This window comes from Salvelinus alpinus, chromosome 28, assembly GCF_045679555.1.
Source record: "Salvelinus alpinus chromosome 28, SLU_Salpinus.1, whole genome shotgun sequence".
Taxonomy (NCBI): domain Eukaryota; kingdom Metazoa; phylum Chordata; class Actinopteri; order Salmoniformes; family Salmonidae; genus Salvelinus; species Salvelinus alpinus.
Window position 1 is genome coordinate 14,649,048 of NC_092113.1, and position 144,179 is coordinate 14,793,226.

The following is a 144,179-nucleotide window of genomic DNA, read 5'->3' on the forward strand; positions in this document are numbered from 1 at the left end:
AGCGTACACGCCCCCGTGAGGACAGACATGATCTGGCGTCATGGAACCGCCTTTTCTATTGTTACAAATAAACCCCTCTCCTGAGGAAATCCTCTTCAGACCAAGCATACCTCGGTGTAAGCTGAGGTGGCACAGGTTTGAGTACCAAGATTAGAAAACCATACCACGTGGAGCATTGGCTACACGGCTGGAAATGGTTAAACTCTGAGACTATCGATCCCTACAGAATAAGAGCAAATCTTAGATACTAATTACTAGTCTGCAGCTAGAAATTATGTAAACCGGAGATGCGAATACCGACAACCACCGAAACACCTATGCTATGAAAACATTTCTGAATGGTGCTCTGAAGTATCCATTCTAACCAAGAAATACTTTGATCTTCAGGGAAACAGAAAGAGAGAGAGAGATTCGGATGAACTCTCCAACAGACAGACCGGATTCCAACAGAGAAGACAACAATGAGATACACCGTAAATATGTACTTGTAATCATTTTCGAATGAGCGGCCGTTCATGTGCGAAGGATTAGCATTTCAATGTATATCATTATAGACTGTGTAATGAATCCATTTGGTCTTTCCCGCTCTTTCTCAGTCCACACCCCTTCCCTTTGTCCACCAAGCCGTCATATTGGTTTAGCCCACTAGGGAATCTTCCCTATCAATGTTAGTAACCAATATCTAGTGTTTGTTTGTTTATGCACTTCTGTGATTATTTAGTTAGTTAGTAAACAAATGATTAAGCCAATTGGTGTATGGATGATTTATAGTAAAGGCTAGGTTCATGCAGATAAACAACAATTTACGACGTTCAGATGAGACTGACGTGAGGTAAAGAATAATTCATTAATAGAAGACTAAATGATTAAAATATATCTGAAGCGTTATATTCTGAAAGTTATAACTTTAATCTGAAGATTTTCCGTGGTGCCCCGACTTCCTAGTTAATTAAATTTACATGATTAGTTCAATTGCGTAATAATAATTACAGAGTATTGATTTGATAAAATAACAGTCTTCACCTTTAATGATGCCAAAGACATGACATAGGATATACATTTATTGATAATCTTAATCTTAATTTCCCCTGTTCTGTCATTTAGACCAATAGTGTTTTTGTTTATGTCTAGACCAATCTCCATTTGCACAAATTTGTACAGGGAACCGGAAAGGTGAGGAATATTTGAGGAAAACATTTTCTCCTGACTTTGAAGCAGACTTTGAAAGTTTACTGCACAAGGAAGTTCACTTGATAGAAAACAACAGCGGCGAGTGCAATCAGTGCTCCACGCACATGGGTTGCATGTTTCTTTACTTAAAATTTACCTTTTGTCACGTTCGTTATAAGGATCGGACCAAGGCGCAGCGTGGTATGCGTACATTCTTATTTATTTAAAGAATGAACACTGAACAAACTAACCAAATAACAAAACGTGAAGCTATACAAATGAGTGCTGACAGGCAACTACACATAGACAAGATCCCACAAACACCAAAGAGAAATGGCTACCTAAATATGATCCCCAATCAGAGACAACTATAAACAGCTGCCTCTGATTGGGAACCATATCAGGCCACCATAGACATACAAATCACCTAGACATACAAAATCCCTAGACAATGCAAAAACTAGCGTACCCACCCTAGTCACGCCCCGACCTAACCAAAATATAAAGAAAACAGATATCTAAGGTCAGGGCGGGACACCTTTAGATTAACACATGAGAAGGTTACATGAAAATATATACATAAAGTATAATCTAATATATTATTGTCAATGGTTATTCTAAACTGTCAATGGATGAATTGTCATTTGCCAATATAAACCTAGGAGATTGTTACTATGTGTGTATTATTTGACATTTACATTTTAGTAATTTAGCAGACACTCTTATCCAGAGCAACTTTCAGCTAGTGCATTCATCTTAAGATAGCTAGGTGGGACAACCAAATATCACAGGCATGGAAAGTACATCAGTAGAGTCAGAGATAGAATCCTTAATCATTTACTTAAATCATATCTTAAATCACTTAAATCATTATTTTCTTCACTTTATGCCTTAACAACTCCTTTCGTATATATGATTTGTATTATTTTATTAGATAAATATTAGTATTCAAAGAATTTCGTAATATGTTGATTTCATCTAAATGTTTGTTGTTGTGAGAAAGAAAATGTCTGTGGCAGAGTATTGGCTGTAAAATGTGGGCACACTTTGAAACATAATAAAATGTCACTCACGTTCCCTGGCAAAGCCAACCCATTGAGGTGAGCTGATAACCATCTCTAAAAAGGAAGGGAGAGGAGAAGAAATCATCAGTTTGAAGTAGTTAGAGACAGAAATCAAGCAAGAGTTATATTTTAGATCTACATTAAAAATGTTCAGAAGAAAAATGGGAAATACTTTTCCGGTGAGTTACCTTCAAAATGCTTCAAATATTTTGCAGATTGATGACTTGACTGATTGTAATAGTGGTTAAGACTGGAATGTACTGATCATAGAAGTGTTTGTCTGTCACAGTATTTCTGTTCTAAACTGTTTTACAGACTGCAGCAAGCTGGAAGAGAGAAGACCACTATGACAGCATCACTCTCTCACTCTCCCCTGATCCACCTGTGCCTGTGTCTGTTGGTCTGGTCACACCTGGGCCTGTCTGAGATCTCCCACTGCCATCAGGGGACCACCAGCTAGTGCACCAAGCCTCATTTGTTCCTGGCCACAGCCTTGTGTGCCAGGGCATCGGCGTGGTCACACTAAAGCTCAAAGGGGCCTACGTGATTGACTCTCAGAGCTACCTGATCCCCACCACCAACTCATGTACCTTGTGTGAGAACCCACTGATGGGCAACAGGTTTGAGAAGCTGCCCCTCTGTGCAGGACTTGTGGGTGAACAGCAGCTGAAGCCTAAGGCTCTCCAGCTCTGCTTTAATGTCTGTCAGCTTCTTGGTGGGGAGTGTCTCTATGATACAGAATGATTGGAGGATGGCTGCGGGGTTGGCAGGGTTCACCAACCTGCAGCTGGAGGGCAGCCAGTTTCCGGCTTCGCCTCCGTCAGAGCCAGAGTGGATGTTATTAGCGGCAGGTCATGTCAGAGATGAGAAAGTCGAGTTGTAGACAGGACAATTGTTAACTTGTTTATTGTTTTTGTTTGGCGTTTTGCGTTGACTGCTTGTTCTTATTTTCTACTGTCTTTCAATTATTTGTTTATGTATTTGTTAAATGCGATTTTGCATACACACCTGTGTGTGATCATAGCCCTATACTACGTACATAGTTTGAGAAGTTAGTGAGGTAACTTTGGTCAACTCTGAGTTCAATTCGGGATAACCGGTATCACGAAAGTGGCTCACCTTTTAGCCACGTACATTTCGATGGCAACGAATCCTTCAGAATTAACCTGCTCCTGGGCAGGCTAACTCCATTTATCCTGAAGGAAGTGCCTGAGCCGTGAGTTGAGGACCAATGAAATCATATTCCCTCCCTCTCACAAAGACTGCATTATCATCCCCTTCATTTGAAGAAGACGACTGATTCAGTATTTTATTAATCAAATGTTTTTTGTGTGTACATTTTTATATTGTTAAATACCTATCACATTACACATTTAGTAATGACATAATGCATTTTAAACGTAATGCACAGTAAAACGTGTGTATGACTTATTAATACAATTATTTTGTCGATAGGAGGGGGAGAAAAAGGTTATTGTGCATTGAAAAGCACACCTAAAGACGACATGAACGATAACAAGCCTATATCACGCCATAGCTTGGTGATTTTGCAAGATAACTTTTCTTTCATTTTGATTTAGTCACAAATGAAAATCTGTCTCTGACTCGCCCAGTGGATTGATGTTCCAGCATTGTCTCAATGAAGAGTTCGGCATTCGACTAGCCATGTTTGACATGCACACGCAGATACAAGTCTGCTAGAGTTAGCGGCAGGCTGTTAAACAGTATCCAGCGCTGTAGTACGGATTAAGACTGAGCTGGAATGTGAAGCTAACTGGATCTGGCTAGCTTTATAAAGTAGATCTAGCTTCAATCAATCTGAGCCCATCATAAAAACAAAATACAAAGTAGGTCTCCAAATTAAAACTGTACCGTGTTTGACTACGACTGCTTTTAGTGTATCAAAGCTCTATTTGAGTGGTCGACAATGTGGTTTTTAAAATCTGTATTTTGTGGTGTGACACTTTAATACGTTTTTCTAATTCTAACTTCCTCAGATGACCCTGGGAGGGCTGAAGAGGGTGACCTCCCTCCGCACCTGCCTGGCCTCCCTCAACAAGGTGTGGTTTTGCATTCTCATACTGCCTAGCATGTGATAATCACCTGACTGGCACCCAGTGTAACCATTACAGGCACTCTCTCAACTAAGGAGCAATCCTCAATATATACTGTCTGCTTTAATTTACCCACGTTAAATGTTTCAACGTCTTTTAACTCACCCTAGTGTTCATGAAATATTTGACCAAGAAGGAGAATGATGGAGTGCTGCATCAGATGACCTGGCCTCCACAATCACCTGACCTCAACTCAGTTGAGATGGTTTGGGATGAGTTGGACCGCAGAGTGAAGGAAAAGCAGCCAACAAGTGCTCAGCATATGTGGGAACTCCTTCAAGACTGTTCTAAAAGCATTCCAGGTGAAGCTAGTTGAGAGACTGCCAAGAGTGTGCAAAGCTGTCATCAAGGCAAATGGTGGCTACTTTGAAGAATCTCAAATGTACATTTGTTTAACACTTTTTTGGTTACTTCATGATTCCATGTGTTATTTCATAGTTTTGATGTCTTCACCATTATTCTACAATGTAGAACATAGTAAAAATAAAGAAAAACCCTGGAATGAGTAGGTGTGTCCAAACTTTTGACTGGTACTCTATATATATTTTTTATACGAGGCACTTTGTTGACGAGTAGAGCACCATAATGTAACCAACCATAGCAGCGTCGACGATTATGTTTAACTCCCAGCTTCTCCTGCCTACTTCTATTTCCCAGCAGTGCTGTCCAGAGCTGAACTTACTGTCACTCATTGTGTGTGGTGTGCTCTCATTGTATGTGATATAAAAGGATTGAAAACTGATGGACTATATTGTGCTGAATGAGCTGTATGAGCTGATTTAGCTGATGTAGCATTTCTAGGAGTACAAAACACACCGCATCTGTCATTGGAGTTTTTGACTATCTTTTGTAGTGTGAGTCTCTCTGGGAGAGGTTTGACGACCTGCAGCATCTGCAGCATGTAGTTGAATGAAAATAAACTACATTCATTCCCCCTGTGGATACTCTGCATTTTAGAAGGCAATCAGAGGAACCAGAGAAATATGTGGAGAGAGGTGCTTAGACCTTAAAAAATAACAGCATTGTGTCCATGTAATAGCTACCTCCCAAAGGCTTGGCAGGACAGTGGAGACACCTCCATCAGAAGGTGTGTGGCTTAGCTGGACAGGTCAGGCCCCATCATCGGAGTCCCGTTTCACATTTGATGATGCACCACTGTTTGTGAAACACTTGGAAAGCATTCGAAATAGCAATACACTGAAAGTACACACCTCAACATGATATCCTACTCTGCAATGTATGACAAATACAGATGATGAAATAAATGTCTCATGACAATAATAATAAGTTGTGAATAAAGTTTCACTATCATTCATATGGAAACCAGCCAAGTTATCCCTTTAACTACCTGATCCAAACAGAGGACGAGTTAGAAGACACATGATCTGGATGCATGAAAGGAAACAAGCAAAAAAACAAGCAAGCATACCATCCAGCTTCACTGCAAATTAAAATTCTAACAATACATGGCAATTAACAATTACTCCTCCCCCTTTCAGAGTGAGGAGTTTGGAACAAATGAGAACACTCTAAAACAGTCCGTATAGTGCAAATACCTTCCCCACCCCTACTGTATTTCTGGCATCTCTTGCATTTAAAGCATTCATCGACAGTATAAGATTTCCAGTCTTGTTACAGTAGATACACCGTTTAGCAGAATTCTCAGTAACGTTAGCCACAACCGACTTGAAAATACAGAGAAAAACCCAGAAAACCCAGAAAATAAACACGCAATTCCAGTGCAACAATTTCCATACAAGGTTTTCCTAAGGCCATCCTGTCTGAGAGAGCTACTCTCGCTGTGTGTGCAGTGTCTTGTGCTTGTCCAATAGTCAACACGAGTTTGTGGTATTCATTTTTATCGTTACAATTGATACCTTTGCTGTAAAACCAGCTGAGGATCGCATCATTATTGTCACTTGAGTTCAAACCCATTTTATGCGCAGGAATGAGATACTCAGCGGCATGGACCGCCCATGTCTCCAAAAACGCAGCTATATTGGCTTAACATGATCGTTTAGCTCGCTATCCATGTTGAAAATAAGGAACGCTTCACGAATTCAAAAACTAAACAGTACAATTTTGTATCTTTATGACTCCAAAACTATCAATGGCCTATTCACAGTATCTAGGAAGAGCAGGCCACAGTAAATCAACAGTTCAGCGGCAAACTCAAATAAGTCCAAATCCCATAATTTTGCAGTAGGCTTATGTGCCAAACAGAAAAAAGGGCCGCAGTGTCCATGTGCTTCCATTAGGTCGGGAGAGCTAAGTGTTTTTAAATGTTACATTTAAATATTCAATGTTATGTCTATGTCCTCTTTCCTTGGCCTAGTCTTGTTAAATGTTTTAGAATGTATAGTTTTCAAATTAGATTCAGAAGGAATTGTTCTTTAAATGTTGGTGAATGGAACATGGAAGAAAATAATACAATTACGTTTCCCTGCGGTAAAACACATCACGTCAGGGACACCATTACGTAGTTGAATGTTGAATATAATAAATAATAAACGACATTCATCAATCTGACGTCAATATTATGTGAATAAATGCAACAGACCCTGTACGTCTCTGGTGGATCAAGTCAAGGTAGCAAGCTTTGCATCACCTCTCAGTATGACTATAATGAACATATGTATTTCACTGTTATTGAATTTAATTGATGTGGACCCAGAGGATATCACTGGAAAGTATTCATGGAAATTACAAACAACCATAAATACATTCATTTAAATTGACATCCTAAAAAGTGGCACTATTTACTGCACTTCTCCCTAACCTTAAAAATCAACCATAGTAATTTCAAATTAAAACAATCTATCCATTGCACATCAAGCATATCATTCAAATAAATACACCTGACCAGCCGTAGGGGGCACAAGGGGCAGTGGAGTGGTTTCTCTTACTTAGACAACCTTGTCCAAATGAAAACCTTTGACTGCTTTTTAAAGCTATTTCTACTTTTTCTTTGCTTGATCTCCAAGGGAAGGCTATTCCACAGACAAATACCTGTATAGAAAAACATGCTCCTCGCAGTACTGTTTACTCTTGGGATTTATGCAATTACTAAGATGCTAGATACAAATACAGTCGTATGAAAAAGTTTGGGCACCCCTGACAATTTCCATGATTTCCATTTATAAATAATTGGGTGTTTGGATCATCAATTTAATTTTGATCTATCAAATAACTGATGGACACAGTAATATTTCAGTAGTGAAATTAGGTTTATTGGATTAACAGAAAATGTGCAATATGCATCAAAACAAAATTAGACAGGTGCTTAAATTTGGGCACCCCAATAGAAAAATCACAACAAATTTTTGGTAGAGCCTCCTTTTGCTAAAATAACAGCCTCTAGATGCTTCCCATAGCCTCTAATGAGTGTCTGGATTCTGGATGAAGGTATTTTGGACCATTCCTCCTTACAAAACATCTCCAGTTCAGTTAGGTTTGATGGTTGCCGAGCATGGACAGCCCGCCTCAAATCATCCCACAGATTCTCAATGATATTCAGGTCTGGGGACTGGGATGGCCATTCCAGAACATTGTACTTGTTCCTCTGCATAAATGCCCGGGTAGATTTTGAGCAGTGTTTTGGGTCGTTGTCTTGTTGAAATATCCAGCGCCGGCGTAACTTCAACTTTGTGACTGATTCTTCAACATTATTCCCAATAATCTGCTGATATTGAGTGGAATCCATGCGACCCTCAACTTTAACAAGATTCCCAGTACCGGCACTGGCCACACAGCCCCACAGCATGATGGAACCCCCACCAAATTTTACTGTGGGTAGCAAGTGTTTTTCTTGGAACGCTGTGTTCTTTTGCCGCCATGCATAACGTCCCTTGTTATGACCAAATAACTCAATCTTTGTTTCATCAGTCCACAGCACCTTATTCCAAAATGAAGCTGGCTTGTCCAAATGTGCGTTTGCATACCTCAAGCGACTCTGTTTGTGGCGTGTGTGCAGAAAAGGCTTCTTCCGCATCACTCTCCCATACAGCTCCTCCTTGTGCAAAGTGCGCTGAATTGTTGAACGATGCACAGTGACACCATCTGCAGCAAGATGATGTTGTAGGTCTTTGGAGGTGGTCTGTGGGCTGTTTTTGACCGTTCTCACCATCCTTCGCCTTTGCCTCTCCGATATTTTACTTGGCCTGCCACTTCTGGCCTTAACAAGAACTGTGCCTGTGGTCTTCCATTTCCTCACTATGTTCCTCACAGTGGACACTGACAGCTTAAATCTCTGCGATAGCTTTTTGTAGCCTTCCTCTAAACCATAATGTTGAACAATCTTTGTTTTCAGGTCATTTGAGAGTTGTTTTGAGGCCCCCATGTTGCCACTCTTCAGAGGAGAGTCAAAGAGAACAACAACTTGCAATTGGCCACCTTAAATACCTTTTCTCATGATTGGATGCACTTGTCTATGAAGTTCAAGGCTTAATGAGCTCACCAAACCAATTGTGTGTTCCAATTAATCAGTGCTAAGTAGTTACAGGTATTCAAATCAACAGAATGACAAGGGTGCCCACATTTTTGCATAGCCTATTTTTCACATCTGATTTAAATTCATACAACTTAATATTGCTACACTAAAAATGTTTGTCTGGACAATACCCCAGTACTCAGCTTTTATTAGAAAATGAATGGCATGCCACTGTGATCATTTTCTGTGACGACAGAGTAAATTATTATGCAGCCTCAGAGGGGTGCCCAAACTTTTTCATACGACTGTAGCTAATCCTGACGACCAATGTTGTAGCATTCATTTATTGAGTCAAGTAGTCCAGGGATGTCGAGGTGGAACATGTAATGTCTTTCGTCGGTGGAAAGAGAGGAGGACCAAAGCGCAGCGTGGTACGTTTCCATATTTATTGGAATACTTTTTCAACACGAACAAAAACAATAAACAGACGAAAACCCAACGAAGCTACAGTCCCGAACTAGAGAACACAAAAACAGATGAACGCAAGAACAGGAACAATCACCCACAAACCAACAGTGAAAACAGGTTACCTTAATATGGTTCCCAATCAGAGACAACGTAAAACACCTGCCTCTGATTGAGAACCATATCAGGCCAATAAGACAAACCTAAACAAAGTAACACATAACATAGACTACACCCACCCAGCTCACGTCCTGACCAACTAAACAAAGACTAAACAAAGGAAATAAGGTCAGGAACGTGACAGAACACAAGCATATGCTATGTGTAGTGTAAATTATATTTACCAATAGACCTACTAAATCATGAAGGTATAGTCAATTATTACTCTGTAAAACAAGGAATGCATTTACTTATTTCAACTAATAGAATGTATTAGTTACCAAAGAATTAACACTAAAACAAGTACATAGAATACATTATACATTACATAATAACACAGAGTAACTGACTATCAACTAAATAAGACTTAACGAGGTAACGTGTCTTCAGTTCAACATAATCTCTAAGAGAAATAACTAAATTCAGCAAAAAAAGAAACATCCTCTCACTGTCAACTGCATTTATTTTCAGCAAACTTAACATGTGTAAATATTTGTATGAACATAACAAGATTCAACAACTGAGACATAAACTGAACAGGTTCCACAGACATGTGACTAACAGAAATTGAATAATGTGTCCCTGAACAAAGGGGGGGGGGGGGGGGCAAATCTAAAGTAACAGTCAGTATCTGGTGTGGCCACCAGCTGCATTAAATACTGCAGTGCATCTCCTCCTCATGGACTGCACCATATTTGCCAGTTCTTGCTGTGAGATATTACCCCACTCTTCCACCAAGGCACTTGCAAGTTCCCGGACATTTCTGGGGGGAATGGCCCTAGCCCTCACCCTCCGATCCAACAGGTCCCAGATGTGCTCAACGGGATTGAGATCAGGGCTCTTCGCTGGCCATGGCAGAACTGTCTTGCAGGAAATCAAGCACAGAACGAGCAGTATGGCTGGTGGCATTGTCATGCTGGAGGGTCATGTCAGGATGAGCCTGCAGGAAGGGTACCACATGAGGGAGGAGGAAGTCTTCCCTGTAACGCACAGCATTGAGATTGCCTGCAATGAAAACAAGTCCGATGATGCTGTGACACACAGCCACAGACCATGACGGACCCTCCTCCTCCAAATCGATCCTGCTCCAGAGTACAGGCCTCAGTGTAATGCTCATTCCTTCGACGATAAACGCGAATCCGACCATCACCCCTGGTGAGACAAAACCGCGACTCGTCAGTGAAGAACACTTTTTGCCAGTCCACTTTTTGCCGTCCAGCGACGGTGGGTTTGTGCCCATAGGTGACGTTGTTGCTGGTGATATCTGGTGAGGACCTGCCTTACAACAGGCCTACAAGCCCTCAGTCCAGCCTCTCTCAGCCTATTGCAGTCAGTCTAAGCACTGATGGAGGGATTGTGCGTTCCTGGTGTAACTCAGGCAGTTGTTGTTGCCATCCTGTACCTGTCCCGCAGGTGTGATGTTCGGATGTACCGATCCTGTGCAGGTGTTGTTACACGTGGTCTGCCACTGTGAGGACGATCAGCTGTCCGTCCTGTCTCCCTGTAGTGCTGTCTTAGGCATCTCACAGTACGGACATTGCAATTTATTGCCCTGGCCACATCTGCAGTCCTCATGCCTCCTTGCAGCATGCCTAAGGCACGTTCACGCAGATGAGCAGGGACCCTGGGCATCTTTTTTTGTGTTTTTCAGAGTCAGTAGAAAGGCTTCTTTAGTGTCTTACGTTTTCATAACTATGACCTTAATTGCCTACCGTCGGTAAGCTGTTAGTGTCTTAATGACATTTCCACAGGTGCATGTTCAATTATTGTTTATGGTTCATTGAACAAGCATGGGAAACAGTATTTAAACCCTTTAAGACGAAGATATGTGAAGTTATTTGGATTTTTACGAATTATCTTTGAAAGACAGGGTCCTTTCTTTTTTTGCTGAGTTTATGTGTGTGATACACACAGGAGCTTGCTAACAAGTTCTCAAAGTATGATAGCTAACACTTTCTCAAAGTATGATAGCTAACAAGTTCTCAAAGTATGATAGCTAACAAGTTCTCAAAACCAGATTCTAATCTAATCAACTCAATATAATTGATAGGAGCGCACCTCTGTTTTGCTCCCTCTTTGAACTATCCACCGTCCGACGAACAGAATAACACAGTAACAATAAATTCATATCACTTACAGCACATTTGAACACATCATAGAACACACATTCATAGCTCTTAATGAACTCATGAAACAATCCAAACATGAAAATGTGATTCACAGTAACATTAGTTAGTTTTGGCGATTCAAGTTTCATCAGACTTCACACCTCTCCTGGCGTCAGTGACCCCAGGACTTCTATGGGAATGTCTTATCCCCGAGATTGCCATATATAAGGTGTGGCTCTCTCCTGTGAGATCCAAATATATGGCCATCCATCTAAACAATGTATTGAGTCCAAACGCTGGGCCTCAGCACCCGCAAGTACCACCTTCTAATTTTTTCACTACACCCTCTCATGTTCTCCAAGGCTTCCCTTTCTTTCTCCTGAAACTCCTTTTTTTTAATCTCTTCTTCCCTCTTCTTTAGAAAATGGTGCATCTCCTCAAACTGGATGCTGATTTGAGTCATTAGCTGACAGGACTTAGTCTTGTTTTCTGTCATTTCTTCTTCCTGTTGTTTGGTCAGGTGCTCTATGGCGCTGTTGTCACAGAGTGAGGAACTGAATTGCCTCTAGTTCCTCCTGGCCACGGCTGTCTCTTTGATACGTTTAAACGTCTGCTCATCATGCTTCTCCCCATTCATGCATATGACGCAAACCAACTGTTGGTCTGTTGCACAAGTCAGTCTCCTTGTAAGAGAAACAATTATGAGAATAACAATATGTAAAGTCTTTCCAGAACATCCCCATAGAACACTGGAGAAATTAAATGACAAAATTCAAGAAGCGAATGAAAGGATAAAAAAGGCTGTTTTGTAAAAGGCTTTAATTGAAATGAATAGGAATCTCTGGATCAATGGACAATTTTCTATTTATTTAGGCTGAGCTTTCAGTGGTCAGACCTTCATCAGGCTTTTATTACCTTAACTTATCAATCCAATTTAGTTACAAAACTCACCCCTCTTCCCATTATGGACTGCTACCTTTTTAGTCTTGTCTTGTTAACCTTTTTCGGCCATGCTCTTCAGAACATGTTTTTTTGAGAGGTTTCCCTCAGCTGTTGGGATTGTAGCGCGGCAATGAGGACAAAGGTTCTGTGTTCTCAGAAAGTTTGTAAAGCATTGTCTGCAGAATGAGAGACGGCCAGAAAGGCTAATTGGCAGGGCCTTTTGGGGGCCCTAAGCGAGATTTAGTTTTGGTTCCCCCCAAGAAAGAGGTTGGGGAGTCCCCTAGTGGCCAGGGCCCTAAGCGACTGCTTATGTTGTTTATGTCTAGAGCCAGCCCTGCTAACTGGATCAGTGAAGAGAGAAAGACATGCATAACAGGTTAATTCCTCCATGTATGCGGCAGAGGCCATCTCTCTCAGCTGATCCTTACCTAAACCTGGGTCAGAATAAGGAAATAGTCTCTCAAGCCACAATTAATTCATTTCCTTATGCTACTTCTCATTTTATGACTGATAAAGTAGATCAGCTGATGTTATGAAGCACTTTTACTTCTGCAAATTACCACACAGTTTGGTTTGCTACCCAACATATCAGTATGAATTATTACACTCTCCTCTCAAGGAAGTATGATAATGTCACAATCATCAAACCAATTTGGAATCAATGGATTTATCTTTGCACAATAGCCTACTGTATGTGGTAACGAATAATCTGACATCTGCCAGGAATCTTCCAAGATCTTCAATTACTGGCAAGAGCATACAGAAGTGCAACATCACACTCTAGTGGTAAGCATGTAACATGTAAACATGTAGTGAATGTGACTTCAGAGAGAGTAGCTGAGGTTGTTACACAGCAAACATACAGGATAAGCTAAATACTTCACACTTTTCTGTCCTGGCCCTAAGATATGATTGATGTAACTTATTTGTATCTTCAGTTTGCCCCTTTCATGTGCCAACCTATTGGTATTTTTAATGGCGTTGTTAAGGGGGCTGTGTGCACATCAACTGCACACTCAATTTAGGTTATCAAATCTAATCAAACTTTATTTGTCACATGCGCTGAATACAACATGTGTAGACCTTACGGTGAAATGCTGACTTACAAGCCCTTAACCAACAACGCAGTTCAAGAAAGAGTTAAGAAAATATTTACCAAATACACTAAAGTGAAAAATAATAACAAGTAACACAAGAAAATAACAATAACGAGGCTATATACAGTGGGTACCGGTACCGAGTCAGTGTGCGGGGGTACAGGTTAGTTGAGGTAATTTGTACATGTAGGTGGGGGTGAAGGGACTATGCATAGATAAACAAAGAGTAGCAGCAGTGTAAAAAACAAATATGGGGGGGGGGGGGGGGGGTTCAATGTAAATAATCCGGTGGCCATTTGATTAATTGTTCAGCAGTCTTATGGCTTGGGGGTAGAAGCTATTAAGGAGCCTTTTGGTCCTAGACTTGGCGCTCCGGTACCATTTGCCGTGTGGTATCAGAGAAAACAGTCTATGGCTTTGAGTCTTTGACAATTTTTGGGGCTTTCCTCTGACACCGCCTAGTATATAGGCCCTGGATGGCAGGAAGCTTGGCCCCAGTAATGTACTGGGCCATACGCACTACCCTATGTCGTGCCTTACGGTCAGATGCCGAGCAGTTACCATACCAGGCGGTGATGCAACCGGTCAAGATGCTCTCGATGGTGCAGCTGTAGAACTTGAGGATTTGGGGACCCATGCCAAATCTTTTCAGTCTCCTGAGGGGGAAAAGGTGTTGTCGTGCCCTCATGACTGTCTTGGTGTGTTTGGACCATGATAGTTTGTTGGTGATGTGGACACCAAGGAACTTGAAACTCTCGACCCTTTGATGTTAATGGAGGCTTGATCGGCCCGCCTTTTCCTGTAGTCCGAGATTATCGTTGTCAGTGATCAGGCCTACCACTGTTGTGTCGTCAACAAACTTGATGGTGTTGGAGTCGTGTTTGGCCATGCAGTCGTGGGTGAACACAGAGTACAGGAGGGGACTAAGCAAACACCCCTGAGGGGCCCCAGAGTTGAGGATCAGTTTAGCAGTCGTTTATGCAGGATTATACACTAAGTATACAGAACATTAAGAACACCTGCTCTTTCCATGACAGACTGACCAGGTGAATCCAGGTGAAAGCTATGATCCCTTATTGATGTCACTTGTTAAATCCACTTCAATCAGAATAGATGAAGGGGAGGAGACAGGTTAAAGAAGGATTTTTAAGCCTTGAGACAATTGAGACAAGGGTAAATGGTCAAGACAAAAAATGTAAGTGCCTTTGAACAGGGTATGGTAGTAGATGCCAGGTGTAATGGATTGTGTCAAGAACTGCAGGGTTTTTCAAGCTCAACAGTTTCCCATGTCTATCAAGAATGGTCCACCACCTAAAGCCAGATTCATCCAACTTGAAACAACTGTGGGAGGCATAGACACCACTAATGCAAAGGGTAAAATAATATAGAACACTACACATTTTATATGAATACTTATCTGTTATCGCCGAAGTCTGAGACTGCCAATATTAGCACACCATAATGAGAAGAGAGGGTTGAGTTTTATAACTAAATTGGATTGATAAGTTAAGGTAATGAAAGCCTGATGAAGGTCTGACCACCGAAAGCTCAGCCTAAATATGTTGAAAATTGTCCATTGATCCTGAGTGTACAGAGATTCCATTTCATTTCAAGTAAATACTCAAGGCATAGACACCAGTAATTCAAAGTTAGAGTAAAATAATATACAATTTTATTTGTCAAGCATTTAATATATACTTTTATTTGTCAAGTTCTTTGCACGCAAGTTACAATATGTGCAAGTGAGGAAGATGAATAACCCTTGTGAAAAGCCTCTAAATCATAAATTGTTAATTATAAAAAGTCAACAGGTATGATACAATTTGGTATACAGTCAGATCCATAATAATTGGCAACCTTGATAAAGATGAGCAAAAAAAGGCTGTTTAAAATAAATAATACTAATACTGAGATATATTGTATTCAAAAGAAAAGAGGAATTGTATATGATTTTAGACTAATACAATTGCTCATGGAAAGAGATTTTGTAAGAATGAGGAAACTACCTTCTACTTATTTTTAAAGTGTAACTTATTAAATTGATAAACCAGTTTGCACTTTGCCCTGCTGTAGATCACCATACATTGTCTAAGAATAGTTAACGTGTCTGTTATCAGCCAAGACACAGAGCCAGAAATGTTATAGCAGTAAGAAAGGAGGCTACATGTGCAACATTATATTCTAGTGGTTAATCACTCTAAACATAGACTTTAGTCAGAGGTTGTGTTACACAGAAAACATTCAGAATAATTTGCCCTGGCCCTAAGATATGTCAGTTATGTTTATCTTCACTCTGTCCTCAACATTATTTGAATGACAATGAGGGAGACTAGGCACATCAATTCCACGCGTATAATTTACTTTGCAGGATTATATGCATGCTTGTGAACTCCTCAACCATAGCAGTAACCGAACAGAGAACAAACAACCCTTTATCTGACCACAAAAACAGACTTTTGAGACTGGGATGCACCTGGTCTGGCACGTTGTGTTAGCTAGTTGATCATTAGCAAACCATTTTGCAATTATATGTTAGCACAGCTAAAAACTGTTGTTCTGATTAAAGAAGCAATAAAACTGGCCTACATCAGCATTTGTGGGTTCTATTGCAGGATCAAAATGGCCAGAAACAAAGAACTTTCTTCTGAAACTCGTCAGTCTATTCTTGTTCTGAGAAATTAAGGGGTATTCCTTGCGAGAATTAAAACTTGTTTTTCAACCCCTCCACAAATTTCTTGTTAACAACCTATAGTTTTGGCAAGTCGGTTAGGACATCTACTTTGTGTATGACACAAGTAATTTTGACAACAATTGTTTACAGAAAGATTATTTCACTTATAATTCACTGTATCATAATTCCAGTGGGTCAGAAGTTTACATACACTAAGTTGACCGTGCCTTCAAACAGCTTGGGGAAATTCCAGAAAATGATGTCATGGCTTTAGAAGCTTCTGATAGGCTAATTGACATCACGTGAGTCAATTGGAGGTGTACCTGTGGATGTATTTCAAGCCCTACCTTCAAACTCACTGCCTCTTTGCTTGACATCATGGGGAAATCAAAAGAAATCAGCCAAGACCTCAGAAAATAAATTGTAGGCCTCCACAAGTCTGGTTGATCCTTGGGAGCAATCTCCAAACACCTGAAGGTACCACGTTCATCTGTACAAACAATAGTACGCAAGTATAAACACCATGGACCACGCAGCCGTCATACCGCTCAGGAAGGAGACACGTTCTGTCTCCTAGAGATGAACATACTTTGGTGCGAAAAGTGCAAATCAATCCCAGAACAACAGCAAAGGACCTTGTGAAGATGCTGGAGGAAACAGGTACAAAAGTATCTATATCCACAGTAAAACGAGTCCTATATCGACATAACCTGAAAGGCCGCTCAGCAAGGAAGAAGTCGGTTTGCAACTGCACATGGGGACAAAGATCGTACTATTTGGAGAAATGTTCTCTCGTCTGATGAAACAAAAATAGAACTGTTTGGCCATAATGACCATCGTTATGTTCGGAGGAAAAAGGGGGAAGCTTGCAAGCTGAAGAACACCATCCCAACTGTGAAGCACGGGGGTGGCAGCATCATGTTGTGGGGGTGATTTGCTGCAGGAGGGACTGGTGCACTTCACAAAATAGATGGCATCATGAGGCAGGAAAATTGTGTGGATATATTAAAGCAACATCTCAAGACATCAGTCAGGAAGTTAAAGCTTGGTCGCAAATGGGTTTTGCAAATGGACAATGATCCCAAGTATACTTCCAAAGTTGTGGCAAAATGGCTTAAGGACAACAAAGTCAAGGTATTGGAGTGGCCATCACAAAGCCCTGACCTCAATCCTTTACAAAATTTGTGGGTAGAAATGAAAAAGCGTGTGCGAGCAAGGAGGCCTAAAAACCTGATTCAGTTACACCAGCTCTGTCAGGAGGAATGGGCCAAAATCCCCCCCAACTGATTGTGGGAAGCTTGTGGAAGGCTACCCGAAACGTTTGACCCAAGTTAAACAATTTAAAGGCAATGCTACCAAATACTAATTCAGTGTATGTAAACTTCCGGCCCTCTGGGAATGTGATGAAAGAAATAAAAGCTGAAATAAATAATTCTCTCTAGTATTATTCTGACATTTCACATTCTTAAAATAAAGTGGTGATCCTAACTGACCTAAGACAGGGAATTTTTACTAGGACTAATTGTCAGGAATTGTGAAAAACTGAGTTTAAATGTATTTGGCTAAGGTGTATGTACACTTCGACATCAACTGTATATATAACTTATTTTAAACTCAAGACATTGAAAATATTAGACCCTATAGCTAGGTTTCCATCCAATTTGCGACAAGAATATCATGTGAATATTAAAAAATCTGAAGAAGAAATTATATGTGCATTTTCCCGCTAGAGGTGTCTTTCCATCAAACTGACTTATTTCGGATAAAAGTCTGTGAGTGATGACTTGGTGCACATACAAGTAACCTTTGCGGTTAAACTCCCATGTACCGAATGAAAAATAGTTAAATGAGTCTCCATCGCATTTTCAACTCTACTGATGGTTTTGTCACAAAAACTGTTGTGTTATATAGCAAATGTGCCCACTCTGGTCTTGGCATGTGCACTCTAGCCAACAGCTCAACAGCTCACAGATATAGTGCAGGTAGGCTACCTACATTATGAGTTCATTATGAACAAGAGCGATATAATTTTTATTTGTCAAACGGCAGCCAATTATCGATCATCATGTCACCAGAATAAAACCCTTGATATTTATTGGAAAGTAGCATCAATCTCATCTCATGCACTTTCACCACCCTATGCAGTTCATCATAACTTATTTCATGTGTAGCCTAACTGAGTACCATAATATGAGTCAAAATACCCATAAAACCTAGCGGTAAAACTCGGAAATGGTTCCAATCGTTTTCCACCATTCAATTTTCCGTAGGGGAATTTAGAACTACTTCATGTAAGTTCTGTGTTTCGTGTAGGTTTACCCTGGCTTGATCTTTTGATAACCGCCCAAATCTCTCTCAGACAAGGTCACTTTTATAAATATATTCGCAAGTAATTACGCAACAAAAATGAAATGCTAATTAGACGCTAATGTGGCTATCAAACAGAACTACGCAAGCTTTGACGTAATCACTCAAGACACAGGGTGGAAAAAAGCTCCATATTTCTCAATGCAAACTCTCATTGACAATTAGCAAGTAACCTAGTAAGTAGATGTCATAGCCTTTTTAGTTTCTTGTGTAATTACTTGATATCGTGTATTTCTTGTGTGTATTCTTATTTTAGCACTTTTTCTATTTACTAGCTACTGTAGCATTTCTTAATTGAATTGTTTTAATTTCCCTGGCCTTTGTAGTTAACTAGCTAACCTTATGTAATATTCATATGTGTAAACATACTGAATTATAATTGGATGCATTTTACCACCATATCATACTGTGCTATGATTGGTTAAGACCACCCAAATGGTTAGGTGATGGTCAGTTTGATCCTGGTCGACAATACGTGAACATGCCAGTTATAGCTAGCTAATAAAGAGCTACGTTAACCTGTCTCGCCCCCCCCGTTCCGCTAGCGGAACTCCTCCCACATTCCACTGAAAAGGCAGAGCGCGAAATTCAAAAATTATTTTTTTAGAAATATTTAACTTTCACACATTAACAAGTCCAATACAGCATTTGAAAGATAAACATCTTGTGAATCCAGCCAACATGTCAGATTTTTTAAATGTATTACAGCAAAAACACCACGTATATTTGTTAGCTCACCACCAAATACAAAAGAGGACAGACATTTTTCACAGCACCGGTAGCATGCAGGTAGCATGCACAAAGCCAACCTAACTAACCTAGAAACAACTCCCTCAGATGACAGTCCTATAACATGTTACACAATAAATCTATGTTTTGTTCAAAAAAATGGCATATTTGAGCTATAAATCAGTTTTACATTACTGCTACCATCATAGCTACAGTCAGAAATAGCACGGGAGTAGCCAGAGTAAATACAGACACCAACGTCAACTACCTAATTACACATCATAAAACATTTCAGAAAAATATATGGTGGATTGCAAATGAAAGACAAAGATCTTGTGAATATAGCCAATATTTCCGATTTTTAAAATGTTTTACAGCGAAAACACCACGTATATTTATGTTAGCTCACCACCAAATACAAAAGACAGACAGACATTTTTCACAGCACCGGTAGCATGCAGGTAGCATGCACAAAGCCAACCTAACTAACCTAGAACCAACCTAACTAACCTAGAAACAACTCCCTCAGATGACAGTCCTATAACATGTTACACAATAAATCTATGTTTTGTTCGAAAAATGTGCATATTTGAGCTATAAATCCGTTTTACATTACTGCTACCATCATAGCTACCATCATAGCTACAGTCAGAAATCGCACGGGAGTAGCCAGAGTAAATACAGACACCAACGTCAACTACCTAATTACTCATCATAAAACATTTCAGAAAAATATATGGTGGATAGCTAATGAAAGACAAAGATCTTGTGAATACAGCCAATATTTCCGATTTTTTAAGTGTTTTACAGCGAAAACACAATATATCGTTATATTAGCTTACTACAATAGCTAACACACAGCAGCATTGAATCAAGGCAAACGGTAGCGATAGCACAGTTCGACAGATATATGAAATAGCATCCCAAATTGGGTCCTTATCTTTGTTGATCTTCCATCAGAATGTTGTACAAGGGGTCCTTTGTTCAGAACCGTCTTTGTTTGGATCCAGAACGAACTATTTCCCTCTTGAATTAGCAAGCACACTGGCCGTGCGGCGCTAACCTCTCCTTCTTGAACAAATTCCTCCAACGCGTCACGTCTAAAGTCCCGAATAAATTTCAATAATATAATTAAACTATATTGAAAAAACATACTTTAGGATGATATTGTGACATGTATCAAATAAAATCGAAGCCGGAGATCATATTCACCTATAACGACGGTTTTCCAGGAGGCGATTCCAGGTCCAACTTCGCGCCTTCCAAAAAAAAATAATGGCGGACCTCTCACTCCAAGAGGTTGTATTCAATCCCAGAACGAGATAATCAAGTCATTTCTGCTCTCACTTCCGCATGACACCCAGGGGAAGGTGTATGACGTGTTTCTACAGTCATAAGTGACATGCCCTTTTATAGACAAGCTCTTGAAGAGAGACCTCGCTTTTGGAAATCTCACTTCCGGATAGGAAATGGGCTGTAAAAAGAGTTCTGTTTCACTTAGAGAAATAATTCAAACGGTTTTAGAAACTAGAGAGTGTTTTCTATCCAATAGGAATAATAATATGCATATTGTACGAGCAAGAATTGAGTACGAGGCCGTTTAAATTGGATACGATTTTCCCCAAAAGTGAAAATAGCACCCCCTATCCTTAAGAAGTTGAAATATCCTGTAGTACTGCATTTTATTATTTTGTACAAAGCGTGCAAAACAAGACATGGTGTCAGAGTAAAAGGTCTTAAAAGATGGATTTTTCTGGAGTTCCTTCACCTCGAATGGACTGGGAGTCTACAAACTAACCTGATGCATGGCGTAAGTTCAAACAGCATGTGGAGCTGATGTTCACGGGTCCTCTGAGGGACAAAGGAGAAGAGGGAAAGTGCAGCTACCTACTCCTCTGGATTGGTGAAAAAGGGAGAGATATTTACAACACATGGACACTTACCGAGGCTGAATCAAAGGTACTGAAAACATACTACGATCATTTTGAAGCTTATGTTGTGCCGAAGACCAATACGATTTTCGCTAGGTACAAATTCCATGAGAAAGTACAGGGAGCTAGCGAGTCTTTTGAACAGTTTGTGACAGAACTGCATCTGCTTGTGAAAGACTGTGATTATGCAAACGAGGATGAGATGGTCAGGGACCGTATTGTATTTGGAATACACTCACCGCGAGTGAGAGAGAAACTTTTGAATGTTGGGTCTGAGGTAACGCTGGACAAAGCTATCGACATAGCCAGATCTCACGAGCTAGCACACTCAGATGAAAACCATTTCGCGCGTCAGCACGAGCGCATCACGTGAACAAGCAGTGCACGCAGTCAGGCAGACATCAAAGCACACCTCCAGTGCACAGAGAGCGCGTTTTAGAACTGAGAGAGACATAACTCCAAAACAGAGCGACACAGACTCAAAAAGCCCCAAAACATGTGGATAATGTGGATACAAAGTGCATGGCGAACAAGGAAATTGCCCAGCTAAAGGCAAACAGTGTACAAAATGTGGAAAATGGAATCACTTTGCAAAAGTGTGCAGAGCTTACCGTGGAAAAACAGTACACACAGTGAGTGAAGATAAAATGTCAATCAAAGAGTCAAACGCTGATGAACTGTTTATTGATTCAGTGATACAGAAAAGTCAAATATCAGAGACAGAGCAAGCCTTTGCTGACATTGAGATAGGAACACAAGGCACAGAGCTAAGGTTCAAACTAGACACTGGTGCACAAGTAAACATTATTCCTCTGAATAAGTACCGCAGCTTGACATCTGAGTGCGAGCTACAGCCCACCACGCGCAGACTGACTGGTTATGGTGGTGAACAGCTCCCAGTAAAAGGCACATGCACTTTCAAATGCAAATACAAGGAAAGTGACATGATGTTGGACTTTTATGTTGTTGACACTAGAGTACCTGCAGTGCTAGGTCTTAAAGCATGTTTAGACATGGACCTCATCAAGCTAGTTTAATCAGTGACAGCACCAGTAGAGACAGACAATGTACTGGAGGAGTTTGCTGATGTTTTTACAGGAATAGGATTATTCCCAGGAGAATATACCATTCACCTTGACCCAGACGCAATCCCTGTGGTCTACCCACCGAGAAAGATTCCGCTTGCTCTTCGTCTGAAGAAAGAGTTGGAGAGCATGGAGCAATCTGACATAGTCACCAAGGTTACAGAACCGATTGACTGGGTAAACGCCTTAGTGGTGGTGGAGAAACCACGCACAGGCAAGCTCAGAGTATGTCTCGACCCAAGAGATTTGAACAAGGCTATCAAACGCCCCCATTATCCTTTACCGACGCTAGATGGCATCACACACAAGCTAGCGGGAGCACACTACTTCAGTGTCATGGACGCTAGATCAGGCTACTGGGCTATCAAGCTCACAGAAGAGTCATCTAAGCTCACAACATTCAACACACCGTTTGGACGCTACAGGTTCCGTCGCCTGCCTTTTGGGATTATCTCAGCCCAAGACGAGTTTCAGCGAAAGATCGGCGAAGTGTACGAAGGCCTCGACGGAGTTGTGGCAATTGTGGACGACATCCTTGTCTATGGTCGAACCAAAGAGGAGCACGACCGAAACCTCCGCGCGATGCTGCAAAGGTCCCGCGAGAGAGGAGTCCGGCTCAACCCCGAGAAGAGCACAGTCGGCGCTACAGAGGTCAGCTACTTCGGACATCTTCTCACAGCGACTGGAATCAAGCCAGATCCACAGAAGATCTCAGCCATAAAAGAAATGGAGCCACCAAAGAACCGTGCAGAGCTGGAAACAGTGCTTGGCATGGTCAACTACTTAGCCAAGTTCGCACCCAGCCTCTCCAATGCTAATGCACCCCTGCGTCAACTGCTAAAGCAGTCCAGTGAGTTTCTCTGGGACAAGCAACACGACATTGCTTTCCAGAATGTGAAAGACTTGATCACGAGAGAACCAGGACCAATATTTGCCTACTACGGCCCCGACAAAGAGCTCAGACTCCAAGTGGACGCGTCGAAGTATGGACTAGGTGCAGTGCTACTGCAAGAAGGAAAGCCTCACAGACTGTGAAATCAACTACGCTTAAATTGAAAAGGAGCTCTACGCCATTCTGTTTGGATGTAAACGTTTCCATCAGTACATATATGGACGACAAGTCATTGTGGAATCCGACCACAAGCCCCTTGAGTCAATTATGAGGAAACCACTAGCCGCAGCCCGCCAAGGCTACAGAGAATGATCCTTCAACTACAAAAATACGACTTCACAATCACTCACCGTCCAGGCAAAGACATCCCTGTCGCAGACACGCTCTCCAGGAAGTTTCTTACCTATAAGGACAGCAGCCTCAGTGAAGGAATGGACATGCAAGTGCACACTGTGTACAACAACTTACCAGTTAGTGACACAAAACTGAAGGAGATCCAAGCAGAAACAGAAAAGGACTCACAACTCGCACAGCTGAGGAAAGTCATACAGGATGGATGGCCTGAGGAGAGGAGAAAATGCCCTCAGAGCGTCTCAGAATTCTGGAACCATCGTGATGAACTATCACAGATCAACAGAATAATTTTCAAAGGAGAGAAAATCATTATTCCTACCAGTCTCAGAGAAGAGATTTTGACAAAGATCCATGCTGGACACATGGGCATGGAAATGCGCCATATGTCTTGAACGACGCCCCTCAAACACCAAAGAGCCAATGTTACCTCACTGTATCCCTGTCACCACAAGCCCGCATTACCTTCAAAGTAATGGCCTTGCTGTAAAATCAGTGCAGATTGCTAAATCACTCATGGATAAAGCAAAAGCAGACGAGAGACCCCTACCTCAGTCTCCTTGAATACCGCAACACTCCAGTTGACAACTTCAAATCACCAGCCCAGCTGTTGATGAGCCGCAGACTTCGCTCAATCCTTCCCAGCACCAACCAGCAGCTACAACCTGAGGTCGTCAGCTACAAGGAAATGCATGAAAAACGTGCACAGAGACAACAACAACAAAAGCGATACTACGACAGGTCAGCTAGACCACTGCCACTACTGATCGACGGAGAGTCAGTTAGAATCCAAGAGCATGGCCTCTGGAAGCCAGCAGTCGTCATCCAGCCAGCTGACACTGAACGTGCATATCACGTCCGCACCGCAGAAGGAGCGGTGTACCGCCCCAATCGTCGTCACCTACTGAACACAAAAGAACAACACACTGATGAGATTAACTGTTCCCCTGAAAGAAAACGTGATGGACTAAACACACACACACACAGCACAACATACACCATACTTACCTGCAACACCACAAGAACTGTTGACTGACACAGAAGCATGCTCAGCATCATATCGCACAAGGTCAGGAAGAGAGGTCAAGCCCAGAGCTGTCCTAGACCTGTGAAATGTCAAAGGGTGTAGGCGGATCGCTGCCCTAAAAGAGCTCCAGACTGTAAACTTGTTATTGAAAGTTCACTTGAAATGCTTTGGTATTGTATTTGTTTGAAATGTTAAGATGTTATTTCTACAGTGAAAGCTGAGTTGCTGAGAATCCCTTGTTTGAAAAGTAACAGTATGTTGGATTATTGTTTCAGAGTCTATGTTGATTCAGTTGGTATAGTATGCAATATAAATGGTTACTTACCTTGAGTTCAAACTGCAGAGCATGTTTTCAAAAGAAATGCTTTGAATATGTAAACATTTTTTTTTTGTTTTAAAAGAAGGGGGGATGTAATATTCATATGTGTAAACATACTGAATTATAATTGGATGCATTTTACCGCCATATCATACTGTGCTATGATTGGTTAAGACCACCCAAATGGTTAGGTGATGGTCAGTTTGATCCTGGTTGACGATACGTGAACATGCCAGTTATAGCTAGCTAATAAAGAGCTACGTTAAGAAATATCCTGTAGTACTGCATTTGATTATTTTGTACAAAGCGTGCAAAACAAGACACCTTAGGTCTCTCCGTCAATCCAAAGCAAGGATGGTTCTGTGCTGTGTACTGAATTGTAACCACTACTCCGATAAGCGCGACCTCTGTAAGCGAGAGGCATTGCTGGAGCTGTGTGATAAGGTAAGCCATGTTTGCTAGCTGCTAACAAGCTATTTTGGTTAGGTCAAATATCTGTGGTTAGCTAGATGTTTTTTTAAATTAGCTAGATAACTACAGTCGGTGGCTAAGTGTATAACGCACGTTACTCTCCTAATAAGTAAAAAGAAAACCAGCATAGGTTAACATAATGACTGTTGTGACCTTTTATTATTGACAAGTCTTTTGTGAGCTAGCCAACTATTTAACTTCAGTTCACAGTTTGTGTAGTCTTTCTCACTGTATCATAAAGGGTCATGGGTCAGGGAAAGGTTAGTGTGTGGTTTACTCTTTAACCTTAATCTTGAGAATTGCTTGTGTTCAGTTGAAGTAGTAAGTACTAGTCTCCTGTCTCAGTTTTCAACATATAGCCAAGACGGCGTAGCAGTGCAGACGTGTTTTGTTCGTCTTCTCGTGTACTTTTTACTCCTTATCTTCACAGCTAGCTAGCACCCACCGAGTTACCCAGTACCGAAGCTATCCCTGAGGCCCACCTCCCGGCCTACTCAGTTGTTCACCCGTACTCCACCCAAACATGGCTAGAACCCACTACTCCACCGGATCCTTGCCGTAAGCTCTGACTTTGGCACCGGATCACCGCTGCTACCGAGTGGCTATAGTGGCTAACGCCCCTGCCCCGGAGCTAGCACCAGTTAGCCGTGAGCAAGGCGCATCTCCCGGCTAGCAAAGTAAATTACTACAACTACAATACCTCTTTCGCCATCTGGCTTGGATCCTTTGTCGACACGGCGCCCCGCCGCACCACCACGACTGGTCTGCCGACGAATACTCCATCCGCTGTGCCTTCAACCGGCCTCCGTCGGAGCAGACGCTTCTACTAGCCCCGGGCTACTAACTTTAAACGTGTCGCCTGCGTGCTAGCGTAGTAGCAACTACTCCGCGGCTTCCCTGTTCCATCTATTGCTGCCCCCTGGACCCTATGTACATAGCTGATGCCTGCTGGACTGTCCATTAATCACGGTACTCCATTCTGTTTATTTTTTGTTTATCTGTCGGCTCCAGCCGCGAACTCAGGCTCTGTGTGTAGTTAACCGACCCTCTCTGCCCATTCATCGCCATTTTACCTGTTGTTGTTGTTTTAGCTGATTAGCTGTTGTCTTACCCGTTGTTGTCTTAGCTAGCTCTCCCAATCAACACCTGTGACAACGTTATGCCTCGCTGTATGTCTGTCTCAAATGTCAATATGCCTTGTATACTGTTGTTTAGGTTAGTTATTATTGTTTTAGTTTACAATGGAGCCCCTAGTTCCACTCATCATACCTCTGATACCTCCTTTGTCCCACCTCCCACACATGCGGTGACCTCACCTATTATAACCAGCATGTCCAGAGATACAACCTCTCTTATCATCACTCAGTGCCTGGGCTTACCTCCGCTGTACCCGCACCCCACCATACCCCTGTCTGCACATTATGCTCTGAATCTATTCTATGATGCCCAGAAATCTGCTCCTTTTATTCTTTGTCCCCAACGCTGTAGGCAACCAGTTTTGATAGCCTTTAGCCGTACCCTCATCCTACTCCTCCTCTGTACCTCAGGTGATGTGGAGGTAAACCCAGACCCTGCGTGTCCCCAGGCACCCTCATTTGTTGACTTCTGTGATCGAAAAAGCCTTGGTTTCATGCACGTTAACATCTGAAGCCTCCTCCCTAAGTTTGTTTTACTCACTGCTTTAGCACACTCCGCGAACCCTGATGTCCTTGCCATGTCTGAATCCTGGTTTAGGAAGGCCACCAAAAATCTGGAGATTTCCATACCCAGGAGGAGTTGCAATCTACTGCAGAGATAGCCTGCAAAGTTCTGTCATACTTTCCAGGTCTATACCCAAACAGGTCGAACTTCTAATTTTAAAAATGAATCTCTCCAGAAATAAGTCTCACTGTTGCCGCCAGCTATCGACCCCCCTCCGCTCCCAGCTGTGCCCTGGACACCATTTGTGAATTGATCGCCCCCCATCTAGCTTCAGAGTTTGTACTGTTAGGTGACCTAACCTGGGATATGCTTAACACCCCGGCAGTCCTACAATCTAAGCTAGATGCTCTCAATCTCACACAAATCATCAAGGAACCCACCAGGTACAACCCTAAATCCGTAAACATGGGCACCCTCATAGACATTATCCTGACCAACTTGCCGTCCAAATATACCTCTGCTGTTTTCAATCAGGATCTCAGCGATCACTGCCTCATTGCCTGTATCCGCTATGGGTCCGCGGTCAAACGACCACCCCTCATCACTGTCAAACGCTCCCTTAAACACTTCTGCGAGCAGGCCTTTCTAATCGACCTGGCCCGGGTATCCTGGAAGGATATTGACCTCATCCCATCAGTCGAGGATGCCTGGTCATTCTATAAAAGTATTTTCCTCACCATCCAATACCGTTAAATCCATGATAATCGCAAACCCTCTCTTTCTAAAACTATCTGCCGCCATTGTTGCAACCCCTATTACCAGCCTGTTCAACTTCTCTTTCGTATCGTCCGAGATCCCTAAAGATTGGAAAGCTGCCGCAGTCATCCCCCTCTTCAAATGGGGTGACACCCTAGTCCCAAACTGTTACAGACCTATATCCATCCTGCCCTGCCTATCTAGTCTTCGAAAGCCAAGTTAATAAACAGATCACTGACCATTTTGAATCCCACCGTACCTTCTCCGCTGTGCAATCCGGTTTCCAAGCCGGTCACGGGTGCACCTCAGCCAAGCTCAAGGTACTGAACGATATCATAACCGCCATCGATAAAAGACAGTACTGTGCAGCCGTCTTCATCGACCTGGCCAAGGCTTTAGACTCTGTCAATCACCTTATTCTTATTGGCAGACTCAACAGCCTTGGTTTTTCTAAAGACTGCCTCGCCTGGTTCACCAACTACTTTGCAGACAGAGTTCAGTGTGTCAAATCGAAGGGCATGTTGTCTGGACCTCTGGCAGTCTCTATGGGTGTACCACAGGGTTCAATTCTCAGGCCGACTCTTTTCTCTGTATATATCAATAATGTCGCTCTTGCTGCGGGCGATTCCCTGATACACTTCTACGCAGACGACACCATTCTGTATACTTCTGGCACTTCCATGGACACTGTGCTAACTAACCTCCAAACGAGCTTCAATGCTATACAACACTCCTTCCGTGGCCTCCAACTGCTCTTAAACGCTAGTAAAACTAAATGCATGCTCTTCAACCGCTCGCTGCCCGCACCCGCCCGCCCGACTAGCATCACCACCCTGGACGGTTCCGACCTAGAATATGTGAACAACTATAAATACCTAGGTGTCTGGTTAGACTGTAAATTCTCCTTCCGGACTCATATTAAACATCTCCAATCCAAAATCAAATCTAGAATGTCTTTCTATTTCGCAACAAAGCATCCTTCACTCACGCCGCCAAACTTACCCTAGTAAAACTGACTATCCTACCGATCCTCGACTTCGGCGATGTCTTCTACAAAATAGCTTCCAATACTCTACTCAGCAAACTGGATGCAGTCTATCACAGTGCCATCAGTTTTGTTACCAAATCACCTTATACCACCCACCACTGCGACCTGTATGCTCTAGTCAGCTGGCCCTCGCTACATATTTGTCGCCAGGCCCACTGGCTCCAGGTCATCTGTAAGTCTATGCTAGGTAAAGCTCCGCCTTATCTCAGTTCACTGGTCACGATAACAACACCCACCCGTAGCACACGTTCCAGCAGGTATATCTCACTGATCATTCCCAAAGCCAACACCTCATTTGGCCGCCTTTCCTTCTAGTTCTCTGCTGCCAGTGACTGGAACGAATTGCAAAAATCGCTGAAGTTGGAGACTTATTTCCCTCACCAACTTTAAACATCAGCTATCTGAGCTGCTGACCGATCGCTGCAGCTGTATATAGTCCATCTGTAAATAGCCCACCCAATCTACCTACCGCATCCCCATATTGTTTTTATTTACTTTTCTGCTCTTTTGTACACCAGTATCTCTACTTGCACATCATCATCTGCTCATTTATCACTCCAGTGTTAATCTGCTAAATTGTAATTATTCGCTCCTATGGCCTATTTATTGCCTACCTCCTCATGCCTTTTGCACACACTGCTTTCTTTTTTTTCTACTGTGTCATTGACTTGTTTATTGTTTATTCCATGTGTAACTCTGTGTTGTTGTCTGTGTCACACTGCTTTGCTTTATCTTGGCCAGGTCGCAGTTGTAAATGAGAACTTGTTCTCAACTAGCCCACCTGGTTAAATAAAGGTGAAATAAAAATAAAATAGTCATACTTTTGAAATGCTAGCTAATGTTAGCTAACCAGGGCAGGGATATAGCTTGCTAAATACTGCCTGGTGGGCTAGCTAGTTAGGCACCTTGGTTGGCTAGTTTGCTGCATTAGATAACATTAGCTGGCTAACGTTGCACAGTATCTCACGTGGTGTAGTTGGACTTTCCCGACAGGCGGTGACATGCTAGCGAATGTGACTAACATTAGCAGTTAGTGCTAACTAGCTAATGTTAAATATCCCTGCCCTGGTGGACTAGCTAGCATGACACCACCCGTGGGGTGGAGAAAAGTCTGACTACACGAACAATGAGCTAACGTGACTAGCTAGCTAAACATCACTGCCCTGGTGGACAAACATTAGCTAGCATGTCACCACGTGGAAAAGTGTGACAACACGAAAGGTGAGTTCATGTGAAGTCAGTTATACGTGTCAGCAGGGATGGAAACTAAGCTTGCCTGAGGCTAATAGTTTTCAGACTGGGCTAGTAGATAAAGTGCCAAACAAGCCTGACACAGCATTAAAATGGCTAGTCGAAAATGTGCCAAACTAGCTTGGCACAGAAGTGAAACGTTGCCTTCACTAACATCGCATGGCACAGATTTAGCACCTGAATTTTACCTAGGCTAATAGAAATTGTGGTCTGCTGGCCAGTGCCCAAAATCCTTGTATGTCAGTCCCTTTCAGACGATCCCCCTATCACTGTTGGTCCTCCTCAGTGACCTCACGGCTGAGGGTTTTCTCTTTTCTCTTGAGAATTAGAATCAGGAGTACAGTTGTATAGCTGTTGTATAGGGGTTATGGTATTTTAATAGAAATGTTATCATTTTAGTAATCAACTTAGCTAGCTAGTAAAAGTTTAAAACAAAATCTTTAACATGGGCGGACCGGAAACCCACTGATAACACTCGTGTCTGCAGCTGCCTTTTTCCGGTGGGAAAGAGAAATGGCCCTGTATTTACCAGGAAAGGTCATTCATCCATCATGACAGAAGAGGAATATCCAGACTGTTGATTGGGAAACAAGAGCAAACAATGAGGCATGAGGATTGGGTGTTGAGGGACCACTTGTCACATTGTCCAAAGGGGGTTTGATAAACAACGTGTTTTCTGTCCAGATAACGATGGTAATAAAGAATTGAAAAAGATCTACCACTGACCAAATGTCTCTTTGTTTTCCAGTCCAACAGGAGTATATCACTCAGACCATCCGGTGCATGGACATCCTGTGTCAGTGTGTGCGAGTGTGTGCGAGCGTCCAGTTGTGGAGTACAGCACATCGAGCCTGCGGACGGAAAGGTCAGTAACTCATCACATATGATAAAATATTGTGTAAAACATTGAATTTGTAGATGTGTTTAAATTGTTACTTTATGTCCACTTTTCCCCATGTTTTAGACATGAGGCGTGACATGCCGAACATCAGGCTCACCACCACGAGAAGCAGCGCATGATCAACGCCACTCTCAGTAGTTCTGGGTCAGGTTCAAGGAGACATGCTATTCCACTGAACCTGCCCCGGAGATGGTTCCTTAGCCACTGAAGATCCTCCTCTGTGGGCGCTCGGGACAGAGGGTTGTATTCTTCGGCTGGGTACAGGTCCTGCCCTGACTGCAACTGGTTGGGCACGGCTGACTTCCTCCACTCGCATTCCATATCCATACGGTTGATATTGTGAACCGCCAAAAAAGGCTGCAAGGCTATACTTATGAGGATCAAATCAAATCAAATTCTATTGGTCTCATACACAGATTTAGCAGATGTTATTGCGGGTGTAGCGAAATGCTCATGTTCCTAGCTCCAACAGTGAAGTAATATCCAACAACACACAACAATACACACAAATCTAAAAAGTAAAAGACTGGAATTAAGAAACATAGAAATATTAAGATGAGCAATGTCGGAGTCCGCAGTATATACAGTACCAGTCAAAAGTTTGAATACACCTACTCATTCCAGGGTTTTTCTTTATTTTTTCTAATTTCTACATTATAGAATAATATTGAAGACATCATAACTATGAAATTACACATATGGAATTATGTAGTAACCAAAAAAGGATTAAACCATTTCTGTTGTTGAGATTCTTCAAAGTAGCCACCCTTTGCCTTGATGACAGGTAGTCATCTGGAATGCATTTCAATTAACAGCTGTGCCATGTTAAAAGTTAATTTGTTTAATTTCTTTCCTTAGTGTGTTTGAGCCAATCAGTTGTGTTGTGACAAGGTAGGGGTGGTATACAGAAGATAGCCCTATTTGTTAAAATACCAAGTCCATATTATGGCAAGAAAAGCTCAAATAAGCAAAGAGAATAGACAGTCCATCAATACTTTAAGACAGGAAGGTCAGTCAATTTCAAGAACTTTGAAAGTTTTTTCAAGTGCAGTTGCAAAATCCATCAAGGGCTATGATGAAACTGGCTCTCCACAGGAAAGGAAGACCCAGAGTTAACTCTAATGCAGAGAATAAGTTCATAAGAGTTACCAGCCTCAGAAATTGCAGCCCAAATAAATGCTTCACAGAGTTCAAGTAACAGACAAATCTCAACATCAACTGTTCAGAAGAGACTGTGTAAATCATGTTTTCATGGTGGAATTGCTGCAAAGAAACCACTACTAAAGGACACCAATAAGAAGAAGAGACTTGCTTCGGCCAAGAAACACGAGCAATGGACATTAGACCGGTGGACATCTGTCCTTTGGTCTGATGGGTCCAAATTTGAGATTTTTGGTTCCAATCTCCGTGTCTTTGTGAGCCAAATTTCTTAAGCCACCTGAGGTTGAAGAAGCACTGTTGCGCCTTCTTCACCACACTGTCTGTGTGGGTGGACCATTTCATATTGTCAGTGATGTGTACACAGAGGAACTTGACGTTTTTCACCTTCTCATCTGCAACCCCGTCAATGTGGATGCGGGCGTGCTACCTCTGCTGTCTCCTGAAGTCCGCGATCAGCTCCTTTATTTTGTTGACGTTGAGGGAGAGGTTATTATCCTGGCACCACTCTGCCAGGGCCCTTACCTCCTCCCTGTAGGCTGTCTTGTTGCTGTTGGTAATCAGGCCTACCACCAACTAAATGAGTGAGTACAGGAGGGGGCTGACCACACAACCTTGTGGGGCCCCTGTGTTGAGGATCAGCGTAGCGGAGCTGTTGTTGCCTTCCTTCACCACCTGGGGGCAGCCCATCAGGATGTCCAGGACCCAATTGCACAGGGCGGGGTTCAGACCCAGGACGCCTAGCTTAATGATGTTCATGGAGGGTACTGTGATGTTGAATGCTGAGCTGTAGTCAATGAACAGCTTTCTTACATAGGTATTCCTCTTGTCCAGATGGGATAGGGCAGTGTGCAGTGCGATGGTAATTGCATCATCCATGGATCTATTGGGGCCGTATGCAAATTGCAGTGGGTCTAGTGTGTCGGGTAAGATGGAGGTGATATGATCCTTAACTAGCTTCTCATAACACTTCATGATGACAGAAGTGAGTGCTATGGGGCAATAGTCATTTAGTTCAGTTACCTTTGCTTTCTTAGGTACAGGAAGCAAGTGGAAACAACAGACTGGGATAGGGAGAGATATGTTTATTTTATTTCACCTTTATTTAACCAGGTAGGCTAGTTGAGAACAAGTTCTCATTTACAACTGCGACCTGGCCAAGATAAAGCAAAGCAGTTCGACACATGGAATAAACAAACTTACAGTCAATAATAAATCAAATAAAAACAAGTATATATACAGTGTGTGCAAATGAGGTAAGATAAGGGAGGTAAGGCAATAAAATAAACCATAATGGTGAGGAAATTACAATATAGTAATTAAACACTGGAGTGATAGATGTGCAGAAGATGAATGTGCAAGTAGAGATACTGGGGTGCAAAGGAGCAAAATAAATAAATATATACAGTATGGGGATGAGGTAGTTGGATGGGCTATTTACAGATGGGCTATGTACAGGTGCAATGATCTGTGAGCTGCTCTGACAGCTGGTGCTTGAAGTTAGTGAGGGAGATAAGAGTCTCCAGCTTCAGCGATTTTTGCAGTTTGTTCCAGTCAATGGCAGCAGAGAACTGGAATAAAAGGCAGACAAAGGAGGAATTGGCTTTGGGGATGACCAGTGAAATATACCTGCTGGAGCGCGTGCTACAGGTGGCTGCTGCTATGGTGATCATTGAACTGAGATAAGGTGGGGTTTTACCTAGCAAAGGCTTGTAGATGACCTGGAGCCAGTGGGTTTGGCGACGGGTATGAAGCGAGGGCCAGCCAACGAGAGCATACAGGTCGCAGTGGTGGGTAGTATATGGGGCTTTGGTGACAAAACGAATGGCACTGTGATAGACTGCATCCAATTTGTTGAGTAGAGTGTTGGAGCCTATTTTGTAAATGACATCGCCGAAGCCAAGGATCGGTAGGATAGTCAGTTTTACGAGGGTATGTTTGGCAGCATGAGTGAAGGATGCTTTGTTGCGAAATAGGAAGCCGATTCTAAATTTCATTTTGGATTGGAGATGCTTAATGTGGGTCTGGAAGGAGAGTTTACAGTCTAACCAGACACCTAGGTATCTGTAGTTGTCCACATATTCTAGGTCGGAACCGTCCAGAATAGTGATGCTGGACGGGCGGGCAGGTGTGGGCAGCCACCGGTTGAAGAGCATGCATTTAGTTTTACTTGCATTTAACCTCTCTGGGGCAGGTGGGACGCAATCGTCCCACCGGCCAATAGCCAGGGAAAATACAGCGCGCCATAATCAAATAAAATGATATAAAAATCAAACTTTCATTAAATCACACATGTAAGATACCAAATTAAAGCTACACTCGTTGTGAATCCAGCCAACATGTCAGATTTCAAAAAGGCTTTTCGGCGAAAGCATAAGATGCTATTATCTGATGATAGCACAACAGTAAACAAAGAGAGAAGCATATTTCAACACTGCAAGCACGACACAAAACGCAGAAATAAAACTCAAATCATGCCTTACCTTTGACGAAATTATTTTGTTGGCACTCCAATATGTCCCATAAACATCACAAATGGTCCTTTTGTTCGATTAATTCTGTCGATATATATCCAAAATGTACATTTATTTGGACCGTTTCATCCAGAAAAACACAGCTTCCAACTTTCGCCACTTCACTACAAAATATGTCAACTTTACCAAAACATTTCAAACTACTTTTGTAATACAACATTAGGTATTTTTAAACGTTAATAATCGATCAATTTGAAGACGGGATGATCTGTGTTCAATACAAAAAGAAAACAAACTGACGCAACTTTTTTCGTAACGTGCCTCTCTCAAAAAACTTACTTCATGTGACCCTCATTTACGATAGCCCTACTTCTTCATAACACAAAGGAACAACCTCAACCGATTTCCAAGGACTGGTGACATCCAGTGGAAGCGGTAGGAACTGCAAGCAAGTCCATTAGAAATCTGGTGTCTCTAAGAAACCCCATTGAAAAGACAGTGACATCAAAAACATTCTGAATGGTTTGTCATCAGGGTTTTGCCTGCTACCTAAGTTCTGTTATTCTCACAGACATGATTCAAACAGTTTTAGAAACTTCAGAGTGTTTTCTATCCAAATCTACTAATAATATGCATATCTTATATTCTGGGGATGAGTAGCAGGCAGTTGAATTTTGGCATGCTATTTATCCGAAAGTGAAAATGCTGCCCCTGCCCACAAGAAGAGCAGTTGGAGGCCACGGAAGGAGAGTTGCATGGCATTGAAGCTCGTCTGGAGGTTAGTTAGCACAGCGTCCAAAGTAGGGCCAGAAGTATACAGAACGGTGTCGTCTGCGTGGAGGTGGATCAGAGAATCACCAGCAGCAAGAGCGACATCATTGATGTATACAGAGAAGAGAGTCAGCCCGAGAATTGAACCCTGTGGCACCCCCATAGAGACTGCCAGAGGTCTGGACAACAGGTCCTCCGATTTGACACACTGAATCCTATCAGAGAAGTAGTTGGTGAAACAGGCGAGGCAGTTATTTGAGAAACCAAGGCTGTTGAGTCTGCCGATAAGAATGTGGTGATTGACAGAGTCTAAAGCCTTGGCCAGGTCGATGAATACGGCTGCACAGTATTGTCTCTTATCGATGGCAGTTATGATATCGTTTAGGACCTTGAGCGTGGCTGAGGTGCACCAGCTCTGAAACCAGATTGCATAGCAGAGAAGTTACGGCGGGATTCGAAATGGTCGGTGATCTGTTCGTTAACTTGGTTTTCGAAGAAAGGCAGGGTAGGATAGATATAGGTCTGTAGCAGTTTGGGTCTAGAGTGTCTCCCCCTTTGGAGAGGGGGATGACCGCGGCAGCTTTCCAATCTTTGGGGATCTCAGACGATACGAAAGAGAGGTTGAACAGGCTAGTAATAGGGGTTGCAACAATTTCGGCAGATAATTTTAGAAAGAGAGGGTCCAGATCGTCTAGCCCGGCTGATTTGTAGGGGTCCGCATTTTGCAGCTCTTTCAGAACACCAGCTATCTGAATTTGGGTAAAGGAGAAATGGGGGAGGCTTGGGTGAGTTGCAGTGGGAGGTGCAGGGCTGTTGACCGGGGTAGGGGTAGTCAGGTGGAAAGCATGGCCAGCTGTAGAAAAATGCTTATTGAAATTCTCAATTATCATAACATTCTACCCATGAGGCCACGAGGTAATTTGACTGCAGGAAAGGGCTACTGATTATATAATTGATTAAGTGTCTCTTTCCTTGTAGAATGTTGACAGCTGTATAGAACACATTGTATTGCTAAGATGCTCAAACTTAACTTAATAGATACACTCACCGACACAGGATAAACTTTAACCCTCATATTGGCCCTGACCAAACCGGTAAGTTGCCACTCACTATAGCTGCACTTCGCCACATGCTCATCCTTGAAAAATGCAAAAAGGTCTGAAATAGACCTAAGTAATACAAAATCATTGTTTTACCTACTGCTCTCCTAACTAGCTAGCTAAAGTGTAGTCAATGGCTAGAAAGAGAAAGGAGACGGAATTCATTCAATTAATTTCAATACAGCACAAGGTCTCTGATCGTGCTGATGAACAGTAGCTGACAATGACGGCTAGAGATGATTTGCAGGAGATTCCTACAGGATTTTTTTTGTCTTGCTGAGGTCTTCCCTGTTGCTAATTAGCATTTCAAATTTTGGGGAGTAAATTGAGTTTTACATATTGATAAAACTAACCCTGTCTGAGAGAGAATTCCACGGTTATCAAAACGTCACGCCAGGGTAAGTCTACACCAAACACATACTTAAGTGTTTGTAAAATCCCCTATGTAAAAAATGTATGGTGGAAAGATGATTGGAACCATTTCCGTGTTTGACAGCTTGGTTTTATGGGTATTATGACCTGTCCACTGTGGCGGAGTATAAACTGTATGGTTTCCTGAGTCGTAGTGGGAGGACAACTGTCACGACTTCCACCGAAGGTGGTTCCTCCTTCGGGCGGTGCTCCGCGGTCGGCTTTGCCGGCCTACTAGCCATCACCGATCCATTTTTCTTTTTCCGTTTGTTTTGTCTTTGGTTCATTCACCCCTGGTTTTCATTTGCTTTCATTTCTGTGTGTATATTTACCCCTGTTTCCCGCTTAGGTTTGTGCGGGATTATTTTCATGTTGCTCGTTGAGGTTTTCCTCAGTTTATTCACGTGTGTACAGTTTTGTAGGAAAAGTAAGGAGCGCTGTTTTTCTCCTGCCGTGAGTGACTGTGTGTTCCTATGTCTTGGGCGTCTATTGGTATTGTACCTGACCCATTTTTGGACTTGCCTATTAAAGACGCTACTCTGACATCTCTGCTCTCCTGCGCTTGACTACCTTAACTACCTCAAGTACAAAGTCGCAACAACAACACAACATTAAAGCGTTTCCACCGCAATTTCTCGCGAAATTAATTTTACAGTAACAAAAAGATCCCACCATGACGAACAAACAAAGTGTCTCTCTGCATTTATAAGATTGTACTGACATATCCTGTTTCCATCAGCTGGGTTTTAACTTTTTTCATGCATCAGGTTAGGTAACTCATCCGTATGAAATGGTTGGATGGAAACCTGGTTAAATAGAAGAATAAAACGAATGTATCAAAGTACACGGTGAGTTATCCTTTATTCTCGTTACAAAGTACTATTGGGTTACATTTGCACCACACCCCTTACGAAAAAAGATGGCATTCAGAGTGCAGTATAACTGCTGTTAGAGTGCAGTATAACTGCAGTGTGCTGCTAATACTGCGTCCAAAATAACACCGTTTCTTTTACTGCAGTAATTTTGCAGTAAAACAGCAATTGTACTGCAGATATTTTGCAATTACTGCGTCCAAAATACCACAGTTGACTGCAGTTACTGCAGTTTCAAAACAGCAATATTTTTTTGTAAGAGAGAACGCACTGCCTCTGCAACGCAATGCTGCAAGGCAAATGCCTTGTTCTATTGGAAATTCATGTAGGCTACATCTTGTGTACCAAAACGCAATAACACTGTCGATCTAATCGAAATATCACCCGACGCTGCCGCCAACTGGGAGGACCAACAAACAAGGAAGGACGTCGTTACGTATCAATGTAGACATTTGAATCATTATTTCATCCACCCAATGGAATGGTCATCCGCCCAATGGCATGGTCGAGACAACGGGTAGCGACCTAAAAGGACACTAACATGTAAGTATTTTACATTTTGTATCCGACACATCAGTCATTCCAGTTCCGTTTAGGGATACTCTCAGGACTTCTGTATCCCGATGGCCAGCATCAGCATGTTCGTGGTCTATGGCTGTCATTACTGTAAAGCCAAAGACCGTGGATGCCGTTACCCAGTGGCGCACATGTTTTACGCCAAGTCATTAATACAGTATTTACACTCTGCATAGCCTAAACTGATTAAAGCACTGCTGTTCTTCAGTCACATCATGCTTAATGATGGTTGATAGATAAACAAAAGCGTCGTACAGCATCAACAACATCTGGTTGTATCTAGCCTATTTAATCCTTTACATTACGTAGGAAGCATTACAAAGGCATTCTGTATAGGCTGTAAATTAGTTAGTTCATACAATACAGTCATCATACTGACTGATGGGCTGATAACCGACTGATTATTATTATTATTGACCATTATTTTACAATTAGGTGGATTTAACTGGCTACCTGTCCATTGGTATATGCCTTAGCACATATTCTATTTACAGGAGTATGAGAGGATTCACTCGAATACTTTTTTGGTTATTAGCGCATGAATTTGCTGCCGGATTTGCCCATCATGACAAGAGGAAGTGTTGAGGCGTGACACCGAGGAAAACAATGGAAGAAAACGCAATGGATATTATATAGGGCGAAACTAAACTTGGTGGCATAATTTCGCCTGGTATTATTATTCCGTTATAACAGTGCCACAGCAGCGATTTGTTTTTAGTCTCGCTGTTGTAGCCTGAATAGCCTACATATCTGATCAATGAGCGGTCGACATGCAGGGTGTTTAAATATAAGACACCTACGTCTTTTCTGCATAGGCCTACTGGGTTTCCGATCATGCTCCCATCCTTTGTCTATGCAGTCGCGCAACAAAGCCATGCAGCGCGCAACACAGTTTCATGCATGTTATTGTATTCACTCAGGTTATTATAAAAAATGGTCAAACAGTAACACCTGCGTCTCTATGGTCAAACAGTGGCACCTGCGTCTCTATGGTCAAACAGTGACACCTGCGTCTCTATGGTCAAAAAGTGACACTTGCGTCTCTCGTGTTGCTTCCTCGTACTTAGGCTAAATCAACATGGCAAAATGTCCTCCCTGCAGTCTCCAAACGCTACTGTGTGCGAGTGGCGTGCCTGCATTGTGCACCTGCTCTTTTACAAAAGCACGTGAAATAGGTTTTGGCCCAATGAATGCATACCAACCTACTAAAAGATAAACCTCATGCTTACTCATGGTACACATTATGTGCATCCTATGGTCTGTAACCTTTCGTAACCAGCATTTGCATATAAACCTATAACATACTGAATAAAACAGAAATGTCGACAACAAAAAAGAAGAACAAAGAAACGTCCCCTATATCTTGTATGCCTGGGGATATATTGTCATTACACTATAACAGTCTCTGTGAGAATTTGATTTCAATACTGAACCACTGCCAGACCAGGCTTGATACATGGCAGTTTTACACACTTAAAACCCTTCTCTGTTTCCCCATGCCTGTAACATTATTTTAAGAGTGATTCTCAGTAACACTTGATCCCTTGTCCCTGATACATAATTGACAGGGGTCTCCCATGTGTCCATTGTTAAGTGCCCATTGACTCTGGTGTGCATCCCCCATCCCACAGGAGGCCACTACTCACTTTAAAAACCACATGAAAAATTTGTCCTGTTGACTGAGTGACAGCAGTGGTTGCAGAGGGCAACGTGTTGAAGGTCTTAAACCAAACACGGTCCCCAGACCCCCCATACCCTCCCCGACCAATCCTACTATATGCCACTATGTGGATGGAGAGATTATCCTCTGTGTGTTATGGTGTGGTTCCAATAAACTATATAGATGTTAATCATAATATGTTTTGATCCAAGGACCATACATGTTAGGGTCATATAGAATAAGGTAGTGTAAAACTAAGTGTGTGTGTGTGTGTGTGTGTGTGTATGCATGCATGTGTGTGTGTGCGTATGTTATGATTGAATGTGTGTGTGTGTGTGTGTGTGCTGGTGAGAAGTTCAAAGGAAAGAATAAGACCTATATACTTCATATTCTTGTTATACTGTGTATGCACGACCATGCCTGCCATAAGCCCATGCAATAGCAATGAGAACCATATACGGTCTGGACTCTGGTTAGGCATCCCCAGCCTGGTTCTGGTTAGCGAGGTTCAGCCTCCTCCCTCTCCCTGCCACCTGCTCCCCATTTGAGCCTGGCAAACGGATATTGCCTGAGTGAGCTCCATTTGGCACAATAAGGAGAGGTAGCCACCAAAACAAACCACTTATCTGTGTGTGTGTGTGTGTGTGTGTGTGTGTGTGTGTGTGTGTGTGTGTGTGTGTGTGTGTGTGTGTGTGTGTGTGTGTGTGTGTGTGTGTGTCAAGTTAGTATGTTTTTTTTATGTTTTATTTTATTTCACCTTTATTTAACCAGGTAGGCAAGATGAGAACAAGTTCTCGTTTTCAATTGCGACCTGGCCAAGATAAAGCAAAGCAGTTCGACACATACAACAACACAGAGTTACACATGGAGTAGAAAAACAAGTCTATATACAATGTGAGCAAGTGAGGTGAGATAAGGGAGGTAAAGGCAAAAAAAGGCCATGGTGGCGAAGTAAATACAATATAGCAAGTAAAACACTGGAATGGTTGATTTGCAGTGGAAGAATGTGCAAAGTAGAGATAGAAATAATGGGGTGCGAAGGAGCAAAATAAATAAATACAGTAGGGAAAGAGGTAGTTGTTTGGGCTAAATTATAGATGGGCTATGTACAGGTGCAGTAATCTATGAGCTGCTCTGACAGCTGGTGCTTAATTAAAGCTAGTGAGGGAGATAAGTGTTTCCAGTTTCAGAGATTTTTGTAGTTCGTTCCAGTCATTGGCAGCAGAGAACTGGAAGGAGAGGCGGCCAAAGGAAGAATTGGTTTTGTGGGTGACCAGAGAGATATACCTGCTGGAGCGTGTGCTAAAGGTGGGTGCTGCTATGGTGACCAGCGAGCTGAGATAAGGTGGGACTTTACCTAGCAGGGTCTTGTAGATGACCTGGAGCCAGTGGGTTAGGGGACGAGTATAAAGCGAGGGCCAGCCAACGAGAGTGTACAGGTCGCAGTGGTGGGTAGTATATGGGGCTTTGGTGACAAAACGGATGGCACTGTGATAGACTGCATCCAATTTATTGAGTAGGGTATTGGAGGCTATTTTGTAAATGACATCACCGAAGTCGAGGATTGGTAGGATGGTCAGTTTTACAAGGGTATGTTTGGCAGCATGAGTGAAGGATGCTTTGTTGCGGAATAGGAAGCCAATTCTAGATTTAACTTTGGATTGGAGATGTTTGATGTGAGTCTGGAAGGAGAGTTTACAGTCTAACCAGACACCTAGGTATTTGTAGTTGTCCACATATTCTGTCAGAGCCGTCCAGAGTAGTGATGTTGGACAGGCGGGCAGGTGCAGGCAGCGATCGGTTGAAGAGCATGCATTTAGTTTTACTTGTATTTAAGAGCAATTGGAGGCCACGGAAGGAGAGTTGTATGGCATTGAAGCTCGCCTGGAGGCTTGTTAACACAGTGTCCAAAGAAGGGCCAGAAGTATACAGAATGGTGTCGTCTGCGTAGAGGTGGATCAGAGACTCACCAGCAGCAAGAGCGACATCATTGATGTATACAGAGAAGAGAGTCGGTCCAAGAATTGAACCCTGTGGCACCCCCATAGAGACTGCCAGAGGCCCGGACAACAGACCCTCCGATTTGACACACTGAACTCTATCAGAGAAGTAGTTGGTGAACCAGGCGAGGCAATCATTTGAGAACCCAAGGCTGTCGAGTCTGCCGATGAGGATGTGGTGATTGGCAGAGTCGAAAGCCTTGGCCACGTCAATGAATACGGCTGCACAGTATTGTTTCTTATCGATGGCGGTTAGGATAACGTTTAGGACCTTGAGCGTGGCTGAGGTGCACCCATGACCAGCTCTGAAACCAGATTGCATAGCGGAGAAGGTATGGTGGGATTCGAAATGGTCGGTAATCTGTTTGTTGTCTTGGCTTTCAAAGACCTTAGAAAGGCAGGGTAGGATAGATATAGGTCTGTAGCAGTTTGGGTCAAGAGTCTCCCCCCCTTTGAAGAGGGGGATGACCGCAGCTGCTTTCCAATCTTTGGGAATCTCAGACGACACGAAAGAGAGGTTGAACAGGCTAGTAATAGGGGTGGCAACAATTTCAGCAGATAATGTTAGAAAGAAAGGGTCCAGATTATCTAGCCCGACTGATTTGTAGGGGTCCAGATTTTGCAGCTCTTTCAGAACATCAGCTGACTGGATTTGGGAGAAGCAGAAATGGGGAAGGCTTGGGCGAGTAGCTGTGGGGGGTGTAGTGCTGTTGACCGGGGTAGGGGTAGCCAGGTGGAAAGCATTGCCAGCCGTAGAATAATGCTTATTGAAATTCTCAATTATAGTGGATTTGTCTGTGGTGACAGTGTTTCCTATCTTCAGTGCAGTGGGCAGCTGGGAGGAGATGTTCCTATTCTCCATGGACTTTACAGTGTCCCAGAACTTTTTTGAGTTTGTGTTGCAGGAGGCAAATTTCTGCTTGAAAAGCTAGCCTTGGCTTTTCTAACTGCCTGTGTATATTGGTTTCTAGCTTCCCTGAAAAGTTGCATATCACAGGGGCTGTTCGATGCTAATGCAGAACGCCATAGGATGTTTTTGTGTTGATTAAGGGCAGTCAGGTCTGAAGAGAACCAAGGGCTATATCTGTTCATGTATGTGATGTAACGTACATCAAATCTAAAAGAAAACACGACTGAGTGAACTTTATAAGAATATAGATACTCTGTACTCAGCTACTCTGTAAATATAGTTTACCAAGCTACAAGTTACTTCACAGCAGAAGAACTTAAGCTACACTAAATCTACCCCAAAGAAAAATATAGTTTACTGAACTGAAGTTACGTCACAAAAGAAGTTCACTACATCTAAACTACTTCGTGATATATTATCATATCTAAATCTTAAATGTCATAGACTACAAAGTGCAAGAACAGATCACTCTGGAGTCAGGTGTTAACAGAATGTGTAATTTATTGAATGCAAGTGAGAATTAGACGTGTCTGATGTTGAAAGAGAAAGGAAATGATTGCCTACCATACCTATGTTTTCTTCTTGCAAAAAAAGTAGTGTGTAGTTCCAGTAGTTAGCTAAATCCGCTCCATGGTAAAAAATAAAAAGGTAACTGAAAACACTACCGAGATTTAAAATTAGATAAACTACCACCAAGCTATTGCAAAATGTAGTTAAATTACTAATTGAACTACAGTTGAAGTCGGAGGTTTACTTACACTTAGGTTGGAGTCATTTAAACTCATTTTTCAACCACTCCACAAATTTCTTGTTAACGAACTATAGTTTTGGCAAGTCGGTTAGGACATCTACTTTGTGCATGACACCAGTAATTTTTCCAATAATTGTTTACAGACAGATTATTTCACTTATAATTCACTGTATCACAATTCCAGTGGGACAGAAGTTTACATACACTAAGTTGACTGTGCCTTTAAACAGCTTGGAAAATTCCAGAAAACGATGTCATGGCTTTAGAAGCTTCTGATAGGCTAATTTACATCATTTGAGTCATTTGGAGGTGTACCTGTGGATGTATTTCAAGGCCTACCTTCAAACTCAGTGCCTCTTTGCTTGACATCATAGGACATTCAAAAGAAATCAGTCAAGACCTCAGAATTAAATTGTAGACCTCCACAAGTCTGGTTCATCCTTGGGAGCAATTTCCAAACGCCTGAAGTTACCACGCTCATCTGTACAAATAATAGTACGCAAGTATAAACACAATGGGACCACGCGTTCTGTCTCCTAGAGATGAACGTACTTTGGTACGAAAAGTGCAAATCAGTCTCAGAACAACAGCAAAGGACCTTGTGAAGATGCTGGAGGAAACAGGTACAAAAGTATCTATATCCACAATAAAACGAGTCCTATATCGACATAACCTGAAAAGCCTCTCAGCAAGGAAGAAGCCACTGCTTTCACAATACGGTTTGCAACTGCACATGGGGACAAAGATTGTACTTTTTGGAGAAATGTCCTCTGGTCTGATGAAACAAAAATAGAACTGTTTGGCCATAATGACCATCGTTATGTTTGGAGGAAAAAGGGGGATGCTTGCAAGCTGAAGAACACCATCCCAACCGTGAAGCACGGGGGTAGCAGCATCATGTTGTGGGGGTGATTTGCTGCAGGAGGGACTGGTGCACTTCACAAAATAGATGGCATCATGAGGTGGGAAAATTATGTGGATATGTTGAAGCAACATCTCATGACATCAGTCAATGAGATGACTGACATCAGTCAGTCATCAGGAAGTTAAAGCTTGGTCGCAAATGGGTCTTCCTAAGGACAATGACCCCAAGCATACTCCCAAAGTTGTGGCAAAATGGCTTAAGGACAACGAAGTCAAGGTATTGGATTGGCCATCACAAAGCCCTGACCTCAATCCTATAGAAAATGTGTGGGCAGAACCTAAAAAGCATGTGCGCACAAGGAGGCCTACAAACCTGACTCAGTTACAGCAGCTCTGTCAGGAGGAATGGGCCAAAATTCACCCAACTTATTGTGGGAAGCTTGTGGAAGGCTACCCAAAACGTTTGACCCAAGTTAAACAATTTAAGGGCATTGCTACCAAATACTAATTGAGTGTATGTAAACTTCTGACCCACTGGGAATGTGAAGAAAATACATTTAAGCTGAAATAAATCATTCTCTCTAATACTATTCTGACATTTCACATTCTTAAAATAAAGTGGTGATCCTAACTGTCCTAAAACAAGACATTTTTACTAGGATTAAATGTCAGGAATTGTGAAAAACGGAGTTGAAATGTATTTGGCTAAGGTGTATGTAAACTTCCCACTTCAACTGTACATGTAGTTCACTACTCCCTAACACTGGATAGTGGCTAGTTTGGTTGTCAGACAAGAATTTGTTCAATACATGTTATTTTTAAACGTACTGTATCCCCTTTTAAAGATTTACTGTTATCTGCAATGCTTTTTCAAATACTCTAGTGAAGATACAAGCTATTGCAATGCCTAGTGTACTGTATATAGATACCACTCTTCCCTGTCTTCATTTGCATGAAGAAAATAATTGAAATAACTTTAAATAGCTTGACATTGAAAGACAACTGTCAAACTGACTCACATGTTAGATTAATTTTACTGTACTGAGCTGATGTGAGACTTGTTAGCACTATAATAAATAAAATAAAATGTTATTTGTCACGTGCATTGTAAACCACAGGTGTAGACTAAAACTGAAATGCTTACCTACTGGTCCGTTTCCAACAATGCAGAGTTAAATACAGCCTAATACCAAAGAATGTCTGTTCTATGTAATATATTCCCAAATAAATGTGTTCTCAAATATTTAATTGTATGTGTTATGCTGTGTGTAATGAACTGACATGCATGATTGTTGCTTACACTGATGTTCAGATGAAGGGAATTAAACAGTGTACAATGCGCACCACCGTGGCACTCAACTCAGGGCGATGTTAACAAATTAGCAAAAACATTCTTCTCAATAACACTTGTGTCTGTAGGCACCGCACACTACAACAAAAGCTAGCTAAACCGTGGGAAAGCTAGGCTACTGCATGCACTCTCAGGAGTGACGTGTCAAGGCCTTCAAGAAGGCGGAAGTAAAACAAAGTCCGTAGAAGGCCCTCACTGTTTCCCACTGCCCTCCACTCTCCATGTCGTTGAACTGGTTGACCTATATCCTGCTCTGAGTGTTCCGTAGCTTCACTGTGGGGTCTGGTTCATTTGTAGCGCTGTGTTTATTTTTTCAGTCTTTCTTTTCATCTCTGTAGTTGAGGCAAGCCCAACCTCGGCAGGCAGTGAGCATCAGGGTCAGCAGACACATGTAATTAATTAGCATCATCGACATGGTGGCCTCTCCTCACCCCTCAGAAAGCTCATATAAGGGTAAGTCTGGCTTGGAGATGTCTGATTGGCTTACTGGAGGTCATTTCTTCCAGTCGGTTTCACCTGCGATCCGACACATCAACAGCAGATAGCGAGCCTGCCTGGAAAAGTAGGGCAGGAGGTTCATTTGTGTGTGTCGGAATGCGTCTTATTTTGGATGGAATCGGACCTTTACACAGTGATCTGTACAGTAACTTGACATCATTTTCCTCCACTCAACAAACTCATACCTATCCCCATCAAAATCACCCCACCCCTATAGGCCTGATGCATTGGTGTGTCCTCATTTATGACTCTCAGCCGCCAAAGACAAATAGTGCTGGGGTGCAACCAGGAGAGGTGAGAGTTAAAAGAGCCCTCCCCTCTCCTAATAGTGTTTCGCGGTACACCGAAACTTCACTACTTTTTTGATACTAGAACATGAAAAACATTTTGGTACTAGAATTTGTGTTACTTTCGGTCAAATGTGTCTGTCATATACCGATGTGTCTAGTAATTTGTCTGAATCTTTTCAAGGTGGCAGTAGCTAGCCAGGCTACTTTGGCTTGGTCATGCAGCTGACACAGCGCAAGCCACTTTTGAGAAGCAAGTGAAAGGAGAGAAAATGAAAAACATCATACCTCCATGACTGCAGCTTGTTGACAAAACTGTCTCCATAAGCGAACTATGTGAATACTTTGATTACAGAGCAGATGATGAGGGCCAGTCCACCGAAAAAACTGTGCAAAGGTGTTACAAAGCAGTGCAGTGCACTGTATCATTGTCGTTATTCTACTAAATTAAAATTATTTTTGATTGACAATGACATGATCATACTGTATATTCAGTATGCCATTCATGTGAGCATTATAGTATGAGAGCAGCAGGTAGCCTAGTGGTTAAGAGCGTTGGGCCAGTAATAGGTCGCAGGTTCAAATCCCCGAGCCGTCTAGGTGAAAAATATGTTGATGTGGCCTTTACCAAGGCACTTAACCCTAATTGCTCCTGTAAGTCACTCTGGATAAGAGCCTGCTAAAAATGACAAATGTTTTTAAAAATTACACAACCCTAAAGTCATGTGAAATTCACTATATTTAGTCTCCTTGGTATTTGTCTAGGCTTGCTATCAGTAACCACTAGCCAGCCAACAGCCCTGGGGGGTGCATTGCACCCTGGGAAGTGAAATCGTAGTATGCTGTGTAAAATCCATTGAATTTATATGTTGTGTAGACTATTGCAATATAGAAGCTTCAAAGTGTTTTTATGTTGTTTTGGAACTAAACTATTAATTTAATACATTCAATTATTTTGCTGCAAAGAATTAATGAATCACAGGAGGTTGATGGAACCTTAATTGGGGAGGACAGGCTTGTGGTAATGGCTGGAGTGGAATATATGAATGGTATCAAATAAATCAAACACATGGTTTGATGCCATTCCGTTCACTTCATTATTATCAAATCAAATGTATTTATATAGCCCTTACATCAGCTGATATCTCAAAGTGCTGTACAGAAACCCAGCCTAAAACCCCAAACAGCAATCAATGCAGGTGTAGAAGCACGGTGGCTAGGAAAAACTCCCTAGAAAGGCCAAAACCTAGGAAGAAACCTAGAGAGGAACCAGGCTATGAGGGGTGGCCAGTCCTCTTCTGGCTGTGCCGGGTGGATATTATAACAGAACATGGCCAAGATGTTCAAATGTTCATAAATTACCAGCATGGTCAAATAATAATAATCACAGTAGTTGTCGAGGGTGCAGCAAGTCAGCACCGCAGGAGTAAATGTCAGTTGGCTTTTCATAGCCGATCATTAAGAGTATTTCTACCGCTCCTGCAGTCTCTAGAGAGTTGAAAACAGCAGGTCTGGGACAGGTAGCACGTCCGGTGAACAGGTCAGGGTTCCATAGCCGCAGTCAGAACAGTTCAAACTGGAGCAGCAGCACGGCCAGGAGGACTAGGGACAGCAAGGAGTCATCATGCCAGGTAGTCCTGAGGCATGGTCCTAGGGCTCAGGTCCTCCGAGAGAGAGAAAGAAAGAGAGAAAGAGAATTAGAGAGAGCATACTTAAATTCACACAGGACACTGGATAAGACAGGAGAAGTTCTCCAGATATAACAAACTGACCCTAGCCCCCCGACACATAAACTACTGCAGCATAAATACTGGAGGCTGAAACAGGAGGGGTCAGGAGACACTGTGGCTCCATCCGATGATACCCCCGGACAGGGCCAAACAGGAAGGATATAACCCCACCCACTTTGCCAAAGCACAGCCCCCACACCACTAGAGGGATATCTTCAACCACCAACTTACCATCCTGAGACAAGGCCGAGTATAGCCCACAAAGATCTCCGCCACGGCACAACCCAAGGGGGGGCGCCAACCCAGACAGGAAGATCACGTCAGTGACTCAACCCACTCAAGTGACGCACTCCTCCTAGGGACGGCATAAAAGAGCACCAGTAAGCCTGTGACTCAGCCCCTGTAATAGGGTTAGAGGCAGAGAATCCCAGTGGAGAGAGGGGAACCGATCTGGCAGAGACAGCAAGGGTGGTTCGTTGCTCCAAAGGCTTTCCGTTCACCTTCACACTCCTGGGCCAGACTACACTCAATCATATGACCCACTGAAGAGATGAGTCTTCAGTAAAGACTTAAAGGTTGAGACCGAGTCTGCGTCTCTCACATGGGTAGGCAAACCATTCCATAAAAATGGAGCTCTATTGGAGAAAGCCCTGCCTCCAGCTGTTTGCTTAGAAATTCTAGGGACAATTAGGAGGCCTGCGTCTTGTGACCGTAGCATACGTGTAGGTATGTACGGCACGACCAAATCGGAAAGATAGGTAGGAGCAAGCCCATGTAATGCTTTGTAGGTTAGCAGTAAAACCTTGAAATCAGCCCTTGCCTTAACAGGAAGCCAGTGTAGGGAGGCTAGCACTGGAGTAATATGATACATTTTTTGGGGTTCTAGTCAGGATTCTAGCAGCCATATTTAGCACTAACTGAAGTTTATTTTTTGCACATTTGTGGCCTGCTGGAGGTCATTTTGCAGGGCTCTGGCAGTGCTCCTCCTTGCACAAAGGCGGAGGTAGCGGTCCTGCTGCTGGGTTGTTGCCCTCCTACGGCCTCCTCCACGTCTCCTGATGTACTGGCCTGTCTCCTGGTAGCGCCTCCATGCTCTGGACACTACGCTGACAGACACAGCAAACCTTCTTGCCACAGCTCGTATTGATGTGCCATCCTGGATGAGCTGCACTACCTGAGCCACTAGTGTGGGTTGTAGACTCCGTCTCATGCTACCACTAGTTTGAAAGCACTGCCAGCATTCAAAAGTGACCAAAACATCAGCCAGGAAGCATAGGAACTGAGAAGTGGTCTGTGGTCACCACCTGCAGAACCACTCCTTTATTGGGGGTGTCTTGCTAATTGCCTATAATTTCCACCTTTTGTCTATTCCATTTGCACAACAGCATGTGAAATTTATTGTCAATCAGTGTTGCTTCCTAAGTGGACAGTTTGATTTCACAGAATTGTGATTGACTTGGAGTTACATTGTGTTGTTTAAGTGTTCCCTTTATTTTTTTGAGCAGTGTATATAGTGAAAACAATAGTGGTCCCAAAACGGAACCTTGAGGAACACCGAAATGTACAGTTGATTTGTCAGAGGACAAACCATTCACAGAGACAAACTGATATCTTTCCGACAGATAAGATCTAAACCAGGCCAGAACTTGTCCGTGTAGACCAATTTGGGTTTCCAATCTCTCCAAAAGAATGTGGTGATCGATGGTATCAAAGGCAGCACTAAGGTCTAGGAGCACGAGGACAGATGCAGAGCCTCGGTCTGACGCCATTAAAAGGTCATTTACCACCTTCACAAGTGCAGTCTCAGTGCTATGATGGGTTCTAAAACCAGACTGAAGCATTTCGTATACATTGTTTGTCTTCAGGAAGGCATTGAGTTGCTGCGAAACAGCTTTTTCTAACATTTTTGAGAGGAATGGAAGATTCGAAATAGGCCGATTAGTTTTTTTATATTTTCTGGGTCAAGGTTTGGCTTTTTCAAGAGAGGCTTTATTACTGCCACTTTTAGAGAGTTTGGTACACATCCGGTGGATAGAGAGCCGTTTATTATGCTCAATATAGGAGGGCCGAGCACAGGAAGCAGCTCTTTCAGTCGTTTAGTTGGAATAGGGTCCAGTATGTAGCTTGAAGGTTTAGAGGCCATGATTATTTTCATCATTGTGTCAGGAGATATAGTACTAAAACACTTAAGTGTCTCTCTTGATCCTAGGTCCTGGCAGAGTTGTGCAGACTCAGGACAGCTAAGCTTTGGAGGAATACGCAGATTTAAAGAGGAGTCTGTAATTTGCTTTCTAATGATCATGATCTTTTCCTCTTAGAAGTTCATGAATTTATTACTGCTGAAGTGAAAGTCATCCTCTCTTGGGGAATGCTGCTTTTTAGTTAGCTTTGCGACAGTATAAAAAATAAATTTCAGATTGTTCTTATTTTTCTCAATTAAGTTGGAAAAATAGGATGATCGAGCAGCAATGAGGGCTCTTCGATACTGCACGGTACTGTCTTTCCAAGCTAGTCGGAAGACTTCCAGTTTGGTGTGGCGCCATTTCCGTTCCAATTTTCTGGAAGCTTGCTTCAGAGCTCGGGTATTTTCTGTATACCAGGGAGCTAGTTTCTTATGACAAATGTTTTTCGTTTTTAGGGGTGCAACTGCATCTAGGGTATTGCGCAAGGTTAAATTGAGTTCCTCAGTTAGGTGGTTAACTGATTTTTGTCCTCTGACGTCCTTGGGTAGGCAGAGGGAGTCTGGAAGGGCATCAAGGAATTATTTGTGTTGTCTGAGAATTTATAGCACGACTTTTGATGCTCCTTGGTTGGGGTCTGAGCAGATTATTTGTTGCAATTGCAAACGTAATAAAATGGTGGTCCGATAGTCCAGGATTATGAGGAAAAACATTAAGATCTACAACGACTGTGACAGTGAGTAGGTCCAGAGACATGTTGGACAAAACCCACTGAGTCGATGATGGCTCCGAAATTATGAGGTGTCTTCCCCTCAGCAGCCTCCACTGTAATGAATCATAGGTCATTTGACCCAATATAAGAAAATAACCCTGGGTCTCTGATATGGTTTTGCATAAGGTACATTTAAGGTATTCTTCTGTTATTTAATATGGGATTTATTTTTTTGCAAGAATTTGAATAAAGAATTGGCCGCAGGGTGATGTTAGCCCTGTGAGCAGCAAGTGGAAAGCCATTATTGGGTCAGTGCCTGCCTTGTCCAGTCTCATTAGCTCCAATAGAGTGAGCTGTGGCCTGTGGGGTGTACTGTTACTGCAATGAGCTGGAAGGCTGGGGGATTTTTCCACACATACCTTTCTGTACAGGAGGACATCACACACTGGTTGGCATATTATGGGTGTCAATGGAATCCGTCCATTAAGAAAGCTATTGATATTAAATACAGTTTAACCACACTGGGACTATCTGTTCCTGGAGTCTCCCCACAGCCCAGTTACACATCTGACTCATGTGTTGTTCTGAGGCAGTACCAGGAAGTGCTGATTAGGCTTCAAGATCAGCCAAGAGGTTTCAAAGTTCACATTGCTTTCAATTAGGATGGAAAGGCCTCATCCAAAATACTGAATGTGCCAATCCCAAGGAAGACTGGGCAGGGCATAGGTTTGATATCAAGAGACAGCAATGTGCTGCTCAACTGCTGCGTAGGGAGATACAGGCTGTTAAAACTGCTGCTACTGCTGCTGTTAGTGAAAAACGTTGGTAGGGAAGCTTTGGGGATTTAAAATGCATTTTAGCTCAGTGGATACAGTATGTTAGATACTGTACTAGTGGATGTACCAAACGGATCACCTAACAGAACTGGTCTCATCTGCTGTATGGAATACATATAAACAGAAGGGAAATGAAAAGACAGTCAGCACATCTTTAGGAGAAAAATAATCTAAAGGAAAAGGAAAGTAAAACTGAAGATCAGTTACTCTGACTTGGTGTAAACAGTTTTTGAATAGGTCTTACTTACATTTTCCAAAATTCTAAAAGGAAATCTCTGAATACACTTGGCTGAATCAACTGTGGTTGAGGTACCTGTATCAAGCACAAATATGAAAGGCATCTAGTTTTATGGCACACAGTTGTATTGTATATACATTCCATAATAGAGCAGTAAAGTGTAATAACATCAACTTACTCTGAGTAGGATTCCAAAGGGCACCCTGGACCCAGTGTCACTACAGTTACTGTCACTGTTACATTTGGTAGGGTACAATGTAACGTGCGTAACCAGAGTACATTTGTATAAATTGTAGCTAAGGAGATGGACTACACATTTGGAAATGTAGGACCTATTTCCTACCTTATGAAAAACAAAATCGTAATATTTCAAATTCTTCACTGGTCCTGTTGCTATTTCATGTAGCCTTATCATGCATAGCCTGCAGAAGCATCATGAAGAGAAGCTTAGTAGCTACCTGTTTAATTGGGAGGTAATGTCCCATGACAACGGCATCTGGACAATGATAACATAAAACTGCTGCCATAACCAGGATCATAAACGGATGAGTCCTGTCCGCCCCATGTGTTTCAGGTTGGCCCTGCCTTACGCTTCAGGCACCCAGAGGGAAAACTAGCCACTAACATGCACACGGGACTGATTTTTTATTTTTTTTTATTTTTATTTAACCTTTATTTAACCAGGTAGGCAAATTGAGAACACGTTCTCATTTACAATTGCGACCTGGCCAAGATAAAGCAAAGCAGTTCGGCACATACAACAACACATAGTTACACATGGAGTAAAACAAACATATAGTCAATAATACAGTGAAAAAAATAAGTCTATATACAATGTGAGCAAGTGAGGTGAGATAAGGGAGGTGAAGGCAAACAAATATATGTATAAATAAATAAAAAATATAAAAAAGGCCATGGTGGCGAAGTAAATACAACACAGCAAGTAAAATAAAAAATAAAAACACTGGAATGGTTGGTTTGCAGTGGAAGAAAGCGCAAAGTAGAGACAGAAATAATGGGGTGCAAAGGAGCAAAATAAATAAATAAATACAGTAGGTAAAGAGGTAGTTGTTTGGGCTAAATTATAGATGGGCTATGTACAGGTGCAGTAATCTATGAGCTGCTCTGACAGCTGGTGCTTAAAGCTAGTGAGGGAGATAAGTGTTTCCAGTTTCAGAGATTTTTGTAGTTCGTTCCAGTCATTGGCAGCAGAGAACTGGAAGGAGAGGCGTCCAAAGGAAGAATTGGTTTTGGGGGTGACTAGAGAGATATACCTGCTGGAGCGCGTGCTACAGGTAGGTGCTGCTATGGTGACCAGCGAGCTGAGATAAGGGGGGACTTTACCTAGCAGGGTCTTGTAGATGACCTGGAACCAGTGGGTTTGGCGACGAGTATGGAGCGAGGGCCAGCCAACGAGAGTGTACAGGTCGCAGTGGTGGGTAGTATATGGGGCTTTGGTGACAAAACGGATGGCACTGTGATAGACTGCATCCAATTTATTGAGTAGGGTTTTGGAGGCTATTTTGTAAATGACATCACCGAAGTCGAGGATTGGTAGGATGGTCAGTTTTACAAGGGTATGTTTGGCAGCATGAGTAAAGGATGCTTTGTTGCGGAATAGGAAGCCAATTCTAGATTTAACTTTGGATTGGAGATGTTTGATGTGAGTCTGGAAGGAGAGTTTACGGTCTAACCAGACACCTAGGTATTTGTAGTTGTCCACATATTCTAAGTCAGAGCCGTCCAGAGTAGTGATGTTGGACAGGCGGGCAGGTGCAGGCAGCGATCGGTTGAAGAGCATGCATTTAGTTTTCCTTGTATTTAAGAGCAATTGGAGGCCACGGAAGGAGAGTTGTATGGCATTGAAGCTCGCCTGGAGGGTTGTTAACACAGTGTCAAAAGAAGGGCCAGAAGTATACAGAATAGTGTCGTCTGCGTAGAGGTGGATCAGAGAATCACCAGCAGCAAGAGCGACATCATTGATGTATACAGAGAAGAGAGTCGGTCCAAGAATTGAACCCTGTGGCACCCCATAGAGACTGCCAGAGGCCCGGACAACAGACCCTCCGATTTGACACACTGAACTCGATCAGAGAAGTAGTTGGTGAACCAGGCGAGGCAATCATTAGAGAAACCAAGGCTGTCGAGTCTGCCGATGAGGATGTGGTGATTGACAGAGTCAAAAGCCTTGGCCAGGTCAATGAATACGGCTGCACAGTATTGTTTCCTATCGATGGCGGTTAAGATATCGTTTATGACCTTGAGCGTGGCTGAGGTGCACCCATGACCAGCTCTGAAACCAGATTGCATAGCGGAGAAGGTATGGTGGGATTCGAAATGGTCGGTAATCTGTTTGTTGACTTGGCTTTCGAAGACCTTAGAAAGGCAGGGTAGGATAGATATAGGTCTGTAGCTGTTAGGGTCAAGAGTGTCCCCCCCTTTGAAGAGGGGGATAACCACAGCTGCTTTCCAATCTTTGGGAATCTCAGACGACACGAAAGAGAGGTTGAAGAGGCTGGTAATAGGGGTGGCAACAATTTCAGCAGATAGTTTTAGAAAGAAAGGGTCCAGATTATCTAGCCCGGCTGATTTGTAAGGGTCCAGATTTTGCAGCTCTTTTAGAACATCAGCTGACTGTATTTGGGAGAAAGAGAAATGGGGAAGGCTTGGGCGAGTAGCAGAGGGGAGGGCAGTGCTGTTGTCCGGGGTGGGGGTAGCCAGGTGGAAAGCATGGCCAGCCGTAGAAAAATGCTTATTGAAATTCTCAATTATAGTGGATTTGTCGGTGGTGACAGTGTTTCCTATCTTCAGAGCAGTTGGAAGCTGGGAGGAGGTGTTCTTATTCTCCATGGATTTTACAGTGTCCCAGAACTTTTTTGAATTTGTGTTGCAGGAAGCAAATTTCTGCTTGAAAAAGCTAGCCTTGGCTTTTCTAACTGCCTGTGTATATTGGTTTCTGGCTTCCCTGAAAAGTTGCATATCACGGGGGCTGTTCGATGCTAATGCAGAACGCCATAGGATGTTTTTCTGTTGGTTAAGGGCAGTCAGGTCAGGAGAGAACCAAGGGCTATATCTGTTCCTGGTTCTAAATTTCTTGAATGGGGCATGCTTATTCAAGATGGTGAGGAAGGCATTTTTAAAAAATGACCAGGCATCCTCTACTGACGGGATGAGATCAATATCCTTCCAGGATACCTCGGCCAGGTCGATTAGAAAGGCCTGCTCGCTGAAGTGTTTCAGGGAGCGTTTGACAGTGATGAGTGGAGGTCGTTTGACCGCTGACCCATTACGGATGCAGGCAATGAGGCAGTGATCGCTGAGATCTTGGTTGAAAACAGCAGAGGTGTATTTGGAGGGCAAGTTTGTTAGGATGATATCTATGAGGGTACCCGTGTTTACGGAATTGGGGTGGTACCTGGTAGGTTCATTGATAATTTGTGTGAGATTGAGGGCATCAAGCTTAGATTGTAGGGTGGCTGGGGTGTTGAGCATGTTCAAATTTAGGTCGCCTAGCAGCACGAGCTCTGAAGATAGATTACATTTACATTTAAGTCATTTAGCAGACGCTCTTATCCAGAGCGACTTACAAATTGGTGCATTCACCTTATGATATCCAGTGGAACAACCACTTTACAATAGTGCATCTAACTCTTTTAAGGGGGGGGGGGGGGGGTTAGAAGGATTACTTTATCCTATCCTAGGTATTCCTTAAAGAGGTGGGGTTTCAGGTGTCTCCGGAAGGTGGTGATTGACTCCGCTGACCTGGCGTCGTGAGGGAGTTTGTTCCACCATTGGGGTGCCAGAGCAGCGAACAGTTTTGACTGGGCTGAGCGGGAACTGTACTTCCTCAGAGGTAGGGAGGCGAGCAGGCCAGAGGTGGATGAACGCAGTGCCCTTGTTTGGGTGTAGGGCCTGATCAGAGCCTGAAGGTACGGAGGTGCCGTTCCCCTCACAGCTCCGTAGGCAAGCACCATGGTCTTGTAGCGGATGCGAGCTTCAACTGGAAGCCAGTGGAGAGAGCGGAGGAGCGGGGTGACGTGAGAGAACTTGGGAAAGTTGAACACCAGACGGGCTGCGGCGTTCTGGATGAGTTGTAGGGGTTTAATGGCACAGGCAGGGAGCCCAGCCAACAGCGAGTTGCAGTAATCCAGACGGGAGATGACAAGTGCCTGGATTAGGACCTGCGCCGCTTCCTGCGTGAGGCAGGGTCGTACTCTGCGAATGTTGTAGAGCATGAACCTACAGGAACGGGTCACCGCCTTGATGTTAGTTGAGAACGACAGGGTGTTGTCCAGGATCACGCCAAGGTTCTTAGCACTCTGGGAGGAGGACACAATGGAGTTGTCAACCGTGATGGCGAGATCATGGAACGGGCAGTCCTTCCCCGGGAGGAAGAGCAGCTCCGTCTTGCCGAGGTTCAGCTTGAGGTGGTGATCCGTCATCCACACTGATATGTCTGCCAGACATGCAGAGATGCGATTCACCACCTGGTTATCAGAGGGGGGAAAGGAGAAGATTAATTGTGTGTCGTCTGCATAGCAATGATAGGAGAGACCATGTGAGGATATGACAGAGCCAAGTGACTTGGTGTATAGCGAGAATAGGAGAGGGCCTAGAACAGAGCCCTGGGGGACACCAGTGGTGAGAGCACGTGGTGCGGAGACAGATTCTCGCCACGCCACCTGGTAGGAGCGACCTGTCAGGTAGGACGCAATCCAAGCGTGGGCCGCGCCGGAGATGCCCAGCTCGGAGAGGGTGGAGAGGAGGATCTGATGGTTCACAGTATCAAAGGCAGCCGATAGGTCTAGAAGGATGAGAGCAGAGGAGAGAGAGTTAGCTTTAGCAGTGCGGAGCGCCTCCGTGACACAGAGAAGAGCAGTCTCAGTTGAATGACTAGTCTTGAAACCTGACTGATTTGGATCAAGAAGGTCATTCTGAGAGAGATAGCAGGAGAGCTGGCCAAGGACGGCACGTTCAAGAGTTTTGGAGAGAAAAGAAAGAAGGGATACTGGTCTGTAGTTGTTGACATCGGAGGGATCGAGTGTAGGTTTTTTCAGAAGGGGTGCAACTCTCGCTCTCTTGAAGACGGAAGGGACGTAGCCAGCGGTCAAGGATGAGTTGATGAGCGAGGTGAGGTAAGGGAGAAGGTCTCCGGAAATGGTCTGGAGAAGAGAGGAGGGGATAGGGTCAAGCGGGCAGGTTGTTGGGAGGCCGGCCGTCACAAGACGCGAGATTTCATCTGGAGAGAGAGGGGAGAAAGAGGACAAAGCACAGGGTAGGGCAGTGTGAGCAGAACCAGCGGTGTCGTTTGACTTAGCAAACGAGGATCGGATGTCGTCGACCTTCTTTTCAAAATGGTTGACGAAGTCATCAGCAGAGAGGGAGGAGGGGGGAGGAGGGGGAGGAGGATTCAGGAGGGAGGAGAAGGTGGCAAAGAGCTTCCTAGGGTTAGAGGCAGATGCTTGGAATTTAGAGTGGTAGAAATTGGCTTTAGCAGCAGAGACAGAAGAGGAGAATGTAGAGAGGAGGGAGTGAAAGGATGCCAGGTCCGCAGGGAGGCGAGTTTTCCTCCATTTCCGCTCGGCTGCCCGGAGCCCTGTTCTGTGAGCTCGCAATGAGTCGTCGAGCCACGGAGCAGGAGGGGAGGACCGAGCCGGCCTGGAGGATAGGGGACATAGAGAGTCAAAGGATGCAGAAAGGGAGGAGAGGAGGGTTGAGGAGGCAGAATCAGGAGATAGGTTGGAGAAGGTTTGAGCAGAGGGAAGAGATGATAGGATGGAAGAGGAGAGAGTAGCGGGGGAGAGAGAGCGAAGGTTGGGACGGCGCGATACCATCCGAGTAGGGGCAGTGTGGGAAGTGTTGGATGAGAGCGAGAGGGAAAAGGATACAAGGTAGTGGTCGGAGACTTGGAGGGGAGTTGCAATGAGATTAGTGGAAGAACAGCATCTAGTAAAGATGAGGTCAAGCGTATTGCCTGCCTTGTGAGTAGGGGGGGAAGGTGAGAGGGTGAGGTCAAAAGAGGAGAGGAGTGGAAAGAAGGAGGCAGAGAGGAATGAGTCAAAGGTAGACGTGGGGAGGTTAAAGTCACCCAGAACTGTGAGAGGTGAGCCATCCTCAGGAAAGGAACTTATCAGGGCGTCAAGCTCATTGATGAACTCTCCAAGGGAACCTGGAGGGCGATAAATGATAAGGATGTTAAGCTTGAAAGGGCTGGTAACTGTGACAGCATGGAATTCAAAGGAGGCGATAGACAGATGGGTCAGGGGAGAAAGAGAGAATGTCCACTTGGGAGAGATGAGGATCCCAGTGCCACCACCCCGCTGACCAGAAGCTCTCGGGGTGTGCGAGAACACGTGGGCAGACGAGGAGAGAGCAGTAGGAGTAGCAGTGTTATCAGTGGTAATCCATGTTTCCGTCAGTGCCAAGAAGTCGAGGGACTGGAGGGAAGCATAGGCTGAGATGAACTCTGCCTTGTTGGCCGCAGATCGGCAGTTCCAGAGGCTGCCTGAGACCTGGAACTCCACGTGGGTCGTGCGCGCTGGGACCACCAGGTTAGAGTAGCAGCGGCCACGCGGTGTGAAGCGTTTGTATGGTCTGTGCAGAGAGGAGAGAACAGGGATAGACAGACACATAGTTGACAGGCTACAGAAGAGGCTACGCTAATGCAAAGGAGATTGGAATGACAAGTGGACTACACGTCTCGAATGTTCAGAAAGTTAAGCTTACGTTGCAAAAAATCTTATTGACTAAAATGATATAGTACTGCTGGCTGGTGAAATAGGCTAGCTAGCAGTGGCTGCGTTGTTGACTTTGTTTGAAAGTGTAGCTGGCTAGGTAACCTCTAACTGGCTAGGTAACCTCGACAATTACTCTAGACTACACAATTATCTTGGATACAAAGACGGCTATGTAGCCAGCTAAGATCAAACAAATCAAACTGTTGTACTGTAATGAAATGAAATGTAATACTACCTGTAATACTACCTGTGGAGCAAAGCGGAATGCAACTACTCGCTCCAAACCAAACCGGAAGTGCGTATCGTAGAGGGAGAGGCAATAGAAGTGTTGTTTCTTGTATTATTGTCTTTTGTGTCTTTAGAGGACTGCTTCACCTTAATGTCCCCTTTCCCTTTTCTTCTGTCCTTATTTTGTCCCACTTTGTCCCTTCTTTGTCCCTTCTTCTCTTCTGCCAACTAGACACTCCTTGTTAGCTAGCTAGCTTCTTTCAGGAATGTCCCTAGCAACTGCCTAGCAACAGGTAAACAACTTAGCTAGCTAAGAAAACGGTATAATTTTATGAAAAATTGTTACTTTTTCAAAAGCCTTTCTTCTTTGTTTGCTGCTTGTTTGGTCTCCTATTCAGTTTGCAGTTTTCTTTTGATTTTTTTTTCGATGTACTTTACTCTAAAAAAACATTTAAATTTCAATATTTGTAGGAGCTCATCTTTTCAGCTGCTGCTGCTTAATTTGGAACTCCGGAACATAGATGGGGGGCAATCAGTTCACATATAGTGTCCAGAGCACAGCTGGGGGCAGAGGGTGGTCTATAGCAGGCGGCAACGGTGAGAGACTTGTTTTTAGAGAGGTGGATTTTTAAAAGTAGAAGTTCAAATTGTTTGGGAACAGACCTGGATAGTAAAACAGAACTCTGCAGGCAATCTTTGCAGTAGATTGCAACACCGCCCCCTTTGGCCGTTCTATCTTGTCTGAAAATCTTGTAGTTGGGGATGAAAATGTCAGAATTTTTGGTGGTCTTTCTAAGCCAGGATTCAGACACGGCTAAAACATCAGGGTTGGCAGAGTGTGCTAAAGCAGTGAACAAAACAAACTTAGGGAGGAGGCTTCTAATGTTAACATGCATGAAGCCAAGGCTATTACGGTTACAGAAGTCATCAAAAGAGAGCGCCTGGGGAATAGGAGTGGAGCTAGGTACTGCAGGGCCTGGATTCACCTCTACATCACCAGAGGAACAGAGGAGGAGTAGGATAAGGGTACGGCTAAAAGCTATGAGAATTGGTCGTCTAGAACTTCTAGAGCAGAGAGTAAAAGGAAGTTTCTGGGGGCGATAAAATAGCTTAAAGGAATAATGTACAGACAAAGGTATGGTAGGATGTGAATACAGTGGAGGTAAACCTAGGTATTGAGTGATGATGAGAGAGATATTGTCTCTAGAAACATCATTGAAACCAGGTGATGTCATCGCATATGTGGGTGGTGGAACTGAGAGGTTGGATATGGTATAGTGAGCAGGGCTAGAGGCTCTACAGTGAAATAAGCCAATAAACACTAACCAGAACAACAATGGACGAGGCATATTTACATTAAGGAGAGGCATGCTTAATCGAGTGATCAATAAGGGTCCAGTGAGTAGAGGTTGGTTGGGGTCACGGCGATCCAGACAGCAGGCCGGGTAGATGGCTATCGGTAGCAAGATAGCATAGGATGGAGGTCTAATTGTAGATACCTCGTGCGTTTCCGTCGGTAGGTTAGTGGGGTTCCGTGTGGTAGAGGGGATCAATCCAAATTGGCAAAATAGATATAGTGACCCAAGAAAAAATAAAAAATAAAAAATAAATAATAATAATAATAATAATTGTCCGATATACTTATTCAGATAGCAGCCGATAAGACAGCTAACGATTAGCGGGCCCCAGATGAGCGTTCAGGTAACGTCGGGACGGGGGTGCCAGTTGGATAGCACCCTCGGGCAGATAACGCCGCCAGTCAGTCGTGAAGGCCCGGTGGGGCTCCGTATCTGCAGCAACAACAACAACAACAAAAAAAAACGGGTCCGGATAGGTGACTGTAGCCCAGGAATGGCTGATGGAACTCCTCAGCTGGCTGGCTCCGGAATAAATTACGTTTGCTCCGGGATCGACGTAAGCCAATAGTCACACGGTTTGCAGCTAGCTAGCTGCGAGATCAAGGTGCAAATGTCCAGAGCCTGCGGCTGAAATCCGGTGATGAAGTAGGAAAAAAATCCGGTGATGTGGTAGTGAAAAAGCAGTCCTATATGCTCTGGGTTGATATCGCGCTTGCAGACTGGCAGGTATTGGCCCGAGCTGAAGCTGGCTGGTGTCCGAGTTAAGGGTGAAGACCGCAGCAGTGGCTAACTGACTACTAGCTAGTTATCTGGCTAGCTTCTGATTGGGGTTACGGTTCTAAAGTATAAAAGAAATAGCAGATCCGTACCACATTGGGTGAGGCGGAATGTATATTCAGTTCCTAAATGGAAAGTGAAATTAAAATATATACGAAATGCATACGAAAAAAAACGAGGACTATTTACGCGGGACAAGACAAGACAAGACAAACACACGTCCGACTGCTACGCCATCTTGGTCCACTGATGCATAGACATACTGTAGGTACAGTGGGAGTGTGTGACAGATAGTCAGTTAAAGATGGAGAACTGGGACCTACAGTGTGGCATATTGTTTAGACTGAGCGCGTGTAGCTGTATGAGATGCGCTACGGCCCGGATGTTGGAGAGGGATGGACAGACAGACAGACAGACAGACACTGTTTCCATGCTGAGTCCAGGGCCTGGCGTTCTGGCAATGTCATAGTGCCCAGCCTCAGTCCCAGTCAAGATCTCTGCTGGCCTGAGGGACAACCTGCTGACGCCTACTCGCTGAGGGCCCGGCTGTCTGTCCGTATGTCCCTGGCTGTCTGTCTGTCTAGCCGTCTGTCTGGCAGTTCTATACCTGCTGTGCCATGTCTTTCTGTCTGTCAGTTCTTGTTTGCAGCTCTGTCTACTGTATGATGTAAGTTGTAGTTTTCTTGTGGCTGCTATGTATGGAGTGTTTCCCTCTGTCTCGCTAGTGCTTTTGGGGTGACTATGTGCATCAAAATGTCCTGATATTCTTTTTTTGAGGGCATACAGTATGGATGTACTGTAACTGTATAAAGATAAACAGTATGGAGAACAATACTACCCTGGGGCCAAACAGAGATGAAGGAATCTCAGGGTTTTAATAGTGTACTTTGTAGACTAGACACAATGGTTAGATCAGTATCGGAGATTGTTCTAATGGAAATAGTATGTTTGCTGTTGCCTGAACCTCCCAGGAACATTGAGCCAACGGGGGCTGAACGACAACAATGTTAGTGGGCTGTTCCCTGGTTCGTTTTGTAGTGATTGGTTAAATTTTAGTTTTTCTTTCGGACATCTATGACGTTGTTATCGGACCATACATTGTCTGATCTCAGCAGGCAAAACCAAATGCTCTGGACCAATCTGTCACAAGACAGATACAGAAACATACAGTACTTCCCCAAATTATTGATTTTCAAATATGTTTAGTTTAATATTTTCCCAAAAAATTATGTTTGTCAGCGTCAAGTTACAGTACCTTATTACCGAACTTAAACCTGATAATAAGTGTGTTACATCCATATTCCATCCTCTATGTTGTAGTTGAGGAACGGAGGTCGAATTAAGCATTAGTATTGAAAGTGCTTCCCTTCCAGGAACAACAGGTGAGAATGAGTAGGGTGGCTTCCCTACCCTGCTATTTTATGTGAGACAGTGGTTCTACCCAGAGCCACGTATTTAGGGTACGTTTGTAAATTCACTCTGGCAATCTACTCTCAAGTTCAGAGCACTCTGGTTTGAGAGTATCAGAGCGAAGAATAATTTAGGAATTTACAAACATCCTAGCACTGTGGTTATGACAGGTGTCAGTAAACATTGGCTAAAAAACTGTCATTAAACCTTAAGAAAACATGAAAACAGTATAACCAGCTATGCTAGGGTGAGTGAAATGGTCCGAGTGAGGTGATCTCTCATTTGTGACTAAAAGTAGCTAGCAAGCTAGCCAACGTTAGCCAGTTAGCTTGGGTGCATGATTGCTGTTGTGAGGTCAGATTGCTCGGATCAACTCTACTTCTCGGCCAGAGCGTCCAGTGTGCACTCTGAATTTACAAACTGACAATCTGACAACACTCTGAATTTAGGAACGGCCCAGAGTGCACTCTTGACTATCCAGGGTAAATTTACGAACACACCCTTAAAAAGTTGGGCCTTTGAGGTTTCTGAATTATGATGCATTTGCATGACCCTACAACATTCTATGGCAGCCATGTTACCTCCCCATTAAAATTACATGGGGGATATTTAAACAATGCTATGGAACTGAATGTCGAGAATAAGAACAATATAAAACATTCTAAAAGTTGTCCCAAATCTAAATATATGGCTCTGGTTCTACCTCTTGGCTCTGCATGCAATCCAACAACACATCAAAGGAAACTGTTTACCAAAGAGGAGGAAACCCTCCTCACTCCAAAGCAAACACTGCTGCTATTCATAAGAATGAGCTGCTATTCATAAGAATGAGGACCGGTAGCCCCTTTGCTTATTCATCTGAGCTCCCTCATTTTGATCTCACTTTGATATAGAAATGAAAAGACTCGAAGATCCCAATATAAATGGAACAGGTCTGTAAAACACTAGAAGGTTTGCCAAATCTTGTGTTTGGGCCTTGTTTTTCTTCATATATCCGTTGCACTGGGATACGCAAACAACTAAATAACGGACATCACCCCATGGCTCATTGTGAACATTGTACCCTGGCTCAAATGCGTCCTTCCAGCTCCAGACCCGTTCCCATAGTCTAATCTAGAGTCTTAGTCTCTCTCTCTCAAACTATCTGAGGAAAATGGGGATATCTCCACTTGGCCATCAATCAACTGCTCAATACGATTTAATTAGGATTTAATCAAATGTTCTGGGCTGGCTCACCACCGCATACTCTTATATCTGCAATCATCATGACCATTGTTGCTGAAGCCAGATAGTACTCGTCTTTCTCTGTTGTTTTAACAGCAGTAACAGACCACCAGTGCCATAATTTCATGCAGAATTATGAGGACAATATTACTACTACTGTATATGGCATGTAGCCAAAAACCCTGATGTCATAAACATCCTCAAAGCTGTGAAAATCAGGTTTTTGATATTACCTTTGTGGACTGAGCGCAGAGGTTCTGGCAAATAATTGCTAGTTTTGAGGATCCTGAAGGCAGCAGCAGATGATTTAACCTGTAAAGTGGCACTCAGGGAAAATCAGGCAAAACCTGAAAGGATATCTTAAAGGTGATGATGGAAAGGGTGTATTTGTTTGTGTGTGTATTTTAGCGAGGGAGAGAGAGAGAGAAACACCACACAAACACACACAACACTGTGATAATTCACTCCAGAAGAGCTGAAATGCTATTCAGTTCACTGTTAGGATAACGTTTCCCTATATACTGGTCCTGAAACGATCCCACACAAACAATGGCTGTGTGGCTGGCGGTCAGACTAGGCTATTTCATTCTCCTATTCACACACAACATTCACATTCATTTGCTGCTCTAGGGAATATCTGTTCAAATAATGAGTTTGCATTTACAGTAGTTACCGTTGTTTACAATTCACCCTTTGAGCTATAACCACAGAAATGTGTGATCTAAAATGAGATTATACTGCAGTTATTATATTATATCATATATATTATGTTATACTGTATTCTACAGCGGTGGTGTGTGTGTAGCTGTGTGCGTGTCTGGGTTGGGTAGGGTGGTCAGTGGGAGGTGGTGGTAAGCCCTAGCCAATTATCCAGGTGGATTAGGCACTGGAGTGGTGGGCTGTCCCACATGGCTGTCATCAGCAGGATCTGTACGTCAGGATTGGGCGTTGTGCTGTCTCAGTGTTAGCCTTTAAGAGGCTTGGAGAGACTGGGTTAGAACCTGGGATACCTCCGTCTCTATCTCTCTCCCTGACTCAGTTTCCCTTACCCTGTGAGGAAGAGTGGAGGTAGGATGCAAATAATGCTTAATATTTCGCTTTCTACTTCGTATTTATTGTAATGCCTCATTATTGGTATTGAGGAGTAGTTGAGAAAAAAGTATGGTCAATCTGAGGATTTTATTTTATTCTGTGTGAGTTTATTCTTCAATCTGATTATATTGTTAACTAAATGGTGTTGTACTGAGGAGAGGAGGGTTAGCATATTATGTGAAAAGGTGGTAAATAGTCTACAGGTCCTGCGTAGCTTCCAAAGCTGAGGAAGAAAGGATTTTCTCCAGTCTCAAACAGAAAACGGATAACAGCAATATGTTTAATTGCATACTTGAAACGGTTGTTAGCTTTTCTTTACTAGTACTTGCTCACCAAACATTAAGAAAAGGAGGAGCCAAAAAAATGATAAGGGTTTAGTTGATCATTCAACAAAGCATCACATGTTTATGGTTCTGAAGAATGTTGGTAGACCAAACTGTTTCTGCAGGTATCCTGAAAGTTCTAAAGCAGTTGGATTGTGTGGAATAGAATGTTTTCAAAAATGTAAACCAAAAATGGTCTGTACAAACCAAGCAACAAGGAGTATGTTTAATAAGGTATGTTTTATGTTTGAAATAATGATTTGGTCATAGAAATATCCAAGTGCTATCTGACTAAAGGCTCTCAGTTATTTTTCGTTGCTGTTGGAATAGGTTTAATGAGATGGAGTCTGAGCTGTATAATTTGATTTAAGCAGTAATACATGAGAGGTCATGTGTTATGACAATTGTATCATGGCTGTGACAGCCACGAGGCGAAGCCTAGTGGTTTAGCCGTAGACCACCACAGCCATGATAAAAATGTCATAACACATGGCCTCTCATATATTATTGCTTTTATACAACAGGTTACCAGCATTAAAAATCAAGATTATTTCCCAAACCATACAGTTTCTACAAAATGTGATGCTACATTCACTAACATTGGTTGTCAAGTGCAATTGTAGGCACTTTCTGGCCATTAGTTCTATTCGTATTGGCTGCCATGTAAAGCAAAATGACCCAAGCGCTGGTTGATAGTTCCAGAACATTGCAGGTTGCTATGGCAAGCAAAAATGGTTGCTATGGAGGCTCTTCCCCCTTGCTAGATAGCCAACTACACAGCTACCACACAATCACTGAAGCTGGAAAGACAGCAAACTAGCTGCATTTTGTTTCGTTTTACCAGTTTTTCTATAGAAAATTCTTTGTATCCATAAAAATTATGCTGATACATGATTTTGACTGGCTGAGAAAAGCTGCCCGTCTGTCTGGCCTCGACTCCCAACACATTCATTATTATGGGACGCAGTGGAGATCGAATTTCAATATTGCAACCATGTTACAAATGTTGGACATAATGTCTAGATGCTTTTTACAGTGGACAAGTTTATAAATTGCATGGCTTGGCAGATGAGACAGTGGATCTGTAAAGGTAGTAGTGTGTTGCTAGGTAATGACGTAACCAATGGCACTTCTTATGAATGTACTGGCCATGTGTATATTGTCTCATGAAATTGGTTGTTTGGATTCTGAATGCTAATTGGTTGATACAGTATACGGGAGTTAACATACCATGACATACCATGACGTGTTAATGTCATCATTCCACTGTCCTGTAGCCCAAGTATAAAATTCATAAAATATTTTGGTTTATAAAAGTCTGGGATTGTATAAACTTACCTGTCTGCCCATGACCAGTGCAACAATGTATCATTTTACAAATGCGATCTCTCCTGTTCCAAGAATATATCTGATGCGGGACTGGAGGCAAGGGAAATAATGGCTGTGAATGGTCATCGATGTGAGAGCTCACTCAATAGTTATTGGCTGCACCATGGAGAACAGAAAGTGCTGGAATACCATTTTAGCTGGCGACGATGTGAGTGGGGCGTCCCAACCAGCGCCAGTACCATGGACAGTTCTTCCGCTCGTGTGCCATCAACGGAAACATCACTATTAATATTACCAACTAGCTTGGTTAGGTCAGACTTGCCAACCCTAATAGTTGTTGCTTATGTAGGCCTTTATTAAATCATTATTTATTGAAGTTCTTGTCTCATCATCATTGAATCTCTGCTAGCTATCAAAATTCCAATGATTTGTTTAGCTTAGCAACGTCTAATGAATAGAATTATTAGAATTAATGACTGGGTCAAAACAGCCCTTAGTCGTGAGTTATTTAAGCATAAGGCACGAGGGGGTGTGGTATATGGCCAATATACCAAGGCTAAGGGCTGTTCTTAAGCACGACGCAACGCGGAGTGCCTGTATAGTCCTTAGCCATGGTTTATTGGCCATATACCACAAATCCTGAGGTGCCTTATTGCTATTACAAACGGGTTCTACTTCATACCTTTCAGACCAACAGTACAGTTGAAAGTATGGATTATATTCATCGCGCTCCACGCAGGTCAAGTAATAATAACAACAAAGTCACAGCGTGGGAGGACATCAGACCACACACTGTTTCTTCTCGTAAAGTTACCTTAGCCGTTTTGCATAAGTTGAATGCTCCGCTGCTTCCGTTTTTCGGATTGCATCTTCCCATGTCCCGAGAGGGTAAGCTAAATTCTGTGTGAGTTGTGTGTACTGTCACCAACATCCTGTGACCTCTGGGTCAGAGCACGAAATTCGCTCCCCAAGGCTGTGTGACAGCTCCCTTTTATTGGAGGATATCGGGCGTCCTTGTCTTGTGCTGACTTAGCCCAACAGCAAGTGTGTGTGTTTGCCACAGTACTCCGGTGCTAACCTTGTCAAGATATCCTCCACTGCTGTGCTTGTTATCGAGGCCACCGGGCACTAGTCGTCCTTCGACTATTTAAAACTTGAACGGGTCACTTCCCTAAATACCCACATCTAGGAAGATTGTTAGCTTAGCCAGCTATATGACGTAAGATTCGGATTGCCTCCCGTAGGCATCCCTCTCCCCTGGTATTACTAGTATGCTACAAGCAAGCTAGCTAGCCAGTTTACTAACTCAACCTAGCTGCCACTGTGTGTCGTCAGCTAGCTTACCAACTTCATATAGCTGCCACTGTGTGTTGTCAACTTGGCTTACCAAATGACGGCCATTTGTGTGTGTTTCAGATAAATAAGTCTACATTTAAAAATGTTACCTCTCCTGCTCCAGCCCTGTGGTCATAGCTAGGCTCACTCAAAATTATTTTTAAGGCTGCTGTACTGCTTCCGCCAGATTATTGTCGCTGTTGTATACAGTCTTCGGTTACTATTATATTAGTTAGTTTGATGAGTTTGCATGAGAAATATTTAATATTTAGAATTTATTGTCTTCACGTTCTGAGCTGAGAGAACAGCGCATCACCATGATGCTGGGCATGCATGGCTGCTCCTCTTGTGGAGCTGAACTACAACTTGAAGATGGTTTGGCGTTGTCCACCTGCGTGTGGCCTTTTCTGACCTCTGCGTTAACTGTGCCGTCCTGCCTGTGAAGGTAAGGCAAGCGCGGCTAGCCAGAGTTGAGTGCCTGGTTTTCAAAGATAATTTACCAGCGTCCGGCGTTGTTCGCAAGGTCCCACCCAGGGCCACCAAAAGAAGGAAAGCACACGAAACTGATTCCCCCCCCGTAAAAAAAATAAGAGCCTCACTCGGAAGGTCGATTCCTTATCCTCTGAGATAGAGCAGCTACAAACGCTTTTGCATTCCTTCAAGCCCCCTGAGTTGGGTCCCTCTAGCACACCCTCCAGCATGGGGAATGCCACATAGGGCTCAGATAGCCGGGATGATGACCTGCTGTCCACTCGGGGATCCAGTGTTGTGGACCCATTAAGTCTCAAAGCTAAAGATGGGACAGAGGAGTCATTCTGAGGCTCTGATCACACGGAGTCAGAAGGAAGCTCTGCCTCACTATGCGCGGTCCTGCGTGCGGCCTTAGCTAGGCTAGATCTTGATGACCCTCAAGCCACAGCCCCTGCCGCTAACCTGTTCTTTAAGAAGTCCCCGGCAGCTACACCGTTCAGTGTGCCACGTTCACAGGCTTTTCTTACGGAGCTTCAGAGATGCTGGGTGACCCGCGGGCACTTGCCCACCACGGCAAGGACAGTAGGATGCTATCTGCCATATGCGACGCAAAACAACATGGGCTGGACCATATGCCTGATGTGGATGAATGCATAGGAGAGCTAATGCTCTCCGCAGATGAAGCCTTGAAAGATGACGCCCGCTGCCCAAGACCTGAGTGCAGGGCCACAGAGGTCCATATGGCCCTCATTGGGAAGTCATTCTCAGTGCTCATGCTAGCAAAGAACAGGATGCTCCAGCCAGAGCACGCAGACCTGGACCTCTGCAACCTGGATGACACATCTCTTCAAGCGTTTGCGTTCATGACCAGAGAGCTAGGCAGACTGCTGTCCACACTCGTTGTGACTCGTCGCCAGGTCTGGCTCGCCTAAGCCCCAATGTCTGATGACTCCAGACGCACGCTGAGAAAGCTCCCAGTGTTCCCCGGACTGCTTTTTGGCCCTGCGGCTGAGCGGGCCATCGAACATAGAAAACATATGACTTAGGCTACACCACTGTGGAACCCACAGGCCACAGGCATCACAGTCGTGGCAGAGGGAGGCGTGACGCACGTGAACCTCGCCGTTCTCACTTGGCACAGCCGTACACATACCCTTGGTCCTACCACCAGCCTAACACAGGTGCTCGCCAGCCCCAGACGGCGAGGCAGCCACCCCCCAACCCCCAAGAGGCCGGGGCCGTTGTCAGTGCCCCCACAAACAGGCGTGGAGGCAGAAACTGAATGGCGGGGCTCGGTCGTAAGCCGATTTACCCAGCAGCACCTGACCTACTGGGCATCCCACTCCTCAAACCCATGGGTGGGGATGACCCTCTCACAGGGGTACAGGCTGCATTTCCGACGCCAACCCCCACCATTCTCAGGGATCAGAATGACTTGAGTCACAGAACCCCTGAAAGCTTGCACCCTCAACCAGGAGATTATAAGCATCAGAACAGCAAGATGGCTTTTACTCAACCTATTTCCTGGTTCCGAAGAAAGATGGAGGCTTCTGTCCAGTTCTGGATTTTAAATGGTTCAATGTTTTCCAAAAAATACTCCCCTTCCACATGTTGTGGACGGTCGACATTCTCCAGACCTTAGCCGTGGACAATGGTTCATGTCCCTGGACTTACTATCACATTCCGGTGTTACCGGAACACAGGCGTTTTCTGCGGTTCGCATTCCAGGGCCAGGCATACCAGTTTCCTGTATTACCCTTCGGTCTCTCCCTGGCTCCTCGTGTCTTCACAAGATGCGTGAGCGCAGCCTTGAGCTCCCTCCACCTACAAGGGATCAAGATCCTTCCTTACCTCAACAACTGGCTCATCTGCGCCGCCTTTCGCGAGTGTGCGGCCGAGGGGACAGCGATGACTTTGAACCACGTTATTGGCATGGCTCTGAACTCCGCACATTCTTCTTCTTCTGCAACAATTTCAATTGATTGCATTGGTGAAGGTACGAACGTTCCAACAATAGATGGGCATGCTCACGGAGGCCTCTGCGGTGACACCGTTAGGCCAGCTGTCTTTCAGTCCACTACAAGGGTGGTTCAACAACCTCCGCTTGGACCCCAAGTGGGACAAAAACACCAAAATACGGGTGACAAGGGCGTGCTACTCTACTCTACGGCCGTGGAGGAAGAGAGCCTACCTAACTACAGGTGTCCCTCTCGGATCAATTCCGGCAAGGCGGGAGGTAGTGACGACCGCCGCTTTGCTAACAGGCTGGGGAGCAGTGTGGCAACACAGGTCTGTATGGGGAGAGAGGTGCCCCCGCTGGAGGAAAGAGCATATCTACCTGCTAGAACTTCAGACAATTTACCTAGCATTGAATCACTTTCTGACGGTTCTCAAACACAAACATGTCCTGATACAATCAGAAAATACAGTGGCATGAGAAAGTATTCACACCCTTTGCATTTTTCCTATTTTGTTGCCTTATAACCTGGAATTAAAATAGATTTTTTGGGGGGGTTGTATCATGTGAGTTACACAACATGTCAACCAGTTTGAAGATGCAAAATATTTTTTTCTTGCGAGACAAGACAAAAATAAGACAAAAAAACGGAAAACTTGAGCGTACATAACTATTCACCCCCCAAAGTCAATACTTTGTAGAGCCACCTTTTGCAGGAATTACAGCTGCAAGTCTTCTGGGGTATGTCTCTATAAGCTTGGCACATCTAGCCACTGGGATTTTTGCCCATTCTTCAAGGCAAAACTGCTCCAGCTTCTTCAAGTTGGTTGGGTTCCGCTGGTGTACAGCAATCTTTAAGTCATACCACAGATTCTCAATTGGCTTGAGGCCATTCCAAGACATTTAAATGTTTCCCCTTAAACCACTCAAGTATTGCTTTAGCAGTATGCTTAGGGTCATTGTCATGCTGGAAGGTGAACCTCCGTCCCGGTCTCAAATATCTGGAAGACTGAAACAGGTTTCCCTCAATAATTTCCCTCTATTTAGCGCCATCCATCATTCCTTCAATTCTGACCATTTTCCTAGTCCCTGCCAATGAAAAACATCCCCAAAGCATGATGCTGCCACCACCATGCTTCACTGTGGGGATGGTGTTCTCGGGGTGAGGTGTTGGGTTTGCACCAGACATAGCGTTTCCCTTGATGGCCAAAAGCTACATTTTTGTCTCAGCTGACCAGAGTACCTTCTTCCATATGTTTGGGGAGTCTCCCACATGCCTTTTGGCGAACACCAAACATGTTTGCTTATTTTGTTTTCTAAGCAATAGCTTTTTTCTGGCCACTCTTCCATAAAGCCCAGCTCTGTGGAGTGTACGGCTTAAAGTGGTCCTATGGACAGATACTCCAATCTCCGCTGTGGAGCTTTGCAGCTCCTTCAGGGTTATCTTTGGTCTCTTTGTTGCCTCTCTGATCAATGCCCTCCTTGCCTGGTCATTGAGTTTTGGTGCGCGGCCCTCTCTTGGCAGGTTTGTTGTGGTGCCATTGTCACGATCTTGGAAATGAGCGGACCAAGGCGCAGCGTGAGTATAGTTCCACATATTTATTTCAGTGAAACTAACAAAACAAAATAACAAACTTAAAGACCGTGAGGACGTAGTGCCCAAAAACACTAACAAACAATCAATATTCCACAAACTCAGGTGGGAAAAATGCTACCTAAATATGATCCCCAATTAGAGGCAACGATTACCAGCTGCCTCTAATTGGGAACCAAACCAAAACACCAACATAGAAATGTTAAACTAGAACACCCCCTCATCACGCCCTGACCTACTACACCATAGAGAAACAAGGGCTCTCTATGGTCAGGTCATGACAGCCATTTGCAGACTCTCAGGCCTTTCAGAACAGGTGTATACATTCTGAGATCATGTGACAGATCATGTGACTCTTAGATTGCGCACAGCTGGACTTTATTTCACTAACTATGTGACTTCTGAAGTTAATTGGTTGCACCATATCTTATTTAGGGGCTTCATAGCGAAGGGGTGAATAAATATGTACGCACCACTTTTCCGGGTTTTTTTTTAGAATTTTTTGAAACAAGTTATTTTTTTCATTTCACTTCACCAATTTGGACTATTTTGTGTATATCCATTACATGAAATCCAAATAAAAATCCATTTAAATTACAGGTTGTAATGAAACAAAATAGGAAAAACGCCAAGGGGGATAAATACTTTTGCAAGGCACTGTACATCAACGGTGTTCCACATCAACCATCAATGGGGGAACAAGGTCTGTACAGTCCCTACAGGTGGCCCAACAACTCTTGATATGGGCCCTACCACATCTGGCCTTCCTACGAGCCATTCATCTCCCCAGCAAGGTGGACGAGGTGACAGACTTCTTGTCGCGACAGAAACCGCCCCGGGGGAATGGAGATTTCACCCACAAGTAGTGAAGATGATATGGCAGAGGTTTGGAACAGCACATGTGGACCTGTTCACCTCAGCGAAAACATCCTACTGCTCCCTCTGGTTCTCCAGGGCATGGACGCCTTAGCCCACACATGGCCAGGGCGTTCTGTATGCTTTCCCATCCGATCTTAGCAATGCTGCACAGGGTCTCTCAGGCTCATGCTGCTGCTTGTAGCCCCCAGATGGCCAGTGAGGCCCTGTTTTCCAACCCTCCTCAAGCTTCTGGAGGGAGTGCCATGGCAGCTGCCTCACAGACAGGACCTGCTTTCAAAGTTGGAATGCAGTATATGACATTCCAGCAAAGAGAAACTTCAGCTACGGGTGTGGCCTCTGAAGAGCCCGTCCCTCTACTGAATGGCTGCGATCCTGCTATTATCGGACGAAACCTCCTTTCGAGCATACGGAGGAGCCGGACATGAAATGGTTCTCTCTGAAAATGGCTTTCCTCTTAGCTATTTCATCAACGAAATGTGTGAGTGAGCTCCACACGGTCTCTATCAGCCCGGTCTGCCTACGATGGAAGGCAGATGACCTAGGTGTGACCTTATGGCCCTATCCAGCCTTTTTGCCTTAGGGGTTTATCACCCCTTCACATCAATCAAGCCATCGAACTGGTGGCCTACTGCCCTCCTCCTTTCCAGAATGCGGAGGAGGAGCAAGCAAATCTCATGTCCAGTCCATTCCATCAAACACTATATGCAAGCCTCGGAACACTACAGAAAGTCAGAGCAGCTGTTTCTGTGCTTTGGTGGGAAGTCAATAGGCCTTGCATTATCCAAGCAGAGGCTTTCACACTGGGTTGTGGATGTCATCACCCAGGCCTACAAGGGAGTAGGGCTCCCTGTCCCAGAAGCTGTGATATGTCACTCGACCAGAAGTGTCCTGGGCTGCGACCAGAAGTGGCCTGGGCTGCGTTGAGAGGCATCCCCCAGAATGAGATATGCGCTGCTGCTATCTGGTCGTCGCCCTGCACGTTCTCAAGATTTTCAAAGTTCACATCGCATCCTTCCACACCATGGGCTCTGCCATTCTTCCAGTGGTACTGGTGCATTAATCAGAGGTTCGTAGTGCTATTCCTTGTGACCTTGTTGGTATGAGTCATCCATACTTTCAACCGTACTGACGGTCTGAAAGGTATGAAGTAGAATGGAAGTTCCGAATGTAACTATGGTCCTACGAATACCTGGAAGACCGTCAGTACTTTCCTGTCACTCGGAATCTTTTGGGCAAGAAGATCCTCTGAGAAAGTGTGTGGTTTGATGTACGGTTGTATATGAACCGCGGGGGCAGGTCCTCCCATGCTGTCACGTCACCATCGTGACTTTGTTGTTATTATTACTTGACCTGCGCGGAATGCGAGGGATATAATCCATACTTTCAACCATACTGACGGTCTTCCAGGTATTCGTAGAACCATAGTTACATTTGTAACTTCCGCTACTAACGTAATTAGAACAGTAAAAATAAATGTTTTGTCATACCCGTGGTATACGGTCTGATATAACCAATCAGCATTCCGGGCTTGAACCACCCAGTTTATAATGCACTTTAATCCTTGGGTTCTCATGATTTATTGCTTAATTCTACAACAGATGGATCTAATCCTGGATGCTTATCGCATTCTAGCCGGTGTATATTCCACAAGTTACCACCGGCAAAACTATGACGTTGAAATGCCTATTTACTCTGTTCCATCTCAATGCTCAATCCACTGTCTCATCAGCCCAGCCAGGCAATTTATAAACTTGATCTCCACTATAAAAAGCATCTTGACATTATCTCCCATTTATTTTTGATTTTCAAAAGCGGAGATTTGTATAAACCTAGCTGTCTATTTCAATATTGAAATTCGATCTCCAGGTGTCCCATAGTAATTCACTTCACAGGAGTCGGAATGATACAGACAGGCAGGAAACTTTTCTCAGCCAGTCGAAATAATAAATCAGCTGGCATCATTTGTATGGATATATACAAAGAAATGTCAATAGAAAACAGGTCAAACGAAACGAAATGCAGCTAGTTTGCTGTCTTTCCAGCTTCAATTTGAAGTGATTGTGTTAGATATGCTGTTGGCTAGCTCCTCTGAACAATAGTGTCCTGACAACAGAGTACATTTTCTATGCCAGGCGAAATTGTGCATCATTAGCTCATTGTTATGGATGTATCCAAATAAATGTCACTAGAAAACTGCTTAAACAAACGCAAATGCAGCTACCTTGCTGTTATTCTGGCTGCACTGTTTGACGTTACTGTAAGTTAGTTGGCTAGCTAGCAAGCAAGGGATAAGAACGTTGCTAGCCAGTATGGCAATGGAACATTTAGAACAAACGACTGGGTCGCGTCCATAGAAACAGAACAAAAAGACTGAATGACTGGGTCGCGTCTCTGGCAACCAAACTGATAGAACGAACGACCAGCCGGCTAGATTTGTATCGGGACTATATCTTGTGGAAGGATGAAATAGTATGAATAAATTAATAAAAATAAAGATTTTGATGAAAATATGTCAATCATTATTTCAATATGTTGGTAACCCGTTGTATAAAAGTGTTAATACCCTCTAAGCCGGTGTTTGGAGGATATATTGGCACGGGACCCGTGCCAATATATCCTCAGAACACCAGCTTCTCGGGCATTGCCACTTAAGTATATCATGGGCAGGATAGGACATAACAATGGGAATTCCAAACCACCCGTTGTATAATAGCTAGTAAGCTCATAGTCCGTGTTGGTATTAGATAGAACGGCGCGGCCCCGCCCGCCTGTGAGGAAAACAACCTGTAGTTATCTAGGTTACCTCATTGGCTCACAGCAAAATCTTTTTCAAACGAAATGTTCTTGTTGTGTGCTTGTTTTAGTAAATCACAAAACTACATTTAAGAAAAGTACAACATGTCTTAAGATTGCATTTCAACATTGTCTGCTCCAGAGCGTTTTCACTACTTAGAATTTTTCTCATAACAGCACTAGCAGCCACGTGAGTGAGTGCCAGCTACCTACCTACCGGAACATTAAGCTAGCCAAGACCAGCAACACAAATTAACAGACTATACAGCTACAAGTAGTGAGTGGAGTTACAAACGGACTATACCTAACAAGTTAAATGGTAATTGCTGTGACATCTGTTGCACAGACAGCTTCTCCAACTCTCATTTAGGCCAGAATTGAGGGGGGAAAGTTGCTAAATCCTATTAAAACCCTTGGTGGTAAAACCAAGGCAGCCTGAAAAGTAGGCGGATTTGTCGTTTTTTACCAAAACTGGACAGGTCTGAAAACTCGCTAAATAGAGAAACAAAGTTGCTAAATTGGCAACACTGTGCTTAATGTCAATCACTCCTATGCCTAGGGTATAAGGGCACTGTGTTTCTGTTTTATGTTTTAGTGTTTGCATTGTTTAACAGTGTCATGTAAGCATAGGGCTATTGATGCAGAAACCTATTGTGGCTGTGGTCAGCTGTCTGAACCATGGACACACACATACACACTCAGCCCTTCACGAGTTAGGCATACATTTCAGTACTTCTCTCTGCTTTACCATCCCTTTTAATTTGTTTACTCGAAGTGGGGAAGTGGAGTAGAGGCGAGGTAAGGTGGGTTAAGAGATCGAGGGGTCAGACGATGCTCTGATGGGTGACCTTGGGTTTACCTGTTAGCCTGTGCTCTCTACCTTCTGTTCCACAGCACCATATGCAATCACTGGGTTTATTTGTATACATTATTACCCTCATATGGTACCATTGTTTAATCCGAGATATTATTCAAAGTGTTTCCACTGTCATTCATTGAGCAAATGAGAGTCAGTAGAGTACAGTATATAGGGAACAGTCACTGACTAGAAATGTCTTCATGTAAAATGGGGGATTTTGATTTACACATGGTTGAGTTATCAACTAATGTGAATTTCAACATGAAATCAGCAAAATATTGCACCCTGTCATTGGATTTAGGTTAAAAGTTATAAAAAATTATGAATTCCCTTAGAAATCAAATCACATTTTATTTGTCTCATGCTTTGTAAACAAAAGGTATAGACTAACAGTGAAATGCTTACTTAGGGGCCCTTCCCAACAATGCAGAGAGAAATAATAGAAAAGTAAAACACGTAATATTAAATGTAATAGTAGATACACAATGAGTAACGATAACTTGGCTATATACAAGAGGTACCAGTATTGAGTCAATGTGCAGGGGTACGAGGTAATTAGGAGTAAAGGAGTAAAGTGACAGTTAATAAACAGAAGCAGCCGCATATGTGGCAAGTCAAAAAATATAATGCAAAAGGGGTCAATGCAGATAGTCCGGGTAGCTAATTGGTTAACTATTTAGAAGTTTTATGGCTTGGGAGGTAGAAGCTATTCAGGGTCCTGTTGGTTCCAGTGCATCGGCGCTGCTTACTGTGCGGTAGCAGAGAGAACAGTCTATGACTTTGACAATTTTTAGGGGCTTCCTCTGACACCGCCTGGAATAGAGGTCCTGGATGGCCTCCCTAGTGGCGCAGTGGTCTAAGGCACGGCATCGCAGTGCTAGCTGTGCCACTAGAGATTCTGGCTTTGAGTCCAGGCTCTGTCGCAGCCGGCCGCGACCGGGAGACCCATTGCGCGGCGCACAATTGGCCCTGCGTCGTCCAGGTTAGGCCGGCAGAGATGTCCTTGTCCCATCGCGCACTAGCGACTCCTGTGGCGGGCCAGGCGCAGTGCACGCTGACACGCTCGACCTACACCTCTCCCGAGTCCATACGGGAGTTGCAGCGATGAGACAAGACTGTAACTACCAATTGGATACTACGAAATTGACGAGAAAACGAGGTAAAAATAAAATGTTAAAAAAAGAGGTCCTGGATGGCAGGGAGCTCGGCCCCATTGATGTACTGGGCTGTACGCACTACCCTCTGTAGCACCTTGCAGTCGGATGCCAAGCTGTTGCCATACCAAGCAGTGATGGACCAGTCAAGATGCTCTCAAAGGTGCAGTTGTTTAACTTTTTAAGGATCTGAGGGCCCATGCCAAATCTTTTCAGCCTCTTGAGGGGAAGAGGCATTGTTGTGCACTCTTCACAATTATGTTGGTGTGTGTGGACCAGTGGTGTAAAGTACTTAAGTCAAAAATATTTTAAAAGTACTACTTAAGAAGATTTTTGGGTTATCTGTACTTTATTATTTATATTTTTGACAACTTTTACTTTTTCTTCACTACGTTCCTAAAGACAAAAAATAAATTATTTAAATTATTTATACTTTTACTTTTGATACTTAAGTATATTTAAAACCAAATACCTTTAAAAACTTTTTCTCAAGTACTATTTTACTGGGTGACTAACTTTTACTTGAGTCATTTTCTATGAAGGTATCTTTACTTTTACTCAAGTATGATAATACGGTACTTTTTCCACCACTGGTGTGGACAATGATAGATCCTTAGTGATGTGGACACTGAGGAACTTGAAGCTCTCGACCCGCTCCACTACAGCCCTATCGATGTGAATGGGGGCGTGCTCCCCTCCGTTTCCTTTAGTTCACAATCACCTCCTTTGTCTTGCTGACATTGAGGGAGAAGTTGTTTTTCTGGCATCACATTGTGTGTTCTCTGACAGTCTCCTCCCAATAGACTGGCTCATCGTCATCGGTGATCAGGTCAACCACCGTCGTCGGCAAACTTAATGATGGAATCGTGCAAGGCCGCGCAGTCGTAGGTAAACGGGGAGTACAAGAGGGGACTTAACAGTACACCTGAGGGGCCCCCATGTTGAGGGTCAGCATGGCGGATGTGTTGTTGCCTACCCTCACCACCTGTGGGGGGCCTGTCAGGATGTCCTTTGCTTAGTGATGAGCTTGGGGGGCACTATGGTGTTGAACGCTGAGTGTAGCCCATGAACAGAGTTCTCACATAGGTATTCCTCTTGTCCAGGTGGGCAGAGCAGTGTGGAGTGTAATAATCAAACTTTATTTGTCACATGCGCCGAATACAACAGGTGTAGACCTTAACGTGAAATGCTTACTTACAAGCCCTTAACCAACAGTGCAGTTCAAGAACAGTTAAGAAAATATTTACTAAATAAACTAAAGTAAAAACACAATATATTTTCATGAGGTATTCTACCTCAGGCGAGCAATACCTCGAGACTTTAATATTTAATATTAGACATTGCGCACCAGCAGTTATTGACAAATAGACACAGACCCCCGCCCCTCATCTTACCAGACTTCGCCACCCAGCTCTTTATTATCCGTGTCGTCGTTCAACCACGTCTCATTGAAACATAAGATATTACCGTTATTTTTTTCTACCCTTTGTAATCCGTGATAGCAAGCTCTGCCAGATCCGACGAGCATCAGAGCCGGTGTAGTAGGATTAGACCTGTATTCGATCTTAGTCCTGCTTTGCCTGTTTGATCATTCGTCGGAGGGCATAGCGAAATTTCTTATCAGTGTCTGGATTAGTGTGGCGCTCCTTGAAAGCAGAAGCTCTAGCCTTTAGCTCAGTGAGGATGTTTCCTGTAATCCATTGCTTCTGGTTGGGATATGTACGTAAGGTCACTATGGAGACATAGTCATTGTTGTGCTTATTAATGAAGCCGGTGACTGATGAGGTAAACTCCTCAATGCCATCGGATAACAAAGAGACACACACCTCCTCCCTTGAGCTTACCTGATGTTGCCGTTCTGGCCTGCCGATGAATAGATAACATAGCTTGATGTATATTATCCATGCCCTTGTTCCACCACTGTACCGTTGATAGGATAGTCCTGAACAGCTCTCATCCAGTTTGTTGTCCAGTGATTGTACATACGCCAATAGAATGGAGGGTAGAGGCGGTTTATGTACTCACCAATGTAGTTCCGTCAGTGTGCCCGCAAGTTGGCCTCTCTTATGCAATTATTTCATTTTCTGTGTCTCTGGGATTAGGGCCTTTCCAGGGTGAGCAGTATGTCCTGCGCCTCCGACTCGTTGAAGTAGAAATCTTCATCCAAATCGAGGTTAGTGATCACTGTTTTGATGTCCAGAAGCTCTTTTCGGTCATAGCGGAAACATTATGTACCAGAAAAAACACTCAAAATAGCAGAATTGGTCAGTAGCCTGTACAACGAATGCTATCCAATGCAGCGCCATTACTCATATGTTGATGACTTTTGGCAAATTCAATCAGTTTTCTACGATGATTCAACGGCAACACATACAAAAATGTGTTGATATGACGTGGAAAAAGCATTGATTCAACCAGTTTTAGCCCACTGGGCTGTGTTTGTTGGGGGAAACCTGTGGTTCTGGACAGATAAGAGAAAGCAGTAATAGTTGTGCTAAAGCTACCAGCTAATCCCGTTAGTGTTTTGTTCTGGTCCTCTGGACCACTCCAGTGCCCTGGCACCATCACAGGAGGATAATAGTCAGTATAGTACAGTACCATGAGACCTGGCTAAACCCAACCAGAGACAGATGTCCTCTGTCAGCAGGCACTAGACAAAGGAATTGTATTAAATTAATGTGTTGTATTAGAATCATGATTTCTTTTATCCCAACATTTTCATATTTTCCAAAATATGTTCTGTTCTCTCCTCTCTTTAGGATGAAGTTTCCCAGAGGCTCCAGAATGGCACGTCCTGTCTATTCCCCGATATAGTGGACCTCTTGCAGAGCTGTGCTTTCCACATGCAGAGACTTTGACAGCTCAATGGCATAGGCACATACTGGGTACAGACAGTAGCCTACAGGAGAACAGCATCCTTATCTTTTAGCAGTCTCTCCCTCCCCCAAAATACTACCCTGTCTCCCAGGCCCCTCTCTCCCTCTCAAAGAGCCTCTCCCTGGGGCCATGCCCATCCTACTTAATGCCGACACCTCCTTCAGCTCCAAGCAGGAGCTCCTGGACCTCCAGAACGGCCCCATAGGCCCCTCCCTGGATACACCCAGCCCCTTGAACTCTCACGAGGATAGCCCAGTGGGCTCAGGCCCCGGCAGCCCTGCTGGAGAAGGCCCTGCTGGCCACCTCATCTTCACCAGGGCTTCTGCCCCTCTGCCTGGACAGCTTTACGGGGTTGAGGTGGCCACAGAGACCCCCCTGGGCCTCAAATTCATCCCCACGGACTCAGAAGGGCTGTGTGGCTGGGGGGCCCTGACGCCCCGAGCCATCCAGACCTTCAACACCCCTCGCTGGGTGCTCTTCTTCCTCTGTGTGGCTTCCTTCCTCCAGGGCATGATCATCAATGGCTTCATCAACACCGTGGTGACCTCCATAGAGAGGCGCTTTGACCTGCGTAGCTACCAGGCCGGGCTCATCGCCAGCTCCTACGACATCGCTGCCTGTGTGTGCCTGGCCTTCGTCAGTTACTTTGGTGGGACTGGGCACAAGCCTCGTTGGCTAGGCTGGGGGGTGCTAGTCATGGCGCTAGGCTCTCTGGTGTTCGCCCTGCCTCACTTCACCACTCCCCCATACCATGTCAGCATTCCTGAGCGGACAGGGGTGTGCACAGGAAACCGTACCAGCCCCTGCCATGATAGCGAGGGTGGGGGCCTGTCCAGCTACCGCTTTGTCTTCATGCTGGGCCAGTTCCTGCACGGGGTGGGAGCCACTCCCCTGTACACTCTGGGGGTCACCTACCTGGACGAGAACGTCAAGTCCAGCTATGCTCCAGTGTACATTGGTGAGTCACTAAGCACAACGCTGACTGTAGTACCATTGTTCTATCTAATCTTTTTAGGAATGTGTATTTTCTCAGGTGTACTTTTCAGATTTGATGTGGTGCATATATTTGTCATCCATCAGAGAATAGTTTTAATTGTGTTTAATAATGTTACAATATTTGATTTTAACGTAACTAAAAACACCAAGGTCTAGACTCGCGTCATGCTACTCTTGAAGTGTGCTGCCAGTATTTGTGGCTGCTGTGATGACTGATATCCTGTGTGATCTATAACCCTGTGGTCACTTCTCCATTAGGTGTGTCCACAGAATGACCCACGCTGCACAGAAGCAGTAACCAGGATGCTGTGAGACTTGTCAGACAAGTTATAATGACAGAAAAGTAGTCAGGATGAGAGCAGAGCCTGCTTCACTGATGTAATAGGTGAATAGATTAGACCTTCGAGATGTCACACATCGGAGAAAGACTCAGTAAAAAATAGGTCTTAGATGTGAAAGTGAGGGTTGTATATCTAATGGCTCGGAAAGGCAGTATTTAACTCTAAAACAATAACAGACTGTTACATCCCTGTTGATTGAGCTTGATTGTAGGTGAAAGTTGTTGAAATTGGATGTGTGCGACGTTATGTCTCCACCTGAGGTTCAGCAGACAAGCCACAGAAACCCCCGCCACATCTGACGTTCCCTATTGACCTACCATCAAGGAGGATCAATGTCACACCCTGAATGAGGCCTACAGTTTTGACCCTTTCAGGCTCCCTTAGACTTCCCATCTTTCCATTCAGCAGTTTCACCACAGACATCAATAATATGCCCTTGAATTGGGCCTCTCCCCCCCTATCCTAATTTCAAAGGCAACAGAGGCAATCAAAGACATTCTCCACCTTGCTGACCCCAGTGAGGATTCAGTGAACGCACTCTGTTTCTGCGAGCTTATCTATCACAATAAAACAACACAGATGAAAACCAAACCATCAAAGCAGGAACAATTAGGTATTTTTACTCAGTTGCAAGGAAGTAGGAAGTCCCTAACTGACGCACGCAGCTCTCCTCTGGTCTCTGTTTCCTTAGGGATCTTCTATACAGCAGCCATCGTGGGTCCAGCAGCAGGGTACCTTCTAGGAGGACACTTTCTCAACATCTATACAGAGGTTCACATGACGTGAGTACCTCAGTTATTCTGTCTCCACCTACCATACACCTGGACTAACCTCAGGGAGTTAGCTACTTAACATAGATCAGTTAGACCCATAGACTGTGTAAAAATGGTTCACCTTAAAATTGGAGATGGCAGCAGAGAAAAATCTTTCTACAGATAAAGAATAGTGCCATCTAGTGTCCATTTGTAGTGTAACCTTTGCTCAAATCCCCCACAAAAAGCTCTCAACTTAATTATTGCCCCTAGCACACTCTTTCTCCCTCTTTGTCCCTTTCTCATCTTCTTCATTCCTTCTTCTGTGCCCCTTCCCTGTGTGTAGGACGGAGCTGACTCCAGAGAACCCTCTGTGGGTGGGGGCCTGGTGGATTGGCTTCCTAGCAGGAGGAGCAGCAGCGCTGGTCATCGCCCTGCCCATCCTGGGCTACCCACGCCAACTACCAGGTTACTTACCAATTTATTGTCACTTCACCAGCACCACAGAACACAGAACACTAAACAATCAGATCAGCAACTAACCCAATCTTTCCCATCAACATGAATATCTCTATTTTCCCCCTTCTCTCTCTAGGCTCTCAGAAGTATGTGGCCATGCGTGTGTCTGAGGCCCACCAGCTGAAAGATGGCAGTCAGGCCAGTGCATCAGACCCTCAGTTTGGGAAGTCAGTGAAGGACATGCCTAGGTAGGAGACCATACACTCTAGGGCACAAGAGGGACCATCAGAAAGCCCTACACTCTTACTTCATAACTCTCACACAGATATAAGACTTATATACGATAGTGTAATCCCTTCATGCATAGCTACAGTGTTTATTATGTGTCCTGTACCCCACTTGGGCTCAGAAAGCCAGCTGGTTCTCCATGGCAACAGGGGATTACTGAGAGGAAACAGGACAGTGATTACATCGTATAACATGGTAGTAAAGTATTTATTTTCACTGTGGCTGTCTTTTCCAGGGTCAGGGATGGACCTTTAATTAAGAAGATAAAGTCTTACTAAAGAGATCTCTCTTGCGTGCTCTCTCTCACTCGCTCTCTCTCTCTCCAGGTCAGTGTTGCTCCTGCTGAAGAACCCTCCCTTCCTCTTCCTGTGTCTGGCGGGGGCCACGGAGGCCACCCTCATCGCTGGCATGTCCACCTTTGGCCCAAAGTTCCTGGAGTCTCAGTTCAGCTTGAGTGCATCTGAGGCAGCCACATGGTTCGGTGAGAGACTACTGAACCAGACAACTAACATTACCCCATACACAAACATGCACTTCTAGCACATTGTATATTTGAAACACCACCTACCCCCTCCACTATATTAGGACCCTACCTCATCTACTTCTCTTCTTTAAGTCACAGTACTACCATTTAGCTAGTTATGCTTCCATCCTCTTCCATCCTCATCCATCCTCGTCCCTCACATACACATGGGTATTAACCTTCCCTTTCCTTCCACCAGGCTACATGGTGGTGCCCGCGGGCGGAGGTGGCACCTTCCTGGGCGGCTACATCGTGAAGAAGCTGAACCTACGTTGCCGTGGCATCATCCGTTTCTGCATGGTGTGTGCCCTCGTCAGTCTACTGGCCATATTCATCTTCCTCATCCACTGTCCCAATGCCCCTATGGCCGGGGTGACTGCTCCCTACCGCAGCAACTTGCCACCGGGCCATCAGTACAACAAGAAGTACAATGAACAGTACTATGAGCAAGCCAACAACCTCCGCAACAGGTAAACCCAGACCAGGCGCAATGAACAGACAGACCAGCGGTGTCCTTTAGAAGGATTATTTGACATTATTTCTGTAATGTTACGTTATCATATGGTAAGGATATTTAGGTGAAAATCAGGACGAGCTCAATTGAATTATGAAAATCTTAAGAGACTAAAAAAAGCATACAGAGTAGCCCACAGTAAACAACACCAATGACTCAACATTAAAGCAGCACACATTAACACTGAGTTGATTACACATGAGTTGATGCCCTCTGGCTGTGGAATACTAATAAACAGAGAGGAAGCAGAGGGATTGTACAACCCACCAGGGGAGGAGAGGAGGGTATGCTGTTTGACAAGTATTTTACAGTTTAAAACTTTTAGTTTGTCAGCTGCATGTCTATGCACAATGTGATAGACAAGACATTCCCCCTCAAGCAAATTAATATATTTAGCTAGTCAACAACTAGACCAGCTCCTTATTGTCCTATTCCAGTTCCATTCCACGAAACGATCAACAGTTAGCCATGGTACAAGTCTGTTTAGGTTACATACCGACGAATAGTTTTGCAATGACACAGAGTTTAAGGAGTGGAGCCTTAGCTAAACAGACTGGTTTGCAGGCTAATTAACGTTAATAACACAGTAGAATAAATACTACTGCATACAGAGCAACACATATTAATCATGGATGTCATAGAAAATAACCATTCAACTCTATTTCTCTCTCCCTCTCTCAGCTCTTTGTTGGGGGGCAACCTGACGGTGGGGTGTAATGCAGATTGCCACTGTTTACGAGAGCTCTATAACCCAGTCTGTGGAGCCGACGGTGTGATGTATTACTCCCCATGCCATGCAGGATGCAGCACAATCAACCACACAGAGATCTCAACAGGCAGACAGGTAATGAACCAAACCTTCAGCAAAGATCTCACTTTGGTTAGAACTCTAATTGTAAAAATCGATGGGCAGGGTCTGTGTAACAGGTCTTTGTTAGATGAAGATGAATGAATGAAGATACATTACATAAATTAGTTCAATTAGATACATGAGTTAATGAAGATGAATGATAGCCAGTATACAGTTGAAGTCGGAAGTTTACATACACCGTAGCCAAATACATTTAAACTCAGGTTTTCACAATTCCTGACATTTAATCCTAGTAAAAATTCCCTGTCTTAGATCAACTTTGGAAGTATGCTTGGGGTCATTGTCCATTTGGAAGACCCATTTGCAACCTAGCTTTAACTTCCTGACTGATGTCTTAAATGTTGCTTCAATATATCCACATAATTTTCCTCCCTCATGATGCCATCTATTTTGTGAAGTGCACCAGTCCCTCCTGCAGCAAAGCACCCCCACAACATGATGCTGCTAACCCCGTGCTTCACGGTTGGGATGGTGTTCTTCGGCTTGCAAGCCTCCCCCTTTTTCCTCCAAACATAACGATGGTCATTATGGCCAAACAGTTCTATTTTTATTTCACCAGACCAGAGGACATTTCTCCAAAAGTATAATCTTTGTCCCCATGTGCAGTTTCAAACCGTAGTCTGTTTTTTTTATGGTGGTTTTGGAGCAGTGACTTCTTCCTTGCTGAGCGGCCTATCAGGTTATGTCGATATAGGACTCATTTTACTGTGGATATAGATACTTTTGTACCTGTTTCCTCCAGCATCTTCACAAGGTCCTTTGCTGTTGTTCTGGGATTGATTTGCACTTTTCGCACCAAAGTACGTTCATCTCTGGGAGACAGAACGCATCTCCTTCCTGAGTGGTATGACGGCTGCGTGGTCCCATGGTGTTTATACTTGCGTACGATTGTTTGTACAGATGAACGTGGTACCTTCAGGCGTTTGGAAATTGCCCCCAAGGATGAACCAGACTTGTGGAGGTCTACATTTCTTTTTCTGAGGTCTTGGCTGATTTCTTTTGATTTTCCCATGATTTCAAGCAAAGAGGCACTGGGTTTGAAGGTAGGCCTTGAAATACATCCACAGCTACACCTCCAATTGACTCAAATGATGTCAATTAGCCTATCAGAAGCTTCTAAAGCTGTAACATAATTTTCTGGAATTTTCCAAGCTGTTTAAAGGCACAGTCAACTTAGTGTATGTAAACTTCTGACCCACTGGAATTGTGATACAGTGAATTATAAGTGAAATAATCTGTCTGTTAACAATTGTTGGAAAGATTATCCGTGTCATGCACAAAGTAGATGTCCTAACCAACTTGTGTATGTAAACTTCCGACTTCAACTGTACGTGTTTACTCTGTCTGGTGTGTCCCTGTGCAGGTGTACTCGGGCTGCAGCTGTGTGGTGGGTGGGAATGTGACATCGGGGCAGGAGGGCCTGGCATTGGATGGGAAATGCACTAGCTCCTGTAGCCACATGCCAGCCTTCCTCACCTTCCTCTTCATCATCATCTCCTTCACCTTCCTGTGTAGTATACCAGCCCTCACTGCTACCCTCAGGTGGGTACGGATCAGACAGACTAAAGAGAGAGAGAGAGAACTCAGTGGTATAGTCCTGTTATAACAAGGCATGAGAGAGAAACCTGTGTGTGAACTCTGTCTCTAAACTGCTCTCCCCCTCCAGGTGTGTTCCAGACAACCAGAGGTCCTTTGGACTGGGGATCCAATGGATTGTGGTGCGAAGTCTAGGTACTGTATGCGCTTGCTGAATTTGATTTGATTTGATTAATGGCCTTGTAGCCTGACATTCCCAACAACAAGCATTATATGATGTGATATGTTCTTCCTGAAGGTGGGATCCCAGGCCCGATAGCATTTGGCTCTGTGATCGACATCTCATGCCTGCTGTGGGAGGACCAGTGTGGAGAGCAGGGCTCCTGCCATCTCTACCAGAACTCTGCCATGAGCCGCTACACCCTTATCGCTGGCATCATCTACAAGGTAACTCAAGGCCTACAAGTTGTCTGGGCTGTTATCTAAGCCTGTTGCAGGTGGAGGATTATGTTCAAGGATTTTCTTTATACTCGTAACCATATCAAATGTTTGTTTAACTGAGAGAGAATTCTATTCTCCCTACTTTAACTATAGTGCATGTCTCATTCCCTCCCTCCCTCTTTCTGTCAGGTTCTCGGCACGCTGTTCTTCCTGCTGGCCAGTGTTTTGTACAAGCCCCCTCCAGAGTCGCCCCAGAGCAGCTGTGAGAGCACCGACCATGGGCCGGGGGACAGCGGGGGCGAGACGGGGGACCTCCCCATCAAGGACCTTCCACCAGAGATCATCGCCAATGTACACACCAGGTTATGATGACTTCAGACCCCACCCACCCTGCACTACAGTGTGTATCACCCCACATCTCACCGCACGTGTATGTTGGTGTGTGTGGCGTACTACTGCTTCCCCCATCACTGCCAGCCTATGCCCGTCTCATAGCCACTCCCAACACATAGACACATCACCCCAGGGCATGTCTCACCTACTGACCCCACGTTCATCCCATCGGCCTGCCCTCCACTACCAGCCCACTGAACTTGGGGTGTGTGTTATGTGATGTGATGAAAGACTAGGGTCACAGATAGGGTCAGAGGTTAATCTGAGAAGTAGCTAAGAGGTTTCTCCTGATGGCTTTTGGGATTTAAACCAGTCCAAAATCACATTTTTAAATGAAGATTTTGTTTTGTTTCCCAGTAGGGTCTAAAGGATGTGACATAGGGGTTGTTTGTATAGCTTATGTCATGCCATGAGTATGAAGCATTCCTTCTGAGTGTTGAAAGAGGCATTTACACCCGTAAAACAACCCTGTTGTCTTGCCCTATCACAGATACATATTTTTTATCTACACCGAAACAGAATTGAAATACAAAGAAAAACAGAATTTTCATATCATATAAAAACTATAGACCAAGAGTATTTAAAGGCACTTATTGTTATTATAACTATACCTATTGAAAAAAATAACACACATATATTTTAACAAATGGAAGAGCACACACCTATTTATGACAGCCTTTAGCACATGTATGACATTGAATGACCTGTAGCAGGCTGCCATTTAACAGAAGTGAAGACAAAACCCAAGAGAGGCCATGAAGATGATGATGCTATATCATCCTGTCCACGTGTCATACAACAAGACAAACTATTTTGTATGAAGGGGTAATACCAAGACCCTTTTTCACAACCAGACACATTGCTGCACTTTAAAACTAATCAGCTCTGATGAATTTAGACAATGGTATTATATGAGAGTTATTCCGGCAGTGTATGCTGGTTGTAATAAATTGTAGGAACAATGCACTAATGGAATGAGTTGCCATAAAAACAAGAACAACAAGCCTCTTATCCAAACCTACAAGTGTGCCAAAGTAGCATTTCCCCAATCTCTCTTCTGTTTTGTGATCTAGATAATTTATGTATGATGGAAATTAAAAGCACAGATTGCTCAATGTCCAGACATATTTGTATAAAGAGGCTGTAGTTAATGATTTATACTGACAAACAATCTCCCCTAGAACTACCCTGTTCTATAAAGTGTTAAAATATAGTCTTTGTTGTTTAATGTAACAGTAATGACACTTTACAACTTGTGTTGGTAATTTGCATTTCTCATGTTTTTGTTTTACATGTATTCATTTGTTATGGACCCAAATGCCTCCAGATCAGCTCTCCCCCTTTCTCCAATTGGGGAGAGCGGGGCTTGACCGCCATTAGAGAGTATGTGTAATCACAAACATTCCTAGTCTTATTGTTATGCCTCCTCACTCCCTAGCACTTCGTAAAATTTGACTTTTGGATTTTGTTTTGGTACTTTTGTAAATGAAATGGAAACGTATGAATTTTATTAAAATGTTTCTTAAGATGTCATGTTTTTTTAAACAACAGGTGAACAACGGAATCATTTGTTTTGTTTAGATGTTTTATCAGTGTTTGAAAGTATTGGATGTGTCTGCTCACTTCAAACTCTCTCGCATGTACCACATACAGTACCAGTCAAAAGTTTGGACACAGCCACTCTTTACAGGGTTATTCTTTATTTTTACTATTTTCTACTTTGTAGAATAATAGTGAAGACATCAAAACTATGAAATAACACATATGGAATCATGTAGTAACCAAAAAAGTGTTATATTTTTTATTTTTCAAAGTAGCCACCCTTTGCCTTGATGACAACTTTGCACACTCTTGTCATTCTCTCAACCAGCTTCATGAGGTAGTCACCTGGAATACTTTTCAATTAACAGGTGTGCCTTGTTAAAAATTAATTTGTGGAATTTCTTTCCTTCTTAACGCATTTGAGCCAATCATTTGTGTTGTGACAAGGTAGAGGTGGTATACAGAAGATGGCCCTATTTGGTAAAAGACCAAGTCCATGTTATGGCAAGAACAGCTCAAATAAGCAAAGAGAAACGACAGTCCATCATTACTTTAAGACATGAAGGTCAGTCAATACGGAACATTTCAAGAACTTTGAAAGTTTCTTCAAGTGTTGTCGCAAAAACCATCAAGGGCTATGATGAAACTGGCTCTCATGAGGACCGCCACAGGAAAGGAAGACCCAGAGTGACCTCTGTTCAAGTAACAGACACATCTCAACATCAACTGTTCAGAGGAGACTGTGAATCAGGCCGTGGTCGAATTGCTGCAAAGAAATCACTACTAAAGCACACCAATAATAAGAAGAGACTTGCTTGTGCCAAAAAACACGAGGAATGGACATTAGACCGGTGGAAATCTGTCCTTTGGTCTCATGAGTCCAAATTTGAGATTTTTGGTTCCAACTGCTGTGTCTTTGTGAGATGCAGAGTAGGTGAACGAATGATCTCCGCATGTGTCGTTCCCACCGTGATGCATAGAGGATGAGGTGTGATTGTGTGGGGGTGCTTTTCTGGTAACACTGTCGTGATTTATTTAGAATTAAAGGCGCACTTAACCAGCACGGCTACCACAGCATTCTGCAGCGATACGCCATCCCATCTGGTTTGCACTCAGTGGAACTATCATTTGTTTTTCAACAGGGGGGCTACTTTGAAAAATCTCAAATATAAAATATATTTTGATTTGTTTAACACTTATTTGCTTACTACATGATTCCATATGTGTTATTTCATAGTGTTGATGTCTTCACTACTATTCTTTATGGTAGAAAATAGTAAAAATAAAGATAAACCCTTGAATGAGTAGGTTTGTCTAAACTTTTGACTGGTACTGTATATACACATAACCAAACAAATGACAAATGCATGTGACATGTGACACAGTTCTCTCTTACTCTCTGTATCTCTGTATCTTCTTGTGTCTTCCTCAAACAAACAAACACATTCTCTCATCCTCTTACTCAGCCAGCAGAACCCACAACTATATGGGGACAGCCAAATATTTCAGCTTTTTTTAATTCCAGGGGATTCAATGAATATGACAAACAAGGTTTTTCTCCACAGCTCAAAACACAGACACGGGCACAGGGAACATTAAGCCAACAAACATGGGCACTTTTGTACCCAACACATTGATGGATTTAATAGTCACCGGGTTCTTCATAGAACAGTATTAAAGAAATGAGCAAGGTCACGCAAAAAGAGACAGGATTAAAAGACAAACTATGTAGGAGGATTGTGGGACAAATGATCAGTTTCCATGGATACTGGGTGAGTCATAACTCAGCAGCGCTGCTGTCTGTCTTGTCTGGTTTGTGTGCAGACATTACATTTATGACCCGTGGCAAATAAACGCAGGGACACATTAATGAACATTAAATACTCATAAAGATATCACGCTCAAATACACATACTTACAGAAAACCAAACACAGTATGAATCAATGTACTGACAGAAACAACAGTGGATTTTGTGACCATAATGATAATATATAAAAAATATATATATATATGATGACCCATTAGTAGCTATGATATCGAACATTATCAGTAGCCATTTTAATCTACATTGACGGATCTCATAACGGTACATCCATTAGGATCACCTTCTCTTTCCATGACATAGACTGACCAGGTGAATCCACGTGAAGGCTATGATCCCTTATTGATGTAACCTGTTAAATCCACTTCAATCAGTGTAGATGATGGGGAGGAGACAGGTTAAAGAAGGATTTTTAAGCCTTGAGACAACTGAGACATGGATTGTGTATGTGTGCCATTCAGAGGGTGAATGGGCAAGACAAAATATTTAAGTGCCTTTGAATGGGGTATGGTAGTAGGTGCCAGGTGCACCGGTTTGAGTGTGTCAAGAACTGGGTTTTTCACCCTCAACAGTATTCCCATGTGTATCAAGAATGGTCCACCACCCAAAGGACATTCAGCCAACTTGACACTGTGGGAAGCATTGGAGTCAACATGGGCCAGAATCCCTGTGGAACACTTTCGACACCTTGTAGACCATGCACTGACGAATTAAGGCTGTTCTGAGGGCAACAGGGGGCTCAACTCAATATTAGGAAGGTGTTCCTAATGTTTTGTGCACTCAGCGTATAGTGTTTTCAATAATAACTATTACCGATCATGAGCTTTTTAGTCCCACCCTTCAGATACTCTCAACCCATCCCACCTATCTCAGTAGACACGCCTCTTGATTTCCGCGTGACATATATTTTCCAACTGCGCTTACATGAGTTTTGAACCTTTCTAATTGCATAGTATCCACAGACTGTAAATTAAATATGATTATTTTACCTGAGAGTAATATTAAATCGTTGATTGGTTGGCAGTGGCTTTCCAAATCGCCCAACACTGCTATTTGTAAGGTTAATTTTAAATGAATGTACAGATTTTTCAGCCATTCCTGAACCTGTGACCAGAAACAAGCTACATGTTAGCAATACCCGAATAAATTACATAATGATTCTGTCTTTTCACAGCAAATCTGCATAGCTGAGATATTCTGTTGGTGGCAAAAATGTTGTATAATTGTAAGGCCTGGGTGTCGGAGTGTGGAGTCAACACGCAGAAAACAGCAGGTGCCAAATACAAAATGTTCTTTAATGAACACGGACCATATAGTCCACCCTATTAACACACTGGGTGTACTATCTAACCAACCCCAGACACGGGGAAAAGGAACACAGTCCAGAAAACACGTAGCACACAATCAACACCACTACTTACAAGCAAACAATCCCGCACAAAGAAACGTGCGGGCCGGCTGACTAATAAGCCCAACTAATTAACCCTAATACACCACAGGTGCACCCAATAACCACATAGGGAGGGGGAGAAAAAGATCAGTGGCAGCTAATAGGCCGGTGACGACGACCGCCGAACGCCACCCGCACGGGAAGGAGAGCCTGCCTCGGTCGAAGTCGTGACAATAATAATTGTCCTGAAATGAAACTGGTATATTTTTCTATTTATGGCAACTTTTTCAGTCTGTTTTGGTCTTTAATATACGACATAATAATATACCTTCCCTCTTTCCACTTGCCTCCTCCATTTTTGCGGTAATGCTACAATCAGTTGGTTGTAACTTTGGATGGAGCAGACATTCCCATATATTTTCGATAGCTGCTTGTGTGACATAACTCCACCATCAAATCACAAGTCACATGCGCTGAATACAATAGGTGTAGACTTTACCGTAAAATGCTTACTTACGAGCCTTTCCCGAACAATGCGGAGTAAAAAAGTATGACACATTTGCATAAAATAAAAAAGTTCATAATAACAAAATGGTGCAGCTATATAACTTCAAATTGAATTTGACACAGGTTTCGTAAACAACAGGTGTAGACTAACAGTGTAATGCTTACTTACGGGCCCTTTTCTAACAATACAGATTCAAAGACAATAAAAATTAAAAATAAAGTTTTTAAAAAATGAATAACAATAACGAGTAAAAAATGACATGGCTATATACTGTGAGAACCAGTACTGAGCCGATGTGCAGGGGTACGAGGTAATTGAGGTAGCTATGTATAGAGCCTTTGGAAAGTATTCAGACCCCTTTACTTTTTCCACATTCTGTTACGTTACAGCCTTAGTCTAAAATTGATAAAATTGTTTTTTTCCTCATCAATGTACACACAATACCCCATAATAACAAAGCAAATACATGTTTTTAGACATTTTTGCAAATGTATTCAAAGAAAAAACTGATATGACATTTACTTAACTATTCAGACTCTTTACTCAGTACTTTGTTGGAGTACCTTTGGCAGCGATTACAGCTTCAAGTCTTCTTGGGTATGACGCTACAAGCTTGGCACACCTGTATTTCGGGAGTTTCTCCCATTCTTCTCTGCAGATCCTCTTAAGCTCTGTCAGGTTGGGTGGGGAGTGTTGCAGCACAGCTATTTTCAGGTCTCCAGAAATATTAGACCGTGTTTAAGTCTGGGATCTGGCTGGGAAACTCAAGGACATTCAGAGACTTGTCCTGAAGCCACTCCTGCGTTGTCTTGGCTGTGTGCTTAGCGTCGTTGTCTTGTTGGAAGGTGAACCTTCGCTCCAGTCTGAGGTCCTGAGCACTCTGGAGCAGGTTTTCATCAAGGATCTCTCTGTACTTTGCTCCGTTCATCTTTCGCTCAATCCTGACTAGTCTCCCAGTCCCTGCCGCTGAAAAACATCCCCACAGCATAACCCTGCCACCACCATGCTTCACCGTAGGGATGGTGCCTGGTTTCCTCTAGAAGTGACACTTGGCATTCAGGCCAAAGAGTTCAATCTTGGTTTGATCAGACCAGAGAATCTTGTTTCTCATGGTCTGAGAATCTTTATGTGCATTTTGGCAAACTCCAAGTGGGCTGTCTTGTGCCTTTTACTGAGGAGTGGCTTCCGTCTGGCCACTCTACCATAAAGGCCTGAGTGGTGGAGTGTTGCAGAGATGGTTGTCCTTCTGGAAGGTTCTCCCATCTCCACAGGGGAACTCTAGAGCTGTGTCAGAGTGACCATCGGGTTCTTGGTCACCTCCCTGGCCTTCTCCCCCGATTGCTCAGTTTGGCCGGTTGCCCAGTTCTAAGAAGAGTCTTGGTGTTTCCAAACTTCTTCCATTTAAGAATGATGGAGGCCACTGTTTTATTGAGAACCTTCAATACTGCAGAAATGTGTTGGTACCCTTCCCCAGATCTCTGCCTCGACACAATCCTGTCTCAGAGCTCTACGGACAATTCCTTCGACCTCATGGCTTGGTTTTTGCTCTGACATGCACTGTCAACTGTGGGACCTTATATAGACAGGTGTGTGCCTTTCCAAATCATGTCCAATTAACTGAATTTATCACAGGTCAACTCCAATCAAGTCTTAGAAACATCTCAAGGATGATCAATGGAAAGAGGAAGCTCCTGAGCTAAATTTCGTGTCTCATAGCAAAGGGTCTGAATACTTATGTAAATAAGGTATTTCTGTTTTTCTAAAAACCCGTTTTCAATTTGTCATTATGGTGTATTGTGTGTAGATTGATGAGGATTTTCTTTTTATTTAATCCATTTTAGAATAAGACTAAAATAAGAAAATGTGGAAAAAATCAAGGCATAGGAATACTTTCCGAATGCACTGCCTACAGTGCCTTCATAAAGTATTCACACCCCTTGACTTTTTCCACATTTTGTTGTGTTACAAAATACTCTGTAATGTCAAAGTGGAATAAAAATTCTAACATTGTTTAAAAAAGAAGGAAAATTAAACACTAATATATCTTGATTAGCGAAGTATTCAATCCCCAGAGTCAATACATGTTAGAATCACCTGTTGCAGTGATTACAGCTGTGAGTCTTTCTGGGTAAGTCTCTAAGAGCTTTGCACACTCGGATTGTACAATATTTGCCCATTATTCTTTATTTTTTTAAATGTCAAGCTCTTTGAAGTTGGTTGTTGATCATTGCTAGACAGCCTTTTTCAGGTCTTGCCATAGATTTTGATGCCGATTTAAGGCAACACTGTAATTCAGGACCATTCAATGTTGTCTTGGTAAGCAACTCCAGTGTATATTTGGTCTTGTGTTTTAGGTAATGTCCTGCTGTAAGGTGAATTTGTCTTCCAGTGTCTTCAAGCAGACTGAACCAAGTTTTCCAGTAGGATTTTGCCTGTGCTTAGCTCTATTATGTTTATTTTTCTTTAAAAAAACAAATATTTTCCTTGTTGATGACAAGCATACCCATAACATGATGCAGCCACCACCATGCTGCTTGAAAATATGAAGAATGGTACTCAGTGATGTGTCGTGTTGGATTTACCCCAAATACAACTTTGTAATCAGGACAAAAAGTGCAATTCTTTGCCACATATTTTGCAGTATTACTTTAGTACATGTTTAGATGCATGTTTTGGAATATGTTTTATTCTGTACAAGCTTCCTTCTTTTCACTATGTCATTTATGTTAGTATTGTGGAGTAACTACAATGTTGTTGAGCTATCCTCAATTTTCTCCTATCACAACCATTAAACTCTGTACCTGTTTTAAAATCACCATTGGCCTAATGGTGAAGTCCCTGAGCGGTTTCCTTCCTCTCTGGCATCTGAGTTAGGAAGGACGCCTATATCTTTATAGTGACAGGGTGTATTGATACACCACACAAAGTGTAATTAATAACTTCACCATGCTCAAAGGGATATTCAATGTCTGTTCAATGTCTTTTATCTACCAATAGGTACCCTTCTTTGCGAACCATTGGAAAACCTCCCTGGTCTTTGTGGTTAAATCTGTGCTTAAAATTCACTCCTCGACTAAGGAACCTTGCAGATAATTGTATGTGTGGGGTACAGAGGTGGGGTCATTTATACAAAAAATCATTATTGCACACAGAGTCCATGCAATTTATTATGTGACGTGTTAAGCACATTTTTACTCCTGAACTTATTTAGACTTGCCATAACAAAGGGTTGAATACTTATTGACTCAAGACATTTCAGCTTTTAATTTTTAATTAATTTGTAAACATTTCTTAAAACTTAATTCCACTTTGACATTATGGGGTATTGTGTGTAGGCACAAAATCTCAATTTAATCCATTCTAAATTCAGGCTGTAACACAACAAAATGTAGAAAAAGTCAAGGAGTGTGAATAATTTTTGAAGACTGTAGGTAAGGGCTTGCTTAATCATTTCAGTCCCCCAAACTCATGTCATTATACAAAAAGTCACATTTAATTTTGCCTGGCTTAGCGTTCCAAATAAAGTGAACTATTTTTGGCTCATATGGTTTAAAAAACAAGGTGTCTGTGGGGGTAGTGCTATAAGTAAATAAGTAAACTGTGATATGACGAAAGAGTTAACCAGGGTGATTTTTCCATAAAGACAGGTGTTTACCTCTCCATGGTTGAAAGATTTTGTCTATTTTTGCTAACTTTCTATATCAATTTGTATTGGTAAATTCATTTATATCTTTTGGGAAATGAATACCAAGTATACCTACATCACCAACAGCCCATTTTATTGGTAAACTACAGGGTCATGTGAAAGTTGTGTCTTTTAATGGTCCAGTATGTAATATGGTACACTTATCATAATTGGGTTTTAATCCGGAGACTAGAGAAGGGATCTAGATCTTCAAAGAGACCATGCAGATATCCAGATTGGGGACTTAAGTTAAGAGGAAACTTGACACTTTTGTTTTTAATAATATGAATATTAATACAATCTCTTTACACGTACATTCATACTATATATTTGATTCATTCATCTCTTATTCCTCCTATCTCTCTTATCCTCCCCTTTCTTGAACTCGGGAATAAACAACTTGTCATCTAACCTGTGACACAGATCCTGCTGGTCGGCTGGAAGGAGAAAAGGAAAGGAGACCCCCAGGTCTGGGAGGTGGAAGGAGAGGTCAAACAGTAGCCCTCTTCTCCTGCAGCCTGTGAGGCCCACTGTGCAACAGGTCCAACATCAGTCTTGAGTATATATTGCCATGGAGCTGTCGCATAATGATAGAAGAAGGTTGCAGGGCTAAAGTGTGCTGCAACGCCAGTGAGAGCGATGGGCCTCTCATGTATTCAACCATGCCATACGCCCCAGTCAGGAGACACTCTGATCTGAACACCTTGCACTATCTGCTGCTCTGCTCCACTATGGAGATTTACCACAACACAGTGCCTTCAAGAGCTGAGGGGAGTTGGATGGAGAGGTTTACTGGGTTTACTGCGTGTGTGCGTGTACTGTAAGTGTGTGGTTGTGTGTAGAGGGAATGAATGCATGAGGAGGCTGCGTATGCAACAGTGTTTTAATGTGCCTCTAATCTATTATCATCTACTGTTGCTGTTGTGTCAAATCTTGAATGAAGAAGAACAATCTAAGATAACAGAGTGATGTGGTGTTGCATCGACATGTATGGAGTTTGCACTGCAAGGTTACCATGTACATTCCTATGAATATTGATTTTGTACCATCACCTTCTTTGTGATTTACTGTACCAATGCATTTACCATATCCAATTATGTTGGAAGTTAATGTAATGTCCTTACTGTATGTGTCCTCATGTACTATGAAATGTGTTATGAATTACTTTCCGACTAATTTGTGTATGAAGTATGTTGCATATCCACGTGTCAATGTGAATGATAACTGTTCAAGTTCAGGCTCAGTAGTTTTGAGTTGTTTCCCATAGTGACATTAAGTGCTGAGTGGGAATGTACTGTATCATTCATCTGTACCTACTGTAAGTAGCCAGATACACAGGTATACTGTGTAACAAAACATTCCTTATTAGGTCAAAAGTTGACCCCAAAGCAAAGGCAACAATCCCCCAATGACAGATACGCCTAATTGGGGCACTATTGTGAGACCAGTCACTGATCGAGACAGGAATATATGGGGGTTCCACAGACAGCATTCATCTTCCCTTTCCCATTGCACCCTTAATTTTGAGGGCATACTGTAGGCTTCTAGTTTATCAACACCATTGAATGCTGTGTTTACTGTGTGATACCCATGAATTATTCAGCATCACTATGCCATTTAAAACAGTACAGTAGGTTGAACATCTTGTGCTCCCTGTTTACCAGGGTTTGGGTCAATTCCCTTTCACTTCCAGTCAATTCAGAAAGTCAACCAAATTCCAATTCCAAATGTTCCTAATTGAAAAGTATTGAATAGAATTGGAATTTCAGTGTACTACTTCCTGAATTGACTGGAATTTAAATGGAACTGACCCCAACCCCTCTTTTTACCACAAGCCAGGTCAGAACAGTGAGTAACTCAACTACTCAGCCATTTAAGAAAAACACAAACATACAGAGCATACAACTCCATGTAAACTGTAAGCTTCATTGGGAATTGAGACGGTCACCTTATCATGGATCAAATGTGACCAGATACTGTTTGGTATTCGCATTTTCTAGTAGTTAGTGATGTTTTTTTGTGTATGTGAATCAGCTGTCATAAGGCCTTGCCTTTGTCCCCTGATAGGGGCTCTGAATGGGGACAAAAAGCACATTGGAGACATGGCTTATCAATGCAAGACTGAAAATGGAATTGTGCACGGAATTTAAATTGAGCTGTTTTTTTTAACAAATAAAAGTTTGAAAATTCCATGTGATTGAGTCTACTACTATTCATATGATCATTCAGTGGAGATAATGTTTTCCCGCAAATGGATCTGACTATGTTAACCACTAGGTGGAAACAGGTACCCATGATGACCCCAGCCTCCTGTTGCACCCAGTTCCCATCATCCTGCCATTGAAACCCTAAAACCCTGAAAACCTACAGTAATCTGAATAGGTGTAAAATTATTTCCTGTCAAAAAGCAACAGCGGTAAATCAAATACCGCGGGTAAATGTAATAACTTTTAGATTTTGTTTGTGTAATAAACCCAGTTAATGTAATAACTTGCCGGTAAACATAATACAATGTAAAAACATAACATTAACCAGTGGTTATTACATTAACCGGTGAGTAATAACGTTTTTTGCAGGACTGGATCATGACACTGTAGTTATGGGGGTTCCACAGACGGGAGACGGGACCATGACCTTGACACAGGACCGGACCATGACCATACTTTCTGCATAACAAAATAACTTCTTTCATTATCAAGCTGACACAGGGTGTTTCACATTTTCAGGGAACTGTCTAATCCAGGTGGTTTAAGTAAAATAATTATACTTTAGTCATTTCAAATATACTTTACAATGACAAAAATCGAATCGAAACTGTAGAAAGAATAATGGACCTACTGTCCCTTCAGAAAGTATTCACACCCCTTGACTTTTTCAAAATGTTGTTGTGTTACGGCTTGAATTTAAAATGGATTAAATTGAGATTGTGACACTGGCCCCATAATGTCAAAGTGGATTTGGGGGTGGGATGTTTTACAAATTTAGAAAAAAATTTAAGCTGAAATGTCTTAAGTCTAAGTATTCAACCCCTTTGTTATGTCAAGCCTAAATAAATACAAGAGTATACGTTTGGTTAGCAAGTCACATACTAAGTTGCATGGACTCACTCAGTGTGCAATTATAGTGTTTAACATGATTTTTCAATGACTACCCTATCTCTGTACCACACACATACAATTATCTTTAAGGTCCCTCAGTCGAGAACATTTCAAGCACAGGTTCAACCACAAAGACCAGGGAGGTTTTCTAATGCCTCGCAAAGAATGGCACCTATAGGTTAAAAAAAAAGCAGACACTGAATATCACTTTGAGCATGGTGAAGTTATCAACTACGCTTTGGATGGTGTATCAATAAACCCAGTCACTACAAAGATACAGGCGCTCTTCCGTATTTAGTTTCCGGAGAGGAAGGAAACCGCTCAGGGATTTGACCATGAGGCCAATGGTGATTTTTTTAAACAGTTATAGAGTTTAATGACTGTGATAGGAGGAGAAAACTGAGGATGGATCAACAACATTGTAGTTACTCCACGATACTAACCTAAATGACAGAGTGAAAAGAAGGAAGCCTGTACATAATAAAAATATTCTAAAACATGCATCCTGTTTGCTATACGACACTAAAGTAATACTGGAAAAGATCTGGCAAAGAAATTAACTTTTTGTCCTGAATAGAAAACGTTATGTTTGGGGCAAATCCAACACAACACATCACTGAGTACCAATCTTTTTAGGATACAAATAAATGGAATAAAGCTAAGCACAGGCATAATCCTAGCGGAAAACCTGGTTGTCTGCTTTCCAACAGACACTGGGAGACAAATTCACCTTACAGCAGGACAATAACGTAAATCACACGGCCAAATATACACTGTAGTTGCTTATCAAGATGACATTGAATGTTCCTGAGTCGCCTAGTTACAGTTTTGACTTAAATCGTCTTGAAAATCTATGGCAAGACTGTATAGCAATGATCAACAACCAACTTGAGAGCTTTTTGTTTTTTTAAATGGGCAAATATTGTATACAGTATATAATTAACTCAAATTGAAACACAACATGTAAAGTGTTGGTCCCATGTTTCATGAGATGAAATAAAAGATCCCAGAAATGTTCCATATGCACAAAAAGATTACTTCTCTCAAATGTTGTGCACAAATTTGTTTACATCCCTGTTAGTGAGCATTTCTCCTTTGCCAAGATAATCCATCCACCTGACAGGTGTGGCATATCAAGAAGCTGATTAAACAGCATGATCATTACAGGAGTGCACCATGTGCTGGGGACAATAAAGGCCACTCTAAAATGTGAAGTTTTGTCACACAACACAATGCCACAGATGTCTCAAGTTTTGAGTGAGCATGTAATTGGCATGCTGACTGCAGGAATGTCCAGAGCTGTTGCCAGAGAATTTAATGTTAATTTCTCTACCATAAGCCGCCTCCGACGTCATTTTAGAGAATTTGGCAGTACGTCCAACCGGCCTCAGAACTGCAGACCACGTGTAACCACACCAGCCCAGGACCTCCACATTCGGCCTTTTCACCTGTGGGATCATCTGAGATCAGCCACCCGGATAGCTGATGAAATTGAGAAGGATTTTTCTGTCTGTAATAAAAACCTTTGATGGGGAAAAACTCATTCTGATTGGCTGGTGTGGCCTCCCAGGCCCACCCATGTCTGCACCCCTGGCCAGTCATGTGAAATCCATAGATTAGGGCCTAATGAATTCATTTCAATTGACTGATTTCCTTATATGAACTGTAACTCAGTAAAATTGTTGAAATTGTTGCATGTTACGTTTATATTTTTGTTCAGTATATATACGTTTTATTGTCACATACTTTATTGTCAGCATGCCAACAATTTTTATTGTCAGCATGCCAATTGCATGCTCCCCCTGGCAGTAGTGGTGCGTGGGTAAAATCACTGGGGAAGAAAAAAAGGCCATATTACAACCTGCAGTATGTGTTGTGATAACTTCGTTGTTTGCTTTATAACCTGTTCGTTCATATGCCTTGCGACCTTGATATTTAGGCCTAAGGCCGAGACAATAAGAAGACACAGTGGAATAATAATTTCAACCAAATCAAATCCAATTTTACAACCTGACTGGCACAGAGACTCATTCGGGATTTCTCCTTAGATGGGGGGCTGGTTTTGTGGCTGTTGGACTTCCTGAGCCAACGCTCACAGCGAGTCAAAATAGGTCCCCATGTGTCGGATATACGCAATACCAACACAGGCTCTCTTCAGGGATGTGTTTAGTCCCCACTCCTGTACATCTTGTACACTAATAGTTGTACTAGTTCCCATACTGACAGACACCTCGTTAAGTTCACTGATGACACTGCCTTGATCAGCCTGTTGCATGATGACGAGGAACATCATGGCCTGGTCCTAGATGACTTTGTAGACTGGTGTGAGGAATCACACTTGGTCCTCAATACCAACAAGACCAAAGAGATGTGCATAGACTTCAGGAAGCGTACAACACCTACCTCTGCAACATCTATCAGAGGTCAGAATATAGAAATTGTAGAATAATACAAATATCTTGGTGTACTTTTGGACAATAAGCTTCAGTGGAGTAAATGTACAGACCTGATCTACAAAAAGAGCCAACAGAGACTGTACTTTCTCAAAAAGCTGGGATCTTTTAATGTAGACTGTACTATATTGACTCTGTTTTACAAATATTTTACTGAGAGTATTTTAACTTTTTGTATTGTTTGTTGGTTTGGCAATGCCACTGTCAGCCAGAGAAATATGTTGAGAAGGATTATTACCACAGCAAGCAAGGTACTTGGAGTCAAACTGTCAGGCCTGGATGAGATCTTTAAGGTCAGGGCCCTCCGAAAGGCTCACAAAATCATTTTAGACCCAAGCCACCCCCTGTACCTGTACTTTGAACTACTCCCCTCTGGGCGCAGGTATAGGGCACCCCTCAGCAGGAAAAACAGAACTAGACAATCATTTGTGCCAGGTGTGATATCCCTCCTAAATAGCTCGGGCTAATGTTCCTATCGACTCCATAAGGCCAGCGGGCTAGTCTTTAAAAAAAAATATATATTTCTTTATTTAGTATAATTATTATCATTTTTTTTTTATTGGTATGTAATTGTTATGAAAGTTGTATTGTCAATTTTGTTTTGTATTTAAACGCCACTTTAAATGTGTACATGACACTGCAACAAAATTTCCCCATGGGGACAATAAAGTCAGTAAGTAAGTTACAGTGAAATGCTTACTTACAGTGAGGGAAAAAAGTATTTGATCCCCTGCTGATTTTGTACGTTTGCCCACTGACAAAGAAATGATCAGTCTATAATTTTAATGGTAGGTTTATTTGAACAGTGAGAGACAGAATATCAACAAAAAAATCCAGAAAAACGCATGTCAAATATGTTATGAATTGATTTGCATTTTAATGAGGGAAATAAGTATTTGACCCCTCTGCAAAACATGACTTAGTACTTGGTGGAAAAACCCTTGTTGACAATCACAGAGGTCAGACGTTTCTTGTAGTTGGCCACCAGGTTTGCACACATCTCAGGAGGGATTTTGTCCCACTCCTCTTTGCAGATCTTCTTCAAGTCATTAATGTTTCGAGGCTGACGTTTGGCAACTCGAACCTTCAGCTCCCTCCACAGATTTTTTATGGGATTAAGGTCTGGAGACTGGCTAGGCCACTCCGGGACCTTAATGTGCTTCTTCTTGAGCCACTCCTTTGTTGCCTTGGCCGTGTGTTTTGGGTCATTGTCATGCTGGAGTAACCATCCACGACCCATTTTCAATACCCTGGCTGAGGGAAGGAGGTTTTCACCCAAGATTTGACGGTACATGGCCCCGTCCATCGTCCCTTTGATGCGGTGAAGTTGTCCTGTCCCCTAAGCAGAAAAACACCCCCAAAGCATAATGTTTCCATCTCCATGTTTGACGGTGGGGATGGTGTTCTTGGGGTCATAGGCAGCATTCCTCCTCTTCCAAACACGGCAAGTTGAGTTGATGCCAAAGAACTCCATTTTGGTCTCATCTGACCACAACACGTTCACCCAGTTGTCCTCTGAATCATTCAGATGTTCATTGGCAAACTTCAGACGGGCATGTATATGTGCTTTCTTGAGCAGGGGGACCTTGCGGACGCTGCAGGATTTCAGTCCTTCACGGCGTAGTGTGTTACCAATTGTTTTCTTGATGACTATGGTCCCAGCTGCCTTGAGATCATTGACAATATCCTCCTATGTAGTTCTGGGCTGATTCCTCACCGTTCTCATGATCATTGCAACTCCACGAGGTGAGATCTTGCATCGAGCCCCAGGCTGAGGGAGATTGACAGTTCTTTTGTGTTTCTTCCATTTGCGAATAATCGCAGAAACTGTTGTCACCTTCTCACCAAGCTGCTTGGCGATGGTCTTGTAGCCCATTCCAGCCTTGTGTAGGTCTACAATCTTGTCCCTGACATCCTTGGAGAGCTCTTTGGTCTTGGCCATGGTGGAGAGTTTGGAATCTGATTGATTGATTGCTTCTGTGGACAGGTATCTTTTATACAGGTAAGAAACTGAGATTAGGAGCACTCCCTTTAAGAGTGTGCTCCTAATCTCAGCTCGTTACCTGTATGAAAGACACCTGGGAGCCAGAAATCTTTCTGATTGAGAGGGGGTCAAATACTTATTTCCCTCATTAAAATGCAAATCAATTTATAACATTTTTGATATGCGTTTTTCTGGATATTTTTGTTGTTATTCTGTCTCTCACTGTTCAAATAAACCTACCATTAAAATTATAGACTGATCATTTCTTTGTCAGTGGGCAAACGTACAAAATCAGCAGGGGATCAAATACTTTTTTCCCTCACTGTACAAGACCTTATCCAACAATGCAGTTTTAAGAAAAATAGGTGTTAAGAAAAAAGGCATACACCCCCGCCCTTCTTCTTACCAGAAAGATGCTTGTTTCTGTCGGCGCGATGCGTGAAGAAACCAGTTGGCTGGTTTCCGTGAAACAAAGAACGTTACAGTCTCTGATGTCTCTCTGGAAGGCAACCCTTGCACAGATTTCGTCTACCTTGTTGTCAAGAGACTGGACATTGGCAAGTAGTATGCTCGGGAGCGGTGCGCGATGTGCCCGTCTACGGAGCCTGACCAGAAGACCGTTCCGTCTGCCCCTTCTACGGCGTCGTTGTTTTGGGTCGCCGGCTGGGATCTGATCCATTGTCCTGGGTGGTGGGCAAAACAGAGGATCCGCTTCAGGAAAGTCGTATTCCTGGTCGTAATGTTGGTGAGTTGACGTTGCTCTTATATCCAATAGTTCCTCCCGACTGTACGTAATTAAACCTAAGATTACCTGGACTAACAATGTAAGAAATAATACATTAAAAAACAAAATACTGCATAGTTTTCTAGGAACGCGAAGCGAGGCGACTATCTCTGTCGGCGCCGGAAGTTCATTCGTTGTCGGTGATCAGGCTGTTGTGTCATCGGCAAACTTAATGATGGTGTTGGAGTTGTGCCTGGCTATGCAGTCATGAGTGAACAGGGAGTACAGGAGGGGACTGCGCACGCACCGCTGAGGGCCCCCCGTGTTGAGGATTAGCATGGCGGATGTGTTGTTACCTACCCTTACCACCTGGAGGCGGCCCGTCAGGAAGTCCAGGATCCAGATGCAGAGGGAGGTGTTTATTCCCAGGGTCCTTAGCTTAGTGATGAGCTTGAGGGCACTATAGTGTTGAACGCTGAGCTGTAGTCAATGAATAGAATTCTCACATAGGTTTGAGTGAGTTTCTGGGATAATGGTGTTGATGGCGTGAGTTCTACGGGGTCAGTAGTCATTTAGGCAGGTTACCTTAGTGTTCTTGGGAACAGGGACTATGGTGGTCTACTTGACACATGTTGGTATTACAGACTCAGTCAGGGAGAGGTTGAAAATGTCAGTGCAGACACCTGCCAGTTGGTCAGCGCACGCTCTGGGTACACGTCCTGGTAATCCGTCTGGCCCTTCGGCCTTGTGAATGTTGACCTGTTTAAAGGTCTTACTCACATCGGCTACGGAGAGAGTGATCACACAGTCATCCGGAACAGCTGACACTCTCATGCCTGTTTCAGTGTTGCTTGCCTCGAAGCGAGCATAGAAGTAGTTTAGCTCGTCTGGTAGGCTGGTGCCACTGGGCAGCTCGCGGCTGTGCTTCCCTTTGTAGTCTGTAATAGTTTGCAAGCCCTGCCACATCAGACGAGCATCGGAGCCGGTGTAGTACAATTCAATCTTAGTCCTGTATTGACGCTTTGCCTGTTTGATGGTTCGTCGGAGGGCATAGCAGGATTTTTTATAAGCTTCCGGGTTAGATTCCTGCTCCTTGAAAGCGTCAGCTCTACCCTTTAGCTCAGTGCGGATGTTGCCTGTAATCCATGGCTTCTGGTTGGGGTGTGTACTTACAGTCACTGTGGAGACGATGTTATCGATGCACGTATTGATGAAGCCAGTGACTGATGTGGTGTACTCCTCAATGCCTACAGAAGAATCCCGGAACATATTCCATTCTGTGCTTAGCATCTGCTTCATCTGACCACTTGTTTATTGACAGAGTCACTGGTGCTTCCTGCTTTAGTTTTTGCTTGTAAGCAGGAATCAGGATGATAGAATTATGGTCAGATTTGCCAAATGCAGGGAGAGGGAGAGCTTTGTATGCATCTCTGTGTGTGGAGTAAAAGTGGTCTAGAGTTTTTTCCCCTCTGGTTGCACATTTAACATGCTGGTAGAAGTTAGGTATAACGGATTTAAGTTTCCCTGCATTAAAGTCCCCGGTTTGTGGTTGTAAATAGACAGCTACGAAGAATATAGATGAAAACTCTCTTGGTAAATAGCGTGGTCTACAGCTTATCATGAGATACTCTACCTCAGGCGAGCAAAACCTTGAGACTTGAGACGTCCTTACTCAGGCGGCTGTTCTATCCTGCAGATACAGTGTAAAACCCGCCAGCTGTATGTTATTCATGTCGTCGTTCAGCCATGACTCGGTGAAACATAAGATATTACAGTTTTTAATGTTCCGTTGGTAGGATATACGTGATCGTAGTTTGTCTATTTTATTATCCAAGGATTGTATGTTGGCTAATAGGACCGATGGTGAAGGCAGATTACCCACTCGCCATCGGATCCTTACAAGGCACCCCGACCTACGTCCCCGATATCTCTGTCTCTTTCTCCTGCGAATGACGGGGATGAGGGCCCTATCGGGTATCTGAAGTAAAGTACCACACCTTTGTTTCATCACAAAACCGGAGAGCAACCTCTGTCCAGTGAAGTCCACAAAGCATATTGCATGTAAAAACCAGTTACATGACCTACTGCATGGTTAAGCATTTAGAACCACAGAGAGTTACTGCAAGTCTCAAAGATAACAGGAGCTGCCTCCACTATTCCAGGACCATTTCAACTTCAACAATTCAATACCATCAAATCACCTATTCTTAGTCTAATACCGTGACAACTAAAAGATACGAAAAACAATTTAGTTCAATCAACATAAGCTAAATACGATGTGGCTGTCCATGGTTTTGATTTCTGTGTATGTGTGTGTGTGTGTGTGTGTGTGTGTGTGTGTGTGTGTGTGTGTGTGTGTGTGTGTGTGTGTGTGTGTGTGTGTGTGTGTGTGTGCGTGTGTGTGTGTGTGTGTGTGTGCAAATAGAAAACACATGATGACTCAACCTACTTGTAGAGAAATGCCAATGCCATCCTCTTCTCTTTCATGATGAAACGGTCTATTACTCTGTCATACAGTACACACTTTTATTTTTTGTTGTTCTAGGCTACCTGGCTAAAATGCTTGCTCACTAGCCTAACTTCCTTTCATGAGCAACGTTAGCTAGTTAACATTAGCCTCATACACCTAGCTATATATTGAACTTCCATCCTCTCAGGCCAGGGTCAAAATGTATGAATTTATGGTTGGATCAGAATCTGCTTATAGTCATTGGCCAGTACTCCATCCATGGCTAATTTAGGTAAGGGACCATTTTAGCTAGCTAGCTAGCCACTGGAGGACAACAACATAACGAGATGCAACAATTCAAGTTGTTTCTGTCAATGACGTAGTGCTCTCAATGTGATGTGATTGGAGTGAAGCCAAAACAAAATCAAGCAAGGCCAAAGGCTCGCTGGCTTATTTTGCATTCAATGCTATGGGCGGCAACAAGGGGCGCTGTTTCGCTCGCTCCGATGCTTTTTCTGGTCAAATACATTCAGCCTCCTGCGATTTTAAGGAAAATTATGAAACACAGAGAGACTAATACATATTTTTTACGTTTTTTTTTTCTTGGTTCATTTTTTGGGGAAGCCTGGCTTCCTTTGGTATCCATGAAATGCACGCCACTGAAATACATGCCAAGTGCAGTGAAATGTGTTGTTTTATAATACGGCACACCTGGAGCATATTAGGAATGTACAATCCAGGTGTTGAAAGCTCTTAGAGACTTACCCAACAACTCTCACAGCTGTAATCGCCGCCAAAGGAGATTCTAACATGTAATGACTCAGAGGGTTAAATACTTATCTAATAGAAATATTGTTTTATTTTTCATTAATACAAAAATAAAAAAAAAGTTACATTTTCTTTACTTTGACATTAGAGTATTGTGTGTGGATCATTGACAAAAAAAGGACCTTGAGTGGCTCAGCCAAAGCCCAGACTTCTGTGAAAATCTGTGGAAAGACTTGAAGGTTGCTGTTCACTGGGTATTCTAACTTAACAGAGCTTGAGAAAATGTGCGAGGAAGAATGTGAAAAGATAATACAGACATACCCAAGATGACTCAAATCTGTAATTACTGCCAAAGGTGCTTCTACAAAGTGTTGACCAATGAGTGTGTATACTTCTGTAAATGAGGTATTTCTGTATATCATTATCAATAAATGTGCTACTATTTCTCAACATGTTTTTCACTTTGTTATTATGTAGTATTGTGTGTAGGTGGGTGAGAAAAAATATATTTTGAATTCAGGCTGTAACAACAACATGTGCAACAATTAAATGGGTACAGTATGAATACTTTCTGAAAGCACTGTACTTTGGCAGGAAGTCTGGAGTCAGACACTACATGTGACTCCTCTATCTGTGTAAGGAAGCTCTACAAATCTGCTGGACATTGCAGTGTTCTGGCTAGTAGGATCAAGGAACTGTTTGGAAAAGACCATCACTGGATGAGAGCCTGGATCTTTTTTAGGTATAAGGTCAGGGACATCTTTTGGAGGTAGTTAATTGACTTAAAATGGACCAACAATTTAACATGGTATTCTATCTTTTACTTGAATCTATTTTAATGTACACTAAGCTTTACTTTTCAATTTGTTTCCTTTAATTGAAGAGTGGCACATTATTTTAATTATCAGATATTTTCACTTTGACAACCAAAACAGAAGGGGTTTCGAACTGGTTCTGAAAGATGCCCATGGGGGTGTCCACTGAATGTTGGCAAAGCAACTAGAAAGGGGCCTAAAAGACACCCATCATGGATGCCCACTAGATTTGCCTCAGAAAAGACAAGCTAAAAGAAAAACCCCACAAGTACTTAGGATAGGGAGATACAAAAAATACAGACCAAACTTAACAGGGGACAACTCCATGCAAATTCAGGCTGTGTTGGCTACCTAAAGTGGAAGAGCTAACGTGAGGGGTAACTCTCTCAACATCTCTTTTCCAACTGATACACTGGGCCAGCAGGTCTTAACTACATGCTGGGCCAGTACAGGTGAAACACAAATCTGCCACTCTGCCCCTGAACAAGGCAATTAACCTCTAATTGTTCCAGGGTCGCTGTCAATAATGGCTGATCCCCTGGCTGTAACCCCACTCTCCGAGGGTGTCTCAGGGGGAGTGGGATATGCAAAAACACATTTCCATTTCACACCTCACACTTGTACAGGTTACCCACTTGTACATACAGTGAAACAGGAACCCCTAATAATAATAATAATTATTATCCTCACTAACAAGATAACTCTCTCTCTCTCAGGTGAAACCCATCCTGACTAATGAGGTGACTCCTCAGCTAACATTCTAACCAACCTCGAAAAAGAGAGAAACCCCAAAACCTGTAACAATGGGTATATTTAAATTGAGTTTTGGGATTTACTTAGAATGTGCACTGTACTGTACTTTAGCTGCTGAAGTGACCTCAGTGTTCACTACAACATGCCCAGGCAGTCAGACACTAGTGACATGCCTGTTTACTTATTTGCTCCTATTTATCTATCTCACAAACACTCTACAAGTATGGTGAGTCAATATGTTTTTTCTACTTTCACGAACGCGCGCGCACACACACACACACACACACACACACACACACACACACACACACACACACACACACACACACACACACACACACACACACACACACACACACACACACACACACACACACACACACACACACACACACACACACACACACACACACACACACACACACACATTACTTTACACACACAGCATTGTTTATCACCAAATTGAAACAGTATTTGCATGTTTGTGTTTCCTCCCCCACACTGGTCAGACAGATCTAATCAACTACACCAATTGGCTTAGCAAAGAACAACAGTATGTGAGCTGCATGCAAAAATAGGCACATTCGTATTGGGTTCTAATCTTTTATTAACCACTCCTTTCAATGGAAACAACTTGAACTGCAGGGCAATAAATCATGAGAAAAGAATCAGTGCATTCATTTTATATTCAAACCTGCACTCACAGCACTATGTGAAATGTGGTGGCAAGGTCACACAATACCAGGGCTGGGGTTCATTCCACAAATTCAATTCTAATTCAATTCCTTCTCCCTGTAAATTCCATTTAATTCAATTCAAAATCCAGGTCAGTCTTTTATTCCAGAGATAATACAATTCCAATGTTATGTAAATTCCAAGAATTCAATTCACAATTCAATATTATCCTCGACAATTCCACAAATTCCAATTCTAATTTAATTCCCTTAGCTTTTCAGGCTGATCATGTCACTGTTCAGATAGCCTAGCTATACTGGAAATATGGAAATAAAAGTTCAAATGATTTAAAACAAATACTGCAGTCCATTTTTTAAACTAAGTGCATTCAGACCATTAACTGGGAAATGTACAAATATTGAATTCCAATTATATTCCAAATATAATTTTTGTGCAATTCCAATTCAAACAGTCTAATTCAATTCCAATTACATAACTTGAAGATTGTTGAAATTTGGAAATTGGAATTTCAAATTAAATTGGAATTGACGCCAACCCTGCACAATACTATAGCCTACTGATTGCAGGGGTTACTATAAGTGCATCCTGGATTCTCCACCAGTCCAAACACACCTATAGCTAGGTTTCCATCCAATTGGCGATAGATATTCATGCGAATATTCTAAGATCTGCATTAAAACAATATGCGCATTTTGCCTCCAGAGATGTTTCCATCAAATTGTTACAGATAAAAGGCTGTGCGTGATTACGTAGTGCACATAAAACACCTTTCACGGTTAAATTCCCATGTATCAAATCAAAAACTCCACTGATGGTTTTCTCTCCAAAAAAAATCAGGTACATAGCGAGTGTGCCCACTCTGGTATTGGAGCACATGTATAGCCTACATTAGATTATGTCAAACGGCAGCCAAGCATCAGTTATCATGTCACCAGAATAAGACCCTCGATATTTATTGGAAAGGCGCATCAAGCTCATCACCGTGGACTTTCACCAGCCTGTGAAGTTCATCATCATTTATTTAATCTGTAGCCTAATAAACTGCATGCTTTCCCGACGAGTCGTAGTGGGAGGACCACACATGTCATTGCGTGACTCCAAATTTAATTCAATATGATGGTTATTTTATCAATATTTGCACATAAAAGCATGTCTACCGACATGTATCGCATAATTAATTTTACTGACACAAAAACATTCCACCTTGTTTAGCATATTTTGTTTTGTCGACATTTGGAAAGTTTACTGACATTTATTCTTTCCATCAGGCCTGTCATTAAATGTTTTATCCAACATGTGGATGGTTAGTGTGAACTTTCTTTTTTCTTCTTATATTTTCTCCTTCTCTCTGGTGTCCACTCCACATCATACACTTAGCTAGAGTTTACTGATAAGATTGACAGACAAGAAGAGTAGAGAGTAGTAGCTTTATGCCTGGCTGTCTCTCTTTCTTTCGCTCTGTCTGTCTCACTGTTCACTGACTCACTCAGTTTCAATTCAACTTCAATTTGCTTTATTGGCATAATGTATTGATACATATTGCCAAAGCACAATGTTACTCATTCGCTCTGTACATCCCTGCTCTCTCTTTCTTTCTTTTTATCTCCCTCTTGCTCATACTCTTATCTCTCTGAGTAAATTGCGCAGGGCTTATCATTTTTCAAATGAAGGCAATTATCCATTTCAATTCTGACAGCCCAGAACACGGGAAGGGAAGCGCACTCCTGAGATGACAGTGACATATGCAGTGGGCTTAATTACAATCAAACAGAGCAGGAGGCTTAGAGAAGGGATTTGGCCTTTAACCAAAGTTACACTCACTCCGTACAAAACCATGTCACGTCACTGCCACTCAAAAATATCAATCAATCAATCAATCAAATGTATTTATAAAGCCTTTCTTACATCTGTTGATGTCACAACGTGCTGTACAGGAACCCAGCTTAAAACCCCAAACAACTAGCAATGCAGGTGTAGAAGCACAGTGGCTAGGAAAAACTCCCTAGAAAGGCCAGAACCTAGGAAGAAACCTAGAGAGGAACCAGGCTATGAGGGGTGACCAGTCTTCTTCTGGCTGTGTCGGGTGGAGATTATAACAGAACATGCCCAAGATGTTCAAATGTTCATACTCACCTTTCCATCTACCACACGATACAAAACAACACATAACAATAACCAAAAAACCTCACCACTTCTACAAACGTAGTTCCAAAACATCTTCCCCAGCTATACAGACAGCCTCCCCCCCCCCCCAAACACCATATGTCCTGAAACATCTCCACACTTTTTATGATTTTATAGAACTCAGGCGCACAGAGACCATCCCATTAAATAATAGTAAAGGGTCTGTTATCCCCCCACCTTTGACCCTGTTCCTCCTTGTTATCCAAATAGCCAACTTTTCCTGAGCAAACAGAAAAATCAACAAAACACATTTGGCCTTTTCCTTATTTGGATACCTGTACCCCATTATAAACATCCCAACAGTAAAAACCACCCCCAAACTCTCACACAGACATTCCAACAGAGACATTAATGGCATTAAAACCTATCTAGCCCCGGGGTTCCGCTAGCGGAACCCCCCCCACATTCCACTGAAAAGGCAGCGCGCGAAATTCAAAAAATATTCCAATACAGCAAATGAAAGATAAACATCTTCTGAATCCAGCCAACATGTCCGATTTTTAAAATGTTTTACAGCGAAAACACCACGTATATTTATGTTAGCTCACCACCAAATACAAAAAAGCACAGACATTTCTTTCACAGCACAGGTAGCTTGCACAAAACCCCCAAATAGAGATAGGATTAGTCACTAACCAAGAAACAACTTCATCAGATGACAGTCTTATAACATGTTATACAATAAATCTATGTTTTGTTCGAAAAATGTGCATATTTCAGGTATAAATCATAGTTTTACATTGCAGCTACAATCACAAATATCACCAAAGCAGCTAGAACAATTACAGAGACCAACGTGAAATACCTAAATACTCATCATAAAATATTTATGAAAAATACATGGTGTACAGCAAATGAAAGACAAACATCTTGTGAATCCAGCCAATATTTCAGATTTTTTAAGTGTTTTACAGCGAAAACACAATATAGCATTATATTAGCTTACTACAATAGCCAACCACACAACCGCATTCATTCACCGCAAAGGTAGCGATAGTGAAAAAACCAGCAAAAGATATACATTTATTCACTAACCTTGACTAACTTCATCAGATGACAGTCCTATAACATCATATTACACAATACATACAGTGGGGAGAACAAGTATTTGATACACTGCCGATTTTGCAGGTTTTCCTACTTACAAAGCATGTAGAGGTCTGTAATTTTTATCATAGGTACACTTCAACTGTGAGAGACGGAATCTAAAACAAAAATCCAGAAAATCACATTGTATGATTTTTAAGTAATTAATTTGCATTTTATTGCATGACATAAGTATTTGATACATCAGAAAAGCAGAACTTAATATTTGGTACAGAAACCTTTGTTTGCAATTACAGAGATCATACGTTTCCTGTAGTTCTTGACTAGGTTTGCACACACTGCAGCAGGGATTTTGGCCCACTCCTCCCTACAGATCTTCTCCAGATCCTTCAGGTTTCGGGGCTGTCGCTGGGCAATACGGAGTTTCAGCTCCCTCCAAAGATTTTCTATTGGGTTCAGGTCTGGAGACTGGCTAGGCCACTCCAGGACCTTGAGATGCTTCTTACGGAGCCACTCCTTAGTTGCCATGGCTGTGTGCTTCGTGTCGTTGTCATGCTGGAAGACCCAGCCACGACCCATCTTCAATGCTCTTACTGAGGGAAGGAGGTTGTTGGCCAAGATCTCGCGATACATGGCCCCATCCATCCTCCCCTCAATACGGTGCAGTCGTCCTGTCCCCTTTGCAGAAAAGCATCCCCAAAGAATGATGTTTCCACCTCCATGCTTCACGGTTGGGATGGTGTTCTTGGGGTTGTACTCATACTTCTTCTTCCTCCAAACACGGCGAGTGGAGTTAGACCAAAAAGCTCTATTTTTGTCTCATCAGACCACATGACCTTCTCCCATTCCTCCTCTGGATCATCCAGATGGTCATTGGCAAACTTCAGACAGGCCTGGACATGCACTGGCTTAAGCAGGGGGACCTTGCGTGCGCTGCAGGATTTTAATCCATGACGGCGTAGTGTGTTACTAATGGTTTTCTTTGAGACTGTGGTCCCAGCTCTCTTCAGGTCATTGACCAGGTCCTGCCGTGTAGTTCTGGGCTGATCCCTCACCTTCCTCATGATCATTGATGCCCCACGAGGTGAAATCTTGCATGGAGCCCCAGACCGAGGGTGATTGACCGTCATCTTGAACTTCTTCCATTTTCTAATAATTGCGCCAACAGTTGTTTCCTTCTCACCAAGCTGCTTGCCTATTGTCCTGTAGCCCATCCCAGCCTTGTGCAGGTCTACAATTTTATCCCTGATGTCCTTACACAGCTCTCTGGTCTTGGCCATTGTGGAGAGGTTGGAATCTGTTTGATTGAGTGTGTGGACAGGTGTCTTTTATACAGGTAACGAGTTCAAACAGGTGCAGTTAATACAGGTAATGAGTGGAGAACAGGAGGGCTTCTTAAAGAAAAACTAACAGGTCTGTGAGAGCCGGAATTCTTACTGGTTGGTAGGTGATCAAATACTTATGTCATGCAATAAAATGCAAATTAATTATTTAAAAATCATACAATGTGATTTTCTGGATTTTTGTTTTAGATTCCGTCTCTCACAGTTGAAGTGTACCTATGATAACAATTACAGACCTCTACATGCTTTGTAAGTAGGAAAACCTGCAAAATCGGCAGTGTATCAAATACTTGTTCTCCCCACTGTATATGTTTTGTTCGAAAATGTGCATATTTAGCGGTACAAATCGTGGTTTTACAATGTGAATACGTAGCCAAACTGCACAAAATTATCCGGATATATTTCTGACACTCACCTAATCTAATCAAAGAACTCATCATAAACTTTACTAAAAAATACATGTTGTACAGCAAATGAAAGATACACTAGTTCTTAATGCAATCGCCGTGTTAGAATTCTAAAAATAACTTTAGTACGACATACAGCTTACGTTATAGCGAGACAGCGCCTGCAATGAGGGCGGAAAATAGTACTAAACATTTTCCACAGAAATACGAAATAACATCATAAATGGTTCCTACTTTTGCTGAGCTTCCATCAGAATCTTGTACAAGGGGTCCTTGTCCAGAATAATCGTTGTTTGGTTTTAGAATGTCCTTTTCTCCTGTCGAATTAGCAACCAAAGCTAGCCAAGTGGCGCGAAGCTGTCCATCTTCACCAAACGCAGAGAACGGAAACCGCCAAAACTCCCGATAAACTTTCAATAATCTGATAAAACTATATTGAAAAAACATACTTTACGATGATATTATCACATGTATCAAATAAAATCAAAGCCGGAGATATTAGCCGTCTATAACGAAAGCTTTTCAGAAGGCAATCCAGGGTTCCTTCCCGCGCCTTGCTGAACAAAGGAAATTTGGGGTCACGTCATTCCAAGAGCTCTTGTTCGACCTCAGATCAAGCTAGACACCCCATTCCACCTCTCACTGCCTCTTGACATCTAGTGGAAGGCGTATGAAGTGCATGTATATCCATAGATTTCAAGCAAATGAATAGGAAGGCCCTGGAACAGAGCCTCGATTTCAGATTTTTCACTTCCTGACAGGAAGTTTGCTGCAAAATGAGTTCTGTTTTACTCACAGATATAATTCAAACGGTTTTAGAAACTTGAGAGTGTTTTCTATCCAATAGTAATAATAATATGCATATTGTACGAGCAAGAATTGAGTACGAGGCAGTTTAATTTGGGAACGATTTTTTACAAAGTGAAAATAGCGCCCCCCTATCCCAAAGAAGTTTTAACTGGCGCACACAGAAAACACATGAATCACAGTTTCTCTCATACCACAGAAAGGACACTCCTGCCCGACTCCCGGTTCAACCCGTGCCAATCAGAAACATGAACACTTGCTTCCGGAACGAAACAACGTGCTTAACGACTGAAAACGTGCCTGAAAACCTGCCGAGAGTACACGAAAAACGCAAGCAAACTTACCAAAACGACTCAGCTCTTTCCTGATTTGATCATCCGTAATAAACGGAGGCAAATTTGCAACTACCTCCCTTGTCGAAGGGGTAGAAAGAGGTGAAATTGGCACCAACACACCCCTTACAAATATTCCACTAGCAATTAGCCTACCAACCAAATTTTCTCTTTTCATGAATTCAACGACAGCTTTGTTCATTCTGGAAGCATAATGTATAAATTCAGCTCCTACCTGTTCCCCGTCTGCGAGCAGAACCTCCTCCACCTTAACTCCGTTCTCAGGAACACACCTGAATCCATGCCGTAACCACAGCGTCTCCTCCGCGCTAGGCTGAGAAGCCATCGCGCACAACACACCTTCCAAACCCCAGGAAACTAACTCTGTCCTCTTCCACCCTAACTTTGAAAAAAACTGGGGATACCACTAAAACAAATAGTGCATTAACCCACCAACATAGAAAATAAAAATTGAAAGAAAAGACCAAGACAGAATCCAGAAAAAAAGTTAGGACAGAGCCCTCCACACCAAACACGTGAACTCCAAAAAACTCCCAGCCTGCACTGCGAGCGAGAGCGAGCGAGAGAGCGAGAGAGAGAGAATTAGAAAGAGCAGACTTAAATTCACACAGGACACCGGATAAGACAAGAGAAATACTCCAGATATAACACCCAACACAAACTATTGCAGCATAAATACTGGAGGCTGAGACAGGAGGGATCGGGAGACACTGTGGCCAGGGATCGGGAGACACATGGCCAAACTGGCGGGATATAACCCCACAGCCCCCACACCACTAGAGGGATATCTTCAACCACCAACTTACCATCCTGAGACAAGGCCGAGTACAGCCCACGGCACGAACCCGGGGGGGGGCGCCAACCCGGACAGGAAGATCACGTCAGTGACTCAACCCACTCAAGTGGCGCACTCCTCCTAGGGACGGCATGGAAGAGCACCAGTAAGCCAGTGACTCAGCCCCTGTAATAGGGTTTGAGGCAGAGAATCCCAGTGGAGAGAGTGGAACCGGCCAGGCAGAAACAGCAAGGGCGGTTCGTTGCTGCAGTGCCTTTCCGTTCACCTTCACGCTCCTGGTTCACGCTCCTGGGCCAGACTACACTCAATCATAGGACCTACTGAAGAGATGAATCTTCAATAAAGACTTAAAGGTCGAGACCGAGTCTGCGTCTCTCACATGGATAGGCAGACCATTCCATAAAAATGGAGCTCTATAGGAGAAAGCCCTGCCTCCAGCTGTTTGCTTAGAAATTCTAGGGACAATTAGGAGGCCTGCGTCTTGTGACCGTAGCGTACGTGTATCTTATTGCCTTGCACTAATTTTAGTTTGGTTTCATATTAGGGCATGGAAACTGTAGAGCCACACCAATAGTTCAAAAATACAGGCATGTTCTCGACTAAGACAGGTGATTGCATGTAGGACCATAGCAACAGTCCATAGATACATTTTACAGAAATAACCAGTCATGTCCACTCCCCAGACAGGTGCATGTCTAATTGTGTCTAATGACCTAGAGCACATAGAGAGTGCACTAGTCTTGCGGACTATCCTGAAATGTATAATGGCCACACATGTTCTGGAAAATTATCAATTGTATGTACGGCAGGACCAAATCGGAAAGATAGGTAGGAGCAAGCCCATGTAATGCTTTGTAGGTTAGCAGTAAAACCTTGAAATCAGCCCTAGCCTTCACCGGACGTCAGTGTAGAGAGGCTAGCACTGGAATAATATATTGGTTCTAGTCAAGATTCTAGCAGCTGTGTTTAGCCCTAACTGAAGTTTATTTAGTGCTTTATCCGGGTAGCCGGAAAGTAGAGCATTGCAGTAGTCTAACCTAGAAGTCATAAAAGCATGGATACATTTTTCTGCATCATTTTTGGACAGAAAGTTTCTGATTTTTGCAATGTTACGTAGATGGAAAAAAGCTGTCCTTGAAACAGTCTTGATATGTTCGTCAAAAGAGAGATCAGGGCCCAGAGTAACGCAGAGGTCCTTCACAGTTTTATTTGAGACGACTGTACAACCAAGATTAATTATCAGTTTCAACAGAATATCTCTTTGTTTCTTGGGACCTAGAACTAGCATCTCTGTTTTGTCAGAGTTTAAAAGTAGAACATTTGCCGCCATCCACTTCCTTATGTCTGAAACATACTTGTCCGTGTAGACCAATTTGGGTTTCCAATCTCTCCAAAAGAATGTGGTGATCGATGGTATCAAAAGCAGCACTAAGGTCTAGGAGCACGAGGACAGATGTAGAGCCTCAGTCTGACGCCACTAAAAGGTAATTTACCACCTTCACAAGTGCAGTCTTAGTCCTATGATGGGGTCTAAAACCAGACTGAAGCGTTTCGTATACATTTTTTGTCTTCAGGAAGGTCGTGAGTTGCTGCGCAACAGCTTTCTTAAAAAACAATTTGGCATCCACTTCTTTGTTTTTAGACCCAGCAGGAGTGTTCTCTCTCTCCCTACGTAAAGACTGTAAACTGGGCTTCCAAACTGGAAGTGTTTGTCTAATCGACTGAGGAGACACTGTGGAGCTGTGATGGCCAGCTTTCCTAAGAGTCACATCATTTAGCATGCATATCACAGCTCCTGCTCAGTGAAGGCATACGACTTCACACCCACAATGACTTTCCCATTTATTTTGAATGATGGACCTGTGTGTTTTACACATGTGCCAAATAATCTTCACTGAGAATGCATCTGTTCTGTGTGACTGAGTGTGTTCACGTGTGTGCGTGTGTTCGTACACGTGTGTGCGCACGTGCACGTCTGAAGTCACTCAGCTCTGAGTCATCACAGAATCACATTGCCATGCCAAGACTAACATTATGCAGCCGCATGCGTCTTAGCGTTTAAAACCATAACCCTTATTGTGTTTTATGATTACACATCATTAAAATATACTATCATGCCACAACAAAATGCAGTATTCATCGCACTCATTTCCCAAATATTGCTCAGGCACAGCTGACATGGTCTCTCGTGTGCCAGGGACTAAATATGCAATATAAGATTACGCTAAAGAGCAGCAGGCTATTACTCTGGCCTGATCTGTAACTGAATCAGTATGTCAACTGAATAGCTGTGCACATACACCCCTCCCAACCAGCGCCACCCACCATACACACATGAATATACTTCCAATCAACCATCTTGCCAAGTAGCAAAAGCCCTCTATTTTCCCTCAATCTGATTGATATACAGTTCCTTCAGAAAGTAATCACACCTCTGGAATTTTTCCACATTTTGTTGTGCTACTGTTACAACTTAAAATTGATTTAATTTAGATTTTTTTTGTGACTAACCTACACACAATACAACCTACACACAATACTCCATAATGTCAAAGTGGAATTGTGTTTTCGACATTTTTACAAATTAATAAAATATTTAATGCTGAAATGTCTTGAGTCAGTAAGTATTGTTATGACAAGCCTAAATAAGTTCAGGAGTAAAAATGTGCTGAACAAGTCACATAATAAGTTGCATGGTCTCACTCTGTATGCAATAATAGTGTTAAAAATGATTTTTTTATGACTACCTCATCTCTGTACCCCACACATACAATTTTCAGTAAGGTCCCTCAGTCAACCAGTGAATATCATACACAGATTCAACAACAAAGATGAGAGAGGTTTTCCAAAGCCTGCTCAGGGATTTCACCATGAGGCCAATGGTGACATTAAAACAGTTATAGTTTAATGGCTGTGATAGGAGAAAACTGAGGGTGGATCAAGAACATTGTAGTTACTTCACAATAGTAACCTAACCTAATTGACAGAAAATGGTCCCGTGTGGCTCAGTTGGTAGAGCATGGCGCTTGCAACGCCAGGGTTGTGGGGTCATTCCCCACGGGGGGACCAGGATGAATATGTATGAACTTTCCAATTTGTAAGTCGCTCTGGATAAGAGCGTCTGCTAAATGACTTAAATGTAAATGTAAAATATTCCAAAACATGCATCCTGTTTGCAACAAGAAACTAAAGTAATACGGCAAAAAATCTAAAGTAATACTGCAAAAAGAAATTAATTGGCAAAGCAATTAACATTTTGTCCTGAATACAAAGTGTTATGTTTAGGAGAAATCCAATAAAACCCATTACTGAGTACCACAAAGCATAGTGATGGCTGCATCATGTTATGGGTATGCTTGTAATTGTTTGCTTGTAATTGTTAAGGACTAGGGAGTTTTTCAGGATAATAAAGAAACGGAATGTAACTAAGCACAGGCAAAATCCTAAAGGAAAACCTGGTTCAGTCTGCTTTCCACCAGACACTGGGAGACTAATTCATCTTTCAGCAGGACAATAACCTAAAACACATGGCCAAATCTACAATAGAGTTGCTCACCAAGAAGACAGTGAATGTTCCTGAGGGGCCGAGATACTGTTTGGAAATACATCTAAAGCAAGATCTGAAAATGGTTGTCAAGCAATGATCAACAACCCATTTGACAGAGCTTGAAGAATTTGGAAAATAATAATAGCCAAATGTTGCAAAGCTCTTAGAGACTTGCCCAGAAAGACTCAGCTGTAATTGACGAATACTTATCTAATCAAGATATATTAGTGTTTTATTTTTCATAATTGTTTTTACATAATAATTATGACAATTCAAATAGGAATTTAGCCTCTAGGAAACAAGCAAACAAATAAACATGCAACATGACCTTTTGCTAGGGGTCCCTGGGGGTGTGTGTGTGCGTGTGCGTGCATGTGTTAGTTGGGGAGGGTTGTTTGTTTACCGATCCCTTTTAACGAGGACATGTGTCAGAGCCCCTCCATCACCATGGTCATGGGCGGAGGAGTGTGGTGGTACCACAGTGAGGGGCTGGGTGATTATCCCCACCAGGGAGCCAGGAACGGGGCTGAAGCTGGGATTTAAAGCTGGGCTGCCTGCACACACAGTCCTGTCCTCTAAACATCCAGAGTTAAATTAGAGATGTTGTCAACCCTGCCTACGCTAACCCAGTTCCTAGCTATACATTTCTCAAGGTTTTATTTACTCCGATTTTCTCTCTCTCTCTCTCTCTCTCTCTCTCTCTCTCTCTCTCTCGCTCTCTCTGAGCCACCCATTTTCTGGATTAGTTGACTTCAAAGGTATCTGAGGAATTTTGAGTCTGCATATAGAAAACAATTGACAAATCTCTATTGAATTAATGATGAGAAACAGTCACAAGTTCATTACAACATGCAACCATGTGAAGAATGACACTTCACTTTTATCCTTCATCATCCTTCTGTGGCTTTCACTTCTCTCTTTTGCTCTTTGTGCAGCTGGGAATTAACAATGACAGCTCTAGGCATCTCTGGCACAGTTGACATTTCTCATTTTCTCCTCCCTTCACTTTACACCCAAATTAAGTCATTTGTTTGTAATTATTTATTGTCCTGTCCATTTCACACTGTAAACAGCTCCAAACACTGCAGGGAAGAGAGAGGAGATGATGAAGGCACACAGTGAGCCATTGTATATTGAATGAATATCCTGCAGACGATGCCTCTCACTTGTTGCACAGCTGTTGTATGTATGAGTACCCATATTTGCATCACTAACTCTGCAGGCATTTATCTAATTAGGAGAGAAAAATTGGGGTAGTGTCCTTCAGCCTACTACCTCATCATTCTGGGCAGTTTATTGCATAAATCGTGCATGCACTGGATTGCAATCGTGGTGTAGTAAAATAATCCAGTCCAGTTTAATGAATTACAGTGTAGAGTAATCCAAGTATAGGCTATGAAACAATGTAAATGGAGAAAAAGGCTAAAATGTGGTCAGCGGCAGATCAAAATAGTGGAACGAAATCTCTGGGTGAACGGAGGAGTTGTCAATGGTGCTGTCATTCAATATCCTTTATTTACCTTGTTTGTAATGAGCACAGGAGTTTTGGCGCATGACAATTTCAGCTTTAGCTAACCATGCTAAAATTTCATTAGAAATGAGGTGTTTTTGTTGTAACAGTATTGTTATAGGCCTGATATGCTATTCAGCTACGTTATAAAAAAAAGAACTAATCGTTAGTGTAGTCTAACGGACCCTGTGTCCCAACCAAGAGTCACTATAGGCTAAAGATCCCAAGCAGGGCTACAGCAACTTCCAGAGAGAGTCAGGCTTTACGGTGGCCACTCTGGTTTGGGTATCCTCAGCAGAATGGTGTTGCTGTAAACAAAGTGGTCACATATCATTCTGGATTCCACTGCCGCACGAGCAGGTTGGTGGAGTTTTATGAACATCAAGGTAGACAGGTGAAATTAGTTTCTCAACGTTCTGAAGTTGTCAAGTTTCCAATGGGCCTCTGCAGTGCACACATGTAGCCTACAGTTCTTCATCCTTCACCAGAGAGAAGACAGGGAAGAAACCACTATTTACCTACTATTTACCCCCTCCTCCCCCCGCAGAAAAATCGCAGCACCCCCAAACAACTTCCCGCAGCTATGTGTGTATGTGTATGTGTGCGTGTGTATGGGAGTGTGTATGGCGTGCTTGAGTGTGTGTGTCTGAGTATGGAGGTTGTTGCCATTAATAACATGTGTCAACCTTGCAAGTCCTTGTTGAAAGATTCACAGCTGAAAGATTTTCTTTATAATAACTCAGTTTATCTCAATTCCAGTCGAGTTTTAGAGCCAAGCATAGTACAATTACTGCTGCAAGTAAGGTTGTAGGTGATATTCTAGATGCTCAGGACTTATGGAAGGCCTTCGACACTGTTGACCATGCCCTGCTGTTGTATAGACTAAAAAAGGTTTTGATACATTGGACTGGTTCCAAAACTACCTTTCTGACAGAACACAGTGTGTAGCTCAGTATGGTATGAAATCTGTTTTGAAGGCTTACAAAAGGAGTTCCCCAGGGCTCAATTTTAGGTCCGATCCTTTTTAAACTGTATATAAATGATATAGGGAAGACTGTTGACTCTGTGTCATCAGCATACAGATGGAGATTTGCAATAATTTATTCTAGCTCATTTAATATTGAGAAGGCTTTTCCGGACTTACAGTTTACTTACAGTTATTCAAAGCTAGCTTTTCCAATTGAAACTTGTGCTTAATGAAAGGAAAGCAACGTTCATGGTTTTCTCTTCCCTGAAAGTAAACAGATGACGTCACTTGCAGATTTTAACTATAAAAGGCCAGCAAATTGATAGCGTCACCTCCTATAAGTATTTTGGGATGTGGTTAGATGAAAAGCTGAATTTTAAACAGCACATTGATAACTTTACCAAGAAACTGAGGTAGAGATTGGGTTTCTATTTCAGGAACATATCTTGCTTTTCAATGTTAGTCAGAAAGGATCTTGTTCAAACTTTTTTTTAAATCAGTGCTGGATTATGGTGATATTGTCTATATGCAGGCCTCAGCAAGTACCTTGAAAACTCTGGACACAGTGTATCATGGTGCTTTAAGATTACCAATGCTAGATCACTAACCCATCACTGTGATCTGTATGTTATGGTGCAATGGACCTGTCTCTCCACCAGGAGGCTAAAGCACTGGTACACTTTTGTGTACAAAGCATTGATGGGACAACTCACTTTGTATCTCTGTTCCTTACTGACCAGATCAGTCACTCAATACAGTCTTGGTTCACAGTCGCTGCTGTCCTTGTCTGTTCCTAAGCTTAGAACTGAGATGGGGAAACATAATGCCCCTTTATCCTGGAACATGCTTCAAAAGAAAATAATGTTAGGGGAGTTAGTGTTCTGGCCTGTTTTTAAGACTCTGATCGACAACACTGTTTGTGATAACAGCAGTTGTTTCTAATCTTCAATTGTATCTTTGACTCGTGACACTGTCTTTTGTGTGTATTTTGTATTTTTCTGTAATATTTTATGGACACGCTGCTATTTCCCTGTTTTGCCTTTTGGCCAGGTCGCCCTTGCAAAATAGATTTTTAACCTCAATGGGTTTTACCTGGTTAAATAAAGGTTAAATAAATAAATAAAAATGTTAAAAGTCCTCATAAACCAAAGACACAGCGTGAACAGTTGAATGGCTCCAGGAGCTATGTACATGACATGGACTAACACAGTGGGTGTAACTGTTTATTCAGCACCACTTGGGGCCAAAATTACAATTCAGCACCATGGACAGCGCTACCCTCAACACAGCCTGCTAGAAGCAGGGAATCCTTCACCGCTTAGGGAAAGAGTGGCATTGGGGAAAGGGGCTGGAGAGACTATTGTAGCTACTAACATTCCCAGTTCCCTCCCTCCTTTCCTCACCCCTTCCCTCCTCCTTTCCCTCTTCCCCTCCCTCACCCCCTTCCCTTGTCCATTCGCTCCACCCTTTCCATCCACCCTTACCTGAGCCACTTCAGAAATGTTTACCTTTTCGAAACCTAACCTTTTTAAACTGAAATGAGTACTTCCAGATGTACTGATAAGCGGTGGTAGTCACATTTGTAGTCTGCCACAGGGTAGCTGTATTGTTCACCTTGCTGGTTGAATCCTCAAAACACATCTGCCCCATGGGAACGGCTTGAAGTGTGATCGTGTCTGACAGGTTTGCTTTACTTCCCTCCTAGATGCCTTCTTCCAATTTCCAGGTTGCCATGTAAGATGTGTGTCTTTTACCTTGTTCTAAGATCAGCAGATTTGACCGCCTTGAGATTAGGATAATCCACACCTGCTTTAATATTTTCAAGAGCAACACTGAAGGCAAAAAGGTCAAATGTCCACATGTACAGTATATCTGGGTGCAGGCCTTGCTGGGATTTTAGATAAGAGTTGGCGACACACATATGATACTGCCTCCCAACACATTGACATCGTCTCCACATCCCTCTACAGCAAACAAGTAAGTGACAGAGCAGACTTAGAGCATGCTGATTGGATGGCAACCAGAAGCACAATAATTCCCTTGTGAGGTTCTCAGACAGTGTGGCTGTCTTCAAAGATGTGTGTTTCTCTCCTGCCATGACAATATCCATCCTCAGCCTCGCCCGTCATCACATCTGCATTCCGCCCCACCAGGCCTCCATGCACCGGCATCGCCGCTCATCAGGCAGCCCAGCGGAATATGACCTTTATCCAATCAACAGGGTCAGAACCAGTGAGACAGTTTTAGAGATGGAGCAGGCCGAGTGCTTGTCTGCCTGTCAGCCATTAACCAATCCTGACAGGTTTATGTCTGAGTGGAGCGTGGGCGGCCCGAGACGGTAAACACACGCAGGCTGCTGCCTGTTCATTTTGAGAGGGGTCATTAACGTCCTCAGCACCTCAATATTAATAAATCATATCACTACACCACAGATACCACAGAATCTGATAGACAATGGAGATGAGTGACACAAAACAGCTTCCACAATACTGATGTCCAGACAGAGACTAGAGGGAAAGAAATAGAGGGAGAGAGTCATGATAGGAGGAAAGAGGGAGAGAAAGAAATTATGGGAGGGCAGAGGAGAGATGTGTTGTAGATAAATGTGCAATGATCTGGAGCGGTATAGAAAAGAGGGGAGGATTTGAGCAAAGAGAAGAAGATCAATAGTGAGTGGTTTTTAGAGACACACTGAGAATCACTCCAAACTGGGAGATATTACAACAAGCCTAGACAGACAAATACCCCTAAGGTTATTGATGCTTAGAGAAGAGATCTCATATCAACCACAGAGTCCTGAGGAGAATTGACTTATGCTGTTAAGATCAATTCAGTGAAAGCACTAATGCCATCTCAATATGATGCTATAATTACAGTGCCTTGCTAACGTCTTCACATTTGATTGTGATACAAATTGGGATTAAAATGTACTTGTCTTTTTTTTGTCAATAATCTACACAAAATACTCTGTAATGTCAAAGTGGAAGAATTTAGTTATACATTTTTTAAAGATTAATAAAACAATAACAACTAAAATATAGTAAATGTGTAAGAATTCAGCTCCCTGAGTCAATACATGTTAGAAACACCTTTGACATGAATTACAGCTGTGAGTCTTCTTGGGTAAGTCTCTAAGAGCTTTCCACACCTGGAATGTGCAATATATGCCCATTTATTATTTTCACAAGACTTCAAGCTCTGTCAAGATGTTGGGGATCATGGATAGACAGCAATTTTCAAGTCTTGCCAAAGATTTCAAGCAGATTTAATTAAAAACTATAACTTAGCCACTCAGGAACATTCACTGACTCCAGCATAGATTTGGCTTTGTGTTGTAGGTTATTTTCCTGCTGGAAGGTGAATTCCTCTCCCAGTCTCTGGTGTAAACCAGAGTGGAGCAGGTTTTCCTCTAGGATTTTGCCTGGCTCCATCCCATTTATTGTTATCCTAAAAAATGACCCAGTATTTACAGATGTCAAGCATACCCATACAATGATGCAGCCACCACCATGCTTGAAAATAAGGAGGCAGTTACTCCGTGTTGTGTTGTGTTGGATTTGCCCCAAACATAAGGCTTTGCAGCATTTAGGCCAAAACATGCATTAATTTGCTGGCTTTTTTGGCAGTATTATAGTATTATTCTGTATATTTGTATTCTTCTTTTACTCTGTCATTTGGGTCATTATTGTGGAGTCACTACAATGTTGTTGCTCCAGCCTCAGTTTTCTCCCATCACAGCCACTGAACTCTGTAGCTGTGTTAAAATCCCCAATGGCCTCATGGTAACATCCCTGAGCAGTTTCATTCCTGTTCTGCAGCTCAGTTCAGAAGGATGACTGTATCTTTGATGTGGTGGTTTAATACATACTCCACAGCATCATTATTAACTTGACCATGCCCAAAAGAGATATTCAATGACTGATTTGTTATTGTTAGCCATCTACCAATCGCTGCCCTTCTTTATGACTCTTTCAAAAAGCTCCCTGGACTTTGTAGTTGAATCTGTACTTGAAATCCAATACTTGACTGAGGGACCTTAGAGATGTTGTATGTATGGGGGATTCAAAAATCATGTTAACCCCTATTATTATTTTACACACAGTGAGTCCATGCAACTTATTATGGGATTTGTTAAGCCAAATTTTACAAAAAGTTGGTGAATACTTATGCAGCGATGTACGCTGAGAGTCGGGAAGCAAGTTCAGGGAGTGAATACATTAAATCAATAAATGAACAAAACAAGAAACAAACAGCGCGCCGACATGAAACAGGAACAATGACGACTGGGGAAGAAACCAAAGGGAGTGACATATAAAGGGCAAGTAATCAAGGAGGTGATGGAGTCCAGGTGAGTGTCATAATGCTCTGTTGCGTGTAACGATGGTGACAGGTGTGCGCCATAACGAGCAGCCTGGTGACCTAGAGGCCGGAGAGGGAGCACACGTGACAGTACCCCCTCCCCGATGCGCGGCTCCAGCCGCAGAATTCCAACTACAGGGACGATCCCGGGGATCAGGAGTGGACAGCTCGCCTCCGCTGAGGCATGGGAACCTGTTCACCCCAAGTTCTCATTTACAACTGTGACCTGGCCAAGATAAAGCAAAAAAGTGCGACACAAACAACACAGAGTTACACATGGAATAAACAAACGTACAGTCAATAACACAATAGGAAAAATACATGAATATACAGTGTGTGCAAATGAGGTAAGATTAGGGAGGTAAGGCAATAAATAGGCCGTAGTGGCGAAGTAATTACAATTTAGCAATTTAACACTGGAGTGATAGATGTGCAGAAGATGAATGTGCAAGTAGAGATACTGTGGTGCAAAGGAGCAAAAATAAATAAATAAGTAAATAACAATATGGGGAGGAGGTAGTTGGATGGGCTATGTACAGATGCAGTGATGGAGTGATGCAGCTGCTCTGACAGCTGATGCTTAAAGTTAGTGAGGGAGATGTGAGTCTCCAGCTTCAGTGATTTTTGCAATTCGCTCCAGTCATTGGCAGCAGAGAACTGGAAGGAAAGGCGGCCAAAAGAGGAATTGGCTTTGGGGGTTATATACCTGCTGGAGCGCGTGCTACGGGTGGGTGTTGCTATGGTGACCAGTGAGCTGAGATAAGGCGGAGCTTTACCTAGCAAAGACTTATAGATGACCTGGAGCCAGTGGGTTTGGCGACGAATATGAAGTGAGGGCCAGCCAACGAGAGCACACAGGTCGCAGTGGTGGGTAGAATATGAGGCTTTGGTGACAAAACTAATGGCACTGTGATAGACTGCATCCAATTTCCTGAGTAGAGTGTTGGAGGCTACTTTATAAATGACATCGCCGAAGTCAAGGATCGGTAGGATAGTCAGTTTTACGAGGGTATGTTTGGCAGCATGATTGAAGGATGCTTTGTTGCGAAATAGGAAGCCGATTCCAGAGTTGTTTTGGATTGGAGATGCTTAATGAGTCTGGAAGGAGAGTTTACAGTCTAACCAGACACCTAGGTATTTGTAGTTGTCCACATATTCTAAGTCAGAACCGTCCAGAACCGAGTAGTGATGCTGGAAGGGTGGGAAGGTGTGTGCAGCCATCGGTTGAAGAGCATGCATTTAGTTTTGCTTGCATTTAAGATTAGTTGGAGGCCACTGAAGGAGAGTTGTATGGCATTGAAGCTCGTCTGGAGGTTAGTTAACACAGTGTCCAAAGAAGGGCCAGAAGTATACAGAATGGTGGCGTCTGCGTAGAGGTGAATCAGAGAATCACCAGCAGCAAGAGCGACATCATTGATGTATACAGAGAAAAGAGTCGGCACGAGATTTGAACCCTGTGGCACCCCCATAGAGACTGCCAGAGGTCCGGACAACAGGCCCTCCGATTTGACACACTGAACTCTGTCTGAGAAGTAGTTGGTGAATCAGGCGAGGCAGTCGTTTGAGAAACCAAGGCTGTTGAGTCTGCCGATAAGAATGTGGTGATTGACAGAGTCAAAATCCTTGGCAGTATTGTCTTTTATCGATTGCGGTTATTGATATCGTTTAGGACCTTGAGTGTGGCTGGGGTGCACCCATGACCAGCTCGGAAACCAGATTGCATAACGGAGAAGGTACGGTAGGATTCGAAATGGTCAGTGATCTGTTTGTTGACTTGGCTTTCGAAGACCTTAGAAAGGCAGGGTAGAAAAGATTTAGGTGTGTAACAGTTTGGGTCTAGAGTGTCTCCCCATCTGAAGAGGGGGATGACCGCGGCAGCTTTCCAATCTTTGGGGATCTCAGATGATATGAAAGAGAGGTTTAACAGGCTAGTAATAGGGGTTGCAAAATTTACGGCGGATAATTTTAGCAAGAGAGGGTCCAGATTGTCTAGCCCAGCTGATTTGTAGGGGTCCAGATTTTGCAACTCTTTCAGAACATCAGCTATCTGGATTTGGGTGAAGGAGAAATAGGGGAGGTTTGGGCAAGTTGCTGTGGGGGGTGCAGGGCTGTTGACCGGGGTAGGGGTAGCCAGGTGGAAAGCAAGGCCAGCCGTAGAAAAATGCTTATTGAAATTCTCAATTATCGTGGATTTATCGGTGGTGAGTGTTTCCTAGCCTCAGTGCAGTGGGCAGCTGGATGGAGGTGCTCTTATTTTCCATGGACTTTACAGTGTCCCAGAACTTTTGGAGTTCGTGCTACAGGATGCAATTTTCTGTTTGAAAAAGCTAGCCTTTGCATATTGGTTCCTAACTTCCCTGAAAAGTTGCATATCGCGGGGGCTATTCGATGCTAATGCAGTATGCCCCAGGATGTTTTTGTGCTGGTAAAGGGCAGTCAGGTCTGGAGTGAACCATGGGCTATATCTGTTCCTGGTTCTACATTTTTTGAATTTGGCATGCTTATTTAAGATGGTGAGGAAAGCACTTTTAAAGAATAACCAGGCATCTTCTACTGACAGAATGAGATCAATATCCTTGCAGGTTACCCGGGCCAGGTCGATTGAAGTGTTTTAGGGAGCGTTTGACAGTGATGAGGGGTGTTCGTTTGACCGCAGACCCATTACGGACGCAGGCAATGAGGCAGTGATCGCTGAGATCCTGGTTGAAGACAGCAGAGGTGTATTTAGAGGGCTAGGTTGGTCAGGATGATATCTATGAGGATGCCAGTGTTTACGGATTTGGGGTTGTACCTGGTAGGTTCATTGATATTTTGTGTGAGATTGAGGGCATCTAGCTTAGAATGTAGGACGGCCGGGGTGTTAAGCATGTCCCAGTTTAGGTCACCTAACAGTACGAGTTCTGAAGATACATGGGGGGCAATCAATTCACATATGGTGTCCAGGGCACAGCTGGGGGCAGAAGGTGTTCTATAACAAGCGGCAACGGTGAGAGACGTTCCTGGAAACGTTGATTTTTAGAAGTAGAAGCTCGAATTGTTTGGGCGCAGACCTGGATAGTAATACAGAACTCTGCAGGCTGTCTCTGCAGTAGTTTGAAACTCCGCCCCCTTTGGCAGTTCTATCTTGTCGGAAAGTGTTATAGTTAGGGATGGAAATTTCTGGATTTTTGGTGGCCTTCCTATGCCAGGATTCAGGCACGGCTAGGACATCCAGGTTGGCAGAGTGTGCTAAAGCAATGAGTAAAACAAACTTAGGGGGAGGCTTCTAATGTTATGCATGAAATGCATGCATGAAACCAAGGCTTCTACGGTTACAGAATTCAACAAATGAGAGCGTCTGGGGAATGGGAGTGGAGCTAGGTAGTGCAGGGCCTGGATTAACCTCTACATCACCAGAGGAAGAGTAGGATAAGGGTATGCCTAAAGGCTTTAAGGACTGGTCGTCTAGTGCATTCGGAACAGAGTGTAAAAGGAACAGGTTTCTGCGTGGAAGAATAGATTCAAGGCATAATGTACATGTATGGTAGGATGTGAATACAGTGGAGGTAAACCTAGGCATTGCGTGACGATGAGAGAGGTTTTGTCTCGATAGACATCATTTAGACCAGGTGAGGTCACCGCATGTGTGGGAGTTGTAACAAAAAGGTTAGCAAAGGCATATTGAGCAGGGCTGGAGTCTCTACAGTGAAAAAAGACAATAATCACTAACCAAAACAGCAATGGACCAGACATATTTACATTAGTGAGAGGCATACATTGCAGAGTGATCATAGGGACCAGTGGGAGGCTAGGCGAGCTGGAGACACGGCGATTCAGACAGCTAGTGGGCCGGAGGCTAGCAGGCTAGCAGAAGGGCCTTAGGGGGGACATCGCGATGGAAGAAAGTCTGTTGTAGCTCCCTCGGACGGTTACGTCGGCAGACCAGTCGTATTGGATTGGCAGGGCTCCGTGTAGGCAGTAAAAGGGTCCAGGCCAATTGGCAAAATAGTTATTGTAGCCCAAGAAATTGGCTGATGGTCCTCTTCAGCTAGCAGCCCGATATGCTCTAGACAGCTAGTGGGCCGTGGCTAGCAGGCTAGCTGGTGGGCCTTCAGGGGACGTCGTGATGGAGGAGCCTGTTGATACCCCTCGGGCGGATTACCTCAGTAGACCAGTCGTGGTGGAATCGGCGGGGCTCCATGTCGGCAGTAAAAGGGGTCCAGGCCAATTGGCAAAATATTTATTGTAGCCCAAGGAGTGGCTGATGGACCTCTTAAGCTAGCCGGGGGCTGGGCCTAGCACGAGGCTAGTTCCAGGCTCACTGGTGCTTGCTTCGGGACAGAGACATTAGCCAGGGGGGTAACCACTCGGAGCAGCTAGCTTCTTTTGGGGGTTCCCGTTCTGAAGTATAGAAAATAGCAGATCCATACCACATTGGGTGAGGCGGGTTGCAGGAGAGTATGTTGAAACTGAGGTTAAAATATTTAAAAAGATATACGAAGGAAAAAAAAGATATATACTTTGGACACAACAAGACGAAGACAAAGACGTCTGAACTGCTTCGCCATCTTGGTTCAACTAAATAATTGTTTCTACCGCAGTTTTTTTAATGATATCATGAAGAACTGAAAAAGTGTTGCTAGTGCTCTCAACTTTGCTGCCCTGAAGTTAACAAGTGCTATCGACAAAGATCAGTGGGAAAAAATTGTGATGGACTACTTTCTGGATGATGATGTACACACACATTCATGAATTTATATAGAACTATTATACTTTCCCTCACACGTTACAATATTGCATGCTGACGACAACGCCCGCGTCGCGTGCGCGAGCATTGCAAAATAAATATACACATACATGTTATGCGAGCATTGCTCCCACACTGCTCGCGCCCGTCAACGAGCGTCTGCGTAGCCAGGCGTTAAAATAGAACTTAGTTCTATTTGTGACGATTGACACACTGCAAGTCCTGCCTCTCCCATCTCCTCATTGGTTTTTAGAGCATATACCCTCCTGAGTGATTGAAGATGAACTGAAGTCCACACTCCGTCCAGTTGGTGGTGGTAATACACCTTAAAGTTGGTTTCCAACCGCCGTATAAAGTCCAAAGAAGAAGAAGAAGCCTGAAGGAGGAGCGATTACTTGAAACAAACTCGGTTTACCCTTTTTATCTGTGGATTAATTGTCAGAGTAGAGGACCTTGTGCATTTCCGGTAAAATAACAACCCAATGTTTATATCCCAGGACGAATTAGATAGCAACAGCTAGCTAGCTAAATTGCCTTAAATGTTTAATGCTTTTCGACCTGTCCCCAAATTAAAATAGTTGGTTCAGTGTTTGTTTTGATATTTCAACCTGCGTGTCCTGATCGCGTCTGGTGTGGATGGACAAAATCAACATGCGTGTGATGGCGCACGCACGGTGTGGTCAGCATGTTAAGCCCCGCATGCCTCATTGTTGTCACCTCTGACCTTCCTCCTCTCTAACCATACCTGTTCCTGGACTCTGGATCTAAGTCTGACTGGATCAGTAGGCTTTGATCCAATTATCTGATCAAGCAGATAATCAATCTCATCTGTTCCAGTCTGGGTAAATCAAAGCCAGCGTGAAAGTGATCTTTCCTGAGCCACAGCGCACACACACATATGCACACACACACACACACACGCACGCACACACGTACACACGCGCGCATACACACACACACACACACACACACACACACACACACACACACACACACACACACACACACACACACACACACACACACACACACACACACACACACACACACACACACACACACACACACACCAATAAGTGGTCATTGTTCTGTATCAAAATATGTCTGACAATGTCTACAACCCTGTCTGAATATACATTTTAAGATTACATTTTTGTGACTCAGCACTCACTATGTATCTGATCTGAGATAGCGAAGGGGAAGCAGTTCTGACTGCTCATGTAATCGCAGGCAAATAAAGGCAGCCTTCACTCAACTGAACAATGAATGGCTCTAGTAAACAGTGCAAATTATGTATGATTGTGAAGAGCTTTAGTTAGACCTGGACTGCAGTGCAGTTGATTACAATCAGTGAATTTCAAATGAATTTCTAAGAAGGTCTGTCAGAATGTATGCTATACATCGTTATTTATAGCACACTTCCTGACAGACCTTTCTGTGAATACATGTGAAACTCTAGCATTAAAGGGGCAATCTGCAGTTGTTACATCCATTTAAAAAAATCTTATAAATGAATGATGTACCCATTGATTCTTGAAGAACAGAACTTATAAATCCCTCATGAGCTTAGTTCAACTGTTGTACCCTGTCAGAACCCAAAATATAAGCTTGTTTTACACCAATGTTTGTAAACAAAGTAAATGTAAACAAACACTACATAGCCTCATAACATGGTTAAAACTATACTTTTTACATCATGGATGGTCAGCTCTTTCTTTGAATTTGAGAGCAGTTGCATTTCTCCAGCCCCATCCCTCAGCTTTTTACCAAAACAACAAGCTTTGTTATTCTTTCAACTGCTGATTGCTGGTTTAATGATCATAAGAATGTACAGGCTATTTTACATCATGTATTTTACGTGCTGTGCATGTACAGTGTGTTTATTACTTACTTGATTCGATTTATATTGCACTTATCCAGCTGTTTATCCAGCTGCTTAAAGAACCTTCCATTGTAAGTGCATCTGTATGTCTACTTAGCCTATGTGTGACCATGTGTGCAGACAGCAGAAAGAGTCAACCCATGTGCCAAATCAGCTCAGTCATGACTCACGCCCCTGCGGCTACTAAAGGAGGGCCTTTGGACCGATGTAACGGATCCAGTGCCAAGCTGTGTGTGTTGTGGCTATCCCCCTGCCTGCTTGGTCTTGTCACACACCGCACACAGAGAGATGATGGAAGGCATGCAGTGAGTACCTTATTCAGCCGGACATCAGCACATGGTTCACTGTCTTGTTAGAACAGTATCGATCAAGCCTGAAACGCTAACACTGGCCTGGCCGTCGGCCATGGAAGTATGTAGCTCACTGAATGATCTGTAATATGTCATTACATTCAGGGCTTCGATCAATCAGACATGCACTGCAGTGTTCCAATGGTAGGAACCAAACCTTTTATCCTGTAGTCAAACCAATGCTTCAGGGTACTGTAAAGGGCAGGTTGACTCATAGCATCTATGGGTTGACTTCTCTCACTGGTGCAGGTTCTAGTTTTCATATTAAGATACTCTATGTGTATGGACACCGGGCAGTCTGTGTAACAGTCTGTACACTAGCTCACCTGTACGTGACCTGGTTTCCTGGACATGAGTGGCATGGCCCCTTACTGCCATGGACAATGGATCATATCAGAATCGATAAGCCAGTAAACCCTGCCAGTCAACACGTCCCTATTGTCAACAACAACTTTTCCTGTCCCTGGCCTGAATCGTTTTCCATCATGCATTCAGCACAAAAGAAAGACGAACTGCATGTTCTTTACGTATTTGAGAGAATACTATTCAGTATGTATGGTGTAAGTGCTCATTTCCCAGTATATTGTCTTTGTACCTCTGGTTCATTGCCAAGGGTTGGGAAAACCTTTAAAGACAATGTATGAGCTATTCAGAGCATCCATCAAAATAATATACACGGAGTACAAAACATTAGGAACAACGTCATAATATTGAGTTGCACTCCCTTTTTCCCTGAGAACAGCCTCAATTCGTCAGAGCATGGACTCTACAAGGTGTCGAAAGTGTTCCACAGGGATGCTGGCCCATGTTGACTCCAATGCTTCCCAGTTGTGTCAAGTTGTCTGGATGTTCTTTGGGTGGTGGTACATTATTGATACACACAGGAAACTGTTGAGCGTGAAAAACTCAGCAGCATTTCAGTTCTTGAAACACACAAACCGGTGCGCCTGGCTCCTACTACCATACCCCTTTCGAAGGCACTTAAATATTTTGTCTTTCCCAGTCACCCACTGAATCGCACACATACACAATTCATGTCTCAAGGCTTAAAAATCCTTCTTTAACATGTCTCCTCCCCTTCATCTACACTGACTGAAGTGGATTTAACAAGTGACATCAATAAGGGATCATGGCTTTCACCTGGATTCACCTGGTCAGTCATGGAAAGAGCAGGTGTTCCTAATGTTTTGTGCAGTGACATGCGGTCAGGGTAGGCAGGGAAGGCAGTGCCTACCCTGTGAAAATGAATGAAAAATACTGCATGATCAAATCGATTTCTGAACTACTACTTCCCAAATGTGCAGGGATCTGTTAGAAAATGTGCAAGGAGGCCAGGGGAAAGGCAGTCTGGCTGAGTGCCTTTCTCCTGCTCTTCAGACTACAAACTCAAGGCATTGACATGACTAGCACATGTGTGTTTCTATCTTATACTGCCAGCTAACAAAGGCAGAGCGCTTCGCTACCTTTCATGTGTCAATATGTCCCATTAATTTCCATTGCATTCAAATAATAAACGTTTGTGCGTATTGGCATGAAAAAAATTATGGGATAGGCAGGAGCATAGACAGAGCTCGGCCCTGCCTATGGACATTACACATTTGTTTTACTGCTAGCTAAAGTAAGCTGATCAGCTGATCATAACTAACATATTGCGTCTGAAATAGTTTTAGAAGTTGGATTTTCCAGCAAAACAGAGGGTGATAAGGGATGGAAGACCCACACCTGAGCTTAAGGACCTACAGTACATCAAATGAAGGGACAGAAAATAACACGATCATTTCACTCTGAGTGGTATCATCGGAAAGACTGGCTCTGTGGCTGCGCTGCTAGCAGCCGACTCTACTGCTTCCCCTGCCTGCTGTTCTGCACCAGTGACAGTGTGTGGACAAGAGCTGGTTACTGCAACTTGAATAACTTGCCTATAGCACTCAACAAGCATGAGAAATCTGTGTCTCACATCCAAAGCTTACGGATAGATCTGGCATTGAATGAACAACGGAGATTGCACATCAGCATGCACAATGCTAAGGTAAAAGAGAACCGTGAGATTTTGAAAGATCTAGCTACATCGTGCATTTTGTTGGCATTTCATGGTAACAATGAGATTGCCAGCTCATCAAACAGTCCCAAGGGCAACTATGTGGAACTATTACATGCCTTGCTGAAAAAAAGGAACAGTTAGCAACCCATTTAGAAACGCCACCGTGTTTGCTTTTTGCACATGGCCTATGATGGAATTTTCAATGAAACTGACGCGCTCTTCCGTGTTCTGCAGAACAAAGTGATGGATATTGCTTTCTGAGGTACCCATATCAGCGAAGCAATGAAAGCACTGGAACAGAAACAACAAGACTTTGATAGTTTCTATGAGCGATTCGAGCAGAAATGCAAGGAACTGGGCCTGGCAGAAAGAGAAACTCGTAGTAAACAGCCGATCAGAGTATAGGGGGGCGAATCTACTACAACATACTAGACAATATCATTGTTCAGAGGAGAGCCAGGTTTGACCATTTTGGTGAACTTGACAAATCACATGGACAGCTCCTCAGCTTTTTTGTTACAGCATGACCTGACACAGACTGTCCCCAAGGCGACAAAGTTACTGCACCTGGTCCTCACTATACCAGCCACAACAGTATCTGAAACAAATAAAGACATACTGTGGAATCGGGACTGATCAAGGACGACTCTCATCCCTTGCCAACATCTCCATCACATCGAAACCGAGAGACTTTTAAAACTGAGAGCCAACAGGGAAAGTGCTTACCCTGCCTCAGACCTCACCACACTTCACTGAGCCCTACCATGCTCTGATCTATAGGGATGTCTTCAGGGATCATGTCAGGAAGTAACTCCTTGTTAGTAACTCCGGTAATAACTCCGACATATGTCTGGGTTGATTAATTAACACTTGGCTCTATGTAAACACATTAGACTTGACTCCATCAGTTCAGCTGTGGTACTCCCCAGACATTGTCATTCCAGGAGAGAAAAACAGGTTCAATTTATCTTTCTTGTCTCTCGTGTCTCTGCCTCCTCCCCTCCCACCTTCAGCATCATTGAGGACACGCTCTTCCCATATGCACCTGATGATAGATCATCTGTGCTAACGAGTACGCAGCAGACGGGTGATAATTTGCAGAGCGCTACACTTGAACACCATCCACCACCTGCACATGGGCCACAAGTCACGTGGATTAATGCCGGCACTGATGAAGGCACGGTGGAACCAATCCCAACGCAGAACACGACAAATGAAGCGTAAATCTAATTAACACACTGCCAGCAAACAATATAGAGAGACACAGGTAAACCACATGTGGAGCTACACAGTGACATGTCCACAGGTGGGTAGATGACTGGGATATAATTCACCAGTAATGTTTGTTGAAGGAGTAGGAGGGGGGGGGGGGTTGTTTTCCTACATTGATGAACATTAACTCAGCCTGATGAGGCTGCTGTGGTGGGTGTTATGCTTATATACAATAATAATGGACAAAAAAAGCAAGGGTTCAGTACCAGATCAATTATGATGTCAGATTTCAGATGCTGACGATCTACTGGCGATCTACACATATTATACTCTAATTACTATCCAAGACCAAGTGACATCAATTTTCCAAATATAAAAGATGAACGTACCGAACTCCAAATTATCTGTATTATTGAAAGTCTAAAGTGCTAAACCAGAAAATCCTGGATGGAAGATGGAAGAGTATCTTGATAAAAACAGGAAACCAGACAAAACAGAATCTACTTACTTAACATTGGAGAAAACCCAGCATACACAAATACAGTCATTGAAAAACTCCAAATCATCAAATCAAATCAAGTTTATTTTATATAGCCCTTCGTACATCAGCTAATATCTCGAAGTGCTGTACAGACACCCAGCCTAAAACCCCAAACAGCAAGCAATGCAGGTGTAGAAGCACCTGAAAAACTCCAAAACCTCATTGATCTTGATGCTGAGGACTGAGGTCCTGTCAAGAGACTTCTCCAGCATGTGTACTGACCCCTGAACCTGCCATATGAGCTTTATGTATCCTTAGACCAGTTCCTCACACAAATCAAAATAAATCAACAATTATTGGTTGCATACACAATTAAGCAGATGTTATATTCGGTGCAGCAAAATGCTCCTCAAGCAATGCAGTAGAACAAATTCAAATGACAGTCCAAATCAATCAAATGTATTTATAAAGCCCTTCTTACATCAGCTGATGTCACAAAGTCCTGTACAGAAACCCAGCCTAAAACCCCAAAACAGCAAGCAATGCAGGTGTAGAAGCACGGTAGCTAGGAAAACCCCCCCCTAGAAAGGCCAGAACCTAGGAAGAGACCTAGAGAGGAACCAATCTATGAGGGGTGGCCAGTCCTCTTCTGGCTGTGTCGGGTGGAGATTATAACAGAACATGGCCAAGATGTTCAAATGTTCATAGATGACCAGCAGGGTCAAATAATAATAATCACAGTGGTTGTCGAGGGTGCAACAAATAACACTATACAATCTGTGCAAGGGATGAACGAACATAAAGATATACCATGTATGATATGTGCAACAATAGATATATTAGGGTGAGCTCTGTCTAGTGCAGTGGCGTGTATTCATGCCAGGCTTCTCCAAAAAATTTACCCAGAAAAATAGGAAAAATATATATACTGTACCAGTCAAAAGTTTGAACACACATACTCATTCAAGGGTTTTTCTTTATTTTTACTATTTTCTACATTTTAGAATAATAGTGAAGACATCAAAACTATGTTTGAGCCAATCAGTTGTGTTGTGACAAGGTAAGGGTGGTATACAGAAGATAGCCCTGGCATGCAGCAGGTATACAATGTATAAAATAGTACAAATAAACCAAAAACCCTTGAATGAGTAGGTGTGTCCAAACTTTTGACTGGTACTGTAATTACTTGCAGAGTGGAGTCTTTTGTTTAGACATGTAGCTAGCTAGCTAAACAATTAACCATAATCACAACTCAAACGTTACTACCCTGCATGAATCTGCAGGTAACTAACCAACCAGGTTCAACCAGGTTCAGCAAACTTCCAAGATGGCGTAGCAGTCGGACGTGTGTTTTGTCTTGTCCCGTGTAAATATAGTTTTTCCTTGTTTTCTTTCGTATATATTTTAATATCACTTTCCATCTACGGACTGAATATACTCTCCTGCAACCCGCCTCACCTAATGTGGTACGGATCTGCTATTTGTTATACTTAAGAATTGGAACCCCCATCAAAAGCTAGCCAGCTAACTGGCTACTATCTAGTAGTCAGTTAGCCATCTGCTAGGCCCATCTCCCGGATAGCCGAAGAGGTCCATTAGCCACTATTTGGGCTTCAATACCTATTTTGCCAATAGGCCTGGACCCCCGCCGACCCATCATGACTGAACTACTGACGTGATTCGCCCGACGGGGTTTCTCAACTGGCTCCTCCGTCGCGACGTCCCCTGAATGCCCATCCTCTAGCCTGCTAGCCGCGGCCCGCTAGCTGTCTAGAGCACATCACATCAAATTATTTGGCCACTATACCTATTTTGCCAATTGGCCTGGTTTACCACACGGAGCCCTGATGATCCGCCTGCCAACATAAAGCACGAGGGGGCCATAACAGACTTTCTTCCATCGCGACGTCCCTCAAAGGCCCTTCTGCTAGCTTGCTAGCCCCGGCCCGCTAGCTGCCTGAAGCCACTCACTGGACTCCTATGATCACTTGGCTACGCATGCCACTCCCTAACGTCAATATGCCTTGTACATTGCTGTTTTGGTTAGTAAATATTGCCTTATTTCACTGTAGAGCCTCTAGCCCTGCTCAATACGCCTTAGTTAACACTTTTGTCCCACCTCCCACACATGCGGTGACATCACCTGGTTTAAATGATATTTCTAGAGACGATATCTCTTTCATCGTCACTCTATGCACAGGTTTACCCCAACTGTATTCACATCCTACTATTCCTTTGTCTGTACATTATGCCTTGAATCTATTCTACCGTATTCAGAAATCTGCTCCTTTAACTCTCTGCTCTGAACGTACTAGACGACCAGTTCTTTTAGCCTTTAGCCGTACCCTTATCCTACTCCTCCTCTGGTGATGTGGAGGTTAATCCAGGCCCTGCAGTGCCTAACTCCACTCCCATTCCCCAGGCGCTCTCATTTGTTGACTTCTGTAACCGTAAAAGCCTTGGTTTCATGCATGTTAACATTAGAAGCCTCCTCCCTAAGTTTGTTTTATTCACTGCCCTAGCACACTCTGCCAACCCGGATGTCCTAGCCGTGTCCTGGCTTAGGAAGACCACCAAAACCCCTGAAATTTCCATCCCTAACTATAACAATTTCCGACAAGATAGAACTGCCAAAGGGGGCGGAGTTGCAATCTACTGCAGGAATAGCCTGCAGAGTTCTGTATTACTATCCAGGTCTGTGCCCAAACAATTTGAGCTTGTACTTTTAAAAATCCACCTCTCCAGAAACAAGTCTCTTACCGTTGCCGCTTGCTATAGACCACCTTCTGCCCCCAGTTGTGCCCTTCACACCATATGGGAATTGATTGGCCCCCATCTATCTTCAGAGCTCGTGCTGTTACGTGACCTAAACTGGGACATGCTTAATAACACCGCGGCCATCTTACAATCTAAGCCTGATGCCCTCAATCTCACACAAATTATCAATGAACCCACCAGACACAACCCCAAATCCGTAAACACGGGCAACCTCATACACATCATCCTGACCAACCTGCCCTCCAAAGTTCTATTCAGTTCTGGGACACTGAATAGTCCGTGGAGAATAAGAGCACCTCCTCCCAGCTGCCCACTGCTCTGAGGCCAGGAAACACTGTCACCACCGATAAATCTGTGATAATTGAGAATTTCAATCAGCATTTTCCTACGGCTGGCCATGCTTTCCACCTGGCTACCCCTACCCCGGTCAACAGCCCTGCACCCCTCACTGCAACTTGCCCAAGCCTCCCCATTTCTCCTTCACCCAAATCCAGATAGCTGATGTTCTGAAAGAGCTGCAAATTCTGGACCCTTACAAATCAGCAGGGCTAGACAATCTGGACCCTCTCTTCCTAAAATATCCGCCGAAATTGTTGCAACCTCTATTACTAGCTTGTTCAACCTCTCTTTCATATCGTCTGAGATCCCCAAAGATTGGAAAGCTGCCGCGGTCATCCCCCTCTTCAAATGGGGAGACACTCTAGACCCAAACTGCTACAGACCTATATCTATCCTACCCTGCCTTTCTAAGGTCTTCGAACGCCAAGTTAACAAACAGATCACCGATCATTTCGAATCCCACCGTACCTTCTCTGTTATGCAATCTGGTTTCCGAGTTGGTCATGGGTGCACCTCAGCCACGCTCAAGGTCCTAAACGATATCATAACCGCCATCAATAAAAGACAATACTCTGCAATTGTATTCATCGACCTGGCCAAGGCTTTCGACTGTCAATCCTCACATTCTTATCGGCAGACTCAACAGCCTTGGTTTCTCAAATGACTGCCTCGCCTGGTTCACCAACTACTACTCTGACAGAGTTCAGTGTGTCAAATCGGAGGGCCTGTTGTCCGGACCTCTGGCAGTCTCTATGGGGGTGCCACAGGGTTCAATCCTCGGGCCGACTCTTTTCTCTGTATACATCAATGATGTCGCTCTTGCTGCTGGTGATTCTCTGATCCACCTCTACGCAGACGCCACCATTCTGTATACTTCTGGCCCTTCTTTGGACACTGTGTTAACTAACCTCCAGACGAGCTTCAATGCCATACAACTCTCCTTCAGTGGCCTCCAACTGCTCTTAAATGCAAGCAAAACTAAATGCATGCTCTTCAACCGATGGCTGCCCACACCTTCCCACCCTTCCAGCATCACTACTCTGGACGGTTCTGACTTAGAATATGTGGACAACTACAAATACCTAGGTGTCTGGTTAGACTGTAAACTCTCCTTCCAGACTCACATTAAGCATCTCCAATCCAAAATGAAATCTAGAATTGGCTTCCTATTTCGCAACAAAGCTGTCACGTTCCTGACCTGTTTTCTTTTGTCTTGTATTTATTTATGACACCCGGCTCGAGGAGGAGAACGACTACGACGACCGTTACAGAAACACCCACCCCAAAAGGATCAAGCAGAGTGGGAACAGACAGCAGCAGCAGCAGAGACCGAGGACACAGGACTCGTGGACTTGGGAGGAGATCCTGGACGGCAAAGGACCCTGGGCTCAGCCAGGGGAATATCGCCGTCCCAAGGCGGAGTTGGAGGCAGCGAAGGCAGAGAGGCGCTGGTATGAGGAGGCAGCGCGGCGATGCGGTTGGGAGCCCGAGAGTCAGACCCAAAAATGTATTGGGCGGGGGCACACGCGGAGTGTGGCAAAGCCGGGTAGGATACCTGAGCCAACTCCCCGTGCTTACCGTGGAGTGAGAGGGCGTCGTACTGGTCAGACACCGTGTTATGCGGTAAAGCGCACGGTGTCCCCAGTACGCGTGCTTAGTCCAGTGCGGGCTATTCCACCTTGCCGCACTGGCCGGGCTAGGTTGGGCATCGAGCCGGGTGTCATGAAGCCGGCCCAACGCATCTGGCCTCCAGTGCGTCTCCTCGGGCCGGCGTACATGGCACCAGCCTTACAAATGGTGTCCCCGGTTCGCCAGCATAGCCCAGTGCGGGTTTTTCCACCTCGCCGCACTGGCAGGGCTACGGGGACCATTCAACCTGGTAAGGTTGGGCAGGCTCGGTGCTCAAGAGCGCGTGTCCTCCTTCACGGTCCGGTTTTTCCGGTGCCACCTCCACGTACCAGTCCTCCGGTGGCAGCCCCCCGCACCAGGCTGTCTCTCCGTCTTCTCTCTCCAGTTGCTCCCACCTGTCCAGCGCTGTCAGAGCCTTCCTCCTCTCCAGCGCAGCCAGTGTCTGAGCTGCCTGCCTGCCCAGCGCTGTCTGAACTGTCTGCCTGCCCAGCGCTGTCTGAACTGTCTGCCTGCCCAGCGCTGTCTGAACTGTCTGCCTGCCCAGCGCTGTCTGAGCTGCCTGCCTGCACAGCACCGTCAGAGCTGTCCGTCTGTCCCGAGCCGTCAGAGCTGTCCGTCTGTCCCGAGCCGTCAGAGCTGTCCGTCTGTCCCGAGCCGTCAGAGCTGTCCGTCTGTCCCGAGCCGTCAGAGCTGCCCGTCTGTCCCGAGCCGGCAGAGCTGCCCCTCTGTCCCGAGCCATCAGAGCCGTCCGCCAGACAAGAGCAGCCAGAGCCGTCCGCCAGACAGGAGCAGCCAGAGCCGTCCGCCAGACAGGAGCAGCCAGAGCCGTCCGCCAGACAGGAGCAGCCAGAGCCT

General features: G+C 43.4%; 1 protein-coding gene across 5 annotated transcripts; it reads left to right on the top strand.

The window, feature by feature from the left end:
• The first annotated feature begins 37,944 nt into the window (after window positions 1-37,944).
• LOC139557244 (solute carrier organic anion transporter family member 4A1-like) lies at window positions 37,945-99,016 on the top strand. 5 transcript variants are annotated; one of them, XM_071371774.1, is made up of 14 exons: window positions 37,945-38,317; window positions 79,990-80,060; window positions 80,647-81,722; window positions 82,793-82,883; window positions 83,200-83,321; window positions 83,449-83,560; window positions 83,927-84,081; window positions 84,323-84,593; window positions 85,319-85,481; window positions 86,872-87,050; window positions 87,175-87,239; window positions 87,343-87,491; window positions 87,675-87,847; window positions 97,250-99,016. In XM_071371774.1, exons 3-14 carry the CDS (start codon window positions 80,894-80,896, stop codon window positions 97,383-97,385), a joined length of 2,445 nt encoding a protein of 814 aa, XP_071227875.1. In that variant the 5' UTR covers window positions 37,945-38,317; window positions 79,990-80,060; window positions 80,647-80,893; the 3' UTR covers window positions 97,386-99,016. The 5 variants fall into 5 exon arrangements, with proteins under 5 accessions (XP_071227875.1, XP_071227877.1, XP_071227874.1 ...); XM_071371773.1 differs by lacking the exon at window positions 37,945-38,317 and adding an exon at window positions 65,067-65,169; XM_071371776.1 differs by lacking the exon at window positions 79,990-80,060.
• The last annotated feature ends 45,163 nt before the right edge of the window (window positions 99,017-144,179 follow it).

What these genes read in the sequence shown, in the direction of transcription:
- LOC139557244 (XM_071371774.1), top strand. Translation starts at nt 80,894, where the DNA reads ATGCCCATCCTACTTAATGCCGACACCTCCTTCAGCTCCAAGCAGGAG. An exon ending in TATACAGAGGTTCACATGAC is followed by an intron (nt 82,884 to 83,199) that starts GTGAGTACCTCA and finishes CCCTGTGTGTAG; the next exon opens with GACGGAGCTGACTCCAGAGA. An exon ending in TGAGGCAGCCACATGGTTCG is followed by an intron (nt 84,082 to 84,322) that starts GTGAGAGACTAC and finishes TCCTTCCACCAG; the next exon opens with GCTACATGGTGGTGCCCGCG.